Here is a 144,179-nt window from a genome sequence, read left to right as displayed (position 1 = left end):
GCAACAGGTCATCCTCCAGATTGGACATACTAACTCTATCCTGCAGGAAGATCAGGGTTGTGAAGATGTTCTGGTTATTATATTCTGCTGTGTTCTGCAGCACAAACATTTTGATGAAATAGAAAATGTTCTTGTTTCAATAAAATATTTACAGTTGTAAGAATACCTTAGAAATAATCATCTTTTTTAGTGAATTTTCGCATCTTAATGAAAAAATCAGAAACTCCAGAGAAGTATATTTATCTGTATTATTAAAAAAACATGAATTAAAGAAAATTCTTTTGCAAAAGCTGTCTTGCCGATTAATAATTGGAAGTTATGATTGAAAGTATATAAGATCTTACTCGCATATAATAATAACGCTAAAATTAGTACACTCAGAGCTAATGACAAAGTAAATGGCAATTTCCAGAAGCATAATATAATGTTCAGTCATACTAGCACTTGTTAGAAATTCATATATGCATTCTCTTTATTCCCTCTCTGTATAGCGCCTTCATGCTTGGTCTCTCAACCCGCCTTCTGATCATAAGCCAAGACTTTCCCCTTATTGACTAGTGTACATTTATATGCACATGAGTTCATATGCATATATTAAAAGATATATGCTGGTGAATTTAATTTCTGGTAGTAGGTGTTAGCATCTGGTTTATGACAAGGACGACACAAAAGTGGCTCTGGATGAATCATTTAATTGCTTCATCTGGGTTTTCTATACAATCATATCACTTTTTTTGGGAGGAAAGAAGTTAGTGTTTCATGAAGATGTGCAAGCATATATTAAAAAAGCTCTATTAATAAGAATTGATTAATGCCATAAAACCATAACACGTCCTTCAGCATTTTCAATACTGGAGTAATATGGAAGGAGGGAGTAGGAAAGTGTCTGCAAAGTGGAAGATCATTCAAAATCAAAACCAAAAAAAAAAAACCTGAGGAAGTTGGTTACATGCTGCTACAAGTATAACCCATGTCATTCAAGAAGAAAAAGCTATCCTTTATTGAGGAGCCAAATTGCTTGAAGTATGTGAACATCTGTAGATATTTGGCTCAGTCCGTTCTCTTGCTTCCTTGATCACACCAAGCCCTCTTCCCAGGTTCTTGTGTGTTTTTTCTTTTTTTTTCTTTTTTCTGTAGAACTTATGAATATTACAATCTGGCAATCTATAAGATAAAAAAAAAAAGGGGGGGGGGGGGGGGGAAGAAGAAAGCACGTAATATTACCACTCTGATGTATTCTTTTTGCAGAGATCCCTTTTGGCATCTGGGTGTACTCTTTTTCTGCTGCTTGATCACTATATTACTTCTAAATTAATAAACACACACAAAAAGCCAATGATGTAGTGTAATGTTTTAAACTTAACCTTTTTGCAATGTCTGACACATCTTTTTTGGAACCGGTTTGGTTATGTGTGAGCTAACCAGAAGACTCTCATTAAGTAAAATATATTCAGGTGTAACTATTGTCCTATTATCTTTCTGAACAAAACAAACATTTGTGCCAAGGACACAAAAGAGAGAAATATAGTGGTCACAAAATAAATGCTAGCATGAGGGGTAGGGACCTGCAAAGGGACAGCCATTTCCACCACCTGCCTGGATTCCTGTGGGGAAAAGACCTGGCCTTCTCTCACATGTAAGCTATGTGCCTTAATTGAGAGCGCAAGGGGCTGTCTGGCTGCCCTGTCTTTAAAACTAGCTCTGCTCTTCTGACTAGACATTCTGTCCCAAACCAGGGAAATCTTTCCATTGAAGTTATTTGTGAAAGGTATAAACAAATGTTGTTTTTTGGCAAATGGTAGAGAAATGGCAGATTGACCCAACTAGGCCAAATGTATGTATCAACAGTTTTAAAACCACTATCAGTACTAAAAGGTGGAAGATAAATGTGAGTTTTGATAGGAGACACGCACTATTCTTTTACCATTCTTGGCTTCATTGAATTACATTTTAATTATACAAGCGGTAGAAGGGAAATTAAAAATGAATATCTCTTTGGGGCCTATTAAAGAAAGAGGGTGGGGAACACCAGAAATTAATGAGATTGCTGTAGTGTTGAGAAAGGAGCAGGTAATAGCTGTGATGGGAACTGGCAACATGAGAGCAGAAAGAATTCTTGGGTATTTCAAGGCTGCAGTGGGCACTCAAGAAGCCAATGGAAACAATAATGCATTAATATTTTATTTCAAGTATTTATGGAAGTAACGTGTTTTCAGATATTTGTAGGCTAATTCTGTGAGGTGGGGAATATAATGAAGCAGAAGAGTTAAGGAGAAATAACATAACTAAATGACATGGCAAAGTTTGCTAATTGTGTTTGATCCAGATTGGCCACTTCAGGCAATATAAAGTGAGTAGATTCTTGCTGTAGCTTACTGTTTCTTGCAATACAGGAAATCTCTGCAAGTCGTATCCAAATGATCCCACAGGTCAGAGGAGTGGAAGAGCTGAGAGATTCTTGTGACATGTATTTTGACTGAAGTTAATCATTAAGGACCCAGTGCAGAAGATCGTGCTAATCATCAGTGATAAAAATGGGCAAAACCAGCTACAGCAAACGAAATTGCTGAAGTGCTCTCTGCTTTGTCAACTGTCTGCATTCTAGATCCCAGTAAGCTTAATATTTAGGAGTGAACAGTAGACATATGTGGTAGAAACAAGAGCTGTGCACTTTTCCCCCCTTCTGCTTGTCCCTTCTGTTTTAGAGCAAGCTGTCATAATAATGGCATGGTACGTGCTCAGCCTTATGTTAACAACTTTCCAGAGATGATATACTATTCCCTTTGGGCAGCCTGCGTGCCAGCATTTGGCATATGCACAAAGGGAGGAACTGAGAAAGGGAGAGTAGATATTTCTGTGTTCAGCAAATATCTGGGAAAATACAAGACAGCAGACTATTTCATATGGCTTAGCGATAGCCTGATATTTTTTCACTCTTTTCCTTGAAAAGATAGAGAACTGATTAGACCTCAAATACATTTTTCGCTATATTTTTAAAAAAACAACCCACAAAAACCAGCTGAAACTGTGTGCTACATGCTCTGTTTTGGGATTGTTTTATCATGATGGAGGTTAGCTGAAGTTTGGAAAAAGACGTCTGTGGAGTAAAGACTGATACCCTTGAGGATGCTATCCAAGTGCCTAATACAGAAAGGCAGGGTTGTCTGAAGAGCACAATACACGTGAGAGTAGTGTGGGCCCACAGAGCAGTCTGCAGAATGGGAAGTGCTCAGCACTCTGAGCTTCCCTCCCTGAAAGCTGTAAACACTGGTAAGCTAACGTACACAGTATAGGAAGATAATGCGGTATAATTTTTTCGTTTACAGATACAGGATCTGAAGTATATAGTCAGCTCAAATTTAATTCTGGTTTTTAGCTTTTGGGTAAAGAACAATGGTTATCCAGTAATCTGCTCTTTATACCATAGTCGTCATCGTGCTGTGTTTAGAGTTTGTTTTATTTTAAGGTGGGTCATTGAAGACGTGGTTCCTAGTGTAGCTTTGCGCTGTAAATATCTTCTGTGGATTTGGAGACGGATAGGCTTTGCCTCTCTGACAAGAAAGTGGAGGTTATTTGTTCCGCATACTCTAGGAACGGCTGACCCTTCAATTCCTCTTAGCCAAAATTTTCAATGTTTTAGAAATAATGCTCAAAGTTCTAGTAGCTTGCTGTTGTTCAAAATACTTGATCTTTTTCCACATAAGTATCTCAATAATAATAAAAAAAATTTCAGTTTTGTTGTACCAAGCATCCTTCTGATAGAGTCTCTTGATAGTGCATGGGCCTCACTGACTGTGCTCACAGCCCGTCCGTAAACCCAGTTTATCAAAGACGTTCAGATTTCTGCTGTGTCCTTGTTTCAGTGGGAGCTGATACCTTTACGTACCTTTAAAGCTCTGACCCTCTGTATATTTCAGTGTGCTAAAATAGTATTTTAACTCAGTAAGGCAGAACATAAACTCTAGCATAATAGCTATGCTTAAATTGATAAGATACTATTTGTCGGGGTGTTAGGTGTATTGTAGTATCTTTTCTTCATCACTGTGTTGGTTTTTGTTGAAAAAATGAAAACCAAACCAATTTCAGCAGTTGCAGCTGCTCATTGTCCTGAGCCAAACTGTTAACTCAGGGTTACATTGACTAACCAAATCTAAAGGAGATATGGTGGAATCGTGTGAGGATTTATTCTACTCATTCTTAAATTCAGAGCAAAGTGTATTATTTCAGAATAAATTAAAAAAAAAAAAAGCAATCACAGTTTATTTAGTTGAGGTTTCTATGGTGATCCAGAACATGCAGAGTGCAGTTTTTTGGAGAGCTTAAAGCCAAATATTTTCTTTCCTCTAGTGTTTGGCTCACTGAGTTATTAAGAATTTCCTTTACCAACTGACATCTAGAAACAGAAATAGACTTTTTTCCTTGTCTTGTTTGATTTCGAGGAATTTAACATTTACAGAATAGCAACTCTTAAAATAATAGGTATTTAAAAAAAGAAAAAAAAGTTTTGTCCATCACCAGGTAGCAACAACTTATTCTCAAAAAAGTGTATGTAACGGGCTTTATGTGTTACTGTGTGGTATGTGTTTCAGTGAGATTTGAACTGCCGTGGTTTTACTGTTTCAACCTTGATTTACACTGGTTATTAGTGAGGTCAGAGTCAGGCTTACTGACTTCCAAGGTAAAACGTAACTCATTGTAGAGTACAAAAATAACTTTAGAAGATCAGAGTGTAGTAGCACACTATAGATCAGAGTTACAACTGTAGTAAAAGCAATGTACCAGTAGAGTTTTAGACTGCTAAGCTGTATGTTCTGTTATCTTGTAAGAAAAGGCAGTAATGCATACGTGAAGGTAGCATAATTGCAGTTGCTATGGGAACCTGCCTTGGGTTTGGAAGTTCCCCGAGTTGTGTGGATTAAAATTTCTATCTCAGCAGTGCATCAAAATAATATTTTGAATAACATCTCTTTAAATTATCTCCCTGAAGATGTTAAGACTGCCATAGACAGTATTTAACATAAAATAATCTCCTTTAATATAATTCTTATTAGCATACAGTTGTATGCATTGTCAGTTGATCTACCTAAAACCAAAAATCCCACTGAGTCTTTTACGTGAGTTTTTTTTGTTTTATTTTTTATAAATTTATTTTTTGAGTGCTAAATTCTAAGAAAGTCCAGGTTGCAAGTTAGCTTCCTGACTCAATGCTTTTTGCAGAGCAGCTTAAGCTGTTGTTATTTTTGAAGACTTCAGCCAAAAAGAACTATTTTCCCCAAATAAATCAAATCAACTAAGAAAGATGTTTTAAAAACAATTCAGAGGAAATTTTTCCAAGTGCTGGTTCCTGAAAGCAATGTTATATTTTTGAAAGCTTTTGGTTTCTGAAATTTTCATTATCATTTGAAGTTCAGATTCCTGAAGCAGCTCCCATATTTAGGCTTTGCTTAACCACAGCTTGGGTCAAATTTTCAAAACTAAATCTGTGTTATCATGGATGCTTAATGGTTATATGAAAAATAAAATGCCAGCACACAGTAATTCCCATCACAATTCTTACAGTTTTTTAAAACAAGCCCTGTTGAAGATTCACTTGTGATTTCTGTTCTTTTCCCCAAATCTAGTCCTTAGAGGCGTGTGTTGATATGTGGTGAGGTGCGAGTCTGCTATTGGCAGAAACGTGCTGTGAATAAAGATATGACTGTTCGCTGGGTGAGACCTCCATCCAAAAATTGTGAATTTCATTAGCTGTGGTTCCACTCTGTATTAATAAGGGGTGGCAGCTGGTCCTGTCATATTCTGTGTTACTGCATTAACAAGGTGACCTTCACAAAAGCATTCCTAATTTATTATTTTAGAGAGAAGTCATGTAAATATAATCCATTAAAAGTAATTATGTGCATGCTTTCTCCTTTACTTTGCATCATGGGAAGCTATACATAACACAAAGAAATAGAACAATGTAGATAAAAATGAATAAGTTATGTAGTGGTTAAGCATCTTGCTTTCTCTGATTACCACTCTGCGTTGTCTTCCCCAAGGCTACTCCATTATTTCTTCATTGTCATTGCAAAAGGAAGTTAAAAATATCAGGAGACGATCACCAGGAGAAAAAAATGGAGAAATAAAAGTCAAACAGCATGTAGGAGAAAATGTGATCCTGGAGAGCGGGGGGAAGGGAGAGTGTGATGGCAACTCTATTTTTCTGAACTAGCACAACACGTGATATTTCAGGCCGTGTACCAGTGCTCCACTGAGTTTAGCTTGTGCCACTATTCTGAAGGCAAAGACAACTACTAAACTTGCTCTCTTCTTTCTTAGTGAAAAATCTGTGGTAGAGATGGACAGTAGTCTGTGTTTTCCACCAAGTGTAGTTTGAAAATAAGCAGCAAGGGTTTTGCGACATCTAGTGCTTATAAATTCAGCAAACTGTCAAAACAATGGCAATAACTTTTGTCCTTTGCCAACTTTGAAGGACTTAATTTGCCAGCAGGAAATAGCTGTGGACAGTCATATCTGGCAGTAGCAGCTGCAACGTAACCTTTCCTCAACAGTTAGGCTTCTTGTCAAGATATGGCATCAAAACCTAATGATATCATAAATTGTATTTATTTTAATGGAAAAAAAGCCTGGCCAAAAATATTTTTCATCTGTTCCCAGCAGCAACATATAGCACAGTAACAAGTACATGGCATTATATACTATGTGTTAAAATACAACAGACTTGGGTTGAACTGTACAAATACTTCATTTTCAACACAGTCATTTGAGGAATAAGATACTGCTCAACTTGAGTAAATTAATCAAAATCTGATTCAAAGTGAATGTTCACAAGCCTGTAGCTTGAGTTTTCTGATTGCTGGGGTAGACTAGTCTCAGGATTCAGCCTGCCACTTTGTGGTTGGAATTGTGTGTTTTCATTTAGGATTATGCATCTGAGACGTGGCAAGAAGCAGCTGTGCATATTTTACAGCAAGTACTGTCTGGACACTTCAAGACCGCATTTTGAAAAGCTCGACGTTCTTCTGTAGAAATAGTCAAGCTTGGCACAGTTTTATGAACTCAAACTTTTTCTCTATAGAGCGTGATTAAAAATGCTGCGATGTTGACTTCTCCAGTAGATGTGGTGAAGTGGCCTGTTTGTGAAAAAGGATGTTTCCCATGTGAATGGATAAAGAACAGTCCTGAGTGATAGGTCTGATACTGCTCACAGTTCATCCCTTTTGGAGGCTTACCCCTGCCAGCTTCCTTGGGGCTGAGAAAGATGAAAGTCCTACGTCCTTCATAACTTTGATAGCTAATCCCTGCCGTGGGAATTCAGCCAGGCAGAATCCCTAGAAAACTGTATTCTGTTCATTGCTCAGTCCCTGCTTGTGTATTTGTGGAGCTGGGATAACCTGCAAGCATAGACTGCAGTCTCTACAGAGGGTTATCTAATTCTCTACGAAGGATTATGAAGGTAAATCTTACTTTCTGGTGTTGCTATGAAACACTGCATAGGTGGTCCAAACCTGTGTAACCAAATGTTTGTGGCAATCTCTGTACGGGTGCTTTTCCACCCAGGAATGTTTTTGAAACATTTCTTCTGGCTTCTTACAGCGTCTCTTCAGCAGTCTGAAATGAACTCTGGACCATTGCAGAAAGCCACAAACACTAGCCGGGGTTTTCATAAAGTCAGTGCAGTTGAGACTGGGGTGAAGTGATTCATTTTCACAGTGATCTTGCATCTTTTAAACAACTTGTGTTCTACAGATCAGTGTAAGAAAACACTCACCATATAGCCTTTTATTATGCTGTTGTTCTAAAACAAGTTTGTATGCACAAGACTACTAAATTACATATATTCAATGTATTAAAAACAAGAGTCTAGAAATTGTTCTAATTGGGCAGCTAAGGTTGCCTACTGGTAAGATAAATCCCTATGCAGAAAAAAGGCAGCAGGTTAGTTGTCTGCTTTAGTCTCCATCCTCAGAGTATATACTGTATTGCAGCAGCCTCTGGCAGGCATAATTTCCCTGGCTTTTGCAGACAAAGTGGAATTTAGAGTAGCTTTGAAGCTGCTCTAATTTACATCAGAGAATAAGTATGTTCAGTGTGTCCCTGAAAGGCTTTTTGTTAGTGGGTCAAAATAATCCACTTTTTCTGACCTCTGGGCAAAACCTTTTTAAAAATATGATAATTTGAATCCTTTGGGCTTGATTGTAATGAATCTGTCTCAGAAACGGTGAAATTCCTTATAAAAATAAAATATAAAATTACCCTCAAACATTATTCTTTCACTTCCGTTTTTCAAAGCAAAATACTGCAAGGTGTCTGCATGAATGGCATATGTAGAAGAATTGGAAAATGGATGTATTACCGTTGTCATCCGTACTGTAAGATGCGTCTGGGAGTAAGCCAGTTTTTGGTTTTACAGTTCAGATTCTGTGCATGTGTCTTTAGAAGCATCGGATAGGGAATGAAACTCTGGCCTGATTGTGTGTGCGCTTACAAGCATCAGAGAGGGGATGAAACTGTCCCCTGAATTATGTTCCTTTGCTATGCAAATGATGGCTCATTTCTATTTTCTGGTTTTGTCTATATCTAGAAGCCAAGACTTCTTTGATTTTCAATACACTGTGGGTTTTGGAAAGGTCTTTGAATGAAGTCTGCCTATCAATATTTCTTTTAAGTTCTCCCACTTTGGGAATCTACAAGTGGAGGTGGATGAAGTCACTAATCACTTTCTAACCTAATTGTGGACTGACATGTCTTATCCCTTAGATATATTTTAATTGTAGTAAAGTATGGCTTTAGCTGTGCCTATGACATCAGCAGATGAGATTTCCAAATACACTCAAGAAAGACAAGTTTTAGTAACAGAGGAGAGCTGGCTGAGTCATGATTATAGTCCTATTAATTTTGGATGGGCTATAGCATATAACACACAGATTGCTGGGTGATTCTCTGTTCCAGCAAGACAAGGGGTGAAAGGAGAAAAAGCCAACAGACAGGATATCTGATAATATCTGCAAACCCTATTTTTATCTGTTTTAAAAATATTGTAGCTTAAAAACATCTTGCAGAATTTTCATACCAAGTGGTTTCTTTTTTTGCCACTTCTTTTAACACATTTTAAAATTTTCTAATCTCTATTATCATTCTGAAGGGTGCTGAATGTCACATTAGAAACCAGTTATTTACGTGTTTCTGCTGACGTTGTATGAAAGTGTTTCATCAACTTTAATTTGCTTGTAAACAAGTATTTTTATCAATATTAGAGTGCTGTTATTCATGTCAAGTTGCACCTGTCTTTCCATCCATTTCCACGCTTGCAATATTCATGGACAATTAACTATCCAGCAAGCAATTACAGTCTCAGGTGTATTCTGCATTTCCACTAAAAATTGGGCCATTGAATCTAATGAAGCCAATATTTCAGACTTATCTTTTAAGTACTGAGGGCCAGAATGTGGTCTCTTTTCTCACTCTTGCGTGTGTATAGATATGGTGTTGTCTATTTAACAGTGCAGAATTAGGAGTTTCTCATCCTCTTCCTTATTCTCAGTTTCTTGGCTGAGATCTGCCTTTGTCAAAATCATATAGCAACCTCCTCCTTTACTTTCACTGTTTGTGCAATAAGGGTGAACTTTAATATACTCTGTAAACTGCAATGGAAGTTTTATGTTTCCTTCGTGCTTTCCTCCTTTCAGCTTGAACAGTATTAAAATAGAGAGGAGGTGGGCTATAGCATCATGCCCTCTTACTAGTGATCTGCCGCTTCTTATCCTGCCTGGGAGGGAATATGTGAGTAGTCACAGCCCAGCTGACAACTCCAAGGCATCTCGTCCTGGATCCAGCTTCTGCCAGCTGCCTTCTGCCAGCTGCTCTGCGCACAGCTCTGGTACAGGCCTTTTGCTCTGCTGTAAGGTGACTTCACAGCAAAGGGAAAGCGTTTTTAGCTTATAAATAGACAACCTTTCTATGTTATGGAGAACTCTTGGACCTTGGAGATAAATAAGCAGAACATAGTGCCAGTATAATACTAACTCACAAAATATTTTCCTAAGAGAACAAACACAACTCTAACATCTTGGAATTTATCCATGTTGCTTCTGCAGTTCTGAAGTTCTTACGGCAACTTTTAATCTTAAGGTTCAAAATTGTTTGGGTGTGCAATACATCCTGGCAGGTACCTCAGTTTATTTGGGGTATCGTTTGATTTATGGTTTATCTAAATGCTATTTTGAAGTCCTGTGGTCAGGATTATGAGTTAGGGATGTCTTTTCATGGTCTGAAATAATTGCTTCATAAACATTTCAGGATGAAAAAAATCAGGATATTTTCTGGCCCATTGATTGACCCTGTGCTTGCATTATATTCAGTATTACTTTTGTCAGCTATCATATCAACTATATTTTGATTAGACACCTCATTAGAAATAAATGAATTGTGTTCTTGGTAGTAGAACTGACTCTTACTCTTTGGCTGAATTCAGACTAAAGCTGTCAGATCATGCAGAGAGATACCCAAAAGCAATGAAAACAAATCCATTAGTGTCAAGTATGTGTGTTGCCATAATATTATTGCAGCATTAATTATTTCTAACACACTGTAACAAAGTGGCACTTCAGTAAGAATATAGAGTACACGTAAACTGGATGAATGCTATGTAACTGTAGAAAATCAAATCTCTTTGAAACAAAAGAATCTGAAGTCTAAATAAATTGAATAGATTGGCCCCTTGTCTTTAGAATTTATTCGTTAAAGAAGCAGGCAAAATACATTGAAGACCTAATGAAATTCTTAGTGTTGTATACAATTTCTTTCTTTATTGCCTGAATTCAAGAGAATAGTTTAGCTTTTTAGCAATATTCACTAAAATCCTTTTTCAGAGGGGCATCACCTCTAAATGATAAACTTTGTTACTGTCCTTGCCACCATATTGTGATGAGTGTAATCAGCATATCGTTGATAGTCAGCATGCTGAAATCAATGACAGAGGTGATGCTTCCTGGAGAAATGTCGAAGATGCAGTGTTTATATTCTCAAAATGAAGAGGCCTCTCCAGTAAAGCTCTACAGTGACATCATAGGCAGAAAGAGTTTAAATTTTACAGGCAGAGAGAGTTTAAGTTTTACAGAAGGGTGGAAATGGAAATTATTCTGCTCCCATTTTACGGGTGAAGAGTGGTGTCAGAGGGAACAAAATCCCCAAGAGAATTTTAAAATCTAACCTTCAATTGCAAGCAATGGGAGCTGAATATGAAAATGCACTTATACAGACTTTGTTACGTATAAGCAGACAGAAGCATATGTTAATCTGAAATTTGATAAGGGCTAGTTCTCAGCAGTAATTAACAAAATATCCAGAAGATCTAAATAAAAACCTGAGAGATGTTTGTTGTGCTTACATAACATCTGCAAGCATCATTCTCTTGTGCTGTTTTAGCACTCAGAAGTGCTCTTTGTAATCCTCATTCATAATATAGAATCATCACTTATCCATCAGTAAAATATCAGTATAGAGCAGCATAACGTAAAGGTGGTTTAAGAACACGATAATTGGGGTGGAGAGGCAAGCTTAAACCTGTGGCCTCAATGTTGCAGAGGCTTGTACGTGTATTTGTTAGAACTCTAGAATCTGCTAATTGCTCTGAATGTTATACTTTCAGAATAAGTTCAGTGCGTATGAAGTTTGTGTAGAGTTATGGCTCGGTAGCCTCAGTACAGTGCCAATCCACAACACAATATCGCTTTTCACAGCAAGTGATGCAGATGAGCACATATTGTCAGAAAGAGTGAGAAGAGCCAGATAACCTGATCATTTAGAAAACGTAATGGAAACAATTACCTGTTGCCAGGGGCCGCAGGGCAGTAGAGCTGCAGGCACTCTGGGATATCGTCTCCGTGCAGCCCACCCTTCAGAACAGTTGCTGTCTCAGCAGACATCGCAACACCTTTACCTTATGAGCTTTAAGGAGGGATGGATGAGTCAGAATCCAATTTTATCTTGGGTTTACTGGGATGTCTGCTTTTTCAATAGCTACATCAGATTAAATTCAGAAATATAACCTGTTCAACCTATTTAAATTCAGTATAATAAAATAAGTATAAATGGGAACCATTGCTTCACTCATCAAGGTTCACTATGCGGTCACAAGGTTTTCAGCATGTTGCTAATTTGAGTGCTTGATCAAGTATTTAGCTGCGAAATGTTCTATACTAAATTGCTAATATTCATATTTAAATATCCTTTGAAAGCCTTCCACCCTGAGGTTAGTTGATTTATTATCTAAAAATTCTTTTTAATTTCAAAATAAAATATATATATAAAAAAATATAATTCAACTATAGTACTATAGTTGGCAATGTGCATCTAAATCTGTTCCCAAAGTGGAGAATTTTTTTCTCCTTGTAAATTCAGAAAGACAAGTAATTGAAAACCTTTTGTAACAAAAATCCCATCAGTTTTGAACTGATAGCTCAGGTACAAACTTTCAGCCTGATTTGATTTGAAATTGCCTGATAGTAAATGTACAAAATTGGGGGCAAAATTGTTAAAAGCTAGCAGAGCATGGTTTGAGCTCTTGTCCAAGTAATGCTGAAAAATAAAGGTGTTTTTTCACCCTGTATTTTTGCCTTTATCTGTAAAATATTGCTCCTGGTGTAGCTGCAAAGTGAAGACAATTATTCTGTAATGCCATGTATTTGCTAGATGAGTACAGGGCTAGGATTCATAGCTGATTCACTCAATTACTGTTTTCAACAATGTTCTTACTAGGATATTGCTTTTTGGGCACTTAAGAAAACTGAATAAGATTGGATTTTATGCAAGATGAACCATAAAGGAAAAAAAACCAAAACACCACTAGCACATGGTTATTGGCCTTAAAAACCATAAATTGTCAATTTAACACTTGATGTTTTTTAATGATCTGATAATTTTTTTTTCTAAATATCAGGAAACACAGGAATCTGAAAATGGTAGCACAATCAACATGAAATCTAATAAACAGTATAGTAATTGCCTTTTACGTGTTTCAAAATACAGCTGTGGTTCTAATTTTAGGAAAAAATTAGTCCCATTTGTTCCAAGCACTAGAGAATCCCTTTTGGTGTACCACTGGCTAAAAAAAAATAAATCAATTCTGCAGCTACTGCTAGTGACATTAATTTCTGCTGTGAAGATTACACACTCAGTAAAATATTTCTTACTCTCTCTCTTTTTACACATACACAACTAGGAAAGAAAATGCAAATAAAGCCATATCAGTATTGCATCTTCTTATGGGACAAAATCCTGAGCCTGCAAAAATTGATGGGATTTTTTGCTGCCATCTTTAGTGAACTAGACACCTTTTTCATGCCTGGTATTTTTTTTTTTTTTTATCAATTCATACACTTTGCAGTAGATGAGGATTGACCACATATTAAATATATTCAACTATCAGAAAAGTAGATTAGGGTTGAGACAGTAGTTTGACTGGCTTATCCATTTAGTGAGAATATTTTATGTAACATCTAATTTAAATCCCCTTCTGCAATTTAATTTTGTTACTTGTCCTGCCTACAATGAACATGGAGTACATTTACTTCTGTTTTCTTCTCACGGCAGTCTTTTCTCCCATACGGTGAAGAAAGCAAACTCTTTCAAGCAGAGGTCGGATTTCCTAGGTGTCAGATGACCTGATGATCTTTTCTGGGCTTTGTCCAGTTGTTCCTCATCTTTCTGGAATGGGATGCTGTAAATTAGCTACAGCATTATAGCCTATGTGATGAATTTTCAGAGCGTGTTAAGATTTAGTTCATGCATTTATGTCCAACACATCTACTTGTATGTGACATGTACCAACATGGGTATTAGTATAGTTGATTTTTTTTTCCACAGCAAGAGAGTTTTAATTTTGCTTTTAGCTGGAGGTCAAGAATAACCCTATATTCTTTTTTTTTTTTTTTTTTTTTTAGAACAACTGTCATCGCTATTCTGTATTTTCATAGTAGGCTGAAAATAGCACTTTGTACTCATACTTACTGCACTACATTGCATATATTTCAGACAATTTCTTTGTTTTTTCCAAGGGTTTTCATACAGTTTCATGAGAAATGGTTGTATTGGAAGAGACCCTTATACTTTCCAACAGTATGCCAACCTTTTGTTGGAGCTGCAGTGCTATCAACAATAGTAAAAAAATTAGCAAATCTTTAGTTTGTGGCTCTAGGCAAAATAAGGATTGACTTGGCATTGAGAAGATAACATTGATTCCAGCTGAATTTTTCTTTTTAACTGCACAGAAAATCTGCCAAACAAATGGAAACTGTCAAAATGGAGCATGGAAGAAAACTTAATTTAATTTCCAAATCCATGCTGGCTAAGGCCAGTGGCAGGAAGTCGTCCAGCGCTTGCTAGGAGGCTGTCAAGGAACTGTTAAATTAGCTGATGTTTACGTTAGGTTATCCAGAAAAGCTACTGATTCCCAATGACACTGCACATTCAGTACCTGAGCTGCTAGAGGAAGAAATAGTACAGCCATGCAACTACCACAGGTACACAGCTGTGTTTGCACCTTCAGGGACCATTACTTTTGGCACCTAAAGGGCCTGTAAATAGGGAATGAAGTAACTTGATGGTTCCTTCTAGAGATGCAGTATAAATGCCTGCTGCGTAACAAAACAGAAATGAAAGCAGAATAGAAGCATTTCATGATGAAGATAGGGGCTAGAACTGAGGCATCTAAATGGCCATCTCTTCATTAGAAATGTTTTGTTCCTCTGGCACGATAGGTGTGGGTGCTGCATGCCCAAACTGGTGCTGGGACCAGGTGAATGGAAAGCGATGGAGGAAAGTTGGGTGAGTCTTAGCAATTGACGCATAATGTCAGGCAACTGTTGAATAGTTCCTGTATATACATTATTTCATAGGAATAATACAAATTATATTATAATTATACACCTATATCGTCTCCTTAGCCCAAATGTTATGGCTAAGGAGTTATGGCTATAACTTCTCCCTTTATTCTTTGATAATTGTATTGTTTTGATGAGTAGCAAAATATAAAGTGTCACGAGTTGAAAGCAAACAGTTCTCACCATCACAGTTTCTTGGTGCTTTAAATAATTCCACAGTTCCTTTTGAGGGGGCTAGCGACAAAACATGGACACCAGCAGACTAAATATATGTGTGCCCTGAATCTCGCACTGGTGCAGAGGGAGGTCAGTTAAGCCCACCTATCCCTAGGCAGGTAACTGCAGCACTAAAATTGGGATTAGAGCTTCCTGAAGTTGTTATCCTGAGGGATTAGATGAGTGTATATATATATATACTCATGATGAGTATATATATATGTATATATGTATATACGTGTGTGTATGTATATGTATATATATGTATACACACATATATACATATATATATACACACACACGGTTTAGAATCACCATATTTTTAGGTTAATCATTTTTGTTCAGTGCGTAAAGAGGTGGAATGGATCTAGTCAGAACTGTCTAAAATCGTTTTACTTTAATGAGGTGCTATCAGGCTGCGTTTGGATTTGACGGTGTTTAGTGGTTTTACCTCTTTGAATTAATTGGTATGCATGGAGTCTAGGGGTCAGGAATATTTTTACACCACCCATTATGATTTACCTAAAGGTAGGAAGTCAGATATAGGTGCCTTGTGTATGTAGGAAGATTTTTCAGCAATAAAGTTTGATACAAATAAAAAGTGCTGTATGAAAGTTGTTTTCAGCACAATGCGTGATTTGCTAGTATTAACAAGAATGGGAAGTACATGTCCATTTCACTTCGGACGTTGCTAATATGTCTTGGTAGTACAGCTTGCAGCGATTACTAGTTTTTTGTGGAACGTCACATGTGATTGTTAATATTCTGTCTATGAACATATCAAATTTTAGAGTTTTTATTTGCTCTAAGCACATTTTTTTATGTATGTTGCTAACCCAAGAAACAATATATACTGCAACGTTGATTATATCCCTGTCTTTGATTTGGACCTTGGATTTACTGTTCTAATTCTTTTCTAACTATTTGTCAGCCTATGATTTTCCAGACTTGGAAAACTGAAGGGAGTTGTAGAGAAGCACAACTGAGCCTGTCTACACTCCTGCGTCCTGAGGGAGCTTCTGGTCTAATCAATGGGATTGCCCTTACAAGCTCAGAATCTGTTTGGCCTCTTAAAGCACAATACCTATGTGATGAACAAACATGAACAATGAAATATATGATGCCTGTGTACATGGTAAATGAGCAGATTTAAGAAGCATGGGCAACACACTGGAGATGAAGTGTCTCTGAAATACCTTGTTATAGATTCTCCTTCACTTTGTACTTAAGGCGACATATTTGTCTGGAGGTTTGGAACAATTCTCATTATTCTTGGAACTAACATTTCATTCAGCTATGCAAACTGAGAGGGAATGAATAAACATTGTCTGAGAATGAGATGGGTATTTTGTGTTGTATCAGGCACACAGGAGACACAGTATGTTGCTAAAATAATTACTGTTGGCATATATGCATATTTGAGGCACAAATGGGAAAAACTGAGAAAGCCCTAACTAGAGGTTTCTGCTGCTTGCTAACAGTGTGGCTGCAGATGTCTCTCACCCTTTAAAAATATTCTTTACATTCTTAATGCTAATGGATTTTTTTCTTATGGAAATGCTAGTGAACTGTTTAAATTAATGAAGCTATCAGGCTGTTTCTTAAATACCTATGTTATTCTTATAAAATACCTTAGCGCTTTCCTTGGACCCTTGTATTCATACTGTAGAATTATTATTTGTTAGATATTCTTGAAGGCTTATAAGCTACTTTGGCATGGTTAAACTAAGAGAACCGGAATCCTTAATAGTTATTTTGTACAGTCTGAGCTGTTGTATAGTTGGTGAACCAGCTGAATGCTTGCAGGTATTCTTTTCATCTACTGAGGGATGAAGTTGAAGGGATTACTGTAGAAATGTGAATGTTTCTGTCTTAAGTTGAAGGTATTCTAATGAAAAATGATTAGTAGGCCAATTTTTGCACTCGCATAAATTTTAGAAAGTCATAGTGCATTCACTGGGTAGTATTTGTTGTTAGAATTTGCCTTTTGGAAGGAGATATTTAGCAACTTCTTTTTTGTTTGTTTGTTTGTTTCGTGCATTTGATTACATACTGTGAATCAAAGGGGGAGGTAAAGTGACACTATCATGTTACTACTCCTTTGACATCTATAGACTTGTGCTAATTCCCACCAATTAAGCAATTGATGTAATGTGATCCATGGAGTTCAGCCCCCATCACCAAAAATTAGATGTAACACTGGATACAGTTTCCAGAAGTCAGATCTGAAAATTTCAACTGAAAGCCTTGTTTGATGTGCTATTTGAGGTTTAGCTTCTGATGAAGTACAATTTATTCTTTCACAAGTAAGGAAGTCAATACTTCCTAGATAGGCACTCGGATAATAGCTAGATTCAATAAATAAAAGCCAAAATTTATCACATCTCTGCTCCCACTCTTGTGTTCAGCCATGGGAGGATAGCCAGAGAACACTGGAACTAGTTCCAAAATAGTTAAAAAGTTGCTTCTCAGTGTCATTCAAAAGTGAGCATTTACATATTTTACTTTTCCTCTACAAAAATTATTACAATTATTGTAAGAATATTAATGATATTGCTTTTCAGGCTCTTAGATTTGAACAATTAGAAAAATAGCATGAGTATGTGCAGATATGGGCAGCAACAGAAGTGTTTTTCTAGAGGTACCAAAGCAGTGCTTTTTATACAGCTGTTTATTATGGATCTGATTCCTTTGCAGAGTAACCATGCCAGCTTGAGTCAGTTTTGTGTTTTTTCTGTACATATCTGACATTATTTTATGAAGTCATATGGAACTGTGAGGTTTTTTTTTTTTCTTCATGTGAAAAAATTTCCAATATACAGTATTTGAGTTCCAGAAGTAAGGTTTGCCAACTGATTCCTGTGTAGTCAGAGTGAGGGATTTAAGATGCTCTTCAGTCATCTCAGCTCTTCTGTGCACTGTAGCTTTTGGCCAGTGTATATGTTAGCCACTCTCATAGTGCTGTAGCTTGAACATATATCTGAACATGAAACTTATGGTATAATAGGAAAAGCCCATGGCCTACTGTGGTTGCGTAACAAAAGAGATGCTTCTCTTGAAGCTATGCTTTATCTGATATGCAGATGTTAGAATGTAGAGACAGCTGGTTAATATTCAAGCACCACTTCCTCCAAGCTCAAGATCGGGTCATCCCTATGCATAAGAAATCAAGCAAAGGAGGCAGGGGACCTGCATGGATAAGCAATGAGCTTCAAATGGAAGAAGGAACTTTACACAATGTGGAAAAAGGGCCTGGCCACTTGGGAGGAATATAGGAATGTTGTGAGAGTATGCAGGGGTGCAATGAGGAAGGCTAAGGCCAGCTTGGAATTAAATCTGGCAAGGGATGTCAAGGAGCATAAGAAGGGCTTCTTCAAGTACATCAGTAGCAAAGGGAAGACTAAGGAAAATGTGGGCCCGCTGCTGAGTAAGGTGAGTGCCTTGGTGATGGAGGATGCAGAGAAGGTAGAGTTACTGAATGCCTTGTTTGCTTCAGTCTTTACTGCTAAGGCAGGTCCCCAAGAGTCCTGCACTCTGGAGGTAAGAGAAAAAGTCTGTAGAAAGGAAGACTTTCCCTTGGTTGAGGACAATTGGGTTAGAGATCATTTAGGCAAACTCAACACCCACAAATTCATGGGCCCTGACGGGATGTACCTGTGAGTGCTGAGGGAGCTGGCAGATGTTATTGCTAAGTCACTCTCCATCATCTTTGAAAGGTAATGGAGAATAGGAGAGGTTCCTGAGGACTGGAGGAAAGCCAATGTCACACCACTCTTTGAAAAGGGGAAGAAGGAGGACTCAGGAGACTACAGGCCAGTCAGCCTCACCTCCATCCTTGGAAAGGGGATGGAACAGCTCATTCTGGTTGTCATCTCTAAGCATCTGGAGGAAAAGAAGGTTATCGGGAGTGGGCAACATGGATTATTCACCAAGGGGAAATCATGTTTGTCCAATCTGATAGCCGCCTATGATGGCATGACTAGCTGGGTAGGCAAGGGGAAAGCAGTGGACGTTGTCTACCTCGACTTTAGCAAGGCTTTTGACACTGTCTCCCATAACATCCTCACAAGTAAGCTTAGGAAGCGTGGGTTAGATGAGTGGCCAGTGAGGTGGATTGAGAACTGGCTGAACAGCAGAGCTCAGAGGGTTGTGATCAGCGACGCATAGTCTAGTTGGAGGCCTGTAGCTAGTGGTGTTTCCCAGGGGTCAGTGCTGAGTCTGGTCTTGTTCAATGTATCCATCACTGACCTGGATGAGGGGACAGAGTGTACCCTCGGCAAGTTTGCTGGTGACACAAAACCGGGAGGCAGTGGCTGACACACCAGGAGGCTGTGCAGCCATTCAGCAAGACCTGGACAGGCTGCAGAGCTGGGCAGAGAGTAACCTAATGAAGTTCCACAAGGGCAAGTGTAGGGTCCTGCACCTAGGGAGGAATAACCCCATGCACCAGTACAGGTTAGGGGTTGACCTGCTGGGAAGCAGCTCTGCAGAGAGGGACCTGGGAGTCCCAGTGGACAAGAAGTTGGCCATGAGCCAGCAATGTGCCCTTGTGGCCAAGAAGGCCAATGGCATCCTGGGGTGCATTAAAAAGAATTTGGCCAGCAGGTCGAGGGAGGTCATCCTCCCCCTCTTCTTTGCCCTGGTGAGACCACATCTGGAGTACTGTGTCCAGTTCTGGGCACCCCAGTTCAAGAAAGAAGAGGAACTACGGGAGAGAGTCCAGCGGAGGGCTATGAAGATGACCAGGGGACTGGAGCATCTCTCTTATGAGGAAAGGCTGAGAGGCCTGGGTCTGTTTAGCCTGGAGAAGAGAAGACTGAGAGGGGATCTCATCAATGCTTACCAATATCTGAAGGGCAGGTGTCAAGAGGATGGGGCCAGACTCTTTTTAGTGGTGCCCAGCGACAGAACAAGGAGCAACAGGCACAAACTGGAACACAGGAACATGACGAAAAACTTCTTTACTTTGAGCATGCCAGAGCCCTGGCACAGGCTGCCCAGAGAGGTTGTGGAATCTCCGTCTCTGGAGACATTCAAAACCCGCCTGGACGCGTTCCTGTGCAACCTGCTCTAGGTGACCCTGCTCTGGCAGGGGGGTTGGACTAGATGATCTCCAAAGGTGCCCTCCAACCCCTACTATTCTGTGAATTTTCAAAACACTTACCGGATATAATTATTATCCCACTTATTATGGGATATAATTTTAATAATTCTCATCTGCTGCAAGAAAACTTCTTTAAGAGATAAATAATTACAGTAAACAGTATCTATTTCCGCAGGTCTGTTTCTGTAGCTGAAAGTTGATCTGTCTAGTATATCCTAAGTTAGTAAACGTACACATGCTGTATGGACACAGCTATGAAATGTAAATATAATTTCAATTCCCAGAAAACAAGTAGGCATTTTTGAAGTTTGCCACATATTTATTTTTAATCCGTGCTTAACAACATGCTGTGTTTCACAGAGACTTCCAACATCTTTGATGAGGCATAACAAAATCTTTCACCATCTACAAAAACTGCCTTTATCATGTAGAACCGGAGACGTGCACAGAGACTGACAGACCTACCCTAGTGACTGTAAATCAATGTTTAGCTGTAGGGAAGTAGGGAACAAAGAGTCTTTTAGAGTCTTTAATGATCTACTGAAATATGAGTGAAGAGATAATAATACAAAGCTCTGTATCATCCACTGTCTTCGTGGGACAGGAAGAGCAAGAGGCAGTGTCTCTGGGAGGTATGGCATGGTGCATATATGCGGATGGCTATTCTTCATTAATTTATCTGGTCTGTTTTGCCTTTTGTAGCCCTCAGATTCTATGTATAAACAGGAATTAAAGTGAAGTGAAGGCAGCATTTATTTTCTTCTCTTTCATCTTTTCATCTTATTCCTTCTTCTCTGCAAGGACATGGGAATTCCACTACTTCTCACTACATGTAACGAAACCTGTCCTGGAGGAGCTAACCATGGGTTAGGGAAACAGCAGGATTGAGAGTAGACTGGACGTCAGGAAGGAAGAGAGAACAGAGGGTAACCTGCTTGGTGTCTTCAGTTTGCTGAAGATCGCAAGGCACTCCTTGTTCCATAGCTAAGGCACATTCTCATCGTCCTGTTTGTTATTTTGCAGAAGTGAATTTTCAACTGCCTAAATCTCTGTTGTGCACTTTTTATCAAAGCACAGAAATGCAGGAAAGACACTATGCAGTTGCAAAAAAACAAATTAGTGCTGGCAGTCTAGAGTGCAAGAAGTCTGGTTAATTAGAAATAGATTTTGTTAGAGAAAACATTGATTGAGTCTGGATTTATTAGTTTTTTTTGTTTGACACGCAACACTGTAAATACTAACTAGATTAAAATGAATCAAAGTAAACACTCCTTAATATTCCTCCTTGCAATTTGATCAATACAATAATTTTATTGTCTATCACCAGATATTACGTAGCTAAAGAACTTATTTTTCAATTATATTTAGTATTTCATGCAGAGAAAAGTAAAGAATACAGCCTGTGTCTCTATCTGCTCATGTAGATATTGTAAATTTCCATAGATGAAAAATGATTGTGACACATTGACTATTCAAAATAATTTACATGTAATCTTCTAAAGAAAGCCAGGTATTTTAAGTGCATACAGCTACTGGCTCTTCTGGTTCAAAGATGGAAAAAAGAAAACAAGAAGGGAAAAGAATAGATAGAGTAGGTAGCAGTCTTTTCTGACAACTCTTAATATATTATTTTTTCTTCATGCCGTCACAGTTTAAATTTATGTATGGCTGTGCTGTTAATGTAATTTCTATTCATCGTAAATGCTGTATAAAGGTCAGAACAGCAAAATGCCACAGCTTTAGATTTAGGATTATAAACATTTATCTGAGCCTAAGTACTGGTGAAAAAATCTGGATTTGCTGCAGTCACAGTCAAAAAATACTGTCAATTACTGTTTAACTATATGTTTTGATAAAGTAATTTCATTTAACCAGATACCTTGTAGAGTAAATTAGCTATTTAACGGAATGCATAAAGTAATCACAGCTGATGATTTTACAGTGCACTGAAGTGAATGAATGGACTTCAGTATTAGTTAACCTTCACTGGACTTCTCATTTTATGAATATAATTGATATTACAGTGCACGTTTAATCTATTTGTCTTATTTATCCCCATGATCAATGCTGTTCAAGGTATGGGACTTCAGGTTCTCGTGTTTCTATCTATGCTATGATGCCTCCAGTAGCTATCAGACATATTTCTTTGCTTCTCCAATACTGGAAAAAGGCTTGAATAAGTGCTAAGACATATTTATCCTATATATCCAAGATTTATCTGATAGTTGTAAGATTCTGTGTTACTTCCTGGCAGAAACTAGAATAGGTAGAAGGATGGAGACAACTGCTTTAATTCAGAAAAGATGGTGGGCATTAGATGTTAGTAGTTGTTTTTAACTGTAATACATCTTCGTGCGTGGTCTGTTCAGGTAGTGATTCCCCACATCACTGAATCCCATGGTGTGTTACTTCTGGCTGTTGGGTATGTCAAGAAAGTAACTTAGCCAGAACCAACATGGGGTCCCTTCAGGCTAAATCAAAGGTGTTTATGGTGCTATTTTGCAGCATGTACGGCGCACAGTAATCAGAAGGTATTAATTCCCTGCAGTTTTCCTGTTGAGGGCAAAGTAACTTTTTGTTTCATTATGAATTAAGCGTGGGTGTGGGGCAAGAAAGGGCAGTTTACACTGGACTTGGCAAAAGCAAATTCTGTTCTGTGATGCATCCTAGTCTTCACTGATTTACTTTGAAAGAGCCTGTAAAATATAGTTTGCTGTATTGTATCACCTAATCATCTTACCAGCTGCTGCACTTTTGTTTTTTAGTAGTCTTGTGAATTTGGAAACTGTTGAAGGGAATGGTCTCTTAGGTCCATCTAGAACAGTGTAAGGCAAACTCAGGAAGGAGAAGGCTGCCCTTGAAATCACACACACTGTGACACATCTTTTTTTCATTTCTCATTTAGTATTTTAGAGACTAAAGCTCCATTTCCTTCAGGGTTTTAGCTCCAACAGCACACATTACTGAATTATGTTTTCTAGGCTGAACAAATAATGTAGGTTTAAATTCAGGTCTGATGCTTTTATGCTGCTTGAATAATCTGATTTATTACTCTACGTGGCATTCCTGTGTGGTATGATGTGCTCTCTTTCATTGTAATTTTCAGTTGCGTGTAATCTGAATTCCATAAAAGCACAAAAATCCACCATTTCTGTCTTATCAATGCGATCTTAAAAACAAACTAAAAATCCCCCAAACATTAATTGAAAATACTTGTTGCCAGCAAATGTGACGAAACTGGGAACATTTATCTGAACCTTGATATAGCCATATATAAAGACAGAGCATTTGAAATTGCGATAGTATGTAGGAAAAGGCTGTTAAAATCAGCTATCAAAACAAAACTGCAAAGGTACATTAAAAAATAGAAAATATGAAACTTTTAACTGTGGGAAAGTCAACATAGAAAATGCCATAAGGAAATACCTTAGACGGCTGAAAACTTACAATAGAGTTGCACATACATCCACAGAGATTTTTTTAACCTGCTGTCTCTGTGAACAAGAAATATGTTTAGCTCCAAATGTTTGTCTTCATTCATGCAGCAAAGGTAGACTGCTTGTGCAGCCACCGTCACTGCATTTTTGGATGCAAATTGCTCTTTCAGTATTGGTACTGAATTGAATATTCTAAGGCCGCTGAGGTGAGCACATATCCTTAGAGGGAAGAAAGAATAGCACCAAACAATATTTTCCTTCCAGAACCCCCAAAGTCATCAGTGTGTGTAGCATGCAGTTAGCAGCACAAGCTCTGAAGCCCATCTCAGAATGGAAAATGCCTAAATCAGAAAAAAATTGCTCTAGGTCAGGTAAATTAACTTTTTCTGAGAATTCTCTGTCATTTTAATGGACAATTTCCATGAAAGTATATTAAAGATCTCAGATCTTAGTGAAACAAATGGAATATTTCAAAATACATATAAATTTAATGACACCTGAATCCTGAGTCTGCCCCCCCTGATTCTGAGAGGTGCTGAGTAAAGCTCGATCTGTTCTCTTTCTTCTGCAGCCAATAGAGAATATTTTCCTGGTTCAGGATCTGTCCTGAGTGAGTACAGGTTTGGCTGTCTAAGGACAGAGAAATATGCCAGGATTAGGCATAGTCTTCTCTTCAACCTTTGAGCGAAGCTGTGGAAATAGTAGTTAAGGTTGAAGTATTAAAGTAGGATGTGTAGTCTCAGAGGCAGAACCTGTGGGACGATCATTTTAAGGCATCCATGTGCCTTAAAGGCACTCTCAAGGACTTAACTTTCTCTTAGTGTAAGCTATCACCAAATTCAGTTGTTGAGGAGCAGGGACAGAGGGTACTGAGTTAATCCATGTCTGGTCTGTGAAGTGGCATGTGAGTGACATGAATGGGCTAAGACCTCCTGGAAGAAAGTGCTGACAAATGGGTTGTAGGAATGGATGACAGCAGTTTGATGCTGGTAGTCCAGAAATGGACTCTGCCGCTTACCTTGATGGAAGAATCCCTATGGAGACTTATGCCAGTGACTTTTGCAGTTGGAAAGATAGCTCCCTGCCGCTTATCGATGTGTGTCTACCTGTTCCTATGCAATTCCCAATACATTGTTTGTGTTGCATCTAATTTCTGCCAACCAATGCAATTGCTGGATGAATGATATTGCTTCATAAGGTTAAGAACTCCCTTTCATGCATAATGGCAAAACAAATCTCCCTCCCTTACTTACATGAAGTGAAATATGTTAGCTTTGCACTAGTAGTTCAGTTATGAATAAGTATCATATTATTATACAAATCAAATCTCTGTGTGCAAGAACGTTTGGGGTGCAAGTGTCATTTCATGTTTGACCTGGATTTATTTAAAGCTATTAATAGATTTTACGTCTTACATCTGCTTTTTTCTTCTTTCAAAAAAAATGTTTCAGAAGAAATCTCTCCCTGTTGGATAAATTCATACAATCTAACAAAAAAATTTACGAGTTCGTCACATATATCTTTATATATGTTTACTGACATCTTTAATTTTCCACCAATGTTCAGAGTATTTTGGGGCAAATCTGACACAATCCCTCATTTTGTATTCCTTACCATTATGCTACTAACGCAGCAAGTTACAGTAAGAAAAGTGCTCATCTCCAGGAGTTTTTCTCATGTTTTGGTCTTGCTAAAGTTCTTAAAGGTACTTATGTGATTTAAAATAGTATTGTCAATATCCTCTTGATTTAGGGAGATTAAAACTAATTTTTAAGAATCATCATTATTTTGTTGCTAAAGAATGAGCCAAGAATGATGGCTGATAGTTCTTTCACAAACATAATCCCTTATAGCATTCTTTCTATCTATTTGTGCACAGAGCTGCTGGTGACTGAATGGAAATAGGATTTAGTGGGATTTAATAATATTCTCGGTAGAAAGGCTTAACTTAATATGCAAGTTCTAGTGGGAATTTTCTTTCCCAAAGATATTTTTATTAGCATTTAGATACTTTAAAGTGTACAAAATAGAGATCCAGCTCTCAAGCAGACAAAGCCAGTCCCATCAAAGTATTATTGTATTTAAACATAGAGCCTCCATAGAAGCTGCATATTAAACTCATGAAGATAAAATGTGGGCTTATTTCTTTTAAGGCTTTGAAGTGTCTGTCCTCTCTCTTGTTATTGACTGCGAGTAATTCAGTCTTTGAATTTATGCTTGATATAGCCCCAGTAAAGTAGAATGAAATTATCCACAACTGGTCAATGATAAATAACGATGAAGTAACTGTCAACTACTGGGCACTCATCCTCATACATTCTGAGCCTCCTCCTTACGATGTGTGTTTGTTATCAACAGTGAAGCTGAGAATGTCTTCCACTTTCCATGAATGATAGATTTGATATAGCTGCTGCACCCTGGTGTGACAACTTAGCTGTAAAAGCGACTAGTTATATAGTTTTGTACTGCTGCATGGTAGCTGTGAAGTTGATGTACCATCTTTTCCCCCAGAAAAGCCTCAACACAACTGATATGGTCTAGCAACTTCAGCTTCTGTAATGAATTATTAGCCTGAGCAAACCTATTTAGTACCTCTGGAAGTTATAGCTGAATGCCAGGATAGCATCTCAGACAGTATTGTTGTAAGTGATACTGATGGATGGGTTCTGTAAAATTGAAAGAATGGAAGAATTTTTAGAATATTAATGCAGGAAAAGCTGTATCTGTCAGCTGAGTCAGTGAAACAGCAACAATAGGTTACTTAGTACAGTTTTTGGAGATTCTTGATGAAGGTGTACTGAGCCAGAAAATCGTCTAATAAAGTGACGTTTTGTGTAGACGTTTTGTGTAAATTCATGGTTATCTGCCAAATTACATTCCATGTAATTTTGTAAAAGAGTTTGAAAGATATTTATTTCAGCCTTTTCTGCTGAAGTTAGATGGACGGGCTTGGATCAATTAATCAAGAAAATACTTCCCGAAGGAATGATAGCTACTTTAGAAAAAGAAGGTAACTCAGATACCTCAGAAATACTCAGATACGTGGGGCTGGTGTCTTTGTATATTCTCTTAGAAATATTTCTCTCTGTGGCATTTTAATATACAGACTTGGAAGCTGAGTAGACAAAGAAAATATACTCATAGAACTGCTATTGCATCTTCAAGGATGAAAGCAGAAAAGTACAGTGACAATCATTGGACTTCTCTCTGATAATAAAATTAAATGGAAATATGGAGGCCTCTAACTCACTCTTGTATACTTGAAAAATAAAAGGTGGCAGTTAGGAAAGCTGCCTGTTATTTACAAGCATCATCTGTACGTACACCACAGTATTCACAGAAGTGAATAAACAGCCCGTTCTTGACTCATAAATATGTAGAAGTAAAGGTCAGGTTATCTGGTGGCTAACATCTGTGAAGATTATCTGGCTTGTATTTTTCCAAACTGTTTGGGTTTCTTAAAGCCATACTGAGACAGGCTGAATTCCCTTGGTGTGCCTGAGGTTTGTTTTTCCTGTTGGGGAGGTGTCTCAGCAGGGCAGAAACAGGAGAATCACCAGAGTAGGGGACTGGTGGAAGTCAGACAATCCCTCTGACGCTTTTCTCCTTACCCAAAGAGGTTTACTCAGCCAAATCCATCAGTAGCTCACCATGATCTTCCATGTAGCTATTGTAACATGCTTTTGTTTTAACCAAGGCAATTTTTAAACTTCATCTTAATTTTCTCCAAAAATAGGAAAGCCACTTTGCTGCATCCTGCTGTTTGTAGTTGGTGCTTTTGTATTTCTTGCTTTAACATCGATATTCCATGTGCAATGTTAACTTTACTGTAGTCAAGACAGGGGTCTGTAAGGGTCTGTATTTTGTTACAATTCAATATCCAACTTTGAAATCATATTCCAAAATGATAGTGGATACTAAATCTTTCTTCTCTGCTTAACTTGCTTTCTAATTCAAATCAATGGGTACTGCATTTTTCTACCTCATGAGACACTTTTGGTTATTTTTCCCAGTCTATGTGGCAAGTAGTCTATCTAGTTGCCTATCTATTTTTTTTTATTTTACTTCTTAACAATAGATTATTCAATTTATCAATTGTATACCATAAATGTTGAGCTCAAACAGTCTATGAGTTGCGGCAGAGAGGAAACAGAGGCAAGGAGAGAAACGTGGGAAGCTCTTTAACTGGATTTACTACTACGGAAAATGAAATGTGAAACTATACTTTTTGTAGAAACTTGTGATTGCAGTCTTGATTCATGCCGAGTCTGTAACAGTCATTGACAAAATAGGAATCACTCTACAATTTTTCCAAGTAAATTACTTATCCAATAAATCCCCAAAGTTAATGATTTTTGTATTAAGGACACACATTGTTAAAACTGGATTAAATGTTGGTTTCTTATATGTATTAACAAAAAGCTGCCTAAAGTAACTAGTGTTTAATAGTACCTGCTTTTGAAAAGCACAAAGTCACGGAGGGTTGTTCATAACGACTTTCATAAATACACGAGACTTTCTAGATCAGTAATTCAGTAAGCGCAGGAAAGTGCGAATCAATGGGACGATGGTATAATGTTGACCTTTTTATGTTTCTTGAAGCATTGCTATGTGTTTATTCAGTCTTTATAAACCTGAACGGAAGAATGCACCCCAAAGTGCTGATAAATGCTTTAGATCTAAATATGTCAGAGATTCATGCAGTCAGAGTTTAAGGCTATAATGAATAATGCATCACCTAAGCTGACCTTTCCTATTTCACAGACCATCACACTTCTCCAAAATTGACTCCAGGATGGGCTGCTTGTTGAGTCTGATAACTTGGGATTGACTGAAGCAAAACTGAGGCGTAACTTAGGGCAGTTCACATATAGCCAATATCGCTGGGTATGGAAATCTCCTCAGTTGGTCCTGTTACAACTGTTACTGATTTTAAAACATTTTCTCTTTGGAAGATGTAAAATGTAAAACAGAGCATTTACTAAACTGATACCTAATTACGTGAAATGCTAAAGCCCCTTGTCTGTAACTTAGGGAAAACCCTTGTAAAAGGACTCAGAAACTTTACAGGAGTGGGCCCAGTAATGTCAGCGAACAGTAATTCAGCTGATAATAGTGATAGGTGGATTCAGATAAGACCGTATCCAAACCTGACAGTGGGGCCAATTTGGATGTCAATGTATGTAAATGTATGCTAATTTAAATGGGTTATTTGTCAGACCAGAGGAATCTCTATTTAGTAGCAGATGAGTAAGGTATCCCAAAAGAATAAAAATTAGAAAGAAGTTGTAAAAAAGCCTGATTAGCTTTTCTAGGCCTGCTGTAGCTGTCTGCTCATTTATCAAAATTTATGTAATAAATCTCTCCCATCTCCCTCACCTAATTCCTGGGAGGCCAGGTGGCAAACGTGGAAAAAAATGCCCTGTTTGCAAGTCTGTGCCACCAAGTGGACTAGCTGGGCAGTGGCATGAAACTTTGCCAAACTGGGCTTATTCTGACGGACAGAAGCTGTTTGTACTAAGATTGTTTTCTTACAAAGCTTATTACACTGTACAGTTGCTTGACTTTATTAAAAAGGTTCCTTTGATTATTCAGGTGAGCAAAGGAGGAGCATTGTGATTTCTCAGGAATGCCTGCTGAGGGCTTTACAGTTTCCATAGGATGAATATATTGCTGTTAGCACTGCACAGTGGTAGCTGCTGGGGCACTGAGCTCTCCCGCTCTCTCTGGCAGCCTCAGCCCCTGCATGGCATGACAAACTTTTCTTTGTTTCTTTCAGGTAGAAGAAATATCTCAATTTCAGGGAGCCTGACTAACAGGGTGGTAGTTTTCCTATGTTGTGTGTTGAATTTTTTTCGGGATGTTATTGCTTCAGTCAGTGTGTAAGCCATTGCCCAGAGATGCTATATTCTCTCCAGGCATGGTCATAAATACCATGTAGGATTCAGGTACAGTCATGTATCTATATTTACATCTGTGTCTATATTATCTATAAAATCAAGGATGTGCTTTTTCTAAGCGCGTCCTGGAAAGGAAAACATTAAATTTTATGTGGCTCTTTCATCCAGCTGTATTTGATGCACTGTATATATTGATTTCTAATTTATATTTTTAATATAGCTATCATCTTACACCATGATGTAAAATATTTCTATTTCCATATGTTTTCTTACCGTGTTTTAGTATGGCAAATAAGCAGTGTTACATGCTCATAATTATAGGATTTTCTGGATTTTTTTGTGAGCCAGTCTAATGACGTAATTATGCATTTTCATATGGTACATAAATATCCAATTCTCTAATTGTCTAGGCATGTCATGCATATTGACATTCAGTAAATACTAATAAAATCAACTGAATTGGTATTTATTTAGAATATTCTATTGAATAACTATAACTGAGTGCTACTAAGCTAGTGGATGTATTGTGAAACAGTCCATCGGGATGATTTCATTTATTTTAATATGTTATATTTTACAGTGTTTATTGTCTTTCAGGTTAGGGGCCGTGCTGTATATGGTGTCGTTCTTCTGTTCTGTATCATGATACTGCCATACTATTAGAATAACAGCACATTAACATTTGCCGTAAGAGTGCAGTTTAGTCTTTCAGAGTGAAATTCATTCCTGGGCATGGGGCCAGGATGAGAGCTGAGAATCTCCCAAGTCCTACTCCAGCTCTCAAATTGGTGTAAGAGCATATAAAAATCGTCATGTTTTCCTCCCTCATTTAGCCTGGCAAACAGAACTGCTTTGGTATATACTTTGATGAGGTTTGTGCTCTGAAGTGAACTAGTCCAGAGGTGGAAGAGCGTAAAATACGTTTAGGTAGGTACCCACCGTTCTTCCTGAACGCGCACGTGCAGCGCTGGGGGTCTGTGCTCCCTTACTCTGCCCTGCCGTGGGAGCAGCTGGGGCTGGATAAAAGGCTCTGCAGTGGGGCTAATCCTCTTTCTGACGAAGGGAAGTTAGGAAAGTCTGGGAGTATTGAAGTTACCCTAAGTCAGTCTGTAGGGAAGATAGACCTTTGCAGGTATGCCAAATATGGGCAGCATAAAAGTAGTCCCATATGCCACCCCTTGGATTCCTTCTCCATGGAGGGAAACAAAGTAACTCTTCATAGAAATGACATTTTTTTTTTTCCCCAGAAATCATTGGAGGTTATCCATGACAGACATGCCACGATTATGAATTAACCAGCCACCTCTGAAATATATGCCACTGAGGCTAAACCTCTTGAGTTAAAAATAACTCCTTGCCAATGAACAAGGCCTCATTAGTTCATTGAAAACAAAGTAGGAAAAGCCATTAAAAAAAAAAACAGTGTAAGGGTGTGGGAACTGAACTTTGGGCACAGATACTTGCTTCTGCAGGAGAGCTAATGAATGATACGCTTACTCGAGGTATTGAAAACCTAACATAAACTCCTGGTGAGCCAAAGAAACCCTGTTAGGCTTAAGCTGAGCTGTTCTCTGTCCAAATCGCTCAGCCTGAAGAATGGGATTTCTAAAAATTTCCTTTCTTTCCTGATGGAGTGGGAAACTCTTAATTAGTGTCTGCAAATTGCCTTGCAGTCCTGAGGAGGTAGCTGCTATCCAAGTGTCGGGTGGTGTGTGCTCTTTCTCCAGGAATGGGCTACTCCTTGAGCCATAGTAATGAGTTAGAGCAGTTCTCCTGGGTACTTTACTCCAAAAGGCACTTGTCTCTCGAAGTACTACACTGACAGTGATGGTCCTGAGTAACCATTAATCTGTAATGTCCTTCAAGGTGACAGTAAGCTCAGTTTACCCAGATGAGGGAAACCTAAATAAACGGCCTGTCTGCATGATGTGACACAGACTTGGAGCTTAACTCAACAGGCATAAGCACCTTTGGCAGGATGCACGCTCAGTTACTGTGATGCCTGATTTCCTGGAGATGGAAGTGTTGCTGACCAGCTTGAGACTGTGTTCCAGAAGGGAGAAATGGATGTCTAAATCTGCTCTGGAGACAGATGATTCTAATTTAATTTCTCACCATTGCAGATATGAAACAAAACATTTCCTTAAAAATAAATAGATAAAAGGGAATAAAGTTATCTTGAATCTGTTTTAAATTATTTCTGTAGAGCAACCCATGATATACAATCAGTACGGCTTGTAGGCAGTTTTATGGGCACACTAGAGCTAAATTTTACATAACTGGGAAAATAAATCTAGGCCTTCTCCAGATGAAGCTTGCTGTGCTATAAATCTTCCATGCAGTTTGAGTTCTGTCTGAACAGCTCTTCATTAAAATTCACACTGCAAGATGGAGAGGGGTTGGGGCAGGTTTAGGTGAAGATCAAGAAGAGTAGAACAAAGAAAAGAAGAGAAAATGCAGAGAAAAACAGTCTGGAGTGGTTTGTACATGGCTGATACTATGTGAGGGAAACTAACGGAATGACTTCAGGAAGCTTTAGAAAATCGAAGGAGTAACACAATTCAGTAATACAATATGGTACATCTCTTTCAAATTACTTTAAAACAACAACTTTGCCACATAGGTGTTTTCCTCTCCAAATGTTTTTCATGCAGACATCTTTCAAACTAACTTAATGTATAATTTTACATAAAGCATGTATAGCAGTTGACAACTATTTGCATAAAAATCCATTTTCCTTGTTCTCTCAGAAACTCAAAGGAGTGAGACTCAAAGTGAACAGGTCTTTGGGTTAGAAGAGTTCTTGCGTATGTACACCAGATCACATTGCATTAGACTGGGAATGAATGGCTGCAGATTTAATTTATTATTTAAATTATTTAAGCAGCCCAGTTTGGACTCAGGCCTATGCATCTGCAGAAGGGAGCAGCATCCATTGGTTACCAACATGCAAGCACTCCATTCCTTCTGGCTGCAGATAGTTGTCCAGTACCATGTTCTGGATCCATATCTCTTCTCCACCTTCTGATGCACTGGCTGGCATAGTATCACTCACTAGAAACCTAAAATAAGCTATTCTCTCCACAGCGACCAGGCAGGAGTAGAGAAATCTGGGCAAGGACTCTTTACAGAAGTCTGAAATCAGTGGCTTCTGTGATGTTTCAGTGTCTCATATTAACAGTAAATGTTTTCATCTTAAAGGGCTGCAAACCATTTATGTTAAAAAAAAAAAAGAAGATATGGAATCAAACCTAGTATAGAGTAAAATATACAGCAATCACTTTAATCAATTTATAAATGCCACTGTAAGCACAGTTTTAGTATTGTGAGTTCTTTTGAATGAAGAACAATAATAATCTTAAATGATACAAGACATATAAAGCTTGCAAATAACTATACCTGTCAGTAGGACCTTTGAGCGTAATAATACTTGAAGATGCTTGACCTGTCTATAAATGAGCAATTGCAGCAATGTGGAGACTCTCATGAGCTCATTTGGACTCTTTCATGGAGAGCTGTAAGTGGGTATACCCCCAGCGTGTTCTGATTACCAGAGCCAGAAGAGTCTTTGGCTCACCTTTAGGGACACCTTGTTAGGAATGTAATTTCTGCTGTGAGATGGATAGGGCTTAAAATACCAAGCTGGTGTAAAGCTCAGAAAAACTGTTGGTGAAAAAGATTTCATTAGCTTCATAAAGATGCAGCTGGCTGTGGAGAGTGGCTGCTGGCTTTGATGGAGGTTTCTGCCAGGAGCAAATGTTGGGAATATCTGCTTAGGGTGCGTAGCCCACAGCATGAAGCAATATGAGCACAGCACTATTGTCACTGCAGGCTGAAGTAATGAAATGTGAGTATTTGTGACCCTGTAGATTCTTGCTGTTCAGGTTCACCATAAGAACTGTGTAAATGTGAATTCAAGCCTCTGTATAAAAAGCACAGTAAAATGGATTTGTTCTGACATGCCAAACCTGACCTGTTAGCTGTCATTTTCATGTCTCTTCATATACTTTTCTGTGCTGCTGTGGTGTATCAGTTGCACAGTCTTCAGGGGAAATAGGACTTCTGTACAGCGGACTCAAAGGTGGGGGCAGAATGCAGCTGATCTAAATATTATCTGCATTTATAGTGGGCTGTGTTTAAAACACTGACATTTTTGAAAGAAAATCCTGAAGGAGCTTTGTTTCACTTGGACTGCTGAAATGTTTCTGCGATGTAATTATTTTAATTGAGTGTTCTGAAGCAGTAGATACCGGCAGACTCCACAGGTTCTGCTGCTGATGCTCAGCTGGCAAGCTGTGTGTGAGTCTAGCAGAAATTTCTGATTCTAAAGAAAATGTGGGTTTTCTTTCCTCCCTCAATTTCAGAGATAGAGACAAGTATCCTAAGTCTTTAAGAAGCTGGGGACTTTTATGAGAAGCTTGTGCAACTCCTGTTGATATAAAATCAATAAATGTGATTTTTATTTTTAAGAGTGAGGATTTCCTCCATGTGGCAGTTTCAGAGGAAATACAGAGTTTTGATATCTGGGGCCAATCTCTACATTTATGAATAATCCCTGCTGACTTGAATGAGAGCTGCAGAAAGGATGTGTCCCTTGTGCTCATCACCCTTGCAGCTTGTCTGACACAGTGTGTGCTGGTTATGTGAGAGGCCTCTGAGGAAAGAGAGAGAGATGGAAGGCTAGAAGTTGTCTTGAAATGCTTACTAAATGCACTGCCAGACAGCAACTGAAAGTCTACAGGAGTTCATGGATTATAAGAGCGGTAATTAATCATAATACCAGAATAATCAAATGGATGAACTGTTTGGAGAAAACCCCTGCAGATCTCAGTTTTGTGAATCTGTGATCATAGCTATCGCATCAATGTAATATGTCTGTTTTCTAGAGCCCAGCAAAAGCCATACTGCACAAAATATTCATTTTTGTGTAGTCTCCACAGCTTGGTGCTGGGTAACTCTGTGTCTCCTTGGTTTCCCAGTAACTGAATGTAGAAGCCCCAGTAATAATGATCTTTGCATAACCTAAATGATACGTTTTCTGTGTGAGAAATAACCTTATTGTTCTATAATTCTAGGATTAGTTTATAGTTAATTTATTTGCTTGTATATTGATGTGCATGTATATGGCTATGTGTGGGAGAATTACTGAGGAAAACTCAGCTTTGAAAATGGGCTTTGCTTTTTGTTTTGGCAATAAGATGCTCTCCATTCTTGGTCGGGAAGTGAGTTTCAGGACTTGGCTCTATGATCTGTGAGTAAGTCTTTGCATGCTTGATTCCTTCTGAGTGTGAGCTTCCGGTGGGATGCAGTTGTTACAGGATGTTGTGGAGCAGGAGTTGGTCTCCTCAGAATCAGTGGAGTGGGGACCTTGTCAGCACAATGGGCTGAGACACAGCTCTGACCCAAAGCTCTGAAGCTGCAACCCTTGTCAGCCTCTTGTGAAAAAGGTGCCCAGATGCTCAGCATTTTTCCCGAATGCCAGGGATGTAGAGTAAGATTCACAGCAAGGAATGCATGGATGATTTATAGGAAGATACCTGTCCATCCAAATGATTTCCAAAAACATTTTGAGTAGCATAAAATCAGGACGAATCAAGACTGTTCCCTGGCAATTCTTGAACTTGAAAAGGGTAAAATTTACTGGATGAATAATCTGCTGCGAATGGTTTGTTTGTCTCTACTCTAGTGTTTTCTAAGCAATTGTTTATTATGACAAACTACCAGGTAACAGATTTATTCAGGCTGTGGTTTGAAACAAAGATCCCGTCTTCCTTTGCTGTGGATGCAGCCTGCTGAGCTGAGTGCCAGCTAGTGCCCCTGAGCTTGTCTGGAAATGAATATTCTTAGACATAAGCAATCTGTGATTAAAACATTGTATCACTCCATCTCATTCAACTATTTTCTTTTATTTTTTTCAAACTGAATAGCATCTTTCGCTATCCATGACTACAGTGCCGAGTGGTCTCCACAGAGTCACTCTGCCAGTGGTCTGCTTAGCACATGGTGACAGATAGGGCAGGTTGAGCAGCCTATGTGCATAACAATAGATTTGGTAGTTACTTACTGGAAAAAATTCCCAGAAGGGACTGTAAAAGATGATTACTGTTCAGGAAGCTTTCTCTGGGGAGGTTTGTTCCACCTGTTTTGTCATGGGGAATGGTTAGCCCACTCCAGGAAGAAAGCTGTGGGCTTTCCGGTGAACATCATTCATGTTCCTTAGGCTCCCTGAGGAAAGGCATGCCTGGTGGATTGGCAGACCTGTGTTCATGTGATGGATTTGTGGTCGTGCACATCCCTCTCTACCGGCAGCACAGCGTTGTGAAATTTAAGAATTCCCTTTTTGGTGCAGACCTTTCACATGTTTATCTCTTGAAGCAGGAGGTCACTAAGATATTAAAATAGTCTCTACGATTAATTTTCTCATGTTTAAGGAGAGATGTTTTTTTCCCCCCTATAGTATCAGTACCTCCTCATAACAAACATCCTATGCTTCAACTATAAGAATAAGACTTTACTTGCCGATATGTAGGTTGCTGCTATATTATGAAGATTTTCTGTTTGTGCTGCTCAATTATGAAGGCAAAGCTTGTAAAACAAATTTACTTATATTGAGGCATGGTGTTTTCAGCCTTTTGGGAATATGACTTTGGAATTTGCAATTTGGAAAAGACAGGTGATCAACACTGATTCACAGAAAAATGAATGCTCATTAGCATGAAGCAGTGCTACCTTACCTGATAATGTCTCACCAGGTTTTGTTATATTGATGCTGTGCAAGCTGTTATTTCATGTTTAAAGGTATTGGAATCCAACCCATTGTTACTAATTCAGAAGGGCAGGAGTTATCTAGGTATGATTTCTATGCTTTAGCGCAGTAGCTTCATCAGTAAGATAAATCACCCTTCAAAGGTGCCTTTCCTACCCCTCTTATCGCCCATCTCTCACACCCTGTAGGAGTGTCTCTTTCATTTTTTCCTTTGATTAATAGGAGTGTGTTATCCTTTAGATGGCTAACTAAATGGCATTGAAATCAGGTGAGATTAATCTTACTGTTATCAACTTGTACTAATGTATGCATGCTAATTACACGGTATGAAATTTGGACAAAGAAATACGGTAGTAACCATTTTTTCAGATGAAGTCATCCTGATGTCATGACTATTAGTCTAGTTTATGACGATACAGTAGAAAGAAGTTTAATTTCTCAATCTAATGACTAACAGTTTTAAGAATGCTGTATTTGTGAAAAAAATCTATTTTGTTGAAGCTACTCTGTGAGGGAAAGGTTAAGGTTTGTTTTAGGGCTTTTGATAAAAATCTGAACATATGTCATTTTCATAAAACATTCCTATATGAGATAAAATACCTTATTAATGAGTAGTTGTATGCTCTTTCATGTGTCACAGAGGAGGTTTCATTGTCAATACAGGAAAGCTAGTTACAGGAGTGAGGTGGTTTAATTCGTCTGTTTAGCTGAACTTGGTGTCTCCAAATCCTGCGTAACATTGTAAGGGATAACAGCTATCGTTTCAGCTAGGCAGGAGCAGGGAAATGGAGGCAGGAGAGTAACTTCTCCCTGGTCATGTTGTAACGTCATTTGTTGTTTGTTTCCCCTTTTATCAGTTCTTGAAACCTAATTAGTAGTTTTCTGTTTTTCAACCAATATGAAAAATGAGGCAATTTGTTGTTCAGCTTCACGTGGGCTTGTATTGTAAAGCAGCCTTGTAAATGTATGTAGCCATATATATTTTTTTATAATGAAAACATTCATGAGACTTAAGGTGGTCTCAGCTAGTATGTTGGAAGAATTAGCAAATCAAATGTCTTCAAAATAGATCTGGCAAAATGTCAGTGCATTTTATTACATTTCTTGTTCTTACATAGGAACATTTTCGTAAATGTTCTTGCTTTTCTATGAGCTCAATTTCAAAGGGTATAAAGAGGAGAATCTCAGATTTTGTGAGGAATGCAGCTTTCACACAATTTTTCAGATACCTGTCTTTTTGCATTATGTGATAGCCCAGCTTAATAAAAAGTCTTGTGCTAGTTCTTAATGTTAGTTTCTTTCCATTTATGCCAAAATAGATAAATAGCACCTCATTCCTTTTTCTCAATAAAATATGCCCTTCCCGCCAATTTCTAATAGCAAGCCACATAGCTTTCAGAAATACTTGTTTCTTAAAGGCATCAGTTTTGACCATAATAACAATACTACTGTTAGCAAAACCCAAACGTCTTTGCAAGAGCCTCAGCATTGTGGCTGTTTTCTAGCAAGGGTGAGAAATATAATGGCTACCAGGTACCACATTGATCATTTAGGCTTTGACCCTTTTCCTTTGTATTTTCTCCCTGAAAATACAACTGTCATCCCAGAGCAGAGGTTTATCAACAGCTAAATGTTCTTCTATTATGAGTAAGAAGACAGGCAGATTAAGGAAAGCAACTTGCCTTTTAATATTACTCCTCACCACCCCAGAACAGCGTGAATACAGGATGCGCTCACACACCTGGGATGGAGGCGTGGGCAGCAGCCCACTCTCAGGCTCTCTCTTGTAAAGCCCAGATCAGGGAGTGAGCATAAACAAGGGAAATAAAATGGCAGAAGGAAAAAGAGTAGGAGAAAAAGAGATTGAGAGAGAGAGAAGCCAGTAGCATAAGATAAAAACTGGGTAGGGAAAACAGTTGTAAAGCTGGGTTGGGTATGAGGCTTCAGAGTTGCAAATTTGCCAGTAAGCACCAACAGTTAATAGCAAAGCTGAGAATAGGGATCATGTACCTGAGAAGCTGTTGGTCTTTCTCAGAAATAACAAGTTTTTCTCAGTTTTTTACCACCTTAAATTGACTCATAGCCAGAACTGCAATTAAGCTTCAATATATTTTATAAAAAATAGTACTTAGTTTACTTTCACATAAGTGAAGAGATACAATTGCACAATGGTGGTTACAATGGTAGAAATACATACTGTCGATAAAATGTTTGCAAGAGATTTAAAAACATACTGTACAGCACCACATCTGAAATTGGGTGATGGCAAAATGAGCATTACTCCATGTCCAAGTAAATTAAATTTCTAAATCTTTCTTTTGGAATAAATAAAAAAATACAATGTGCAATACGTGTCTGACACTACCAAAATATATCCTGAAGTTGAGCAATAGATTGAAAACAAAAATGAGGTAAAAAAAGACATTCATGCATTTAAGCCACCATTAGTCTCTGACTCTAAAATAAGGCAGATCATAATCTTTTTAAAACTGTCTTTAGCCACTTAAATCCTCTTTAGTGCTTTTCAAGACAAGGTCTTGACAGACCTTGGAGAATCATGAGTTAAGATGCTTTATTTCCAACGGGTCATTTTTGACAGGCTCAGCCGTGTTTGAAATGCATTATATGGTTGAAAATGTTGCTTTTCCTTAATGAGAAAAGAAATATAAATTAAAAGGAACTGAGAGAGATGGATGCTTTTAGAATTTATCACAAATGACACTGCTTTGAGGAAGGGAGGTGAGGGAATGGGAAGGGAAAGAAAATTATGTGTCATCTTCAGTTTTAATGACGTGGAAAAGGGTGACATTAAACAGGACTTGATGTCCGTTATTCCAGGCATAGAGAGCTCTATCTCTTGCATTGTAGTCAAGCATGGATATATGAAAATACTGATTATGGAAAGGAATGTCTGTATACTCATAAGTGGAGGTTTTTGTGGAATAAGAATAGTAGACCTTGGCTCCTGTTAAGTGAGAGTTAGTAACATACAAGGTGCCACAGATCATGAAGGATTCTCCAGCACTTCTCTTTGGGTAGCCTGTGCTCCAGCTCTTCAGCACCTCCAGGGTATCCTGGTTTAGCTGGCTGATGACAATATTGCCTGCATTCTGGTTGGTGGCGTACACAGCCCATAGCCCAATTTCATCTGCCATCAGGTCAATATCAGAAAAGCCACCCCAGGTGTAAGGGTAGACATTGTGAAAGCCAGCGTACTCAAGGCTACGCTGTGCAAGCACCCGCCCAGTGTCAAAGCTGTATTTGATGATGATGTTGCTCTGATACTTGTTGAAATAGAGGGAGCCATTGTAGACAACATGGTTGGTTCCTGCCCATTTGAATGGAAGGTTGTATGTCCTTGATTCAGCCCCACTGACAAAGTCTGCGATTGATTTATATTCACGGACAATTTTATTGTTAGTGTAACTATCCATGTACCAGACCTGGAAAGAAAATAAAGATTGGGAGTAAACACCTGGAACACAATCCGTGGTACGTGATCATGATATGGCATGATGGATACATTGCAGAAAAAGAAGGAAAAATAGGTTTTAGGTGTGCAGCAGGCTATCAAAGTACAATATTGTCCACATTCCTATTACAAAAGCATGAGGAACTCTTGAATTTCTGAATCAAAACTTACCTATACAGGTGAACTTTCAAGATGACTGTTACTAACTACAGTGTCTGCATTTTCAGAGAAATTTAATTTTGGGTTATTCAGTGTTTGGGTCTCTGCTATATGGGGCTTGCTTAAAGATGTTCCCAGAGACCAATAATCAAAGAGAGAGATGGGAAATGGCATGGGAGCTAAACTTGGATTTATGCTTGGAATAAATTTGGTTGAATCTTCCTCAGCTGAACCTCTGATTCGCGAAAAATAGTGTATTCTTAGTAAAGAAACCAATACAGTAGCAATGAAACCAGTAAAGTTTAGGAACCACTTTTTCCCCTTAAAATAAAAGAAAAAAAATAATCAATACTTCTTTTTAATGGTCTGCGTGCCAACTTCCATTCCCCCAGTTTTCCATTTGTGCATTTTGCCTTTTCTCCTTTTAGTTTGTCAGAGGACACACCAAATTATGACTAACAAAAGAACAAAATAATTTCTGGAGATATTTTTTGTCCCGACTTTGGGGGCATTAACAAAATATTTGTATAAATGCCAGTTCAGCTCCCCATCTTCATAGTAGTTGAGATGCTATGAGGGATGTGGTTTGTCCTAATTTGCATGTACATGGGTAGGCTTTGTGTTGCTTTAAGAGAGTGGCGGTGGGGGAAACTGTGGAGGGGACTGCAGGAGGGGGCTACAGCAGGGATCTGCTGGTGCAAGCAATGGCCCATGAAGATGCGTCTGGAAGGAGGCACTGGTGCTCTGGGGTGGCAGGAGAAGCTTCCTCAGAACAAGATGGGGCTGAGCAGAGTTTTCTGCTCTCCTAAAGGTAATTGGGATTCCTGGGGTAAACCCGCACAGATGTGGCAGGCAGGGGAGAGCTGCACGCAAATCTTTAGTTACTAATTGCCATTTGTATGTTGCTTTTTCTGTTGCTTTTGGGTTTTTTCTGCATTCAAAAAATGAACCTTGTGGGTGTCATACAAATAAAACCTAGTGTTTTGACTTCAAAAGCCCTTTGATGGAGAGAACACCTCCTCAAAGCTGTGGCCAATTAGAGATCCTATTACAGATCCAAATAATAACAGAACTCAGATCTGAGATGGCAAATGATCTGAATACAGTTTATATGGGACCTAATCCTGCAAATTTTGACTGTGCTGCATTATGGGTTATGCTCTTGGGTAAAAGTGTTGATGTTTGTATTATAGTACTTGGGTTCTTAAAGACCCAATCTCAATTAAGTGTGGTAGGAAGAAAAAAATTGTGTAGTCAATTCAGATAGGTGTATGTCATCCCTGAAACAGGTGAAGGAAATGGCAGAAAGGTTCTTAGCTAACTGTTGCCATTGGATAGTTTTGCACAAACACTGTTGCTTTTTCTCTGATGTTTAACAGTGAAAATGACGGAAGAAGAAGAAACGTGCTGGTGAGTGTAAGTAGGGGGGAAATACCTTTTAAAAGATTAAAATAAAGCAAGTAAAACTCCAGAAGGACACAAAGATATTCAGTGCCTTAACATACTCGGTTATTTTTCTCAGATGCTAATGGATCTGTCATCCAGGCTCCAAATCGGGTTCCGGATATCTTGACTGTAATGGGGCCTGTAATTTTCATCAATTTGCCACATGCTGAAATTAGAAAAACAAATGCATTAATGCAAATAATTACACAACTCTCCTTGACATCAGTCAGAGCACAAGACCAATTGCTCTAAACTAAATAGTTGGCTCCAGGGGTTTCAGGCTTATGGATTGTCATCTTCACTGTGTGAACTTTTACATATCAAGCAGTACTACAAATATATAAAGATATACAAATAAAAATGTATTTATGTATATTTTTTTAATATATTTTAAAGCATAGTTACATCTTGCGGGCATAAAGAAAAATACTACCTAGTAAAATAATGTTCTGAGCTGAAATGAATACCCCCACCCCCCCAACCCCTGCCTTTTGCTTCCAGAAAGTTCAGTGCAAGGCTAGGATTGATGGATGTTTCAGTTTTCCATTGACCAGGGTAACAAGGAGGTTAAGGGCAGACAGGAAAAAATGAGCTGGTACACAAAATGTATAGCTGTACACAAATGCTTGTGTCTGACTGCACTGTGGTTACTGTTCCAGTACTGTCTGAAGTTAAGAAAGTGAATATGGGAATTATTCAGCAACCTTGGCTGTATCAGTTGGCTTCTAATCCATTAGGCTCATATTAGACTGTCTAGGAGAAAATAATGAGAGTCGATATGATCTTGGATGCTGACCTTCCTAACAACCCAAAAATCTATATTTTAGGCGACTTTAATAACATCCCTATTAGTAACAAGCCCCTGGTGGAATTCATGTTTACCAAGAGGCTTAATATCACACAGTGATGTGTAGGTGATTAGGTGAAATAGCATGTCTTTGAAGAAAAGATGTTCCATAAGAATGTAAAAAGAAGTGACACATTTCATTTATTTTTTTAATTTAAAAGTAAGGGCTTCTAAGTGATACATGGTTGTGCTAGGTTGTATAACCCTATCTATCTAGGAAATGTGGAAAACAAACTGTGTCTGGTGTTGAGAGTGAATTTATTCAGTTCAAAAGAGAAGGTCACATCAAGCCTGCATTTTCTACTTTATGCAGCTGGCAAGGAATGTATTGTGCAAGCCTGTTTCAGGCAATTAGAAGGGGGTTAGTGCTGTGGTGACAACTCAGGGGCTGCTCGCGGGGATTTCGTTCACTGCCAGGGAAGTGGGGTATAATGGAAATGAAGATAACTGAGTATGTGCTGAGACCTCAATGCGCAGGGTAGGCTGTGTGTATTTTCTGGGTCAATTCAAAGGCATTATTATATACATATCTCAATCTATGTCTCTTACAATCTTTTGAAGATATTTTGGAATTTCACAATTTAAAGAATCTTATGGGTTTGCTGCAGTTGGTTATCACAGTACATAATTCTTTAGTCTGGATTTTTTGTAGATAGGCTGCTAGTATTTTGTGCTGTCTTTCCACAGCAATGAACTGCTATTAGCTTGGAAAGTAGAGAGACTATATCCTATCTAGGTGAAGGCTGTTATTTTTTGGTGGTATGTCAGTAAATAGTCTCAGAAATGGGCATCAGGTAAACACAAACCTTCGGAGGGGTTTAATTTGGAGTTTGGAATATTTAATTTGGAATAAAATCAGAAAAATAATGAGTAGAAAGAAATCAGGAAAAAATTAATTACTCCTGAATTTGTAGTTTTTAAGATAATTAAAATACAATGAATGTATGAGTTAAAGGGTGTACTAATTGGTGCTTTTAAAACACAGAATTTAAATTAGTAGGAAAACATAAGCAAAGAATTTGGAATTCTGAAACAGTTTCTTCTATTAAAAAAAATACCCAGGAAGCTAAATGTGGAATCAAAAAATGACCTGTGAAATTTTGGTTCATAACGGGCAAAACTTAAAGAAGAGCCCATGGCAGAGATGTGGGGGTAGTCACAGAGCCCATCTTTGGTGCGCAGCCTGGGTACCACTGTGCGTTGGGCTGGGTACGGGAGCGTGCACGGTGTGAGCTGAATTTGCCAAGCTGTCTGCTGGCATGATGCCTTTTGCCGAGGTCAGGCAGGGCAGACACCCTGCCGGGCGCTGGGAGCAGCCAGCGCTCAGCGAGGGGAGTCAAAGCACGGGGACAGCGAGCTGGGTCCCGCAGCCAGGGCAGGAGCGTGTGAACTTGCCAGCTTTCTCAGCAGCGTGTGTGTTAGCAGGTTGTGGGGAGCAGCACGGGCACACGTCAAGCTTGAGGCCCCACATCTCCAGCAGGAGTGGTGTAAAAGTAGGGGGTGTGCTTGTAGGCTATGGTGGCTGTTGTGTGTTGGGGTGCACGCACATAACTCCATTGGGTGTTTGTGTGCATGGTGTGCCGTGTGTGACTAATCATGTTCATCCTAATTTGAACTGTACAAGGAACATTATATCGTGCACAATCTGGGTGTTTGTGGCTTGATTCATCTCTTTGTTATGGTTTTCTACTGTGGACTCCAGTAAGTCTGTTTGTGATTTCCTGTATTTATTTATATTAAGGAAGAAGTTGAGTATGAAGTGACCATTAAAAAAGAAAGCAGATGTACTACCAGTGTAGGCTGGGAAAGTCTGTGGGGCAGAATGCATCTGAAAAGATGCCCCAGAGTGAGCAAAAAGCAGGAGAAGGTTTTGATAGATCAATTGGACAGGAGCTGCTTTGAAGATAGCTAGGAATAGGTAGTTGATAGTCCCAGTCTCTGTGACGCAAATGAATATTGGTAGCTGCTATATATATCAAGTGAGTGGATGATTTATGGAAGGGTTTGCAAGGGAAATAAAATCAGAACATTCTCTTGAAGTGTTCATAAACATCATTATGTGTTGTGTATTGTAGGTAATAAATAGGGGAAAATGAAGTGAGTATTTTTTTCAGTGGTTGCACAAATGACTTCCAAGTGTTTTACTACTTGCACTTTTCTGCTTATGGTCAAATTTGTCATAACATTGTAATGTGAGGGAATGAAGAATTAATTCCTACTTAATAGGTGTATGTCTGTTGTCCTGCATAATACAAATCCAGGAAGCACTATAGTCTAGTTATTAGAGCTTGTTGAGGGGAAGCTTCTGGATTCTTCTGCATGTGTGCTATGAATTGGCATGTAATCTTTGGGAAAGTCATTTATACTCCTGGGATGCTTGTTCCTTCATCTACAAAATGGGGATGATAATATATATCTCTATTGCAGTTTTGTACTAAATGATATTTGTAAAGTTCTTCAAATCCCAAAGGGAATGATGCTTTGGAAGTACAAGTACCACTGCAATCAATAAAGTAATCTCATGCCTGCACTGATACCTCTTCTGCCACTGATGTAACAGCATTTCTTTGGATACATAGAATGTTCTACTTTTGAATTTCTAACCAAAAACGTTACTGTAAAATATTGTTTAGGTTCTACATTATAATCAGATAATAGCTACAAATGAATCCAATGTGTATCTACTCTAATTATTTCTTCATATTTCATAAGCAGCATTTGGTAGAGTATAAATGTTACCCATATAATTTTTTTCCAATTTCATATACGCATCGTGACAAGAATAGGAGGGTCCCAAACATACTGTGCAACCTGCATTCTCTTATAAATACACATGCCTTACATGACTGCCAGAAAAGGACTCATACATGCCTAAGTGTATCTGAATTTGTGGTGTGTGCAATCATATGTGTTCTATTCCTATGTGTTTAATTGCATGCAGCATTTTAAAGTTTCACGGACAAATTTCTCAGCAGCTTCGGCCTGAATTTTCTCTTATTCCAAAGACAAGGAGCAAGTTTCAGCCATCACAACTGCTGGGGTAATCATTAAACCTCAGTGAAAGTAAGACAACTGCTTACTGTATGTTAATGAGTGTTGAAAGTGTTGCCAGTGCAGATGGAAGATCCCTTTTAAGTGGCCAGGACAATATAAATAATGCATTATATTGCTGAAAAACACCTGCTAGGGAGAAGAATGGAAAACAGCTATTACACATGCTGGTTAGATAATTATATTGTGAAATGCAGCAAAATCTGTGAAGATTTAAGCCAGATCCTGTGGCACATTGGGGCCAGTCTGCCTTCTGCTGCCGTAGACTTATGGCTATCAGATTGGCATAGACAGGCACAGCTGGATCATCTCCAGCGTGGTGAATGTGGCTAGGGAGAAGGTGTAGGCAGGAGAGCTGGTTTTCCTTTATGCTTACTGCTCTGAACACACAGTACCAGCTTTCGGGAGTTACTCACAATAAGCCTAACTGAAGCTGCTTTTACTTTAAAAGGCACAGAGGGGTAGGCCACAAATACACCCAGTCTGTTAGTAGGTGAGTATGAAAGTCATTTAAACATCTAAGACCAGGGAATAATGCCGATAAAGATGAATAAATCTGTACTAGAGCTTGAGAAGGCCAAACTCCTTTAATAATGGATGTGCTGAATAATCTATTTCATACAAAAATTTTCTGTCTATTGTTCATATACATAATTTTAATAGGGTAGGTTCAGGATAGATAGAAGGGGAAATGTGGATGAAAAACAGGGAAGTTACCCCCGTGAATACACTTAGTCATACTGATGCATAAAATGTACCTTATACTGTGGTCACTTCACTAATCAATGTTAAAAGAACACGCTGTAAAAGCAAAAAAACCCCAAGTTACTCATTAAAGATAAAGTTGATGGTCTTTTGGTGTCTAATAAACTTACTGGATCGCTCACTATCAGAAAATACTGTCTATTTATATGAATTTTCTTGCTTGCTGCAGTATTGCAGTGCAGCCATTTTCTCCTGACTACCTCCTGTCAATGCAGTAATGTGCTATTATGTGTGTGTACTGAGGGGAAAATAGGATCATAAGAAATTTCTGTTTGAAGAAGTCTTTCATGTATTTTAGCCCATCATCACTGTGTTATTTCTAGTGTAAAATAAAGAGATTGAAAATAAATAATTTAAGAGGCTAACCTAACCTAGATTTTTCTTATTCCATTGCCTCACAAAAATAAAGATGCACTGCTTATGAAGTTAGTAACATATTTTGTGTTGTGTGTACCATTTAAAAGTAAACACCCCACAGTTGATAACCAAGATACCCATCACAGGACTGAACTTTGGAATTTCTAGTTTATTCATGTTCAGTGTTAACATACAAAGCGTTTATTTCTCAAGTAGGGTCTGGATTTTTGGCTGTAGCAATCCAGATTGCAATAGTGGTCCCATTCAGGAGTCTCAGAACGCATGGATAGGCTGGGGAGGGGGGAGACTCCATTGTGATTGTAAAGCAGGTAGGTACTAATTATCACCCTTTGGGTAATGGAAGTTAAGGCTAACATTTCGTAATGATGCTTCAGGCTGTTAGTTCTTGCAGCTGATACTGAGCTAACACTGATTTTCAGAGGTGCTCGACATTTGGGCAACCAAGATGGAGGCTGCCTGATGTAAATCTAGTGCAGTGCTCACAATGGATTGTTGCTGTGCTTCCTGCAAAAAAATGATGCTTTCTTCCCTAAAATTAGGTGTAAGGCTTAATTATGTTGCATTGCAAATTGGAGAATGGTACATCTCTTTTAATGCTGATATTACAGGTCTAATGACAGTACAGTCAGAGTGGCCTCTCGGGTGTCATAGCAGAGCGTTATTCTATGGACATCTCAAAACTGGTTCCAGTCTACATCCCACTACATCTTTTTTCACACTGACATCCCAAAGATGACCCAAGTAGCAATGCCTGTCTGACCTTTTTTGAAATAATATTTGTAGCTCTTCAACCAGTTGTAAATCTCAGATTTTAAAGTTGTTGTCTATTGTAATTTTCCATCTTAATTCCTTCTGTATACAGCGGTGCAAACTTAGAATGATATGACTGACCTTGGGCTGAGTTACTCTTGACTTTTATTAGGGTAGCACAGGTAAGAATATAATTTTTCATTAAACAAGAAAAAAGATAACTTCATCTTTCTATACTGAGGCAACTAAAAATATACATCCGAGGGACCAAATTTGCCATGAAGTTGTTAACTTACTGAGCTTTTTCATGCAGTCTCGAAGCCTGGTTTCTAAACTGAGTACGCGCTGGTGTAGCTCCTCATAGTCATAAGCACCAATTTCTTCCTGAATCCCAGTAAGGACAGTAGACAGATTCCTAATTTCCTCCTTGAACTGGGTGATTAATTTGGCATCAGTTTTGTATTGTTCCAGAACTGGGATCAGTGGCAGGAGCTCATCCATCTTTTCTTTCAATTCCTGCTAAAGGCAATCAAATGTGCATTAGAGCAGTTTAAAGGCGTTCAATCCCCTAATTCCCTTTAATGTAATATTTATGCCTGATTATTGATCTCAGTTACAGATCTATTATTAGTGTATTGTGAAAGTCTTAGAAACCTCAGACTTAATGGTAGTAAGCAGTAGATAAAATGCATAAGAGAATAGTTTTCTACTGAAAGTACACAATTACCTTCAAGTGATCTGAACCAAACCTGAGGATGCAAACCCCCACTAAGTGTGTCTTTCTTCAGAGAAGGTGATTAGGCCTGAACATACAGTGATGTTCAAGGAGGTCATACCTGTTTGACACTGCTGTCATAGTTGGTGAGCTGTTAATTTCTATGTCACTCCTTAGAAATACTGAATTCATTTTTTTCCTCTGTTGCAGACTGTTTTGCTCTGTTCTAGCCAGAGTGATATATACCTCTTTCTTCTGAAGTGAAAAAATCCATGGTTCTTAACTGTGTTTTCTGTTTGTCGTCCTGCTACATCACTAGGTGCCTTTGGTCTTCCGCAGCTGATCTCTCTTCTGGACTATCATGAATTGGTTTTTTGCCATGGTGCAGTTGTTGTTGTGTTGGCATTCCTATTCTTAAATATTGATTAAATAAAATAGGGTCGCACTTTGGAATCTCGGATTGCCCCTTTCTCAGACTTCTGCTGAGTCTCATACTTTGAGAATTTGTCCCAGTTTGTAACTGATATCGGCTGCTCATCTTTCATTTCTTAATTATTCTTTTAAATGCACATATAAACTGCTTGTTTGAGGTTATTTTTGATTTGGTTGTTATTCTGTAGAAAACCTCAAAGAATCCTTACAGTCAAAAGGTTTTGCTTTATTGAAAAGCAAACAGGTTTGTCCCTTATGTATCGTCTGTATATAGAGATTTGCGTATCTTTTTATAATTTGAAGAAACAGCAGGACTACCATGAGCAAATGCCAGAGAGACATGAGGAGATGCAAGCCTGGACAAAACAAGGCAAAGGATGGAAATAAAGACTTGTTAGGTACTAGCATTAGGTGGTAATAGAGATTGGGAACAGATGAGGACACACAGGGAGACGCTGTTGAAGAGGTTAAAAACTCAAGTCCTGAGGAATATCTGGAGTAGTCAGCAGGTTAAAAGGGGAAGCAGAAGAGAACTAAAGGGAAGGGCAAGCACAAGAAAGAGGTGTGGAAGCAAATGTAGTTAGAGGTTAGCTTAGTCACTGACGCATGAGAAGACACGAATGTATAGTTTGTTACATCCCTTGTATTAAAGGATGCAATAAACACGGTAGGACATTTCCAAAATAAAAACCATGATGATGCCAAATGCATTTTTGATAATGAGATGTGAAAGAAGCTGATAGGCAGGACCAGTATGTGAGCTGCTTGAAAATCTACCTCTGAATTTTTGCCTCTCAAGTATTTTCTAAGCCAGCTTGCGAGTTCTGCAGTCTCTCTCCATCACCTAGCTAATATATCCATATTGTTTTAAAAATTGCTTTCATATTGGAATTATTATTTACTCAAAATAAAGACTTATATATGTTGCTAGGAAGTATATTTTGCACACAGGTTATCTTAATAGCTAGAAAATTGCATTTTAAATTGTAAGTAGCTAGAAGTGCCATTATAAATGGATTTGAGAGTATTAGGATTTCTATTGGTTCTATTCTCGAGGGGTCTTCCAATTATATTATAGTAGCAGAATTACTGAAATGGATGGAAAGAAGTGGAGAGTCTTTTTGTCTACAGTAAAAACTTTTATTTGACTGTTTTTATTAAAAACTTAACTTGAGCCTACTTTATGCCAGTTAAAATGAAGTTACTTTTTCCTTGATGAGAAGGAGAGTAGGCTTTGTGACATTGAAAGTGGAGCTCCAGAAGCCAAAGTTTTTGTTACTTCATTTTGAAATTATGAATTTAGGTTTGGTTCTGTGGGGCAGTGAACTTCTAAAAATCATGGGTAAAACATGATGGAAAAAAATGCAAAACTTGTAAAAACATTTGCACTCTTTGGTTCTCTCAACAGGGAACCACAGCGTTAGAATATCTCACTTCAGTAAATGATATAAAGATGGTTTTGGTATTTTCATGATAAAGGAAATAATTTCATTGGTTTCTGCTGACACTGCTAGCTTGTTGCTACGATGAGTGGTACAAGATGTAATTTGTATTGCAACACGGATAGGTGATAGACATATTCTGGCACTTTGTGCCTGCTGATACGAGGGGTTATGCTATATTCAGAATGAGTTTCTTTGTCTCAGTAAAGATAAAGCACTGGAATTTCAGTAGATCAAATTTCAGAAAGCCAGCAGCATATTGTATTATGTTGACCTTTTAAATTATTCTATAACTTGATTGGCTGGAAATCTGTTTTATACTCCTGGCAAACTGTCAAACTGAAGTTAAATGACTGGCCAATACAAATATTGAATATTTAAAAGGTTAGAGTACTGCAGAAATCTGCTACCTTTGACATTGTGTATCAGACATTCAAATTTTGATATTTTGTTCCCAAGGAAAACCATAATGAGAATACAGAATATGTAATGGCATAATACAAATGTGTTGTTATTGTAGAAATGAGTGATTAAGGGAAAAAAAGGTGGAGACACTTCTTACTACCTGAAAATAACTGGAAGTACGTTCTCAAACTCTAATCTAAACTAAGAATGGTGACATAAAGTTTGGTAGTCAGATCATTAGTGATAATTCCTGATATTAAGACCCACTGGATATTCACTGTCTGAAAAATACATTAGACCCCTTAGCTATGTAATTGTTTAGGTGTCTAACTTCGCACCAATTAGAAGATTAAGTGCATTTTATGTGAATTTTCCTAAACACTTTAAAAATATATATTTGGTTAACATAATGTAATCCTCAGAAGGTATTTGCTAGATCTTATATTGCTGTCTTGAAATATGAATTTATCAGACTTGATATTTAAAGAACTTAAATATGCTCTTGTAATCTTTTTTTCCTTAAGAGTAGTTCAGATAGCTTTTTCAGAATACACAATGCTATTTTGTAATCTCTGCAACTGTCCTTCCTCACAAAAAGATTGCCTTGTAGTTTTTGTTGGCATTAAAATTCCTTGGAAGTCTTTTTTTAATCACACAAATGTGACTGGGAATGATTGCCCTCCTCCCCATCCCAAATTCAAAACAGCAAACCTTCAGACATGAAATTAGATCTTAATTGTACTTGATAAAAATTACAATAATCTGATCTATTATAGGCTTTCTTCCCTTCAACTGCAGTAAATGTCAGGGAACAGTAAAAGTGCAGAACTCTCTAGTTGTTTGCTATTAATACCATTGGATCTACCCATTTATCACTGGAGCTTGAATGAATATAAATTTCTCAATATGACATGCACATTGATACAGAAAAAAACAGGAATCTGTTTATAGTGACATTTCTCTAATGACTTAATAATTAATAGTTACTCCCTATTACAGTTAAATTGAACAGAGCAAAAGATTATCACCATAAAGGAAGATTTATTATGCTTTTCTCTTTAATGTTGCTCTAGTATGAGCATTTCAAGCTGAGATCTTAGCAGTCCATGCATTGCTGCTTAGAACGTTGCTTCCAGCAGGCTTTCAAAGTTATTGTTAAAATAAAACCTACTTGAAAATGCTTTGTCATTAATGTCTTCCGATCATCTTCAATTTGCCGAAACTTGGCCTTCAGCCCTTTCATTTGTGTTTCCATTTTTAAAACATACTGGAAATCCCTCTGAGTCCGCAGATTTAAAACTTCAATAGATTGGGACATATTCTGAACCTGTTAAAGAAGAACACTCTCTAAATGCACTTTTTGTTGCTTTATTTTTTTTCCTGGTTAGGTAGTTAAATGTCAGGCAATAAAATGTGCTTATGTCAATGCTTCAGTTGCAACTCATTTATACCACAGTATAGTTTTAAATTCCATAACTGCATGACAGTACGAAAATTGGGGAACAGAGCTCACAGAGGACTATCAGGAGCAAGACTTTGAAGCCACACATGATTTGGACTAGCTTCCTTGAGGTAAAGACTGATCCTTTCAGCACCGTTATCAGTGGGCTCAAAGAAGCCTCTTGGGCAGTAGAGCCTACTTTGATGCTTGTAGTAGATGCTGACTGTTCTTCAGGAGGTGCTATATAGCACGCGCTTCCTCCCAAGCACTTGGGGAGGGACATGACTTAGATTTAGAGGTTTTGGTTCATATGAAGAGCATGTTTTTTTATTGTTTGTAGGCACTTATGTAATTCAGTATAAGGAATTAATGAGAATATCCGAGATAAGCTGGGGTGTGCCTATTGTCAAATAGGTGTTTGCTCATGATTTTGTAAGTAGATATAAAATTAGAAATTTTATCCAATTGCCTCATTGGTAGAAAACCAAATTTTTTTACAGATGAGAAGTAGTGAACGTTCAGGTAACTTTTGCAAAGTAACTTTGTAGTTCTAGCGAGCATTTTTACCACAATGAGGAAGAATAACTGTAATCTAGAGTAAAGTACATATATTTTTAAAAGTATCTCTTATAAAAGCAATATTTTGCCAGTCATATCAATGACACATTTTACAAGTGCAGCAATTCTGTTTCAATAAGTGTTTTGTTTTCCCAAAACCTGAAAAAGGTAGACTGCTGTAAATGATGTATTAGGCACCGCATTGAAGTTTTGGCTCAAGCAAAAAAAAAAAAAAAAAAAAAGAAATAATTCTACCTTCATAAAAGACAAACCCGGCAGCGTTCCTGTTGTTTGTTGTTGGCAAGAATATGCAATGTTTGAACTGATATTCATGTTTGAAACTAATATATTGCAACCTACAGAATGTATGGATTCAGGAAATACTCTTAAAATACTCTTAAGTATTTTAAAATACTCTTAAAATACTTAAAAATAGTATACATTAGTTGCACTAATTATTGCAACATTGTTGCACAGTTGCCATTAGCAGTTTTTAGAAAGTATTTTTAATGAAAAAAAGTAGTGTTTCTCTTTTCTTTGGTTTCTAATTGTTGAAAGCAGGCAAATAAAGTCCTTCAGGTCTTGGAAGAACTTTGAGTGGTTCAATTGGCAGAACATGCACTCACATAGAGGGTCTAATTAAATGACTGTGCATGGACTTAGTGAAGTCATAATATGACATTACATACCCATAATTACCACAGTTCTATTCATAAGAAAATAGCTTTTAGGGACTGATGATTTAGGTTCTTTTCTGCGGCAGCTCAAAAACTATGTTGACATCTTAACACCCCTCCAGCCCTTACCACAAAAGAAAGTAGGATTTTTATTTATTTTTTTTTTACATTAATATTTTAGTGTTTGAGAAATGTGCTAGGGCAAAGACTCTGGGGACTGAAGCCTTCCTCTGTTTACTTAACAGAGAGCATGAGGGGAGGTAGCTCCTCTTCCCTGTGCTGGTTCATCAGTGTCTTCTCCCTGCATCTCACGCTATGGGCCCTGTCACAACCTGAAACGAAGTCCCTGATGAAGTTCATGGAGGTTTAGGGAGGGAAAATCTGTGGGGATCCAGCACTATATTAGCACTGGAGTCATAGCTAGAAAATACTGAAAACCGTAAGCTAAAAAAGTGTATTTTTAAGTCTACATTTTATGTTCCTTTCTGCTGCTGTTTGAACACCTCCTCAGTCCTCAGGTTCTGTGCCACTGGCTGCAATACAGTAACTATACCCTTGGTTACTTGGTTACAGGGAATGCACAGCGATAGTTTGTGTTCTCATGGTTGCAGCATTTTTTCCGTTGTTGACGCAAAATAACATTTCACTGCATTTACTATATACGCAGTAGTGGATAATACTGTAAATAAGAATTTGGTTGGTTGAGGAAAATTTGCACCACCAGAGAATGAATAAATAGCATTATTTGAGGAAAGAACTAACAAAAGAAAATTAGAACTGTTTCTCTTCCGTACAGTCCGCTTTGCAGATGCTGTCATGTCTATAGCTCATTATTTGTTGATAAGAGCCAAGGAATGACCTTCAAGAGTCTCATATGATTGAAGCAGAAGCTGTAGTATAAATCCCACAGCAACTAGCTAGTTTGAGGTGGGATTTCTAACTGTTTTTACACAGAAAAATCAGTCCTCTCAGTGTGTGAGGAGGAATTTTGGGAGGAGTAAACAAGAGAGAAGATGCAATTTCAGTTTTCTAGATAAGTGGCTTGAGCTGGGAAAGGTGTGATATAAGGAAAATAGACAAATAATGATTTTTGGTGAGAAGACAGGTAGGGGATTTACCCTGAAGAAATATTTTTATTAGATATCTCTTCAGTACTCCATTATGTATTAAACTTAGAGGGAAAGGAGTGGATTTCTGTGGGAATTTTGGTGATCAAAAGGAGCAATTTGTTGGGAAGACTTACCTTCTCCAGCAGTTGTCTGAGTTGCCGGCTTTTGGCATCTCTTGAACACAGGTTTTGTTCTGGCGCAACAACGGTGCAAATGCAACGGCCATCAGGATCCTGGGCTGAACTATAAACTTGCCACCCTTCCTTGGGGCTAATCTGAGTCTGTAACAACAAAATAATAAAAATAAAGAGAACTGAATGGATCTTTTTGGTTTTTGAAAAACCACTGCCTCTGAACACTCTTGTTTATTTTTGCAGTATATGTTTACAATGAGGTTCCTCCTAGTCAATAGTTATTACTGTCTTAACTAATTAGATTGTGGTTTCACACAGTTTGTCATATCTCACACCTTTATACTAATTCTGTAGAAGTGTCCAGCACACATTGTTTCCAGGGTGGATGAGAACAGTTTTCTGCTTGTGATTCAGCATAAACTAGTTGATTTAATTCTTTGCAAAGGGATGTTACGGTTTTTCATCAGCAGAGAACAAACACGTCCTTTCAGCCTGAATGACTTTTACTTTAGACTAATGGAAACAACAAAGAAGAGAAAAAATATAAAACCCCAAAGAGAGCGCACAGTGTATGTGACTCACGCATTGGGAATTGGCTCAGAAGGGGTTGGGATGTGGGTTAAGCAGGTTTTCTCTTAAAGATGCAGCAGACAAAACTGTTCCCTCTTGACTTCTGCTGCACGTATGCCAAAGGGAAGAGAGACTCGCTGCAGGGTAGTGCTGGAAAGTGCCTGGTTAGTTTAGGTGTATGGGGGTCATGGCAAGCATGGCACAGTGCAGTTAAGATATTGCATGCCCTTCACTGGGACCGAAGAATTCTGGAAATTCCTAACCTGTTCTTTGTTTTCACAGCAACCACCACCGAGAGAGAAAAGCAAAAAACCACATTTGCTTGCAGAGCAGGCTGACACTGCATTTAGAATTTGTGTGATATCTTCTGTGACCCAGTATCTGTGTATTTAATGGGATGTATAGAAATACACAGCGTAAGAATAGGAGAAAGCAATATAATTAGATGATTGAAAAGATTCAGGTGATGGAATTAAGACTAATGGACACAAGAATTCTTTTCAATCTGCAATTTAAAGTTAATATTATGCATTATTCTTTTCTAGTAATATAGTATTGACTACTGAATTTCATAGTACAGATGGTAATAGATGCCATTGAAGTAATTTTGGTCTGGACACAGTTGGAATCAATTACTAGTTATAATATAAAATTGTACTCAGTGTCAGCATGGAGAGTGATTATTTAAACTGGCCAGCTTTGATATTGATGCTTTACTGGTGGGGCTTAGTGCAGAATAAGTTGCAGAGTTCCTCACCTCAGAAGAGGTGCAATATCTCTGTAAACTGAGGTTAGAAAAGAGCACAGACTTTTCACGACAATGACTCTTCTGAAGTCATTGACAATAGCAGTGACCTCTTCTGCTGCAGAGCTAATTGAAAAATCGAAATTGTATTGTTCCCTTGTTTTGCAAGGAAAAACAAAGTCTTATCATGCAGATGACTGTAAAAAGAGGACAGCTGAATTTGCCTTAGGATTTGCTAGAAAGGTATACCCAGAGTTCAGTGCTAAATTATTCTGTCTCTATGGTGTTCTCTTCGCCTTAATTTTTAGGGCGAAGGGAACCTAGTTAAAGACATGGAGAACAATAAAAACTAAAGAAAATTACCTCTGCAGAGACAATTTAAATTGGTTTTGAGCAGCTACTAAAATTGCAAGCTTGAACAACTGAAGCCTATGAAGGCTGGTAACCCTTGTGAAGTGTAAGCTCTATTCACTCCAGGGGTTTCCATGATTCTCTTAGAACTTACGCCCAGGTGGTGTTGTCATGCAAGAGCAAGGAAACCAAATTTTTGTTGAAGTTCAGGAACATGTTCAGGAACCTAGAGCTTGTGATTATAATTCCTTTAGGACAGAAATACTGAATATGAATTTATGAAAAACTGTGATATTTGAGCCTTATACCTGCTACATTTAGATTGGTGGCAACTGGTTTTACTGCATTCAAGAAAGTTTTCTACAGTGGAGAAGGGATGAGATACTGGGATCATGCACAGTTTACAGTAAAGCCATTATAATCCAGGCTGTGTTATCAAAATGTACTTCTATATTCTAATGATGTCATGAGTGTCTCTCGTCTCTATCTAAGAAAGAAAAAAAGCTTTATTGATTTACTCGGCAGATATTTTCTTATGGTGCCTAACATACAGCTTGATTTTAAAAAGTAACGGCTATTTGGGAAAATATTTCTCACAGTGAGAGACTGTCAGTCAGGCCCAATACAAGTGCATGGCTGTTGGCTGCCTGTGCATAAATAAGCACTCTCATCGTACTCCTACAAATTAGACTACACTTCTTTGTGGTATTCTGTGGTTCCCTGTATTTGGGCCACTAGGGTTCCTTCATTAGTTAGGATGGGTAATATGAGTGATCACAGAGACAAACAAGCACGTGTGTGTAGGTGCACTTTGCTTTTCCGCCCCCCTCCCCTCTGTTATTTTTTCAGTTTGACATTTAATCCCTACCTCAAGCAGAAACTGCTGTGCTGTGCAGGGAAGGAGCTAGAAGGCATCAAAACCTGAAAGAAGCTACTGAATGTACTCTTCAAATGCAGGCTTACTGCTGACAGGCCTTAGTAAACAAACAAGAGAAAACCATAACAACTGGAGAACAGCAACAATAATAAATAAGGCTAGTTCTTGAAAATCTGGAGAGAACAGAGGAGTCCCTACAAAGACCAATATTAATCATTGCCTTGGCAGGGGGCTGTGCTAAAGACTCATTTCACTTACCACCAAAAGATTTATTTTTTCACTTTCACAATTTCACAAAAAAAATTATTTATTTTTTGTATATTCTGATAAAATTGTCATAGTTACCTCCATTGTTACTAGTGACAAGCCAAATGGCAGTACATATATTTAATATGGTTGCTTAAATATAAACAGTATTTTTCAATTTGTGTTGCAAATTCAATCATGGTTCTGTAAGAGAGCTGAAAAGAGGAGGCCATTTCCCCAACCCCACCTCCTTGTACAATTCTTTCAGCTGAAGGGAGGAAATTGTGAGTTTTCTTCTTTTTTCCTGGTGCTGTATACACAATTTATGAGCTGTGTATGCACTAGGAGAGAATTTCTGAAGAAATGCATGTGCTGCGCTCTTCACTGGACAAGCTGCCAGTGGATAACTCTTGATGGCAGCTAAAAACCAGTCAGTGATGACCTCAGTATTACTGACCACCTGCGGCATAAAGTCTCTCAGCCCACGTCTAAAGTTTAGAAAAAGGTAGCAGATTTGGGGTGCTTGGTTTTATGCAAAAAGAACCCCATGTGATTGAAGTTGTTTTTTGGGTTTTTTCGGGTTTTGTTTTTTTTTTTTTTTTTTTTCCCCCCTTAACTTGGACGGTGTTTCCAGGCTCAGATAATTGGGTTTTTATGATTGTTTCCCCAGCTCTACAGGTACTCCTGCTACCCCTCTTCAAACACAAGATGTGCATATCACTCCAACTCAATCGTGCAAAGAGCATCATTGAAATAATACTTAGGAGGCATTTACATCGGCAGTGCTCTGCCGTAGCCAAAGAAAGCACGACAGTTTACACTACTTGTAATCTGAACATGTTAATATATATATAAACACATACATATGTATGTGTGTATAAATAGATATATATATGTGTGTGTTATAATAACTAGTGTGCATCTCTGAGTTACTCAGTTGTAACTTTAAACTTGGATTTAAATCTTACAGAGAACTTTATTACTTATAATATCATATTGCCACAAGAACTAGCATTATATATTATAGTTCAATGAGCACAATTTACATCTAAGGAAAACAAAAGAGAGCCTTTCCTTGTCTTCTCACCTTCTTGCTGCTCTAAAACGCAACAGAATTCTTTCTTATGTCATTTAATTAATTTTAAAGTAGTAATATTTAAAATCTAAGTGCAGTGATGTTTCTGCAGTAATGTTTTTCCTGCATGCGTATGTTCAGTTAATTAAATGTTGATTAGTAAATGCATGTTTTAGTTACTAAGTTCTGAGCATAGTGAACTACTGTACAAATAGTTAAATTTACATTTTACATAACATACTATTATGTAAACATCTGATTGCAGTTACACAAAAAGATACAGAGAGTGTTTTACTAAACATTTTGTAAAACACTCGTTCAGTTTATGAATACCAGTATACTGTTCCCTCTTGTCCAATTAAAGTATTACTTTATTATTTAGGCTTCTCATGAGTAGTTAATCACAGCTTTTCTGTAGGTCTTCATTAAGGGAAGCTGCTGTATACAAGCATCAACCATACAAAGTGGTATTTGTGTCGTTTGTATTATTCCCATATCAGCCTTTCTAAAATCCTGGTACCCAACCTCCTAGTACCAATTTTATTTTATTTCTAACAGGTATTTATTTGCTTAACTGTACTCCAATAATGAAAAATAGGAAAGAATCAGACTCCTTGCATATTGTAGTGAATAGCTAATATATAATATTATTCAGACAAAAAGAAACCTACTGCTAGATATTTTTTTTTCTTTATAACGCAATACATTTTTCTGGAGCAGTAAACATAAGAAAAAAAGTCTAGACAAATGAAATTACATTGCTCTACTATTTTTAGCATTTCATGCTCGAGATGAAGGCATTTGTTCTTAAATATTTAAGGATGCTATTTTAAAATTTTTCCTGTCATAGTAAGCCCACAACATGCTCACTAATGTGCAGTTTTATGATGCCCAAAGAGAAGCATGCATTAAGTGATGATAGGAAGATTAGTAGCTTAAAAAGAGATTTACAAAGAGGCAACAAACTAAAGCTTTTGCTGACACTACTTCAGCATTAAGATGGCTTGCAACACATCAGAGCTACTTACTAGAGTATCTGAAGTGGTTATTCTGGTGGTATTTAGTCCTACCAGAGATGGGAGAGTTTGGGACATCCAGTTAGAGATCATTGCCATGGTACTAAGAACAGCACCAAGCTTCAGCAGTGGAGGACTCATTGCCGTGGAGCTAATGAGTTTTCATAGTGAGTGATTATCATCCCAGTGCAGGCTGGCAGTGAGAGGCGTGACTGCAGCACACAACATCCACAGCATGAAAGGAGATCAAGCTACCCAGATTTAATCATCCATTTAAAACACTCATATCCTTATTTGCCCTCTGTCTTTCTGCTCTTTACTAACAAATACTTCAGACTATCTTGTGCTGACCACTAAATAAGCAGTCTTTTCTATGCTAATAATCATAGCAGTTTCCAGTGGGAGATGGCACGGGTGAATTAACCTCTTTATGGGTGCTAGAGAGTCAATTAGCACTTAATTAGTTCAGTCCTTGCAGAGTAGTATGTGTTCCTGTCTGAAATGCAAAAGCCCAATCACAAACCCAAACACAAATAAACCCCCTACTCCCCATCACTGCTTTGGCAGAAGTATGCTCAGGTCTGTTTCTGAATATGATACCCTACTTGTCCAAGGGGATGGGGAAGGGGAAGAAATGGCAGCCTGCCCATGAAAACACCCGAAACCTTTCTGAACCTTCCTTGATTTGTTGATCTCACATAAATTACAAACATCAGTGGCTTTATAATTTGCACAGCTTGTTATTAAGATATTTGTTGTTCATAAAGGAACATTGAAGCAGTAAAGATTCACATTTCTCAGTGTTCTTGTTCGTTTACAAGCTTTTATACGGAGAGTTACTGCGTTACATCCAGGGCTGGCAGATTCAGTATATTTTAGTTGCCGTTTGGATGGGAACAAAAGACAAGTTGTGAGTTGCTCATGTAGGATTTTGAGACTTCTTTTGGCTCTAATCTGCTGTTAAATATACTGTTCTCTAGTGCTGTAGAATGATCTCCAGGTTCAGGAGCAATTTATCTTTTTCATACATTAAGCAAGTGTGGGGAAAAAAACCCCAACCCACCAGAAAAAAAGAGTGTAGAAATCATTGTGCCATTGGGGTAGTTTTACTTTTTTAGAATTTTTTTAAAAAGAAGAAATGCTGAGCAAGGATTTCTAACAGCAATTATTTTAGAAAAAGCTTGCTTAGAAGTTTACAGAGAGATACACTACTGTATTTTTCCCAGAGGCAGTTATGGACTTTGTTTCTGAAATTGACTTATTTCACATACTTTGTCTAATTGATACCAAAACTCCTGGGACAAAATAACACACAAGGGCTGTTTTCTCCAGAGAACTCGTGTTGCTTTCAAAATATGAACTGATAATTGATGACGCTGATGTCTGAATAAGAAAACATGATCTTTTTGCTCAGTTCCAAAAGAAAGTATCCCAGTAAAAAAATGTTGCAATGGATCAGTCTCCTTGATCCATTTAGCTCCTTTCTCTAGTAATGGCTAGCAGTGGATGCTTAAAAGAGGAGTGCAAGAAGAGAACAAACATACAGTAATATTTTTCTTGGTGTAACTTTCCAGCAGACTGTGGTACTTACTGGGCCAGAGGTTGTGACTACTGTGTATTCGATAGTCTTTCGTGATGCTTTCTTTCATTAATTTCCCAAGTAACTTTTTAACTCATCTGTACTTTTAGGAGGCACAACATCCACTGGCATGGAGTTCCACAGCTTAATTATGCCTTGTGTGAAAAACATACTTACTAGAAGTCATGATTAGATTGCGAATTTGAGAAAGGCTGGTGTTCAGTCCAAATCTGCAATTTTCCACTGAAAACCCTTTTTTTGGAAAATGATAACCTTCATCTGCTTCCAACAACCAGAATTGCTTTCAGCTACTTAATAGAAAAAACCCTTCATCAATGCATTTGGATACTGTAAATATGGTAATCAAGCCCACGAAGCAAGTAATTTTTGTTAAATCTCATAACACTGTTGATACTTTTTGAGAGCCAGTGGTGACTCTACTTTCTGTTGTTCTCTTGACTCCAAAGGCGTCAACAGCAGCAGTAGGTTTCATAAATCAGCTTTTGTCATGGTGTCGGCGCTTACCCTCTGGGGTGTGTTGTAGGGCCTTGGCCTCCTGCTTGTCTGGAGCAAGCAAGTGCTGCAAAACACTGGCTCCAGCCAGGCATCGGGGTTTCCTTACTGTGAAAACCAGAGTGCAAAGATGGCTGGTATGTGCCACATTTCAGGCCCGTATGGGCTTGTGGTGGTGCAGGGATATGCTGCTGGATCCAGAGATTCAGAAGCACTCCTGCGTTCCATAGTTCTGTCATGGCAGCTGTTTTACTCAGCATATTTTCTGTATTTTTGAAGATGAATTTCATAATAGCTTGGATTGTGTGGTGGTTGCCATTATATGTATTTCTCTGAAGACAGAGACCTGTGGCAAGACACCCTTGATATGGTGTCTTAAGTCTGAGAGGTCAGTCAGACATTACCTGATCCAGCATGATGAAGGGCACAGCGAGCGGAGGCATTTGAGTCTTTGAAAGAGAGTTCATGTTTCTGTGGAAATAGGCTCAAAGTTGCCCACTGAACACATGTGCATATTGAACCATCCAGAATGACATCGAGAGTCAGGCTTTTTGCTGAACTGTTACACTTGATTGGCAATTTATCAATTTCCTGAGTAACTCCACTGATTACTTCCAATACAGATTAGGTAACATTTGGCAATGTTGCATATTTTTCTAGTTTTATTGGGTTCTTCTGAAGTACCTCAGCATCCTCTCTAGACTTAACACAAAGAAGATTGTCATTCACCGGTTTTATCACCTTTTTTGTTCATGTCTTCTTTCAGAAGTTTAATAAGTGCTTTAATTCCCCCAGTTCCAACACGTTTCCTTAAAGTCATGACGGATTTTTTTTTTTACCACATTGAGCTGCAGCTGTTAATATTTTTATTTTTCTTCTTTTAAACATTTTCTATTTCACAAAAGAACATAATCTGTCTCTCCTGACTTTTTTAACCTTGGACGAAGTACATTCAAAAGACAATAAAAGGCTTTTCTAAAGTTCAGATGAATAATTACTGCTTATTATCCTCAATCCAGTGTATTGTCAACTCCTGCAAAGAACGCTGTTTATTTGGTTGTTATGATTATTCCTAACAGATGACATGCTGCTTGGTTTTTGTGAGAGAGGATTCATTAATGTTGTTTAGAACTTTATTTTCTTCCAAATAATTTACCTGCTAAAGAGAAAACCTGCTGATGTGTGATTCATGGTACTGCTGCCAGGTACATCTTTGAAGAGCGTAGCAGGAGATAATCCTCTAGTACTCCTGGCTGGTTATATAATTTAAAATTACCATATATTTGGTATCTGGATTCCCCATAGCGCTGAAATTAGATCCCCTATCACTGCACAAGCATTTTAAAGTACATTTGCACTGTGGTGCAGGGATGCTGGCAGGTTCTAGAGGTATATGTGAGTCTGCTAATGCAGCCCTAGCCCGGGGACTGGCAGTAGTGTGGCTTACACTGGAAAGCTGCAAACCCATTCCTCTAGGACTGTAAGTGAGTATGTGGCATCGGTGTCCTACGCCACTGCCGATTTAATGCTAAACTTGGGTTTGTTTACATAGGCTACACCTTCCCCCTAGACAGGAACATTATTGTTCAGTGTAATAGTCAATATTCTGTGCATCTAATATTCCTCGTTTCATGCACCCATTTGTCAAATAATTTCTAGAGACTAGCATTGTGAGAGAAGACATCCGTGGGAACGATTTTTCTCTGAAAATGTTTCTTTGCTGAACAGTGGAAATACGCACTGGAACTATACTTTATTTACGTTCTTATTGGAACTGTAGAAATGTCCAAAAAGCCTTTCTGTCAAGGAACTAAAATTTTAGCTGTATTTTGCCATAAATTTTGGGGTAAATTAAAAAATGGCAAGCAAACAGAAAATATTTAGTGAGAAACACATCTGAAATCACATATACAAAGATCTTACCAGAAGCCACAGAATAACTGAAGAGTTATTCTCTTCTCATTAGGAACGAGAAACAAAATCTTACGATCTCTGTTTCATTTCAGCTCTGTGTTTTGCTTTTTTTTAATTAAAAAAAAAAAAAGTGCAATTTCGTATTTCTAGTCTATGGTAAACTGCCATGAAAGAGTTCCAAACAAGAGTTAGAAAGCAACAGCAGTTCTAAAATCTGAACGTTATTCTTTACTACCCTGAAATTTCTACTGGTATGATAACTTCCTCTTTTCATGGCTAACTACATCTAAAGTCAGTAAAAGCTAAAATATTGATACAGAATGACTACAGATGCCATATTTTGATCTTACATGTAAGTATGTGAATCTCAAGCAATTTCGGTGTTGTTAGCAGAGTTACTGTATACCAGTTCTGTAATATTCAATTATTATAAATTACTAGGGGTATTAGAGGTATTATTAAAGCATCGTATGGGTGCCCTAATTTATTGTTATTACATAAGAAGTTGGAGGCTCTTCTAGTCTCTGATATTTGCTTTCACTTTGAGATCCTGTTACATTTTGATTTGGGTTAAATAAAGTCTAATGTAAATGAGAATACAGCCCAACGTTACGTTATCACAACAAAGGTATGATAATCTTTGTACTATAAAAAGTAATTAATGTCAGTATTAGAATATCGACAAAATAAATGTCCTGAGAGTCAGCAATACGTGAACACACACACACACAAAAATGCATGAAAAATGTCTAATTACCTCCTGTCTGGAAGAAAAGAAATAGTGTTTATAAGAAAGAGGAAATGGTGAAGTTCAGCAGCAGTCACTTAACCCCGATGCCAGCTTATTTAATTTATGTAAAAAAAGTTATGTTACCTCATTCACAAATATTTCTTAAAATTCAAAATCGTGTTCATGGATAAATGCTGTGAAGGCTTTGCCTAAAACCTTGCATTTTATGCAGATAGAGATCAAAGTAATTGCATAGTCATGGTTCAGATGTCTGAAATAGCTTCCTTGGAAGCAGAGCAAAGTCAGGAATCTTAAATCTCACTGTTTGTGCTTTGACAGGGCAGGTTTAGAAAGTGAGCTCGTGCATAAAAGTCAAAGCTTCCCTTGTTATAGTGTTGTTCTTCTATGGAGTTCTTTTCCTCCATGTGATGTATTCTAGTCGTGACTCAGTAGTACATTGATTTTAAAAAAATGTATGTCGTTACATTAGTCATGTTCCTGAGCATTATTATTTATTCACATAAGGTTAATGCATGTATAAAGCAAAGTTCTCAGAATTTGAATAGCAATTAGAATTCATAGAGCTCAGGTGGACTGAGCAAGTACAACTTTGCCCTTTCAGTTCAATTCCAATTCTCTGAATTTAGAAACACTGAGAAAACATTAGTTTTTCCATCTACCTCTATGTTTTTGTTCAGCAAATCCCTCCGGCTTTGCAGTGTTACTTGTGAGTAGTAATATCCAGGTTCTTTGTCAGAGCAGACTGAGGTATGTACCCTTTCTAGAGAATATCCTGTCCCCAGCTCATCTGGGCACACACAGGGACATTCTTCAGTCAGGCATCTCCACTGATAGTAAAAGGATTGAGCAAGGGGATTTTTTAAAGTCTGTTGTCCATTACATGCTTCTATACCAATGCTGTTGAGGTGACATTCTTTCTGAAGTCGTTTTAGCTATCTGCTTGTTGATTTTTCAGGCTTTAGGGAGCTTCCTTTGAATGAGGGAAAACATTGCTCTTCGAGAACATTTTCATGTTTTTTTCCCACCTATTCTCTTGTGTTCTGCTGTTAGCAGTTCCCAGGTGTAAAGTGCACAGAGTAACAAAACAGCGTGTCTACAGTGGGCATATTTCAAGATGAGTATTGCCTGAAACCAGAAGCAGGCTGGGTGGTGTGCTTTAGGAAAGTTTGTAGTTAATTGAAATAGCTGGGCAAAAAGAAAATGGGCAAGGAAGGACTAACTGAAATGAAAACAAAAACTCCTGCAGTTGATTTCCTCCCATTTGAATTTTCAGTAACATTTATATTGGATACTCAGTAAAACCTCATAAGCTTTTCCCTTAAATGTGTGTTATGATGATGGATCTAATGAAAGAAAAAGCCTTTATGAAAATCACCCTTTTCTGTTCTGTCCTGGGTGATCAAGGTTATTCATGGTTACTCAAAAAGCTTGTTTTCTGAAATATAAAGAGATATCTGTTTAGTAGAGAATGACTAAAGATTGTGCAGAGACACTTTTTTGGTTCAGCAGAGGCTGGGAATCTGCATGCTTTTGGATGATCCTGGGATCTTTCCTCTCGCTTATGAACATCCCCAGAATGGCAGGGTGCAATGTTGGATCGTCCTGGGTCTGGGATTGCTTGGGCATCACAGAGTACTGCAGTTTCCATGTTCTTTTGAAAACTGTAGGGATTGGATATAAGGATTTATGCATAATTCCTCCTGGAGTAATCCTCATGCTTAAGGTTTTGAACCATGTGTAATTTTGTCTTTTTTCCATCCTCAAAATACCTATTATTCTGTTGCGGGTGGGTGAGGCAGGTGAGTTGGCTTTCATTGAGGATAAATTTAAAAAGAAACTTGGTTCTTCAAAGATGTCTAGAAGCTGAAATTTCCCATGAATTTAGATTATACATAGTACTGGAGTAGAGCTTGAGCCATGAAAATCAGTGAATTCTGTTGTAATTTAATAAAATAAGTGGTTTCAGCTGGCTCTGACTGCAACTAAATGTCAGAAAACAGAGACATAAGAATCTTAGAACAGAAGTCCATTTAGACTCTGTGAAAATGGCCAGTATAATTAAACCTTCCTTTATGGTTAAAGTATGCTTACAGCTTTTGGCAGTCAGTGGTTTCAGACTCCTAAACTGGAGATTGTCGGGGGTCTGTCACGTTTAATAACCACAGGTAAATTTTTTCAGGCTCTTTTTAAAATCTCCTTGAATCTCTGTGAGTGAGAAAAAGACAGAAATGAAGATAGTAGAAAAGGTTTTTAAAATAAAATTCCCTGTAAAAGGGGAATTTTGGCTTTGGGAAGAGACTAATAGGCTATGTCTGTACTTATAAATACAACAGGGCTGGGGCATGTGGTTGGACACTGGCCCATAGCAAACAATGCTCCTTGTTATTAACACACTCTCTGATTACCTTTTCCTTTTATGCCTGGGCATGATTCAGAGTTAGGTGGTTTGGACATGGATGCAGCATTTCAGGAGGGAAAGAGAGTAGTTTTGGTGTGTGGAAAGGTGCTGTGCCTCAGGGTCCAGAGAACAGGTCATCTCATTTTTATTTGGTAGCATGGTTGTATTCACATTTGGCTAAGTGCTGTCTTTGGAACCATCTACTGTTGTTTGATCTCTGCTGTATTCTGACAAACAGGTCTTTGTATGTTCTTCGTAAATGAACAGCTTTGCATTACAGAAACACTTGGCTTTATCCTCCTTTTTATGTCCTCATGCAGACAGTTGTCAAGACTATAAACTGACTAATGAAAAATTGAAATGGGGAGGGTTATCCTGTTGACTTGCCCTTCATCCCACCAAGTGTCATACATTCTTTTGGCAAGTCTCTTCAACTGTCATGTCATAGTGATTCCCTCTCCTAACATATACCTGTCATATCACCTATAAGGATGAAATAGGGAAAATTCCTCAGAAGTCTAAACTACTGCTTACTTCCAGTAGTCTGACACCCCGAAGGCTGCAGAAAATTTAGATACTAGCCAAAAAAATTGTAGGTTTAACCAGTATGGCACTGATAACGGCATTTAAAGGCTGTAGCATCTTCCCATTAGGATTTTCTAAGCACAGTGGCGTTAACGTTTCCCTTCTGAGATATCAAGCTCTCCTTCATTAGGCAGAAAGCCCGAGAAAGAAAATTATGTGGCTGTTCAGAAAGCACTACATGCGTTTCCTGCAAAATCCTCAAAAAAAGAAGATTTTGTGAACGTGTCTCATTGCAAGTGAATCCATTTTTAATGTATACCGTTTCTCAGTGCCATTCTGGAAGGACTAGTTTACTTTTAAACAGGAATGAAAGCGTACAAGGAGTGTGAGTGAATATTGAGAAAATTCCACAGGTGATCTTTCCTGCAAGACAGAATGCCAGTAGAGTTCTCTCTAGCAAAATGCTTCCTGCAGTTTCAGTTGGATACTGTCATCTGTTCTAAATGCTGTACAGTGCTTTGAATACAACTAAACAGGTGCTGTCTTTCACTTCAGAGATGGCTGCATTTCAGTAGTGGGTAAAATAGTCCATGTATATGCCACAAAGCATGATCTGAGATCAAAGGTGCTGTAACATAATTTTATGTTTAAATAAGGTTATAGAAAGCAAACACGTGTTATTTTGTAAGGCTGTAACAATCCTAAAAGTTTCTGATTTGAATAATGCTGAGAAGAACTAAAGGTATTTATTTGGAAATGTATCAAAATTTTATTACTTGAAGTAAAATAATACTGGGTATCTCATAGAGCTCTGAAATTATGACATATTATTTTTCTAGCTGCCTTTTTTATTTTCTATTTATATATTACAGGACAGAAATGAAAGTTTTAAAACATATTTCACTTTAAAGGATTCAGTTGCTCATTTTTACAAAGTTTGCCCTTTACTCTGTTGTTCGGGGTTTGGTTTTTTTGTTGTTCTTTCTTTCTTGCTGAGATTATCAAAACAGGGTGGCTAGGTCCATCCTCATGAGGGATGGGTGCTGCCCTCTGCAGGGTGCTAAGGGCTGGCATGCTAATAGGAGACGAAGCTTTTTATGGATAGGGAATTTGTCTGCCACATTTGAAGGTCCAAGGTTCTGTTCCTGGCCTCTAGTGAGTGAAAAGAGAAATTTATTAAATTGGTGCTGTCTGAAGATGTGCCTGTGAGAAATGCACTTGTGTAATGCACAGCAGCAAACAAAACCAAATGTATACATGAAAAAAGCACAGATGTGTCCCAGATGTTGTGAAGATCAGTGCTCTTACCTTTTGTGTGGTAACACTGGCTTGTACAAATAAATAAACCACTAATTAAACGTGGTTTAGTCTTGGCTACCATTTTCCTGAAATGACAAAGTGTGAATTTTGTAGGTTTTGATATGGATGATTGAGATTTCTGCATACGGTGAGAAGCAAGATTGTAAAAGCTAGTTTGAACATGATGAGTTTGAAGAAACTTTGTAAAAGTAATAGGAGAAGGGAAAAGAAAACTTCAGGGAAGAAGACAGAGGGAGGAAAATGGAGCTCTAATGAGAGTGACGTACTTAGTGGTGAGGTATTAGGGATTGCTGTCTCTTTGGTCCTAAATTGTCACTGGAATAGAACAAAAGACAGACACCTAGAGGACAGACAAGCCAAAACACCTTTCTTTAAATCTAGCGTTTATGCATGGGACAGTGGCAGTCATGCTACTGTGCCCATCCTCAGCATGGTCGTTCTGTCACCTTCTTGCTGTGGGAGGGCTGATATCCTTCCTTGAGAATTAACAAAATCCTGAGCTGCTTAATTTTCTTAGTATTGGAGGTTGCCTCTTTTTTTGGGACAAAAAGGCTACTGTAGTTCGTACACCTTATGATTTTCCAGGATCCCAGACTCAGCACGAGTGTTGGACGACCACAGATAATCCACATTGTTTTGAAAGAAGTAATTTTTATTCCGGCTTTCCTTCCTCCATTTCTACCAGCAATTTGCTTTAGGTGTGATTGACGTACCACTTCCCAGACTGTCAGTATTCTCAACATTACCGTAATGCTCACAAAAATCCCTGTATGCAAGAGTTAGCAACTCAGGAGAGGCCATGTTCTTTTGATTAGAAGAGAGTGATATACATTGGAAGTTCTCGTAAAATTAGGCATAGAAAATCGTGAGCCAATGTAAACACTGAGATAAATGTAGGATATTTCTTCAAACTTGTGGAAAATGAAAACTGGATAGTTCAAATAACTGTGTTCATCACATAACTGTGGCTTGTATGGTGGTACTTACAGGTTAATAATTTCAATGCTTGTGATTTTTCACCCTGTAATGTGTTATTCTTCCTTCCCCCGCCCCTCCTTCCCCCTTTTCATGTGTCTCTAAAACACGCATTAAACCTTATTCTCTGAGTTAGAAAGCTGTGGTCTTGGACTTATAATGAGTGATTTTTCAGTTACTACAGAAAATGATTGCAGCAGTTGAGGAGACGGTGGAAGATGGCTGGGCTTTGTGTTGCTCTGCAGTCCTGCAGTGGAATGTCTGATACGCCAGGCCATGGCAGTGAGAGAGAGCAAAGCTTTTAGAGCACAGTAAGCAGTTCTGACATCGAACTGATCAATGACTTATCCCACACAACAGGCTCATATTTGAGCTTCCAAATGCAAAGTATTAAAAAAAAACCCAAAACACCAAACCACTGGGTACACATCACGATACATTATGCTCATTCTTTCATAGTCGCGTTTTATGACCACAGGAAACAAGGTCCTTCCTGACTTAGATGACTGGAATTTTGCAGTTTTGCACGGTTCAGTGAGCTGACAACTGAGGACTATAAATGATAAAGACTCAGGTGATGCCACATCTGAAGCCTGCTGTTTACTGACACACTCTGTATGGCCTGTAACCTATATTTTTAAAATGTTTTTTTCAGCAGTTTAAGGCTATTTTTTATCATCTCCAGCACTTAATCCTTATGTGCATCATAATCCTCTGTTTACAATATCAAAATTAAAAACTGTAGAGAGGGCTATTATCTCGCTGGGGAAAAATATGAAATGTGTGAGGAGTGGGCATCGATGAATAGCTTAGAAGCAAAGATTTCATTTCCAGAGAAAAAGATTTCTCTCCACAAGAAGTTCAATGCAGCTATTTTTCTTTCTAGCTTGAATCTGGGGGAATTCACCAATTAAGAATCACAAAGTCAGTGAGTCTTTAAAGGACTCCTTAGCAATGTGATTGTGAAGAACAGAATTCACAGGCAAAGCTGGTAAAGTTTCACATAAGCTTTTAGACCTAATTAGTAAAAAAGGGCCAAGATTTTGGTTAATGAAGGCATTTACATAACATTCGAGATTTGGTATTAATTTTACAGGGAGATTTAACTAACTCATTAGCAAACGACAGCAAAATTTAATAAAAGATTTCTACTGAATCTCGTAATTCCTTTCTGCAGCTTAGTTAACAGCGATGCAGAAAGTGAAGGAACTATTTGCACAAGGGCAAAAAATTGCTTTGGACACACTACTTGTGCTGGAGCTCCTGAAAGGTGTTTTCAGTCCCAAAAGATCATTTAAAAAACATGCACAAACTCATCTCAAGGATCACAAAACCAGAAAAGGAAATTTCAATCCAAACTACTGTAAAGATCATGAGGGTAAGACCCCCTAATATCAAACGATACACAGCATTTTGAAGGCAAAACCACTATATTCTTCAGGTCTGTCGAAACCTGAACATTTGCAGAGGAAATGTTTTAATTCATTTCTGTGATATACCGTAGCTGGCAGCCAAAAGGGCCAACGGTGTCCTGGGGTGCATCAAGCACAGCACAGCTAGCCAAGGTCGAGGGAGGCGATTGTCCCACTCTACACTGCACTGATGCAGCCCCACCTAGAGCACTGTCTGCGGTTTTGGGCGCCTCAATATAAGAAGGACATCAAAATATTAGAGTGTGTCCAGAGGAGGGTGACCAAGATGGTGAAAGGCCTTGAGGGTAAGACTTATGAGGAGCGGCTGAGCTCACTTGCTTTGTTCAGCTTGGAGAACAGAAGTTTGAGGGGTGCCCTCATCGCAGACTACAACTTCCTCAAGGCGGGCAGCGGAGGGGGAGATGCTGATCTCCTCTCTCTGGTGACCAGCGATAGGACACAAGGAAATGGAATGAAGCTGTGGCAGGGGAAGTTCAGATTGGGTATTAGGAAAAGGTTCTTCACTGAAGACGGTCGGTCAGTGGAACAGGCTGCCCAGGGAAGTAGTCATGGCACCAAGCCTGTCAGAATTCAAGGAGTGTCTGGATATGACGCTCTTGTCATATGGTTTAGTTTTAGGAAGTCCTGAGAGGAGTAGGGAGTTGGACTAGCTGATCCTTATGGGTACCTTCCAACCTGAGATATTCTATGATCTTATGATCTTAAAATGGAGATGACTAAATTACAGCCAGTTACACAGTTCACTGCATACTTAGTTGGATTTCATGATAGCTTAAGTTCTGGATTATCTGGTTAGCCCTTTTCTGTAATTTAAAAGGAAAAATAATAATAAAAAAAAAATCAGTCATATAACATAGTATAGAATCTAGTATTCAAGATCCAGGTATGTAAATATAGTCCTCTTGCAACCAAACCATTAATATATCAATCCTTCATAGACTGCAAGTAACTGAGAATATTGATACTTTGGTTGTCAACAGAGAAAAACTGTTGAAATTGTGTTGTCATTATTGCTGGAGCTAAAGGTGAACTTCTTTAATCATGGGAAAGTATTTTGCTGTATGATTTCTGTGAACCATCATTTAGTATCATGAGTCATAATAATGTCTTTCATAAACAAACAAAGCATCATAATTTTGGTCTTCATAGTGAGCAGAAACACTTTAATTTTCACCTGGAAACCCAGTATGCCGTTGTTAATAAAAACATCAGAGACGCAATGCGTGCTCTATGTGACATATTGCTTAAAGGGATGAAACTGTCTTTTTCAGCATGTCGATAGCGAGAGAGAGGTAGGAAAAGCTTTAAATAAATAGAGCTCACATTTTCAAATGTAGCTTGGGAGGAGAAAATTATGAAGTATTTAGTATTTCCAACAAAATCCATGTGAAAAAAATCTGTCTGCTTTTCTCTCCTCTCAAAATTTTAATCCTGCTTGAGAACATTGGAGATGGTGCCTCAGAAGTGAACTATCTTTTTCTAAAATCTGACCTATATCGTATCTGGAATTTTATATCCTACCTTTTATCCTGAGCTGAGTAAAGCATGTTAGGGTTATATTTTTTGAATTGTATTCGAATCACTCAGTACTTCTAAAATGTCCCATAGAAAAATGATTAAAGCACACAATGAAATACATATCGATCATTTATCAGCACTCCTGGCTAACCAGGGAGGTCCCAGTTGACAGGATGCTAGCAAATGTGATGCCCACCTACAATAAGGGCTGCAAGGAGGATCCAGGAAATTACAGGCCTGTCAGTCTGACCTCGACGCCAGAGAAGGTTATGGAGCAGATCATCTTGAGTGCCATCATGCAGCGCATACAGGACAACCAGGTGATCAGACCCAGCCAGCACGGGTTTATGAAAGGCAGGCCCTGCTTGACTGGCCTGATCTCCTTGTATGACAAGGTGACCCACTTAGTGGATGAGGAGAGGCTGTGGGTGTTGTCTACCTAGACTGTAGTAAAGCTTTTGACACCATTTCCCACAGCATTCTCCTCTCCCACAGCATCCAAGCTCATGGCTTGGGTGGGCGTATGCTTCCCTGGGTTAAAAACTGGCTAGATGGCCAGTGGTGAATGGAGTTAAATCCAGTTGGTGGCCGATCACAAGTGGTGTTCCCAAGGGCTGAGTACTGGGGACAGTTCTCTTTAGTATCTTTATCAATGATCTGGACGAGGGGATTGTGTGCATCCTCTGTAAGTTTGCAGATGACACCAAGTTGGGTGGGAGTATTGATCTGCTTGAGGGTAGGAAGGCTCTACAGAGGGATTTGGGCAGGCTGGATTGATGGGCCAATGGTATGAGATTCAACAAGGCCAAGTGCCGGGTCCTGCACTTGGGTCACAACAACCCCATGCAGCGCTACAGGCGTGGGGAAGAGTGGCTGGGGAGCTGCCAAGCAGAAAAGGACATGAGGGTATTGGTAGACAGCTGGCTGAATATGAGCCAGCAGTGTGCCCAGGTGGCCAAGAAGGCCAACAGCATTCTGGCTTGTATCAGGAATAGTGTGGCTAACAGGACTAGGGAAGTGAATGTCCCGCTGTACTCAGCAATGGTGAGGCCGCACCTCAAATACTGCGTTCAGTTTTGTGCCCCTTGCTACAAGAAGGACATTGAGGTGCTGGAGCGTGCCCAGAGAAGGGCAACAAAGCTGGTTGAGAGGTCTAGAGAAGAAGTCTTATGAGGAGTGGCTGAGGGAACTCCAAATGTGATAAAATTATCATAGCTTTCCTTTGATTATTTGAAGCTTAATAAAAATTACCTGCAAGTTGCAGGCAAGGTGCTCTTCCTGTTAAGGGGTATAACTTGCCATTCTGCTGCTTAAGCAGTGTAATGCAGAAATAATTACGACTATGCAATTCTTTACCATATTTTGCAGCTGTTTGTCCCAACCAAGCAAAAATTCTGCTCTGAGTTTTTGTCTGGCATCAGTGTGTTCCTAGCCAAGGTTCAGATCTCCTGGTGTTGAACATATTACCAACTACACATTGACTTTTTATAAGCACCAAGAGGTTAAACCATAAAAGTAAAAACTATTAACATGAAACTGGACAAAAATGGATACGTCTTAGTCAATTTGTCAAAGTGCTGGTGGTGTTAAGGCAATTAAGTAGCAATAAGAAAGCACTGAAGACCATAATTGTTAGCTTTGGAAATCAGTTTTAAATTTATAACTAGAATAAAATGATTTAAAATCTATATAAAATGAGATGGTTTTGCAGAAATAGGAAGATGCTGAAGAGAGTATCACAGAGCTCAAAAGTGAGAAGCTGAAGAAACTGCATTTCACATACACTACATTTTTATTGACTTTTTGCTTTTGATGGACTAGCAAATTATTGTTTATTTGTTTTCTTATGAATATAACACACAGTCAATCTGTCACAAATAAGGAGAAAAGTGATTCCAGATGAAACCCACCTCAATCAGTGGTTAGGGAAAATATTTGTCTTTTTTTGGGCCAGATGGGATGCCACAGGGCTATTTGCAAGAATTAGGTAGTGTTTTTCTTTAATGTAAAATATAATGTGGAAAAAAAAGGGTGAAAATACATTCTCTAGTTTGCAAATATGGCTGCTGTAGGGAAATGCCTGCTGCCTGTGTTCTTATTTCTCATAAGCCTTCTTGCAGTCAAAGGGGAAGGAAAGGGTCAAAGGAGCAAGGAAAGCAGAAATACGAATGCATGACTTGAGCAGCGCACGGTCAATAATAACAAGAAAACTTGCCTAATGGATAGACAGTGACACATAATTTTAAAGATGTTGGCTTTGTCAATAGAAACAAAACCAAATAAACCAATAATTAGCTTGTTGCAGCTTCTCCCCTATTTTAGACTGTTTAGAAAACAGACTTGTGCAGATTTTAAATGGGATGCAAGGGATGACCACTTGAGGCTGAAGACTGTTAATAATACTTTTCTAAATTATCTCCATTGGGAGTTCTTTTTCTTTCACTACGACATACACATTTTACAGATAATACAAGTCACTTCAACAAAACCCAGCTTGAATTTATACCACATTTTCTTAGAAGAATTTAAGTGAAGTTTTAAAATGAAGTGCTAAACTTTAGCTCTGGAGTAACTTAATTAAATGACACTCACTTTGCAAATGGTTTTTGCTCATTATAGTCAAATAATCAAAATCGGTTTAAAAGCAAAGCGTGACTTGCATGATTTGCACAAGAGATATATCACAATTCTTTTGGTTGGATAGATTACTTTTGCTCATGTTAAGCTCTGCTCTGGACTGTGAGATTTTTATTCATTGTTCAGTGGACTGAGGATGCGGATGAGTTATTTCATGAATTAAAAGGAAACTCTGGAGATAGAGACACGCACATTTTTTTCATCTGTAGTATGAAGAATTAAAAATATTTTGATGAATTTAAAATATTAAACTTATCACTGGAGATTTTGTTAAATGACTTTGATACAAAAAGAAACATTTTGGAATGCTTCCTTTTAATTAGTTGTTAATATGTTAGAGACAAGTCCCTACGTTGCAAATGACTTTTTGATCCACAGAAAGCTTGTCAATCAAGTCACTTTACATAAATTAAATGGTTTATTAGTAACATGAATGGATATTTTGGGCTGAACACCAAATTCTCATTTCAAAGGGTTTAGAATAAGTACTAGCTTAGACACTTCAATTCTTTTGAAAAATTGATAGGGACTTGAAAAATACTTACTTTGTTGTTTAACAGGGTACTAGATATAGTTGTACTCTAAAAGCAAAACAGCCTGTGGGAATGATCTAGAGCCTGGGAAGGCAGACTACAAAAACACTTAAGTGGGGACATTCAAGCAATCTTGTTTTATCCTGAAATCTAACTGAATGTTTTGCTGCTGACAGTCTTTCTTGTTTATTTATTGGTAAGATACATGTCTGAGCAGTACAGAAGAAGCTGTTTGCGGTTCTTGTGTGTTTTTGAATCTTCAGAACTCATGGTTATGCTTTTTTTAAGTGTGATATGTTGCCAAATTTTTCCCTTAGAAAACCGTTTTCTTTAACTCTATCCATTGGTTTAATAAATAATATGACCTCTTCCTAAAAATTTTACGTGGCTTATGTACATATACGAATGTAGAACATTATTCTTAATACATATTAGTTTTCTGTGCTACATTTTGCTTTCTGGGTTTAGAACAATTGATTTCAGAGTGAGATCCCAGATCTGGATCTGTTTTCAGAACTCTCTAATCTGGCTCCAGATTTTCCATCTTTCCTTGTGTGATCAAATACTTTCCTAGGAGTTGTAGCCTGAGCATACCTGTATTAAGAAATTGAGGTATCAAACTCTAAACTTAGATTTGCTACAGTCCCAGCCTTCCTAGCATGGGCTTTTCTAGTAGTTCCTTGAGAGTATGATTAATTGCCTATAAATAAATTTTGGACTGTGCAGTATTTTTAGAACAGATAGCAAACCACAAAGCAGTATCCTAAGCAGTGTTCCTTATGGCTTTCATTCCTGCTATGAATTCCCAGATGTATGGGAAATGTCATAGCTATAAATTCCTTGAGCTGATCAGCAGAGCCAGAAAAAAACAGAATATATTGGTCTTGTAAATATTTCTTTCAAAATATAACAATATACCATATATATAAATTAGCTCATTTGTGTGATGCTATTCATTCTGGGTGCATATTGTTAACTTGAGACATACAGGAAATTAAATGGAGGTAAAGGTAAAGCCCAGGCAAACTGCTTCGAGGGGTTTAAGATAACAATGTCTTGATCATGAGTACAGAAGAAAGTATGTCTGACTCCTGCAGCCTTGATGGAGTACTTCTCTCAAGCCTGAAATGTGGGATTGTAGACAGTTCTATCCCAAATACCTCAGAGCAAGGAGGCAGAGGGAAGGAGACAGGAAAAGACTGGTTTACGGAGAAGATGAGAAACTTCAGCTTTTACCTCAGTTGCATCGTGCTCTAGAGATACAGCTGGAAAGCTAAGGTTGAGTGTATAAAGGTTACAAATGCTATCTAGATATAAACATTTAATTTTTTTACTCTTCCTCTTTGCACTTTGGGCTTTGGAAGAATTAATGTTTTAATTCAGACGATCTTGTTCCTGTGTTGCTGCAAGTTTGCATTATCCTGGACTTGGCAAGGGTGCTAGAATCTAGTGAAACCAGAATGGGAATGAAGGCTGGGAATCAGGAAGTGCAAGAGATTCATGGCAAGAATGGTAAAATCTCTTGCTTTGACTGAAAAGTGAGGTATTAGAAGTCAGATGCATTAAGGAGGGAGCAAATGGAGTCTCTTGTGCAGCTTTCTTGGCAGTCAAACAAATGTGGTTATAACAGCTTTTTAGTGGGGTGGAAATATCCAATTTCCCCAAAGACCAATCTGGCTTAGCAATGCAGACTTTCTGACTTCACATTCTAATACTTAGTTCACAAGATGCCTCATTTCTCCTTACGTAATGAGTTGGAAAGAACATTGTTTCAGAGCACAAAATGCAAGTACTGCTCCATTAGATAAAACAATTCTCCAGGAGCTTACCAAATAGAAGAAGAGAGAAACCTACAGCCTATATGTGAAAAAAAAAATAAATTTAAATATTAGATACTTGTCAGTGAGACAGTCTGGAGAAAATAGTGTGGCTGAGATGACCATACAGACCCTTTAAAAATGAAATAGAAACTGAAAGGGCTGACAGTTGGGAATACCAGTATCTTGGAAAGGAAAAGCACCCCTGAAGGAGAATGTGGTTTATCAGATGTTGAAGGACAGATGATAAATTTCATATTACTTAAAGCTGTTACTTACGCCAAAGGCACATGAACTGCAATGTAGCTATAACATAGTATACTGTTTTATGCATTATGAATGCAACCATTAGGATAAAAGCCTTCCAGCATTCTATACAGACAGCTATGTTCCTACACAAAGTCAGTCTTTAGTAATTATGAAGAATCTGAGGCAATTCACAGTCTATATTCATACTGTAATTTAAGCCTTCTGGGTTGGGAAACAGTTGTCTGCCATCTATTGTAAAAGAGGAAAAAAGCAAAAATACTCCATAGGCTAATACTTAGCAGATTAAATAAGAAAGTAGGGAAGAAGAACGCAAGTAGAATTATACAAATAAAAATAACAGATTAAAGCAGAAGAAAATGTATGCAGTAACAGAAAAACCTGAAATTTAAAGGATAATTCTGTCTCTCTCAGCTTAGGGACAGTCAAAGTAAAGAAACAAGAGAGGCAGTGGGTATTTGGGTTTACAACGGTCAGTCTGAATGAGGTAATGTTCTTTATTCCTTATTCTATAGTGACCCTTTTTAATAAGATTTTTCCTCAGTCTAGTATGGTGTTCCTACTAGGTAATATGCTGACAATCTACTGGAAGAAAACTACTGTAGCCGAAAATTGAGCTCTTTCACAGGGAGAATGAAACGAGAGAGTAAGAACTAAAGCTGACATAATTCCAGAAACAGATGCTTTCTCATTTCTGTTAGGATGCTTTGGGACTCCCTAGCTGTCCTGCGCTGGCTGAGAAAGGATGTCTCAGCATGAAGAGATCTCTGGGTTACATGACTCTCTTGCTCGCTGTCTTCCTGGACCTCTGAGACACTTGTTGGTATCATAGGCTTCAGTCAGCTCTGATTTACATTATGATAAGCAGGTTCTCCTGGCAACACCAAGACTGCAGTACTGCAAGTGATTTATGACCGTGTTAGCCCTTCTCCTCTTGTCTTTTATTGAATACACATCAGCAGTTCTTGAAAAGCGAACCTGTAATCTTTAGGAAATTGCAGCAGAAATGCCAGGCTCTAGCACTGATTTCTTCTGAGTTACTTATCAATAGTAAAGGAGTGTGCACATATCACTAAAAATTTTGTATACAGTGATGCTTTTTGGTGGTTTTTATTCCATGCATGAATTAATCACACATACCGAGTCTGATTTAGTTTTACTGAAACACAAGGGAATGTACTTATGAATAAAAATTCCTATTACTACTACCCTGTGAAATGTCTTTTCAATCAACAACTGTAGAGAATTTCCTGCTACAGACTGACTATTTAGTCCATGAAATTATGAAAGAAAATCTCTTATTTCACCTTATGGAACCACTGATTGTTATTTCAGCACTTATTTTTTTCCTGCTCGTGATACAGATTGATGTGTATCCTGTAATTAAAGGAATATGCACAAGAATGCAAATATAGGTTCAGTCTCTGCTCTTGAAGTAATATATAAATTATTAGCTACTCACAGGAATTGAAAAGAACACTTAGAATTGAGGAAACTGTACTGCAACTTTTTTAATGAGTTTTGTAAAATTTAATAAGAATTTCTAAAAATGTGGAATCATTTCCATCAATTAGTATGTTGGTACTTGCAACGTTACATGGTCAAATACCATTGACTTTAAAGATATTTAATTGTGTTTTGGTGGTTTTCTGAAATAGGAGCACTGAGGTAAACCTTTCCAGGCAAATGTGTCCTGTCCTGCACAAAAGAGAAGAGCACTCCCAGAGGGCAGCAACACGCGCTTTCTGACCAAGAGCTCGCACAGTGCTGTAGGAGGGAGGATGAATCAGTGAGAATGGCTGAGGTTGTCTTAATACAAGTAACATCCTATCAGTTGAAATGTAAGTACTCTAAGAAACTTTTCTGGGAAACAGAGGGAAAGTCACCGCTTTGTACAGTGTTTTTTAAAAAATACTGTATAAGCGATCTTCTTTTGTAATTGAGGCAATACTAACAAAGAAATTAATGAATTGCAAGTGACTTAAAGCCTAGAGGGAATGTAAGGCATGACAATTATGTTCAGAATAACATTCTTGAACTTGAGGCCACACATAATTTGTGATACTTTTCATAGCACTGACTTGATCACTTTTTTCCTTTCTTTTCCATAGCACAGTATTTTAGATCTGCTCAAGCCCAACTGCACATTCCATCAGATCGCCCAATGTGTAGTTACAAGTTATGAGTGAGAACTCTGTAATGTTTAGATGATAAATTCAGTAAGTGATTTTGAAGACTTTAGAGCAAAAGGGAAGAGCTGCATGGCCCGAAGACTTATTAGTTTGAGACAAATTTGTTTATTTCCCATGTAAGAAAATGCCCTTATGACATCCTCTGTCAGAATAAAGCACTCAAAGGTAATGAATTTCAACTGTATTTCTAGGATGATGCAGGGCTGAGAGTTTATGATGCAGGTATGTTAAATTGTTCAGTTTTGGAGGATAGATTAACTGTCTTTTTGAGCTTCTGTCTATAGTTTATTTTCTGTGATAGTTCTGATGAAAGTAGGGAGCGCAAGATTTGTTTCTGGGAGGAGGGAGTGAACTGGGAAGGAGAGGAGTTTCTAAAGTACCAAAAAGACTTCTCCTCTCTTCATGTGAGATTAAAGGGAGGAAAAAGCCCCCCAAATACCATTAAAATGAGCTATGTTCTTAGAGGGCAGCAGAGTGACAGAAAGCGAGCCCTTCTGATACAGCTGACAAGAAACCAAATCACAGAAGTCAGAAACTATAGACTAGGCTCTGGTCTACTAAAAACAGTCAGAACAACTGCTATCTTAGTATAAATAAGCTAGCTCTGCCTTTTAACTTCTCCTTAAATCAGTAGTTCATTTGATATATTTTTAATCTTTTTTAAGAAACTGGTTCATGTATATCTTTTCTTTGTGTTTGTATGTGAGCTCAGAGTACGAACTGCAGAGATGGCATAATGAAGGTTAATCGTGCTCTCAGGTTCATGTGACTCTCATGAATTAGAAATAACTTACTAAAACAGAGGAGGCTCAACCAAATCAAATCTAAAAATACTTCCTGCAGAGTTCATAACAGACTAAATGACGCTTCCAGACAGCTGCAATATAATTTTGCCAAGCTGAAATAAAATAAATGCCAAGGAAGTGTCAGAGTGAACAAAGGAAGGGCCCCTCCTGTGTCACTTTACAAATATTTTTTCAACGTTATTCCTTTAGTAAACAGGGATGGAATAAGAATGGGAAGAGCCAGAAACATTAAAAACCAAACAGGTCTGGACCACACCTTCCTCCAGTTGATACAGGAGTATACATTTCGGAAATGTTTCATAATTTGAAATCAAACACACAAACAGCATTCTCTCCCTTATTTTGGTAAACACTGGAACATTATGAACTCGGCATTATATTGTGAAATAGCTGTGTGACTGCTGAGGAAACTAAGGAAGAATGAGTCCTGTGCTTTTGTTCTTCCCACAGAGAGCTATGCAGCATTTCAAGGCAGGGAGGAATACAAAAATGGATACAGGCTCGCCTCACCTCTTCCCAAGATATCTGCCACTGCAAATGAACCAGTGTGACAAGAACAGTAAATACTTTATTATATTAATAGCAATAATTAACATCTTCAGGAGGAAAGGGGGAAACAATTCTTTGTGCTGTTCATGTAATAGTAAAACAATCTAATACTCATTAAGAATTGTATCCCCAGGGCATAATCTGGAGGTAGACGACCTATATAGTTTCCAAAGTCTTAATCTTATAAAGAGAGGAAGTGGTCTTAGATCATCTGGAAATGAGTTGTACTTTACACACTAGAAAAGCTTGAAGGGTTTGGAACACAGTTTTCATTAAGGACAAGGGATCAATTTGTGTCACTTGGCAAATAATTCTACTGCACTTTCATCTTTTAAGGTTCAGTCAATAAAGAGTAAATTAATTTTACAGTGAGGGTTTCCTGACAGGCATGCTGTGGAAACTCCATGGAGATGGAAGCTCTCCCAGCAGCACAGTTAATCAGCCAACTCCCAAGTGCCATAGGAGCTCCTCAGGACTCCACAAAACTACTTAATGTGGGTTAATTGTAGGTTATCCAACCTCAGGTTCTTTATTCAACCAAATTTTAATTCACCAAAAGATATTAAGTATTTAAGACCAGAACAAATCCGAGTGAACTCTTTTCCATTTCATTGTCTTTCAAATTGCTCCTTAATTTCTCTTCGGTGATAATAATGATTTTAATTTAGACAGAGACTTTAATCTAAGGGTGTCACAGTATTTTAACATGGTCAGTCCAGCCCAGCCCAGCAAAAAGGAGGAGCTCGAAAATCCTGTTACCTCCCATATGGTATGAACATTCTGTGTTCTTGTCATGGATATGAAACTACAGTTAAATTCCTAAAACCCTGGAGTGACTGCAATACAGATAGAACTGAATGTAACATCTGTTGATTGTAGTTGAATACTCTTGTGATGAAACCTAAGCCCCTAAGCTGTAGGTTTGGTATAAAAAGGATATCCTATGTATGATATAAATGTGTCTTTTGTATAACTCTCAGTAGCGTGTCTATATGCTACGTCACAATGTATGGAGAATATGTGTGCATGTATGAGACAACATCACATAAATGCACTTTGTTTCTAGATTATGTACAATAAATGCTTAACACTAGGTGACAACATATTATCTCACCATTAAACGTGGTAAATCGTATGTTATTGTGAAGCAGTTGTTATGTAGAGCTTAAATCCCTAAATTCTTATTCAGTTAGACAGGCTAAGGATTAAGGATTTTGCTCCATATTGTCTGTTCACCAAACATAATTACTTGGTTGCAAGTGTGCATGGTGAAAGAAATTGTGTTGTCTGTCACTGTGTACAGAAACAAAAGGTATCATTCTCTTTTTCACACTCTGCTATTGCACTGTTCTCAAAATAGCCTCTGCAAATTGAGCTGAAAAAAAAAGACATGAATTCAAAACTGCTATATCTGTGTTTTGTAGATTTCAAGTCTTGGTGTTAGCAAATAATGAAACAGTGTCTGCACGATAACTAATAGAAAAATGATTAGCAAAATCCTTAGCAAGTATAAATGATGCTTAGCTCCATAGGCCTTTCTGTGTATGAAACACAACTCTGAGCTTATCTTAAGGTGGTTGTTAACGGTGATGCTGACTACTAAATGTCAGTGTATTATGCAAATTTAGCTGTCTTCTCAAAAAGTATTGAGCCCCATTGTGTCTTTTGATATCTAGGAGTAAACCTGGAGTGACCATCTTCAAAATAGCACTTTGTTTACACCAGTTTAAGGGATGTCAGAAGTTTGTTCTCTGGACATTGCTTTTGCTCATTGGTTCACCAGATAAATAGAATGAAAACACTCAGGGTGATCTATCCTTTCCAAAGCATAATAATTCTGTTTATTGTCTGGGGGGAAAAATCTTAATAGCTGCCTGATGAACTCAGAGCAACTTGTAATAATGGAGGTGTTTGTTGGAGTATGCTGATTTATTTGACTGGTAAGGTCTTATCAGAATAAAATATTTATGCAACAGTTTTAGATAGCTAACGATGAACAGGGAGTAAATAGCAGCATGACTTTCTTTGTTAAAAATCTTTCAAGGAGAGGAGAAAAGGCAATTGAGGATTCCACTGCACTAGGACTAGAACGGGTCCAGCTCCTGACCCAGCTTGACTTCTCTGAGAACCTGTGGTGACAGAAATGACCCTAAAAAAATGTCACGTTATTTCAGCTTAGGATTCCTTTAGTGAGGAGGAGGGAAGGAGAAAATGGGGGCTAGGATGTTAGATAATGGTGGCCAGATCCTGTCTCATCTCCGTAGCTTTTTAGTGCTGTGTGGGTGTCAGGCCCAGGCATAGCCAGGAAGTACTGGCTTGGGGACAGCAGGATCACTCTAGGACTCAGTAACACCACAAAATTATGACAAAGAATTTAGTTAGAGTCAGATCGTCAACTGGTATAATTCTGCATGTCTGATGGTGCTCAGGGGCTGCAGCACCTCTCAGTTAGAAGTAGAGACCAGAGTTAAGGTAATTTTATGCTATCCTCGTGCACGATATACAACCTGAATGGCCAAAGCAAAACAGCTTATCAGAAGGGTTACAAGCATCCTCAATATAATTCTGTTTTGTTCTTTCAAAATATCTGCAGTCCACAGAATCATTCAAGCAATATGCTGCCTGCATTGATCTGCTGTGGATGGCTCCTTCCCTTAAAGTACAATCACTTTGTCTGGTATTAATGAAGAAATTAATTCCCATTCTCGCTTTCCTGCAGCTCATATATTGGCTTTTACAGTTCTCAGCTTCAGAAGTTTCTTTTTCCCTTTCATGAATCTTTGGAAACGGCAGAGCAAAAATATCTAAGAAATCCAAACTTGGGAAAACTTTCAAAAGGGGTTTTAGTTTTTCAGGCAGTAAAAGAAAGAGAGTACTGAAATAGGAAAATAAAATCATTCTTTCCCCAAGGACTTGGAGTGCAGTGTGATTGTATTTTTCTGATAAAATGGATTTTATAACTCTGCAGCATGAATAAAAAAAACCCCTGTAAACCAGTTCTGTAAGACAGAACTTTTAGGATCAGATACCTCTCTGATGTTCTTTGGTCATAAGTCAATCCTTAGTCCTTGCCTCTCTTTCCCTGCTGCAGTGCAGGTATTGTTTGCAACTACATTGATCCTTGAACAGAAACATTGGCCGAGGTGTCCTAAAGCTTTTTAATTGTACCTCAGACTAACTTAACTCCAACATGTTCCTTTTCTAGTTAGAGAATAAGGAAATTTATTGCCTTGAGATTGTGATACACAAATCCCTTGTGAACCCCATGATAACAGTCATCTTGTTTACCCTGTTTAATTTTTCTCATCTGGAAGTTATCTGTTGTTTCTTCTGGCTACTGTATGATTTCCTCAAAAGAAAAAATCTAAACAGAACCAGAAGAGGATGGCTTAGCAGTTCCCAGGTACACAATGAAAGAGTTACTCCTCAATAGCAGAGTTCAAAGCAAATCCATACTCTGGATCCATTCATAATTATATATTCATAGTAGGCCTACAGCACAATATTTGTTTCCCAGTTAGACAAGAAAACGTGGGCATTACCTTGAGAAGTTTTAGTAACATTTTTTATATTACTGAAAGGCTATTAGGTCTCGTGAAGTTCTGGAAAGCACCTTCTGGACTCATTGTATACTCCATCTGTTACCTGTCAGAAAGACAACTGTTGGAGCTGGGCAGACTGTTTGCAGAAAATATCATGTGGTCTTGTTCTAACCACAAAGTAACTGATATCAAACTGGTGTCCTCAAGTGTCTTTGGCAAAAGCTGAAGTATTGACCCACCTGAAACCTTTCCTTGAAGATTTGTTACAAATCTGTCTCTGAAAGCATCCAACATTCCAGTTTATATGGTTAATTTTGACTGGTCAGATTAGTCATATGTGCTTGTTTTTTGAATCCAGACAGGATAAGTATTTCTAGTGTAAATACTTGTCTAATTTAAGAACATGAATTTCTGCAAATAATTAAGTTTGCAACTTTAGAATTGTATGTATATCTATGCTGTTGAAAATCTAATACCAAAAATGGTCTTGAAAATGAACAAAGTGAAAGTATAAGTATGGATGATACTAGCTTTTTTGGTTTGGTTTTTGTTTTTTTTTTAAATCTTAGTGAAATATCCTGATAGTATTTGCTTAAGTCTTCATACAATGTGAGAGAATACTGAGTTAGAAATGCTATTTCCTGTTTTGGTAGCAACATAGGAAATGCAATCTCACCTTAGAATAGTATTGATATTTTCATTTATGATGACAACTAATACAACGGCTTCTATTCATACACATGCGTCTGTCTATCTATCTAGACCCATCTTGCAAAGATCTATATGTTATAGTAGGAAAAATAAGCAAATAAAACTGAAAAATTATTTTAAAATCCAAGCATGTCATTTTCCCCCTTATCCTTTAAAATGCATTTATGTCATTGTGCTCATTATTTAAAGATATGAATAAATGACTTCAAAATCTAGCAAATGATGTTGCAAGAAACTATAAAACTAGTAGGAAAGAGCTTTTTTCTTTGTTGCAAGCTACTTGAGACTAATGGCTAGCTAAAGAGTGTTAAAACCTCGGAACAGCTGTAAATCACATCGTGTAGGAGTCTGTTTCAAATATATACTAGCTTATTCCTTGCTTTGTTTGCTTTCTGACACATTGCTCAGACATATGTTGAAGGAAAATCAATCTTCTCTTAGTCTTTTACTCTTCCCTGCCATTGAATAGTACTTAATATTCTTCTGTAAGGCTTCAGTGACTGATCCCTTTCTTTCTCTTTTTATCCTTGAGTGTATACAATGAGTCAGAGATCCCTTGCCTATTTTCTCTAATTTTTCATATTTTTTTGGCATTACTTTCTAAAAAGTACAACAGGAGCATATATTTCTCCTCCCTACTAATCAGGGAAACAGATACTGCTTTGTAAGCATTACTTAACTCTGTGTGGTTTTGTCTTAAACAACAGTAGGGACTGAGTCTGAGTATGAAGAACTGGGGAAAAAAAATGGCAGCAGTGGAGTGTGCTAGGCTGTCATACTCTTCTGGGAAGTGCTGAGCGCCCCATCGCATAGTTAAAAATAGACTGCGCTGTATACTTAATACTAAAGCTAAGCAGATAATTTGATCTAAACAATTTAACAAAATTAGCTTCCTCTTTACTAGAATCAGTCTACAGACAGAGTACTATTTTCAGCAACATTTCTATAAATATTTTCTGGTGTGTAGCTATTTTATGAATAATTCACAAAACTGAATGCTAAAATTTGAGCTACTTTGGATTGATAAGCCACAAAATATATTGGTATTTCTTAAATGAGTAGATGAAATTTGTTATCCTGTACAAATGCAAGTACAAATTATAAACTCATGTTCAAAAATATATTACAGTAGTCACGCAACATTCTCCTCTGTCCCCTACTTTGCTGCTAGAAAAGGAGTACAAATAATTTTTAACCTACATTTGTTTAAAAATTCGAACGACTATTTGTGAAAGATTTTCTTTCTGTTTTCCTTCCTATCTACCGAGGACAGTGCATTAGGAAAGAAAAATACTGACTCATTTAATCTTTTTCATCCTTGGGAGAGGAGCATCTTGCACTGCTGTGCTTGTCCATCAAGGAGATAATCTTTGGTGGGCATAGGCCTACTGACCTGGTCACAGGTGCGGTAACATTCTAACTCACAACCGATTGATGTTGCAAGTGAGAAATGAACCTTGCTTTCCTGCTGTGGCCATCACTTTTTCTTTGGAGATCTCTTAGTTTTGTCCTTGGTGGAAGGCAGCGGGAGGTATAGCCGTAGGGCTTTCTTTAGGCAAACAGCAGTGTATTTTTTAATGACATATATCCCGGTCACAATCTGCTTTGGTACTGTTAGTCTTACTTTTAATATGCTCTTTTATTAATAGGTCAGTACCTTTATGAAAGACAAAACAGTCCTCAAGATATTGTCATGTTTTTTCAGATATTTCATTTTTCAGTGTTTCCAGAGTGTTCCCAGTAGAATTATTTATTTTAATCTCACATCATATTATTTGGGTTTCCTGTTACCTTCCCTTCCTAAGCCTATTCCTTCCACTTTTCAGAGTACCTTGTAGATTTTTCACAATGTGCCCACTATTTAGCACAGTCTGCTAAGTCCTTATTACTGCCATCCTTCTTCCCATCGCAAGCTACCACAGTATCAAGTTGGTTCATTTCAGATTGATTTTGTATTTTATCCTATAAGGATGATATCTCATGCATTCAGTGTTTATAATATAGGCATTGTTCCAAACAACACAATTCAGAAGAAACAATTTTTTGTGCCATGTGACAACTGAAGTTGCAAAAGAAGTATCTGGATGCACTTATCTGCTCAGTTCTCATTTTCTAAGTCTGGGCTCTTGAGCCATTAGTTCTGTGTATAGGCTTTGGCTATAAGCCCACGTAAGGCTAGTTAAAGGCATCTAACCGGGTTCCCCTTGGCTTTGGTGGGAGACAAACCCAAGAAGAAAAGCTGCAAAGAAGTTCCAGTGCCCACTGACCTTGACTGGACACTGAACAAGTCAAGCCTCCAGATGTACCCTAGCACGTATCTACTGCTCGGTCTGGAGGCAGTCTTCATCCCCAAGAGACGTTCACTTGTAGAAAACAGATTTTGTAAAGGAATGTACCAGAAACTATACCTATCATGCTGGTTCTTGCTTCAGAATCAGTGGTGCAAAAAATTGAGAAGAAAGGCCCAGTGAAAATGATGGTGTTCTTGCCCCTCAACGAAACAAGAGTACAAGTCAGCAATACGTGTATATATGCAGTTGTTCTTAAGCTTGTATGGATCCCTCTGTGCTACACCTAAGCTGCCTGGCTATGGCAATGTCCATACTGCAACTGGGTACATGACTGTACAGTGGTTTGCTGGAAGGGTTTTCCTCTGGCATGCCTCATGGCAAACAGTGCAGGGCGTCTAGAATGTAGCTCTGAATTGGATTTAGATGTCAGTTTTAAAAGTCAGCAGTGGCATAGCCTGTATCCACAGTTAGGCATTTAAGGGTTTATTCCGAAGTTCCCATTACTTCCAGTGTTATCTTTGTTCTTTCAGCCAGTTACTCTTCAAGGAAGTTAATCTTCAAGTAGAGTCTTGTAATGAATAGACAGCATGGCACTCACTTATACTGTGGAATCAGCCTTGTCATTTTGTCAGGCAAGAATTCCCCCAGCATCAATGAGTGTAGGTCTGAGCACACTGGTCCTAATGAAAACAGAAGTGCAAAGCCTTATTGACTGGAAATGGGGAGGATGTGCCCTGTTTAGCGTAAAGATATCTCTAATAGGATGTTGCCGATTTTAAAATGCTCTGAATTCAGAGTTCCGCAGAAAAAGCAGAAACTCTGAAGTAATAGGCCTGATATCCGAATGTGAATTATCTGACTGGATATCTTTTTTTTTTTAAATTTTAAATTACCAAGTAGATTATTTAAGCTATTTCTTAAGCTTGTGTTTAAATGGTGATAGGTATGCTGATCATTAGTTCCTCCTGCTACAGTCAATGCTTTGTTTGAGCAGACTCGTGTTAAAAAATGGCCTCCCCAAAACAACTAATATCTAAAAAAAGGGTACCTTTAGGCTGTGGGTTTTTTTGTGGTTTCCCCCCCTCCCCCTCCCCCAATGCCTGTCATGAAGCATTTTAGTTAAACTGATCCTAATTGGAGTAACTGTTCCAGAATTGGGATATATGCCCTTGGAAGGATAGCTGGAAGTCTTTCCAGTCCAATGAACTTACTAGAGCTGTCTGCTGTGAACTTTTAAGTAAACATATATGGTGCGTGAACCATAATCATGCGAATTCTTGTCATCTCAGGATGTTTTCCTTAGGTTAACAGTGCATTTGGCTTGAAATGCATTTATTTGTAGCTCAGAGGATTTGGCTTCAATTATTATTAAAAATAATAATAGAAATAATAAAAATCAGCATATGAAGTGATATGGAGGGGACTAGAGGAATCTGTCAAAACTTAGCAAAACTCTTGAGAATCTCGCAAAACTGAAAAATATCAAAACGGTTCCTGGAAAAAGAAGCCATCCTCTAAAGACAACTGAATATGGCAAAAGCAATTGTCTAGCAGTTAAGGGGATCTGTAAGGAACATGGCTGGTCAGAAAGATTGCAAAGATTCCAAGATTGCAAACAAGGAGTGTGAGGGTACAGAATAACAATTAGCATTTTGGAGGGAGAAGAAAGGAGAAGCTAAGGACTTTGGTATGAAATTAGCTAATCATAGCATATTTTCTGCAGAGGAAGCAAAAATATTAGAGAAGAAAGTACATTTACTAATTTACTTTCTTAAAAATTGCAAATATTTGGGAAACTAACGATGACATGAGACAGTAAGTGTTTAGAACTGTAATTTCCTGAAACTTTGAAGAGCTTATGATGAGAATGATGTAGTAGGGGTCTTAGTATTTTGTAATTTCTAGTACTTCTCCTGATTCAAATGCATTGGACAAGCACTAACTTACATACAATATTATTTTGTAAGAGAGACTTGAATGAGTGTTCCAGATGTGGTGCTGAGAAATTTAAAAGCTGTTTAAATTGAAAGAAACTCTAAAGATCTCAGAAAATTGCAATAGCAACATTCACTCTAGATAAGGACAAGAGCAATTATTTAAAGCCACTAGGGTACCATATGTAAATGTAAGGCCAGTAATTGGAACTTTGGATACACTAATTTTACTCTGTCACTGCAGTGAAGATACTTACATTTGCTGACTTGAACTTTAACATAATACGTATATGGTTATGAGAAAGCAAGTCCAGAGGGCAAAGAAAGATCAGCAAAAGACTACGACTACAGCACAGAAATTTGAACTCCTTGAATTGTGCTGCATAGATTGCTGATCACAGCAAGAAGTATGTAAGGGAAGGAAGGTAAACTTGTATTTCTATACCGTCTGCTAATATGGAAGTATTTGTTTTAGCAGTCTCCGCGGGACTAGTGTAGCAGAAGGTAATTAAAAATTATTTTTCTAAACTTATTAGAAAGGATTAGAATGCAAATCAGCTATCTAACCTTGTGATGGCCACAACTGACAGATTTTTTGATGTCATAAGTTAACCTGTAATATCACAGAATGTAGAAATATGTGGTGCATACGTAACTCCAGAATTTTTATGTGCAAATTCAGTAGAGAAGTAAAGATACAGCCAATCTCACTATTTATACACTTTCCTACCTTAGAGGAACATCTCTTATCATTTGCTTCTGGTTTCAGTATATTTTTCTGGGCCAGGAGGGACTTCTGTAAGTCTGGAAACTTTAAATTTTGTGTGACATAGCATGGAATATAGCTTCCAGTTTACTCATGTACCTTTCAGCTGCATTTTTGCGTATCTAGTTTCATTGCACGTGTTACTAACACACGTTATCTTGAGCTGGTTAAACAATAATGTCTGTATCATTTTCATATATTAATCATAAAGAGAAATAAAAGCAAGAGCACTTGCAAAATTCGTGTTGGGGATCAAGGAGGTGTCTGGGAGTCAGTAAATTCCTGCCTGTTAGGTGGCAGGCAGAGGGGGAAGTAGGATTAGCCTTTAGGTTAAAGAGTCAGAGGGGAACTTGAGGCTTTGAAAAAACAAAAATTCAGGATACCGTAGTCTTTGCTTGTGGCTAAAGCTGATCTTCATGGGAGATGGTTAACACATTGTTTTTTATGTTCTGATAGTTGTGTGTGTATTCAGAGACAGGATGGAAAACAGGTCAGTGGCAGTCTTTGTGTCTTGAGCTGTTTTTAGGATACATTCAAACAGGACTGGCTATTGTTGCAAGTCCGAGAACAAGCCTATCCATGAAGCGGATGTCCTCCATGTGGACCAGGAATACACATAGGACAAAGATATGACTCATTCTGCCTATGTGATGCAACGTGTATCTCAAAAAATCTTTCAGAATACCTCAAAAGGAGTATAAGCAGTGGGGACTAAAGAGTTGCTGAAAAACATATTAAATCATTGGGAGAATAGTAGTACTAGAATAAATTTATTTAGAAAGGGGACAGACTAAGAAGTGTAAGAATAATAAACTATTTACAGAAACTAAGTTTGTTTATTCTACTGAATTTACTTCAGTGCAAGTGGGCAAGGATATTATATCCTTTGTCTAAAAAAGGAGAGATTTATACCAATAGATAATTATTTCTCAAATATAAAAAATAATACAAACCCAGTGTCATTAAGTAGAAGTCAGTTTAACTAAGAGTCATGGCTGTCAGTTAACTAAGAGTTGTTGTGGACAAAGTGGTAAAGAAGGTGGATCACAGTATATTGTACAACTTTTCTACATCTCCTATAGGACAAAAATAATGCCCAGGAAATACCTCAGTATCTCACTAACAAAATAATTAAATTTTCCAATCATTCTGAATTGACCAATCAAAGAACTTCACCAAGGTCTATCCTTGTGGCCTGTAGTTTGCTGCTGAAGAATTTGAGAAATATAAATTCAGTCTTACTGGCTATTATTTATGATAACATTGCACCGGGAAGATATATAGAAAATGCCTTAGACATAAATCATCATTTTGTAAAAATACCAGTGTTTCTTTTTGCCATAGAGTTTTATAAAGTTCAGTATTTACTGAAATTTTTTTAGGACCTGATGAAAGCAAATGCCAAAACAAAATTGTACGAGCTCACAATTACTCTTTGTGTACATTGGATAAAGCTATTTTTTCTCCAGGAAAAACACCATACCCAACAGAGCCTGACTGAAAAACAGGATCAGAAACAAAGAAACCACTAGATATCTCAGATTACCCGAGACATAAGCAGAGGATGTCACATACTGAGCCTTTTGACATGGTATCCTACAGCATTCTTGTAGTCAAACTGGGAAGTTATGAGTTGGATGGGTGGATTACACAGCAGGTAGAAAAATGATTGGACTAGTAAGGAGGTAGTGGTTTGAAGTCTAGCTTGCAGCTGGTAGTGAGAGGCACTGCTGAGGGGTTGATACTGTTTAACATCTTCAGGATGATGAAGCAGAATGACCCCAAATTAGTGGAAATAGTGGAAGGTCAGAGCTGCTGTTCAGAGGGGCTCTGAAATGCTGGAGGTATGGGCTGGAAGACCTCCAAAGGTCTCTGCTTGCACTGATGAGAAAGTTTCATCACCTATTTTGTATAAAACAGCTTCAGACTATTAAGGAGCTCATGAAAACGTTTTTGGCATGTATTTAAGGATGCATTTGCCACGAATAACCAAGTATTATTTTAATTTGGTATTGATTAACTGAAAGGTTAATATCATGCCCTGTGTTTGTCCTCAGGAAAACAAGTTTTATTACACTACAGTTCATTACGATTTTTTTTTTTGAGATGCACTTAATTTTTTTTTCATTTAATTTCTGTATGTGCATGTCTTGAAATAATTACCAGGAGGGGTAAACTCCAAAAGAGTAATCCAAGGTTGCGATTTTGGCAGATTTTACTGTACTGTTGTCATGACGACATCCTGACTGGGGAGCCAGGGCCATAGAACAGATCCTGGGAATGCATTGAGACTGATAGCGGGGAAAGTCTGCCCAGCCCTTTACTCCTCTTAGCAGATTCATTCCTGAAAGTATGTTCAGTAACTCCTGTTCAAGATAAATCAGTTATCAGAATAGAAATTACGTCCATGCTGAATAAAGTGAATATAAAGTTGTAACTGACACCTTGAACAAGGCTTTTTGTGTATCTGAGAAATAGCTACTGATTTGAAAAGTAAATCACTGAGTGTTATTAGAAAGGCTAATTCAAAAGAAAATGATCTGTTGAATGATGCTGATCCCATAGGAAATGGAATTTTACCTTGAAGCAAACAACCACAATTTTGAACATTCTTTGAAGCATATATTTTAAAATAATTCTGTGGCTAAGTTGAGGTGACAGAAGTAACTGTTAAATTTGCTTTTCAGAAACCTTTTCTCTGAATAAGGTATTCCCAAAAAGCTTTCAATTCATTGTCATGGGCAAGGCATATTATAAATAATTTAGGAGGTCACAGTTCTCCAAGAAAACTTAAGAACTTAGCAATTCTGATTTTGTTAACCAGTATTTTATTGTTCATTTCTACAATGAGTTTATTTTGATGGAATAATTTGAATATTACTTCATATCTATGTTTTTCTTATTTAATACAGTTGTGAACTTTTGTGATGTCTGAGCTTATCTGGCTTTTTTTGTAACAAAACACTGGACATACTTAGTAGTTGATTTCTGCAAATACGGTTTAGTTACTAAATATTCAAAGTTCCCTACTTTATGCTTCAGAAAAAGCGTTATTTGTTGTACATTCTCGTTTGCTACTCTGCCTGACATGCACCTCTCTATTCTTTATGCAAGTGCCCAGAAACACCTGTGATGACAGCAAATAATATTGATCTGAGATCTCATTGTAAATTCAAACCTGTCACACACTTGCTTTGAGAACTGAGAGTGCATATGTCTACAGCTGTATCTAAATTTGTCTTACCGTCATCTATTCTATGTCCTGTTTATTACTTGGTATAGTAGCTCAGTGTTACAACTACACTGTTTTCTATGTATTTTCTTGGAAAGGTCTCAATACCTCATATTAAAAATGCACAGAATCTTATTATAAGAAGGTAGGTTTCTTAGAATAATATGTAAGAGGTTATACAAAATGAAAAAAATAATTGCAGTAGGAAGGCTGAGACTGAACAACCCCATTTAATATGACTAAGCAAGTGTGTGACAGGTTTGTGTTTATAATCTCAGATCAATAATATTTGCTGTCACCACAGGTGTTAATGTATTCTAAATGTACTGAAGTTCCTATTTCTGTAAATCCAATTTTAAAACTGAAGTCCAAACTCAAGTAAGACCTGCAATTTCATATATGGAAAACTATTTAAGTGCTTAGTTATCTTGCTGAAAGGGATACACTGAAACACAAAGTGTTTTCTGAAAGGAGTGGTTCTAAAAAAGGAGGTCCATGAAAATATAAAACTGTGTTTTTTAATAACATGCACCAATAATTTAAGAATAATATTATTCACGGTGCTGTGATTGGCACTTAATAAGAGAGTTCATGAAGCTGCAGTCCTCTGAACTGAGTGAGTCTTTTCCAGTTGTTCTGGCTCCCCCCTTATGGGTTACTTTACAGCTTCAGGAGGATGTAAACACTGTTTCCTAAAACCATAGGAGTGAAAAGGGCTACTTGCTTTCAGAATTTGCTTAAACTGCTGTTATGCTGATTGATACCTGCGTTTCAGTGAAGAAAGTAAATAGAAATATTCAATCTGCATTCACAGTTACAAGGATTTGTTTGGTTAGAAGGCAGCACAGCAGGCAGATGACTGTTTTTCAGGGGAATGCAGGATGAAAAAATTACATTCGTGTTAATTGGGGCTGCTTTAGGTTAGTTATTTAAGTGATTTAAAAGCTTGAGAAAGGCTCAGAAGGGGTCAGAATATTAAAACTACTTTAATTTCTCCTGAGGACAAAAGTTTTAAGTAAATAAGAGTGCGTATTTTGTGAATAATTACATAATATGACTTTCTTTCTTGTGAAAAGACATAAATACAGAAGCAGCTGGGTAAGAGTTTATAAAATTCCATACCCATAGGCCAAGCTACTTTTGGCTCTAACTCACGTTCCGATTTATGATTATTTACTGACTTATGAAAAATATGCCTAGTTGTTTCTTTTGATTTTCTGATAAGTAAACCTCAGTCATGAAGTTGAAGAGGGCAATAGGACAGTATGAAAAAAAGTATACGCTATGTGTGATACCACCATGAAACTTTAAATAAGAAATTATTGTGTATACTCCTGTATCCGTTAATACAGTTACCTCCTCAGTGTTAACTACCTGTGTCACCTTTTTGTGCTGTTTCCTTCCCTAAGCATGCACATTTTGTGGTGTATTTAGTTCGTTAATATGGATCAGTCATATTGACAGAAAAGGTAGTTATTAGGAAACTATTTCTAGAAGCTGGCCAGTAAAGATGAAGACTAGAGATCATTTAGTTTTAGTCAACACAGAGCTATCTAGACAAATGTTACTAATTTTTCTTTGTCTGATACATAGGTTATTTCCCTATTTATTACAAAATCTTTTAGTACTATTCCCAATGAGATGGTCTTACAAATGGGGATGAGAAAATCCGTATAGGGGGCAGACAGTGAAAGGTATCAAGTGTCCATCAGTGGTGGATGGGTGTCCTTCAGATAGTGAGATAATAATGTGTCATAATCAGAATTGTTAAAGTTCCAACTTTTTGTCCATTTTGAAATTAGAGTTCCATGCAGCTTTCACTACAAAACAGTCACCTTTGCACTTCCGTTTAACTTATATTCTTACTTCTTGGATGACATGCACTGTCTTTTCTGGTTAATATTCAAGTGTTCCAGTAAAAATGTAACAATCAAAAGAATAAAGTTTTTGAATTGGTGGTAAAGATAACTTAGTACTGAAGTAAGAGGAACTGCGTCCTCTAGAAAATGAATTTCTTTCTAGTGTTAGAAAAATGTCCCAGCTGACTGAATAAAGGCATCGTTAAGATATTTATCAGCTGTTTTTTCTTTTTAGCAAGCTCAACAAAAACATCATTAATGCCAGGACGACGTACATGAAGATTGATGCTGTGTACTTTGAGAGTTCTTAAGAGCTCTCCCTGTGAATGCATTAAGATCATTTTGTTTTAGAAAAAAAAAGTGAGTAAAAGTACTGAAGGGGGACACCTGTGGAGCTGTTTTTTCTTTCTTTCTTTTTTTTTGTGAAAGAACTCCTTTTTGAAAAATGAGGTCAGATCAGGTGAACAGTAAATTGTTTTGTTCTGCAGGTGCACCAAGTGCATGCTTATTAGCTGACCATGTGGGAAGCAGTGCACACTGTATCTTTCTATTAAATGAGTACGATTTAAGCTCTTTGATCTTCTTTCAGAATTCTTGAAATACATAAGAGTGTTTAACTCCTGAATGTTTTTCTGGAGACCATTCAAAGTATTTCTAAGAGTAACATGTACTGTTAACGTATGTCTGTGTTTTACTGGCTTGGAGGACTGAGATTTCTGCTGGCTAGTTTCTTAGGTAGAATGATTAACATGTATAGAAACACGGTTCTTGTGCCACACAACTAGGTTTAAAAATATGTGAATAACAGATCTGGTCTGGAATTCTGAGGTATGTTATTTCTTTCTCTTTTTATCATACTTAGGCTTAAATGAAAGAATTGCTGAAATTTTCAGTTCGTTTCTATAAATAAGGGCAGTTTTCCACTTGTTCCTGAATGCTCCCTCATGACAAGAATTCTGTATTCAAACCCAGGCACATGAAGTCCTCACTTTCTCTAGGTTTCATCTTAGACAAGAAATCCACTGCCTTGTGGAGCGAAGCAGTAGGATAAATTGCAGTTCTTGTGGAAGATGGTCTCTGAGAGGACTCCTCCCAGACTACTGCTGCAAAGATTTACACAAGGCTTTTGAATCTTACCCGGCTATCAGTGAAGATCCAGTAAGAATGCCTGTTGTCATACTACGGGATTGAAAAAGGGGATTTCAGTGCCCCAGATAGACTGGACCTTCTCTGAGGACTCTCTGTTCATTTCTTAATAGGCCCCTTTTGAACTTCATGGATTTGAACTTGAAATTTCTGTCTTAAATCTGTAGCCAACTAGAAACACAATTTTTAGAGCTATAGCTGGATGTTGTTTTAACAGCTGTTACACTGCATTTCCTGTTCCTGACAGTCACCTTCTCTGCTTCAGCTTTTTCTTCTTTGCCTATTTTGTGAATTGTTCCTCCTTTATTGGCTTATGACTTGACCAAATATAGAAGAAAGGTGGAAGCCCAGTTACCTGAAGGCAATACGCATCTAATGGGAAAATAATTGTTTCCTATGAGAAAACAATTACTTAGTATATGTATACACATGTTTGTGTTTATATATACAGAAATAATTATTTTTGAGATTCTATATAATGTATACAATCAGTGTATGAGCACATTCAAAGAAGTAGCAGTGATAATAGTAGTGAACAACAGGGGAATTTGTTTTTAGCTACAGGAAAAAAAGTTGTCTTCACATAGCATCAACAGTTTTAAAAAGCTCTTAAAGACCATGTGATGTCTGATAGCACCAGAAGAGTTAGCAGTCATGCAGATCTCACTCACATGCGTGCTTTTTGCATAGTCTCTTCTAATATCTTCATATATGTTGCTAAAAATGATGTAGTGAATATCTTTCTGTGATTTTATATGCCATATGGCAGATGTGTATCTTTGAGCATGGATGAATAGGAAATATATGAAGTATCTTTTTTTCCAGGACTGAAAGGGGAGAAGGCATTGTATTGACCATCACAGGAAAAAAACAGTAGTGTTAACAACAATCTTTGGTCTTTACCCATTGACTGAATTATTAGCGTGAGAGTAACATAACTGGAGTGACACCTGGGAGAAGACCCAGGATATATGGATAGCAATAGGATGTTCTTCAATGGCTATTGAATCATGGTGCTCAGAAATGGGAGAGCAGACACCAAGCGAGAGTTGACCATGTGCAGCAGTTAATGATTTAGAGCATTCTTAAATCATGCAGGCTAAATAACCATATATGATTTTCGTATTGACTAACTACTGATACTTTAGGAAACAGGGTAAATTAATTTCCAAGTAGCTAATGAGTTTTCCATTTAATTTTGCAGTGCATTGTAGTACTATGAGTCATAATTCCAACAAAAATAGTGTATTATGGTAATCCTTGTTTGTCCATAGTATTCTTGTTATAAAATCTCATAATAGGATGAATTAATTTGTATTGCAAAGCAGCATGAAAGCAGTGCACTCTTCCTACTGACAAGTTCTTGAAATCTGGGAAAAAGAAAGATTTTAGCGGCTAGTTTTGTAGTCTGATTATGTGTGAAAATTGCACATTTTTAATATCTAGAAAAACAACCATTCCAAAGACCAAAATGCAAAGTGTAATTAAGCATTCAAAAATAGATGACTGGTTTTAAATTTGCTTTTATTTTTTAATGTTATTATTCCCAAGCATCCTATCATTCTAAGCAATGAATACAGATAGCAGTTGCTTTCTGTAACTGCCCTTACTTAGCTTCTGTTTGGGATTGTACTTGGCAGTCTTCTTCTGAAACATTTTTTTGTGAAATTCAAATAACTGAAGCCCAACAGATGTAGGATATACAGCCATTATAAAACTTTAAAGGCATAAAGTTCATTAACTGCATTGAAAAATGAACATATTTTCCAGGTCTATTTAAATTTTCAAAATTAAACTTTAAAAATGCCATCTAGACTTTGAAACCTGATGTGGAGCAGCATTACATCACTATAAAATGCTTACTTCATTATACTAGTGTGATTATCAAATGATGTCCAGCAAAAGCAACTCTTATAAAATAAATCTACTTTACATACTATGAAGGTCATTACAGAAATCTCCAGGCTTGCAGGAAAACAGCACAGAGATGCCATCTAGCAGTAACTCTTAGAAATTTCCTAATATTTAATAGTTCCTTCTTTCAAGATACTGAACTTAAGTGTAGGAGAAAGGAAAGATTTGATATTCCAAGCCCTTTCCCTATGGCTGGCTTCCTGCTGAATATCTACCCACCCTGCTGGAAATAAGGCTTTACTGAAATATATTATCATTTCTTGTATTTTCTATATAAATACAGAGAAAAATTAGAATCAAATTAACAGATATAACATTTAAGTAACAAAATTGTTATTCTGTAATTAGCAGTGAGAGCATTTAAAATTAATCAATAGTGAGCTGTCTTCCATTTGTTAAAGAAGAATTTCTAGAGCTGGTCAATATTCTATATTGTGTTTAGCATAAAAAAATGAAATAAAAAAGGATGGGCAGTAAACTACTATGGTTGAAATAAAATCTTAATGTACCAGAGATTTAGAAATAAACTATATATCTATTTTGTTACATATTTTACCATAAGAGGGCGATACTTAAACACTTTACAATCAGTAAATAACCTAGTAAGTTTAGCATAAAAGCCCTGTCATAATAAGAGTGCCTGTGGACAGCAGTCTTGAGTCATTGATGGCCTGGTACTAAATCAAAGCTTTTTTTTCTCAGGCATTATTTTAAAGTCGTTTATCAGTAAAATAAGTTATTACTTGAATATTAATTATGTAGGACATGAATAGGAACGAATTGTGTATACTTTGACATATCTGATGTGATTTATTTTCATAAACTGAACAGTTTGTGAGTGTCAAGGGCATGTAAAAAGTTGTCTTACTAGTCATGATAATGTTGCACAATTTTTTTTGTAAAAGAAAGAATCTATCACCCCCTTGTTTCCTACAAGTAATTTCATATATTTGCTTCCCAACCTGCAGGGCAGAAAATTACTATTCCATTTCAATTTAGCATAAAGCAAGATAAATAGCTGAGCACTACTTCCACTTCTAAAGTGAGATTTCAGTCACAACTTGTACTTATTTGCTAAAAAAAACACTGTAAGCATTTTTACATGTATCATTTTTCACAGGAATATGAAAACTGTTGTTCATAGTCAACAAAACTAAATGATTATCTGCTGTGTGGCATCTTTTTTAAGCTTAATGTGGTGTAGCATCTTAACCAAGGATCTGAGTAACCATTTGATTTCATGTTTTTATTTCTGAAAACCCAATTTAGCTCTGATAAGTACCAGACTTTGATTAAGGGCTCTTATTTTTACATAATCTTAAGGACTTTTGAGCGTTCTGGCTCATGACCCCTTCACAAAGTTAAAAGAGCCTGCAATGAACGTTTTAATATCCCTGAAAATGTCACAGAGAGTGATGAGTAAAAGGCCATTTTTATGCCCTCTGCACAGTATGCCACAGTAAAAAGGGCTAGAAGCAAAGTTTCAAAAGTTAATTTATGCCATTTCATTCCAGTGGCTCATCCTGCTTTTTCGTGCTGGATGGTGATAGACACATGAGATGGAGCTTTTCTTCCCACTGTTATTTTGGGGCATATCTCCAACACCTGAACTAAAAGAATAATTCTGCCAGCTGAAGCTCATTTGCTTCGTTAGTGGTTTTACTCTTCTGTGGATAGACAGTGATATGAATTTTGCTTTTCCTGCTTTCATGCAGGTTCTTTAAGTCTCTCAACTTTAATAGATCTCAGTAAGTGTAACAGAAGATAGAAAAATAAAGAAAAATGAGTGTGTGGGATTATAATTATAACGTGACCATGTGCTGCTATTCACACAGATGTGGAACTTCCGTGCATTGCCTGATGAGTCTCTTTACAGACATAGCAATACCTGATACTTTCAAATAGCTCCTATTTAATAATCCTGATATAATTAATTATTTAGCTAATGTTATTAATCCTATATCACCTCCTGCTTTTTTACGTTGTCACTGTATCTTACTGATTAAAAAGCAGTCAGAATACTGCAGCTGTAAATCACATTTCCAATGAATTGCTTTTTAAGTTCTACCTTCATATTTTTAAAGAGGAAAATAGCTTCCATATTGTTAGAAATTCAGTACATATTTGCGTATGATTAAGTTATGTGTTTAATGCCTTTTTTTAAAGGAAAAAGAAAACCTGCCAGAAGAGCTGAACATTGCCTCATACGGCTGTCTGGTACGTAAACGGTATCGTTAAAATGACATTCACCACCATACAATGTAAATTGTGGCAAGACGGTACAGACTACTGCTGGTAATGGACTGCAATGCTCTAAGAATGCTTTCTCTCCTGTTACTTTTCTATGATGCTCACAGTTACAAGATTGCATGTCACAAAAAGATAAATGGGACAAGTTCTACATCTGTGAGATGCAGCACTACAGACATCTGCAGGCCTGGGAGGGGGTCAGTCATTATTGCTCGTAAGTGGTACAGTGCAATTCTGATTTTTTTGATGATTTAATCTAAAATCACCTTCACAGGCAAGGCTGCATGGCTAAAACATGTTGTTTACTTTTATCATTACTTCAATATCAGATGCGATCTTTCGGCAACCCGCACACGTTTGAAAATATGGGAACTCCGCCGCAGCCCAGCGCGTGGCTGTTAGTCCTAAAATCAGTGTCTTCACGTGACAGAGCCTCCGGTTCCGCTCCAAACAAGTGTATTTCCAGCGGCAGGCTGTCGGTCGGTGCCTGCTCCCAGCAGTGCCCAGCTGCTTCCCCGGCACTGGTGCAGTCACCGAGCGCTATGAATCCCTCTTTGCCCAGAATCGGACCCATCGCCGTTGGGCCAGCCGGACGACTACCGGCCGGCAGCCGCGGACGAGCCCCGGCGGCCGCCCCTTCCCTGTGCCGCCGGTACAACTTGTGCTGGGGTGGTGCCGGGAGGAGACTGCGGGAGATGTGCGGGCTCTGGGTGCCGGTGCCGTGGCCCCGCTGCAGCCTGCCCGCGCCCATAACCGCCCCCCCCTCCGCCCCGACCGCTTGCATCCCCGCTCCCCCGCCTCGCACCGCGAAGCCACTAATCCCCGGGAGCGGGGACAGCCGCTTCCGCCACGAACTCTCCCGGCCTGGCCTATCGGACAGCCAAGGACGCGCACCCGCATCTCCCCGCAGCCATCCGGCCGCCCGGCAGCGCCGCATCGCCCGCCTTGTGCGGGCCGGCACCGCCTCGCCTTGCTCCGCCGACGGGGCGAACTTGCCGTCGGCGGGGCTCGCCCGGCCGGCTCCTACCTTGGAGGGATCGAGGCCGGCCAGCAAGGACAGCAGCAGGAGGTTGAGGATGTTGGCGGGCGCCCGCATCCTGACGCCGGGGCTGCCTCTCCGCGCCGCTCCCCTCGGTCATTCACTCCGCTCCCGCTGCAGCAGCCGCGCTTTCCGCCCGCCCGCCGGAGCCCGAGTGGAGGCGGCAGCGGCAGCCGCCCGGGGGACGCTCATTCCGCGGGCAGCCTCGGCGCGGGGAGGGCGGGCGGGCGAGGACGGCGCTGCCCGTGCTGCCGGAGCGGCTCGGCTGCCCCGTCCCACCCCCGCCCCTCCCCTCCGCCCCCGGCCGGCCCACCCCAAAAGTTTGGGGCCGGGAGACGGCGGCGAGCGCGGCTGGAGGGGCGCGCGGAGCGGGGCGGCGGATGTGACATCACCGCCGCTGTGCGGGAGCCGCGCACTGCTCGCGGAGGACGGGCGGGATGAGCTGAGGGGCGCGACCCGGCGGGCGGAGGGCGCGGTGTCCCCTCTCACGGGGCGGCTCTTGGTCCTCATCACCCGAACTTCGCGCCCGGCGGCGGCTGGCGGAGGCTCCTTTCTCCGTGTAGGTGCGGCGCTCCTGAAAGGGGCACCCTGGCCCTGGGAAGGGGGCAAGGGCAGGCTGTTGTGGAGAGCCGCACGGGGAGAGGGGTTTCGTCTGGGGGATCCCATCCTTTCACTCCCTCACCTGGAAAGATAAGTCAGGGCTTGTCTAGGCCCCGAAGAGGGGAAGGCTACGGGTCTGCTTTCCAGCTGGACCATGGGCCAGCAAGGCACTATCATGTCTCCTTGCTTTAGCCAGTGAGCTGTGGTAGGAAGGCCTGTATATGTGAAGGTTGGTGGAGGTCTCTGGTTCAGGAGTCCTTTGGGGGTCCCTCCCAAGGACACGTCGTAGCATGCAGTCAGGAGTTCCCTTTATTTCAACCAGCGTATCTGCAGTCAGGCAGCATTGGGTTGCCAGCCAGGGCTCTGGGTGGGCTCCTGTCTACCTGTGCAGCAGCTCATGGTCACTCTTGCATGCCTACAGATGTGGACGTGCAGGCCGGGGTGTGATTTGGCTTCTGCAGGGTTGCACCTTCAGCACAGCTGAATGTGGCCCAGATGTAAATCACACTTAGAACATCCCCATCCTGTTAGTGTGGGCAAAGGATGCTAAAGTTTTGATTGTTTTACCTTGCAAGACTCGAGCTCGTGATCTACGGTCAGGATAACCTTAGTTATAAGATTATAACTTAGATTATTATAAATGATTTTTTCAGCTTTACATGGTAAAAATGTATTAGCTTTACAGTTGGAATTTTTTGGTCTTGATTAGATTCTCTGGGGTCTACATCATGTACTTTTTCAGTAGCTAGCACAGAAAAGCCAAAACCGTTGCAGATTTTTAGGTGCTATGTAATCTCAACAAACAGAAAAATAGATAAAAATATCCTGACAGAAGCAAAACTTCAGTAAAAAAAAAACACACACACACAAATCCAAGCTTGGGAGGGTGTTTTGGTTGAGTGTCTATTAGGGTGAGTGTCCTGGTTTGAGGTAAAACAGAACCAATTTTCTGTTCAGTAATTTTACTTTTCAGTTAAGTCTCTTCTAACCAACTGAACTCTGAAAATAACGATGTATTTTTTTAGGTAGTAGTCCGCTTCCAGATTGATAAGACCTGATGTTTATAATTCATACCAAGGAATGGTAGGCAGAGATGCTCTTGCTTATACTTATTGCTATGACAACCAGGGTCAGCTGATTTCATTAATTTGTTCCATTGGAGGGTTGGAAGTGGAAGAGCGTAGAGGGGTCGCACCTGCAGGGAGGAGGGGACAGAACAGGTGACTCAAAACTGACCCAACAGGTATTCCATCCCATCTGCATCATGCTGAGGAAAAAGCTCTTTCTTTAATGGCTGGCATCCAAGTAGGACTCTCTCTGTTTGTCTGCCTTTGATCCCAATCTGTGCATTCCTGAATTCAGCTCCTGTCCATCACCGAGTCCGGTCTGGGACTTCCCCAGTGCCTTCCAGTGACGTGATCATCATCCTGGGAGCTTGATACTGGTTTTATATATACTATATATATTTTTTTTTAAAAAATTATTATCTTTCCATTTTGTTATTAATATTTCATTAAAGTAGTTTAGTTTTGTTTTAAACTAACAAGTCTCTCTCATCCTGTCCCTGAAGGGAAATGCTCTCCCTTCTCTGAAAGGAAGAGGAGTAAAAGAGAGGATCTGTCATTCATTTTAGTGGCCAGCCCAGCCCAAACCACGACGATGAGTACGGACAGGGCATGGTTTTCTAACTTACTCTCTCCTAGTCTACAGGATTGGTGCCTTTTGTCTTCAGAGACTGCTGCTGAAAGCCAAATGCAGCAGAAATTGTTCTGCCCACATTCTAGCTGAAAAGATTGCATATCCCTGGTATAATGTTCCCAGATCAAATATGACAATTTTTCCTACAGTGATTTATTGTATTTTTGAGTTCTCTGAATTTCTTCTAGGGTTAAAATAACCAGATTTTCTTTTGTGAGTAAATCAAAGTGGTAAGATAACTTAGAGATGCCCCCTTTCAGTCAGCAGTATCTTTTACAAAGATACAGTCTTTCATTTCTGTGAAAGGTAGACCTACAAAGTGTAGTTCCTTATGACAAGAAAAGAAAATTATAGAATTTATGAATGAGTTTCCATTGACATTCCAGGGTCTGCAATGGAAAGAGCGTCCTCTCTGGTATAGACTCTATTGAATTTCCTTCTACAAAGAAAATATAAAAAGATACAGAAAGGAGACTAATTTAGTTAATTTTTTTTTTCTGTAGAAAAGAGGCAAAACATCTATTTTCTATGAAATAGCGATAAAAAAATACAAAAAAGGGGCAGCTGCATGTATTAATGTGGATTCAATAAGAAGTAAAGTAATGGTACCAAATCACTGAAAATCTGAGGTTCTCCAAGGGAAAGAGTGAACGGTGTTTTCAAAAGAAACAATTTATTATTAAGAAAGAACGTAGATTCTAAAGTCACAAAGGCAGGTACGAAGGGAGTTAGATCTTTTCTAGAGTACCTTGGTGACTAATTCTCTTATTTTTACCTACCTTTATTTTTCCCACACTTTCCTCCCCTTCCTTTTTTTCAGTCTATCATAGATAAAATTGGCAAAATGTATGAACTATTAAATTAATCATAGAATGCAAACTTTATGAAGAGCTTCAGTGATGTGGTATGTTTGTCCTGTTCCTGATGCTTCTTGGAACATCTGTCTGAAATCAGTAAATATTGAAGAGGACAAGATAAAAATAAAACAAATGGCTCCCCAGGCACCTGAAAAAAGTGAGACTTCAGATCGCCTGAATTCCTCAGATACTTTTACGTGTTACAAACGAATAATTTGTTTCATAGATGAAAAGATTCTAAAACGTATTTCAAAAGGATGGCATAAAGTGACCCAGTTCTATTCCGCTTGTTTTCAACAATCCATTAAGAAGAAAAAGAAAATACGTACTAGACTTACTCCTCTACCTCTAGCGACCTGACAAGTCATTTTTTTGTCAGAAAAAAACTGTCTGAAGAGTGGTGACAATAACTAACAATTAGTATCTGAAATAATTGGGTTTGTTAAAACGTATCTGAAAGATGAAACAAAATTCAAGTCTGTATGAGAAGTTTTTACTTCTGCTGTTAAGTTCCAAAGTGGCAGGGGAATACCTGATTCTGAAGATCTCTCTCTAACAAAGCTTTTAATCATTCTTAAAACCTGTGAAATTTTACATGAATTACATTTCTTCTTGAATTCTTTGTGTGGAGACGGCAGCAGTCAGGGTAAAATACTCAGTTGTGAGTATTTTAGAAAAGGGCTATCAAAAGCTTTCCTGTAGGCATCAGTTATTAGCAAAATGGAGGCACGCTGACTACAGCTTGTCTAGGTAGTGAAGCATATTCTCAGTGTGTGGCTAAAGTTATAACAACTTCCTTTTCATACTGTATTGCAAGACGGATTGCTAGCAGTTGGAATAAGACAGATACTTGTTCACTTGGGTACGCTGGAAACTGAAGTTGATAAATTTAATGTAGGTACTGAATTATATATAAATAAGTTCCACGTTCTGCAATCTGAGTTTGACAGCTCAAAAGTACTGTCAGGAGTTATGATAAAAGACAACATACGTATGCATCTGTAGAAAGACACTCAATTATCTATAGAAGGTCACATCTAAAAACTGTATTTTTAATTGCAGTGCTATCAAATATTTTTTCTAGACAAGAAGACTTTTCATTAAATCAATCTTATACTTAGACTGAATATTTCATGGGTCTTGAATTTTCCACTAAGTTAGTAACGCAGTCCAGATTTGGAATTTTAGGCATTCTCTATATTTATTAAAAGAATGAAAAGTTTATGGAATTGGGAAGAGGGGTTGAATACTGACCCCTGTTGACTTTAATGGACCTGAAATGTCCTTGGAGACCATAAACATGTCTTTCATTGCAGAAGAGATTTTGATATTTCAATGAGACTAAAGAGAGAAAAAGATAAAAACAAAATTAAGCTATCAATGATAGAGAAGCTAAACTTTTATGATAGATTTTGTATTTGATTACATTTGTAAGGAACGTGAGAGGAACAGATTGCTTGAAGTGTTGTTAAATCAAGTGAATAGAAAAATCAGTAAAATATTAATTTGTCTAATTTAGCTAGGGAAGAGTGTGTAGATGTTAAATAAAATACAGAGATATTGCAGATATGGGACAAAATTCAGGACTGCTGTAAATTATTAAATTTGCTTTTATTTGGATAGATTTTGCCATCCAATTGAAATAGACATTATAGTTATCAGTCATGTAAGGAGAGTCATCTTTTTTGGAATGTGTCAATACTGCAACCTCACTTCCTAATCTGCATTGCTACATTAGTTAGTTACAATACGGAAATGAGGTTTTTGAAGCATGTTTTATCAGTGTAACTGTCCTAGTGATGATTACTTTACTGAAGAGAATTGTGTAATTAGGTCAACACTGAGTATTTTTTGAAATCCTACTAATACCTGAAAAATGTATTTTGTTTTTTTTTTTTTGTGTACGTTATCAAAATAGGAAGGCGAATAAATAATTATTGAAAATAAATCTAGCAGTTGATATTTTTCCTACTCCCTGCTCTCTTAAAGTGACTCTTTTAAAGGAATTTTTGTTACTCAGAGTTTTTTTAGGAACTTTTTAGGAACTTACAAAGGAAAATTACCTTCCTTTGTAAATATCTCTATAACAGTGCACTGAAAATAGTTAAAATTCAAGTTTCTGAAAACCGATGATACTAATGTTATTTCCCAGTGAGGCTGCTGTCAATGCCAGTCTGAAGTGTACTGTAGATGTAAGTAGCTGAGAATCAGCATAATTGTTACCGGCTTCGATGAAGTTGCACATGACTGATGTACAGAAATATTTAAGTACTGGGTGAAGTGGACAGGTTTAATAGAGAGCCAGTGAGTTAAGCACCTCCTTCAGGTCTTCATCTCTTTCTCTTAAACTATCCGTATGTAGAATTTACTTTTGTTGAAGTTTAAGTTCAACCTTAATTTTAATTGGTGAAGGAACTGCCCCAGGTGTTTAGAATTCATATGAAATACAACAAAGACTTATTGTGGAAATATAAGTTGTTTTAAAGCTAATATGAATATCAATATTTGTAAATATTTCTATAAAGTGATTCAGTTTGCTTTGTTTTTCTTTCAGATATAATTTATGCTTTTTATTTTTATTCAGGACTTCATGCATCAAAAACAAATCAGTAAAATAAATGCTCTTTCTGGCCTTTTAGGAGTTAACATCATCTTTACTTTAGAGCACCATATGTCTATAGTCTTTTCAGATTTACAAATCAGTTATATTTAAATATAAATTACTGTATAAATAGAAATTAAAACATGTAATTAAAGATTTTATCAGTTTGAAATGTAGGAATGGCATTCTTCATGAAAGTGACAGCATATATGAAGTACGCTTATCTACCAAAAATGCTTTTCCTAGAAGATTATGGAACTCTGCTCACAAGCTTTCTGATATTTTCCCCTTTCCAAGACGGACAAGTACAATACAACATATCCCATCGGTGGCCTTTAAGCGTAATATTGGTTATGCGTGACTTTTGTAATTTTAAATATCATGAAACTTAAGGATTAAGATTCTCTTTTAAAATATCATAAGGACAGTAAATGTATTCTTGATGAACTGTCTGATGTTCTTAAAATTGCACAATCACATTGAATACGTGAAACTTGGAGAACTAAGTTTGAAAATATGTTTTATTTCAGAATTCTAGTGCATATAGTAAAATCTAGTCAGTTTAATAGAAATTTGGTTTAGCTGACAGATTTTGAAAATAAAGAAGGTACAATTACTCAATATGAATAGGAATAATATAATTTTTAAACAGTAAAATATTCAGTTGGCATAATTGAAAATTGGTTATCTGTATCTGTAGAATGTTTTAATATTAAATACTATTTCTAATTTAGAACATAATTACTTTGCAAATACATCCTGCAAAAGTAACAGACAGAGCAGTATACTGTATGAGACACATTTATGAATTTATTTTGTAGTAATTTTAATGCTCTAAATGTTTATATGCAAGCAAAACTAGTTTGTGTCTCATAGCTTATATACGGACATTTATTGACCAGAGTGTCATAGTAAAGAGGCGGATTGCAATATCCCTGTGTAACAACATGGTGTTTGGGGGAATTGAAAGGACCCAAATATCCTCAACTGTTGATCATTGGGGAGTTCCTGGGGCTCAGCACCCACAGGTCTGGCTCTCAAAATAATAAAAAAAATTAACAAGGAATCACCACTAAAAGTTCAATTGCAGTACCAGTCTTTGTCATAATCACTTAAGGGCACAAGTACTTAGAAGAACGATTAGGTCATGATTATAAATTATGGTGCAAACATTCTGATGGATTTTATGTTCTGTTCTGTTTTAAGGTTGTGAATGTTACCTTCATATTTGATGTTTTTTGCCAAATGGAGAATCAGTGTATCTAGTATCTCACGTCTGTCTTCTGTGCAGAAATTTCTGCTGAATGCAAAATGCATGAGTGCTGAATGCAGAAAGAGAAGTTTGCATACGAATTTGCCACAAAGACAAAAAGAGGTGGGTGTTTTTCGTAATACAGTGGTTCATTACTTTGATTTTTAATCAGTTTCAATTTTTAAAAGAACCTTGTAGTATGGTACTATTTGTGGTACTCTTGCAATATTCATGGTTCTGTCACATATAGCCAAGAAGGATGCTTGTTATAGCTGATGATGTAAACTCAGGCACTGTTACGATAATTTTTGTTAGTTGACACATATTTGATATTTTAATTCCAGCTGGATGCTAGAATATAACTAATCTGAAAAAAGTAATTGTCTAAGCTCATGCTTACTGGCATTCCCGTGATGCTTCTGTAGGATTAGATTTTGAATACTGATATAGGATCATGGCTGTGAACAGTATGTGTCAGTATTCTCTCTGAGATCAGTTTAAGTAGTGAGACAGCTGTTTTAAAAGACAAATGTGAGGAAGATAAATATTTAAAAAAAGGTATTTTGGTTTACTTCATACAACATTTGTTAGGTTCTAAAGTTAAGTCTTTCTAAAAAGTAAGTTGCTGTGTCTCTTGGCAATTATCACATGGTATCTGCTCATCTTAATCTGTGAGGAGAATATCTGGGTTGTACGCTAATTGTCATGAGTGAAGAGACCTCCAAACTAGCTCCATCCAAACAGTATAGGTGCTCCATCTCAAAGCAGTACAGGTGTGCTCACTAAGAGTTGCATTGGGTTAACAGTTTAGCAAATTCTGCATTCCACAATGTACAGTGTCGTTTGTTTGCTGTTTTCTCATACTAATATGAAATTTAGGAAACTATAACTTGCATGCGGGACATTATCCCTTTTTTGTCACATTCCATTTGCCTGGTGTTACCCCAAATGCTTGAGACTTGTCTCTAGTTTTGTTTTGATTTTACTCCTATCCTGTTGCATAGCGGCAACAGAGGGACAGATGAGATGATTCCATTCATTCCAATTCCTCTAATTCATAGCTTTGACTATGATATTTGGTCAAAGTATCTCTTTGGAACACGGTATCTCTTCTTTAGAGAAGAAAATTTATGAAGATTTTCTTCAATTTTCTGTAGGATATCAGCCCTTTTGTAAACTCCAGAGGGAATAACTGGATTATTAATCCATAATAAATAACTGTAGTAAAACTATGATTTGAAGCAAAAGGTCTTGTTTTCCCTCATACTGTGGTTAACGTTCCAGTAATTTGGTTGGTCTTTTGGACTGCTATCCCTTATTTCCTACTAGCATATCTGAAAAGGGGATTATACCTACAACATCTGATATTCAGGAAGCATAAAAGCTACTAATACCACATGTTTCAAGACATAAGGAAACCCTTTTTCACCATTAGGACAGTCAAGCAGTGGAACAGGTTGCCCAGCAAGGTAGTACAGTCTGTATCCTTGAAGGTTTTCTAGACCAGATTGAATAAAACTCTTGAGTAGCCAACACTGACTTCACAGCTGACTCTGCTTTGAGCAGTAGTGTGGACTGGATTATCCTATGATTCTGTATCAATGTGAACAGTGGTGATCTGCACAATTGGTTTGTCTCTTCTGCTGTGTGCGGGACTTGGAGCCGCCTAGCTTAGTCCTCAACTTATCTGGGAAAAAAATAGGCGCTGTATTTCCCATCAGTATACGTTTTTGGACCAATATGACATATATTATATAGTCTTATGTTTATATAAACACATATGGGTTTATTTATAAATAGTTTTAGACCACTTTGATGTATATTTTTATTTACAGGAACAGTAGTGTACAAATTACTCATTTTTCTAATTTGATGTGGTTTTATTGAAAATCAAAAGTAAAAAAAATGTATGGAGTTTTGGTATGCCTCTGCTTTTTTTTTTTTTTTTCCCCAGAAGGTAGCTGTAGTCTTTGTAAGAATGGTATCAAGCTTTCTCATAATTAAATTTTTAAAAAAGGTCGGTACTCTGTGCCGGCCCCCAACCATTGTTTTATAGGAACTTCAGCATATATATTATTGCTACTTTTTTATCTCAAGCCAGAGGAAAGCTCTTTAAATCAGAGTAACACTGACTCTTGACAGTGAGATACATAAACTATGAACTCGCTTGCTCACATCTGCACTGCATGAGTGTTCACAGAAATCTCATGATCTTTTTGAATATACCCTAGCTCCAGCTGTTAAGCAGCAGGCTCAAAACCAAAGCTTTAATGAATTCTCTGAGATATTCTTCTTTTTCATTTTGAACCTGTGGGCCAGAGAAACATAAGATACTACCAGTTCTCTTACAGAACCTGAACAGTCCTTATTTGACTGGTGAAATAAGCTATGAATGAGGGGTTTGGTAACATATTCTTGGAAGGCTCTACACAGCTTTTCTTTCAGAGAGTAGTACAAATCCCTTGCTGTCATATTCAGCAGATGGCAGCATGCATGTTAACTGGCTGGGTATCTGCTCAAATCTTTGAGCTGCCATGCCATATTGAGTACAAAGTAATTAATTTGTCAGTGTCTTTAAGGTCAATCACAGTGGAAGCTTTCAGTGTGTTAATGTAAAAAATCATCTTTACCCTGAGGGGGCACTGTCACAGCAGGTAGGAATTAATTGTGGAATTAAATTGCTTTCTTCCTAGAATACAACTGCGTTGGAAGAAGAAAAACATAAAACCATCAGAGTGCAGTTAAGGACCCTGGTGTTTTAAAGTGCAGATTTAACGTTTCCACACAGGCATATCTGAGTGGTACCAGGATCAGGGTCTGGGGATTAGGTCATGCAAAAAAAAAAAAAAAAAAGTAAAAACAAAGTGCCATGACCAAGCAAATGTCTATGTGTGACTTCTTAATAGCAATACTCATGTCCTTTGAATCCTGCCAGTTTTTTGTATAATATCAGGTCAAGTGTGATGTAGGATGCCATATTATCAAACCCCTGAATATGAGCAATGAAGGCATATGATAACTGTAAGACAAATTGCCATGTCAGGTAGAAAAAAACCTTGATTTTCCGATCTACGCAGGAGATTGCAAGGATGGTGTTTTCCATCGTAGTGTTCTTATCAGACTTGCAGATGCAGGAATAATGGGGTACTGAAGACAAAATCTAGAATGCTATCTGAATTTTTCAGCTATGCCAGGGCTCTTAAGGTGAACACAGGTGAAAAATGTGATAGACTTTTGATTGTTGCTGAATATTGGAAATTTGCACTTTATCTAGAGCTGAACGTATTGTAAGAATGGAATTTGCCATTATTTTCTATGTTCAATTTTATCTTATCTGTGTTTCTTTTTATACCTTTCTAACTATTCAAGCAGCATTTCTTCTGTTTGTGTGAGTTTGTAGAAACTGAATAAGGCCTATTGATGATATTCATGTGAATATGAAGATAAATTGATATCTTACTATCTTACGTTTATTTAGGAAAGATTAATGAAATATGGCATCATCTACCAAAAAAAGATCATTATGATGTGATCTAAAAAAACAGTCACCCAGGCTACTATTAATGTATTAGTGTATATTACTAAGTAGTACGAAGTACTGCATACCTCACAAGAAATGTTCAAAAAACTGCATGAAAATTTCCCAATGAGTAGATCTTACTATCTAGTTACAGATAATTGGCAATATAGGAAAATGCTAATTTTGCTTAGTAATTTGCTGATAAAATTTTTCATTGCAATTTAAGCATTTTCTGGAGCAGCCTAAGTTGCTGATCCTGGAGAGATTTATATGCGCAGTTATAAACATTCAATGGATAAAATCCATTTAATTTGGTAGGACTGTTGTCTGTCTGTATTTCCATCAGTGCAAAGTAGTGGCATTTATTATGTATCAAATGAAATGTGTTTGTAGATCTTTGGAAAAATAGGATTTGCATTTAATTTGGGTTTTTTTTATTGTTTTTTTTTTTTTTTTTTTTTTTTTTCTTTTTTTCCCAACTCTTGGACACACTTAGCTGTATGTTGCTTGTGGAACCTTACCAAAAATAGTCCACATAAACTTCAATTTCACTATACTATCTTTTCTTTAAACATAAAAGCAAGTTTCAATTATTGTCTCCCCCCCTCCACCCCCCAATAATTTTCTGGTCTGAACAAAAAAGTATTTGTTTACATCTAGTCCTAGACTCTTCTACACTTCCATAAAGTCATGCCTGGCTCATGCTAAGTTCCTGCTTATGTTTAGCTTGCTTTGTCTTTATATTGACAACTGGCTTTCTCCAGAAGATTACGGAGCTTGATGATAAATACAAGCCTACTACTGTAAGGGTCTCTCAAAATGTAGGAGGAACCATGTAAGGTAATAGACTATAAGCTCCCCATTCAAAACTTTAAGTATCTGTAAAGAGTAACATAAGCCTTAAATCCAATTTAACACGTTAGACAAAAACGGTGGCAGGTGAATGATTTACTGAAGAGCTTCATTTTACTTACATTTTGAATTTCACTCCCACTGGGTGTTCGCTTGCTCTTCATCTCTAAACTTTTTTTCTGTAGTATGGAAATCGAAGATTGATGTTGCAGGAGAAAATGTGACCCCAAAATGACTCTCTTATTCTTGTTTTGAGGCGTGGTTACTTCTTGCAATATTCATGAAGAAGTGTGTGGACAATGATGGTGAAGTCCTGATAAAAAGGATATAAACCGATTTTGTAAGTTTGTGGTTGTGTATGTGTGTATAACTTTAATATCCTTTCTGTAAATCACACTGTATCCTACTTCAGCATTTGCAACTGGTACTGAAAATGCAACTCTAAAATGGGAGCCATAATGACAATTTTGTAATCTGTGAATTTTTGATCTGCTAGTGACATCGTAGGGAAGAAAAGGCAGTTGAGAGCACTATGAAAATGTGTGTTACTGCGTGTTACTGCATTGCTGCTATCATTATGTGATAGATATTGACATTTACATGAGAACAAATGGAAACTTTTGGAATTTCTATTTCATGGAGAACTGATATTTTTGACATTTGTTTCATTCTGAATTGGTCAAAATTTTCCCAAACATTTCATTTAAAACGATGTTTCAGCAAACGGGTACAGTTTTATACTATTATTGATATTTCTGAGAATTTTTGAAGGTGCTTAATGCATAGCTTTCATGGAATTTGTATTATTAAGGATATCCTTTTAATGCCTTAATTTTCCAGTGAAGTTTATCATTTTAATAATGTTTCTCAGATAAAGTTTGATGTGAAAAATTGACGAATAGCTGAAATGTTTCTTGTCTGTAGTGATTTAAAAAGCAGCTATTATATCGTGCTGTGCTTTTAAATACTGACCTTTGAAGGAATATTATATTAAAAAAAAATTGAGGCTAATTTGATAGTGTGAGTACAAGTAACAATGTACACTGTATTTTAAAATTATTTATAAACATTTTGAGAAATATTTGTTAAACTTGAGACAAACAACTACTATTGGTTGAAAATTGTCAAAATCACTCCTTTTCTTCAGTTAGTATTATTTTTTAAAAAGTAGTGAATTAATATTTTCCATCTTAAAAGATTTTAATGCAAGTTTTCAGTGGATTAATTACATTGTGTGTCAGCAGAATATTTTTAAGCTTTTATGTTGTTAATCTGGGTTGCTAGATTGTGCCACATTTTGATTCTTGTATTGATAATTTTGATTGTTCATTTCAATCAAGTTGTAACATATTTTAAAAATTTTATTTAAAAGTTTTGTTAAGTGATGTTTTTAACCCTAACAAAACAAAATCAAAAAGTACCCTCCAAAGTCCGAGTAAACCGTGATTATAAAATGGAAATTATTACTGTAAAAAAAAAAAAGGAAAAGAAAAAGAAAAAAGATAAATAATTCATTTGAATATGCATTTTAAGATGCATTTGATTTTTCCCTATATTTCAACCAACTCTAAAAGATAAACACACTGAGTTTGGAGTTCACCGATTCAGTGGGAAAACACTGTAGTACCTTATGTTACCTAGAACCATGGCATGATCTATATTGGGTTTTTTTGGAATTTCCTCTCAGTATTACAAAAAAGAAATAGGATTTGGGTTTTTTTTTTGTTTTGTTTGACAGACAACCGTTTTCGTCATGAACTGCCTGCGTCTTTGTATTGGCAGTCACCTGCATCTTGCAGATTCTTTATGTTAAGTATGGATGCAGAAGATATTTGCAACTATAATGTACTTTCCCACTTGGTCACTCTTAGTTCCAATTTGGCGGTGCAGTGGCTCATGTAATTTGCTCATTGATTCACACCTCTCCTTTTCTAGCAGACAATCTAATGCTTAGGTTGTCTCTAGCAGATGTACAGGCCATTTAAATAAACTGCAGAATTTCTTCGGCCATATTTTTGTGAACACTGCTATCAACCAATATAAATGTTGTGAGGTTTTGTTTTGTTATTATTATTTTTTATTCTGGAGCTTTTTTGTTGTCTTATTAAAATATTTTCCAGTTTGATAAAGGCAGTATAATATAACATGGGACTGTTTTACACCTTACACTTTTGTATTGGAGAAAAGGCCAGACCTTCTCAAAGGGATGTGTATAACCTTCAGTGAGGTTTTGAAATCAGTAATCATTCCTTGTGAGTGTATCTTATTACAGTTAAGGCTCTTACGGTGTTGTAAAGAACTGGGAATCTGTGCACACATTGAATATACATGCATTAAAGACTACCTTTTACTGGTTGATATTTAGAGCTAAGCCTAGAATTAGATATTGCTTTTGGCTAGTGCTTTTAGTGTGATCCTTTGTTCGGCTCCAAACCTGTTGGAAATTACTTATATTCTAATTTCCTGGAGAAGACACCCAAGACACAGTGTATGGTGTTCCTGAAGTTATGTTAAACAGCTGGAGTCTGATCAAAAATTTTCAAAGTGAGTATTTAAAGATCAGTAATTAATGACATAGATAATGACAAATTTTCAGTGACATACTTGTTTACAAGAGGAATGTGGGAGTGGAGAGGTCATTGAATCCTGGCCCTAGTATTACATGTGACCTTTTTGCAAGACAATTAAGCTCCATCCTGAAACTAGCTGGAGGACTGATAAAGGTAGCTTCATAAGAGCTTCGTAGCTGATCTGTGAAGCAGATCTTTGATCTGACTTAAATGGATATTTGAAACATTCCAGACAAATGACGAGGAAGGTGCATGTAGAAGTGGAAAGCGTTTCTCACAGCAGAAAGAGTACTGTAAGTCACAGCCGCTAAGTAGGTCAGATAGAATGGGGTAATAAACGAACGCTTGGGCTAGTGCAAAAATTTTACAAGGTCTAACTCTGCTTCTGGTGTTACTTTGTTATGCAGCCCAAGAATGTAATTTCTGATGACTTCGTATTCCCCGCACTGTTAAGGAAGCATTGGTAATTGTTTCTTAAATGATACGGAAACAGAAATACAGAATTTCAAATCTGTTAGTCCCAAGAGGAGAAAAGAAACAAGCCAACCCACATTTGATGAACCACACATCAAGAATTGGGAGCATTCTACAATTCACCTTTTAAGCCTAGGTGATAGACCCATTCAAAAGCTCAGTGGCAAGGCTTCTGGCATCCTCTTTTTTAATATCTTGCTGGGTGTGCTAGTTATAATTAAAGTCTTCAGCCTGAATCCAAGGGGAGCCTGATGTTACTGCCAAACTCTTACAATAGGGCCTCTACTCTCTTGACATCCTCCAGTAAAACCAGCACAGTCATAAAGGAATCACACTGTGTTTCATACTGTGGAGGCTTCCCATCTACACCTGTCCTTTGAGAACTTAACTCCTGTAATATGGGATGTAAGGTTTCTTTTCCCAACTAATTGATTTCTGCAATTAATATGGAGTGTGAGTTCAGGTGAATCTTCTGTGAAAGTCAAGGATTTAGGTAATACAACGCACAAATCAGTGTTCCTGTCTTTCTACAAGTGTATTAGTTTCTTAACTGATTAAAGAAGACTGGAGGGAAAAGAAAGCTTTATTCACATAATAACTTCTATTTTTCTTTCATTTGTGTTTGAAGTCAAACATTTGCTTTCTCGTGTTTGAGTTTGTTACAAAATAAATGCCAATGTAAACCCACAGCTTAGAATATTAATGTAACAGAAGAATAATTTGAAGAAAGAAAAACAATTACCTGTAGACTAGGAAGTCTTAAAGTCTTTTCACAGGCAGACTTTAAACATTGGTTTTGTCCAGTTCATTCAGACAAGAAAACCAACAGTTTGGACCACTGTAAGCTTTAACTTTGATTCTATTATTACTGTCACTCAGCTGTGCTGAGATGCTTACAATCAAATTATAAGTTATTGGCACTTTTTAGGGCCATAGTACTGAATATTTTGCATACAAATCCATTGCAGTGAAAATTCTGTTTACCTTATAAAAATGGTCAAAACTGTCCAAATTATTATAGTCAGGTTTTTTGCATAGACATTTCATACTTTAATGCAGTTAGGCATAGTATGAAAAAGAAGGAAAACTTCGGATTGGGCAGAACTATGAGGTTAACCAGGAAGAGAATGATAGAAGCTTATAAATCTATAATGGTTTACAAATTCTGTATGTGAATTAGTTATTTGGAAAGTTATTGAAGTCCTTACTGTGTTAATGAAATATTTGCTGTGGGCATCTATTGGCTTAATTTAATAACTGGATGCTAGAAATCACAGAGAAGGCATACAGTGGTTCCAAACAAGCTTCTGCCAGGGGTTAATATAAAACCCTGAATCATTAGTTGAGAAGATGCTGTTTCCATCTGCCAAGGAACACGTATAGGGCTTGTGTTGCAAAGGTATGAGGCTTAAGTTCAACAAAATGTTAAATACTTGAAAATAATTGTCCAGAAATACAAACGAAAAAGTGATGCTTTTTGGAGAACTGCTTCAACAGTAACAGACTGACAAGAGATGAACTATGTTGAAAAGTTTTTGGGTTGACTGGCTTATTTGTTTTGATCCTGTTTCCTACAAGGGAAAAAAAACAGTCACATTGTTTCTTTGCTCCCTCCTTATCTTCCCATTATTTTTTTGAAACTAGATGTTGGCTAATTTAATCCAAATTTGAGAGGGATAGAGGTGTCAAAGAAATTAATTTCATACTTGCTTTGGGGAAAAAAGTATTACTGGTGGTACAGAGGACAGACTTACATTAGCAGTGCCCTCAGAGAAAAGGTTTTATATTTTACTGTTCTGTTGGACTTGCTAGGTAGGTGATCAGCATATATTTGCTTCTGAACCAGCCATGGGCCAAAGGAATGTCTTACACACCTGAGAAGTCCTTGGACAAGGTGAGCATACTTTGAAAGAGAAGGTTTCTTAATCTTTTATTATGCAATCTCCAGATAGGAGAATTTTCGGCTGGTGTTGATGACATCAGTTTGGTGGTTGCTGCTTAAATAATACAGTTTCTATGTATGAATGCATAGAAAAAGAGTATCTGGAGTTTATCAGTTTTCAAATGGATAGATGCCTGAATGTATACTATCTAGGTCTAAGACAAAGTATTTTAGAATATAGTACTAAATTGTATTACCTTATAGACCTGTAGCTGTCATTTGTGTTCAAACACTTTTGAGTTGTGTCTCAGGTAGAAGAGTAACATTACCTTTGAAACAGCAGTTTGACTGGGCTAGCATATGGGCATTGTTCCCTTAGTCTGTTAGATTCTATAGGAATGTAGTTAGCTGTGTTCAAAATGTAAATTCACAATGAATTGTCTTGTCTTGTAGTGAAATTAATAGACATTCTGCATATTTTGCTAATTTGAAAACATTGTACTAGAAGCTCTTGATTTTATTATTCAGCCTTCTAAACTGAGAAAATGTTTTGCCCAAATAGATTTAGAAAATTAATTATTTGAAATAATGCTTTGAAATAATTCTTTGAAACATTACTCTCAAAATTAAAAACTACCTCTTTCAATCAAAGCTCTACAGAAATCTTGCTAAAAGTTTTTTAACAGTCTCGCTTTTCCCAAAGTATTAAATGATAGCTTTTAAAAACATGGTAAGGATTTTAATGTGACTTGAGTCTCATTCTGCAAGACTGACTGAAACAAGAAGATCAAAGCGGGATCAAAGGCACTCGTATAAGACAAAAAACAGATATAAGCAGTAGGTGCTTTCTCAAGAAGCTTTACATAAGACACCAAAGATTTGTAAAGATGGCACAGCTATCCAGGCTAGTAACGGAAGATATTAGGAGTGCTTATGTAAAATTTTGCTATTTGTGTTTCAGAGCTTCAAACTGTATTCTTCAGAATAATACACAGTTAGGTTGGTTGAAAAGGTGCATATGAAACTGTTTATATTAATTTATTTTTGTATGTATAGAACTTACGTACACACAGAGAAGACTAAATGTGACAGTTTTCATTGTTTTGGTAAACAGTTTTCAATCTCTTTGAGGAAAAATGGTGTTTGTTTGGTAATCAAGAGAACATTACTTAGAAGGAAATCTTTCCTATTGGCCCTGATATTTTCTGACCTGGGCAGTTATGGATTTTTTTTAAAAGTTTGGAGGGATAGAAGTTAGAAAGTGTTTACACTGCAGACATTTATTAATTTTACACATAGCAGTGGAAGGGGAATGGAGGTAAGATAAGGGGAGGGACTGTGAATGGAGGTATAAAAAGAGGGAAAGTGACTAAACCAAAAATGTTGAGTGACAAAACAAACAAATCCATAATAATTTTTCTTCTCGTTACCTGCTTAGGCTAAAAAGCCCCAGCCTTAAGCACATCCTAAAAACGCATGCTTGGCTAAATTTGTGTTATTTTGAATTATGTTATACATTTTGAGTTTCAACTAACTAAAACTGAAAATACAAAAATACTCCCACAGCATTGTATTTATAATATTTCTAATCAACTCTTAATCAGTAAAGACTTGCTGTATTATGGTATAACCTTGTTGCATAGATGTAGTTCTTTTTTCAAGAAAAGGCATTTAATAATTACAGATGGCAAGCTGACCTGAGATATAGGAACCTTTTGATAGTTACCCGTGGTTAATTTGTAGTATGCCGTTCCCAGGAATCTTGGTTTGCTTGTATGCGTACACCTATTGCTGATATTTAAGTCACTTACATTCTGTGTACATATATAGCATGCATATATGGCTGAGGGAGCTCTATCTGTTGTGTAAATAACACAGAGCCTTAGAAATGTTTCATGTCACTTAACTTTCAGGCAGAAGAAAACAACCCCTTAGTAGGTGGTTTTGGTTTTGTTTTTTTTCCTTGTATAATCTACAGTGATCTTAAAATTTAGTTTAATTGCTCAGATGATGATTTAGGATCCCTTATACTGGAAAATATTCCAGTGTTGATGTTTTTGTTGTCCCTGTTGTGTCTCAGCATCTGAGTCATAGTCAGAATTGAATGAAGACTATCTCTTAGAGTACAAATGCTGCTTGAGAAGATGTCTGGAAGAAGCAGTTGCTCTGCATGAAAGCACACTCGCTGTATTGCTATCATAAAGTAACATCAGAAAATATGTATGAGCTAAACTGGATGGAACCTCAGTTAGGTGTAGCAAAGAATAACTGACTGGAATTTACCCGTGTCTGCTTGGGCAATGTACTCAATTCTTAATTTTTACCTGTGGTGTCAAGCTGATGATTTTACCTCTCTATTCTTAGTTGTGTATTCAAGAGCTAGTGCAGTTTTGTCTTCTGGCTTCTCTCCTAGGCTCAGACTAACAGCTCTCAAGCAAGTATTTTGGGAAGATTGAGACTGAGTCTAACTTAATAAGAACTTGGGCATAGTTGTTGCCAGTTAAAAACAGTGGGGTGCACAGATCCTGGGTATCATTTTTTTTTCTTCTGTTCATTTCAGAGGAGTAATTGCTGGAAAAATGTTAATTTCCTGTGAGCCCTGTGATAAGCTGCCTAATTGTGTCCAGTCACAGTTTATATGTGGGTGAGGTCAGGCACAATCTAGTTGATGTAGCAGGTGTGCTCTCTGCACTGTTTTCCTGATTTTATACGTTGGTGTTGGTACGGTACTCCTTCAGATCACAGTGGTCTAGATCATTGCAAATTAAAAAAGAGATTAAATGAAAGCTCCTTATTTGTATTTGCTCTGCTCTCTAAGTGTGGCATATGGTCTTGCGCAGACTAGGAGTAATTTCTGTGCCAGATTAAATATCCTAAATACAGACAGCATATGAAAGCTAAGCAAAAAGAAGCATCACAAGCAAAATGCAAAGTTAAACACGAAAGGTATCCATAAGCTCAAGCATATAGCATTAGGGTCTCTGTGTTAGCAGATGTGTGAAAATCCATAGAATTTTTCACTCCTTTGTAAATGTTTAATGGCCCTAGGGGAGCCAAGCTTTAGCTCATGAATCATTTGCAACTCTGAAGCAGTTCATATTTCTTACCTGTTCCAACTGTATTGTATATGAATCACTAAAGGGCTATGCTGGTATGGGGTCTGCTAGGTAATAAGAATTCCTATGGGAAAAAATGAGTCAGGAGATGTGGTGAATCCAGTGTCACTTGTTTGTATTAGACCAGTTGTAGACCCTGCCTATTCTTGGCCTGTGTATTCTTGTGCAAGGATGCCAGGGTCCTTTGGAAGATTTCACCTCCTGCTTGGGAACCAGTCCCAGGGGCTCTTACGCTTTCAGACATATGAACATTTTAGCATGCACCTGTAGGAAAGAGAATATAAAGGTCATTGATGTAAGGGGTAGTTAAGGAACATTTTCTCTGTCTTTTTTCAGTGAGTTAGCAGGATTTGGTAGTGTGGGGAAGCAGAATAACATTGATGATAGAGGCTGTAAGTCTCTGTACACAAGATGTGGTGTGTACAAAACCTGTATGCACTCTAGCTTAAGATCTTTCCCACGCTTCCACCTTTCTTCCTTTTGATTTAGTATGCGTCTGTTTTTTTTTTTGTCAGCTGCAAGTGTGTTAGCCTCTCTGGGGAATGGGAAGCTTTTCCCCTCATGTCTAGTTTAGCACAGGTTGTCAACTTCACACCAACCAAAGCACTATATTTTCTGGTGAGCAGATAGTTCATAATGCCACAGTTCATCGGGTAACAGATGGCTGACATAATTTGGTCAGAAAGGACCTGGAGCCTTAATAAGACATTCACAGTTGTAAAATTTCATTGAAAGTCTTACAAATCAAGTCAGAATCAAAATCTCATTGTTTGGATGAACATGAAAATGCTTGTCTAGTATTCTCATCAGTTTGATAGTAAGCCTGCAGAAGCACAAGCAGACTAGGAATCCTGACCAATGTCTAATTGGTATACATTCAAAATGATGGTGGGGGTTCGGAGAGAGTGAGAAAGAAAACAACTTCCTTATAATTACGTGAAAACAATAACCTAAAAATAAGATACGCTTGGTTTTGTATTTATTGACTGCTCATCTTAACAGCTCCATAACCACAAAGGAAATAGCTTTCATTTAAGGCACTATAGAGAGAGTACTATCTGAAGAGGGCTTATTGCTTACTATCCTTCATGAAAAGATGTGGCTTTTAATGAAATATGCATAAAAGTCATTTGAGATATGTGACCTACACAATCACACCCGTCCTGAGAGGCTAGGGTAGAAAATTATTCTATTCATAATAATTAAACTCCCCCTTTGTATTGTTTCTCATTAATTCAATATTATTCTAAAAAATAAAGCTCCCACAACAGTTTTAGTAATCAGCCTTTCAGATTTATGAGCTATTTTTATGCTAGTATTGTTCTATAAGACAAGGCTCCTTGATCAATTGCCAGGTAACTGTTTCAGTCTTTTCCCAACATGCTGCTAATCCAGCACATTGACTTATTTTTAATTGAGTAACTTCATTATTCAGAAAATCCCCTTTGTCACACTTCCATAAACATTAACGGTATTTTATACAAAAAATAATTTAAATATAATCATGTTGGTCCCTTCATCCCCATCTCTCTTCTTGTGCAGAAAAAATAAAGTTCCCAAGCAAAGAAGGAACATACTGGAAAAATTAAAGAAGCTTATCATCATTAAAATTATTCCTCAAAGTACAAGACCAATTTTAATCATAGGTCCAGATATAAGAGAGCTCTAAGATAAATTTTTGGGAAGCTTAAAAGTGATTTCATTATACTTTAATGAAAAAAATGACACAGTTGTTCTGTTTGTCTGCAAGGAAATGTTGTATCTGAAGCATATGATAAGCACACGTACAATGAGAATGTAAAAATAATGACTAAACAGAAGTGATTCAGGTAGTAACATTTTTAGGTTGAAATAAGGAAGAGATTACAGTGACAGCTTGCTTTAAAGCAGTATGTTTTATGTTACCCAAAATTATGGAATCATTGAAATTAACCTTCATGCATACTGAGTTACCTAGTTACCGTGTACCAGCTGCCTCCTTTTCAAGTGAAAGAATGGCTTTTGAGTTCAGGTGCTCTTCTGTCAACACTTAATTATTCCAGCAACAGTCACAACAATGCCTCTCGTGAAAAATAATAAAAAAAAAGGAAGAAAAAAGTAATTGAATGGTATCTCTGAAAGGATCAAGAGGCACTGAGTGAGGGAGGTGGTGTGATTAACAACACTAACGGCCTTTTCTACAGGATATTGTTGGTTCTTATAATGACTCTGAAATGCTTGACATTCATGACAGACAGAAGGAAACCACAGAGAAGAAATCTTTGAAAGCCCTCTCTAAAGGAAACTTTATATTTTATGAGCCTTTGTAAGAATCCTCCCACAATAAGAATGTTCTTTTTTTTGCCAAGGGTGAGAAAAAGGTATTCCCATCACCCGACATACATATTCAAAGCATGTTCCCTTAGACATCAGTGTCTTGCAGCACATTAAACAGTCTAGCTATAAAAGATACCCAAGCTACCACTATAGTTGATTTTTAGCTATATGTGCCCCTGATGGCCAGTCATTATAAATTCTGTTAATTTTCTACCTAACAGTAGCTCAAATAGTAGACTTCATAGTACTGTTTTCTGCTTTCTGTTTGTGAACCATGCTCAAGGCAGTGAAGGCAATGTCAGTTTCCAGTCGGACTTCAAGGAGACCAGCTATACAGCAGCTGATAGATCAGAAGAAAGATTACTGATGGAAAGAGTAACCTGCACAGGACTTTAGAGAACAATATGGCGTAACATCACTTTAGGGAATCCAGATATCTGCATGGATGATACAGAGCCTCTACAGTGGGTAATCAGAAGCTGGCCTCTATTAAAGGCAAACTTGCGGAAACCAGCCTAAGGAATAACAGTCTGTGCCGGCTGTGTTATTTCTGGTAGTTATTTTATCATTTAGTATTCATTTTTTAACTTTAAAACTGATTGATCATTTATGTGTTTCAACATTAAGGCTTTGTTCCGAAAGGACCATACTGTGTGCTTGTTAGCTAAGCTCTCTGCCTAATGTCCACAAGTGCATATTAAGGTATTGAAAGTGCTTTTTATGTTTGTTGATTAGAGTGATCACAATTATACCTAAGAGGTCAACTGAAGGGTGCCAAGAAGCAAACAGCAGCCTGCACATTGATTTAAGTAAATGTAAGTAAGCGCTGAAAACCATTTAATCCACAAATACTATGTTGCAGACTCTGAGTGCAGTACAGTTCTTTAGCTTGGTTGCCATGTGGTAGTTCAGATTGAAATCCACCCATGATGACAATACTAGTGATCTGACAGATTGTCTGCTACTATGTACTAATACTGTGCTACTGTTACTACTGCTGCGACTAATACTACTATATACTGATACTCCTGATACTGACTACTGATCACGCAGTCATTTCTAAAGTTGTGCCTGCTGACAGAAACTACCCTGCTTCTGCTTACTTCAGTGTTCTTTGTCATCGGTGTTCTTTGGCATTTCTGATGCTCTGTGTGGTAGAGTCTTTAAGACTGCTTTAAAATGTGCTAATTCGGTCTTATGTGGAAAAAACAATGCCATGTTGATATACATATACACGTCTGTTGTGCATTTTTTTGCTTCTCGATTTTGCTTTTGTGCAGACTTATACCACTTTCTTCATAAGGGATGTTTGCATAGTGTTGTGCATAGGGGTAGATGGTGGTGGAAGATTTCTCCTTTGGGAAATTGCCTTAATATCTTTATATGATAAACATGTGTGGTGGGTTGGTGTTTTCAGTTTGTTTTGTTTAGGGTGGCTTGTAAAATGAAATACATAGTCCTTCATATATTTTTTTCTCTGCAGATAGTTCATTGATGCAAAACAAGTTGTGTCTTTCTAACTGGATATCTAACCCCACTAATTCGTAACAATTAAAAGCATAAAAAGCAACAACACATTTGATTCATTGCCTGTTATGACCCATTCAGAAATGCATAATTCATTAGATTTTTATTCCTACAGTTTAATAGATTAAAAAAAGATTCGCGGTCCCTCCAGAAGTATGGCGTCATGCATAGTACTGTGCCCGATTTTCCCTTCCGGGAAAGTTTTGTGTTTCTTGTTATTCAGTGTTCTGAATCATCATTTCTGTTGGCAGTGTCTCCTTGAATACCTTATTTTTTAAAATTGTAATGTATCATGGGAAGTGATTGAGGTTAGAAGTGCTTTTGAGAGGTATATCTCTGTGTATCAGAGAGAGATGTGAAGAGATCTTTTCTTGGAGTGACTGGTAGTGTTTATCATGAGGAAGAAGCACGGTGTAAGATGAATGTTTTGTGCAGATACACCCCAGAAACTACGTTAAAAGAAGACTAAGACTGCAATTATTTAGTATTCAGAATTTGGAAAAGGTCAGTATCGCTACCTGATCAACTTAACCTTGCCAAAGTGGCATAACCTGAACTGTATGAATGTATGATACACTGGCCCATTATGATCCTTTACCCACCTGCAGAGCACATTCCTTGTTCAAGGCGTAAGATGGACAGTACTCACTGAGCGTCTATGTAATAGTTTTCTCTAATATTTCTGGCATCTATTTTTCCCCAAACACATACATGCACACTACTTAAACATGGCATTTTTTATTAGTAATTTATTTATGAAATTCTAAATTATATTCATAACTAAAATACGAGTGCTTTAAAAAAGACATACATTTCCACAATGTGCTTGTAGAGTTGGGGTAGCACTGTTAACCTCATTTTTGTAGAAATACAAAGAGAGAATATAGAAATTTGAAAGTAAAAAAGCTATGCTCACTCTAAGTGCCTAATTGGAATGCCTAGCGGTTATTTTTTTTCAGACGACTTATTCTATGATCGCTTAATACGCTTAAAGCTTAACTCCCATTAATTTCAGTTGCAGCAATGGGAATTTGGTACTTCTGCAGATCTCAAGACAGGGCAGTTAGATACCCAGAATATACAAAGTATGCAATTATTAGTCATGTGACAGTCTGTTTTAAGTGACTTGCACATTCTCACATACGAGCTCTATCCACAGGTGTAATCCATTGTTCCAGAATTACAGTCATCCCCTAGATTTATTCTCCTTCCTTGAGTGCAGCCTAAGTTGTGTCCATTCCTGGGCTCAGTTGTCTTGGTTAACCACATTTCTTCTGCTTGCTAGTGCCTGAATTCTAGTTTTCCTTCAGCTCCAGGTTCCCTATGTGCTATGTCCTATGTTCCCATCTCCCTGGATCCTTGTTGCGTCATTTGCACCGGCAGGTTGTATAGATAGAAAGCCAGGCCTGAGCTCAGGGCTGGTTGTTTGAGGAGCATTGTCTGTACTAGCTCTCGAGTGACTCAATTGTTAAGGAAAAGGTCCATTCCCAGTTTATGCAAGACTGGGGCACTATGTGGTTTACAGTGACCTCCACAAGATGAAAGCACCGTGCAGCTTATTTGCCTGTAGGAACAATGCTATGGGGTTCAGGAATGCCTGAGGTCACCCTAGGCAATTCCTATCTGTACTGTAGTGTATAAAATCTGTCAGTCATCCCTGCGTTTCTCAGTCCATGCCCCTGCTCTATCTCCCTGCCTCGTCTGCTTTGTCCAAGTATTCCCAAGTTTCTGTCTCTGGCAGTTTCCAGTCATGGCAGCTGACTGTGATGTCCGTGCTTTAGTGTCTTCTTTCTCACTTGGCCTCTGATATACCAGACTTCTGAACCACAATATACATGGCACAACAGCCGTCTCTGAGCTTGATAACATTGGATAACTACTAAGAATGTTATGTTCCTCTTGTTTTGATTTTCTAATTCTATGTTTCCTGCGATTTCATTGTGAACATAATTCTGTGTTGACCGTTTGAATATGCAATACATCTCTTCTATAATTTAAATATTGACTACTCCTCATCTCAACTGGGAAAACTTTCTGGGGTGCAAATTGTGTCACATTCCAACTTTTCTCCCATCATAATTTACACTTATTAAAATAACTTTCAAACTTTGAAAGGAAGAAATAAAATCATAGATGTAACATGGATAAAACAACAGAAGATGGATGGGATAAAATCATACTTCACTATTTTTATTGTATTCAGTCATTTCTTTGTACTTGATAGGAACACAGGACTAGAAGTGAGCATGTTTAAAGGAAGCGTTGATTCCAGTGCTCAAAATTGTAGACATAGGCACGGTTTGAGGACCAGTTTAGAAAGACTTGAAGGATACTTACACTGCATGCTCTGAACCAACTCCCTGGAACAACTCCAACAGTGTAATAAAGATCAAAGATTGTAACTGTAGTGTGCTACAGGAAGAGAATGTGGATACTAAACAAGCCTTGTGGGTATCTCAAAATGCAGTAAATTAATTAAAAAGCTGCTAGATGTACTCATGCTTCACTGTGTGTAGGATGATGAGGAAAAATTGCTAATCTGATGTGGAGAGGAAACCCAGATGACTCTGACTCTGAAGTTGGCAAGTAGCATGCTAATGGGGCTCCTGAAGGATCTTAATGAAAGCAGGAACAGGGCACTCTGTTTTGCCTCCCTAGAAGAACTAGTTTTACCTCCCTAGAGAACTAGTGCCAATGTTCTGTGGACCTTTCTTACCATTTATAAATTTCTGCTTTTCTAGCAAATTGGAGTGTCGTGGTACTGACATTAATCCAGAGCTTTCAAGTTTTGTGTTTTACTAATGGAGGGTTGGAATTCATAGAAAGTAGAGTTTGGGAAGAAGATGAAAGGCTAAATTTGGATTTGACCTTGTATTTGAAAATCCAGGAGTGATTGCCATTAGCTAGTTGTTAAGCTTTTGAATCTTTCTGCTTGATGAAGCAATTTTATTCTTTCCCTTGTGTGCCTTTTTGAAGAACATACAGCAGGGTTTTACATACAGTGAGACTATACTTTGCTTTACAATATCAATTTATTGTTAATATGGTTGGATGAGAACCAACTCTGAATACAGATATTTTTACATACTCTGCTGTTACCATCTATAAAATAAAAGAAAATTAGATTATGGGAAAGTGCACTTTTGGACTGGCCCTTTTTAGAGACAGAAGCCGTGCGATAAATTCTCGTCTCCACACCTCTTTTCTCTCACATGCGCTTCTCTTGATGTGTGCTCAGATATGTGCTCCTGTTGCTTGTAGTAGAGGGATAAGACTTGCCTAGGTGTACATGAGAGTCTCTTTTTTGCAGATACTAGAACTGTGTTAGTCCATTTGGCACGGGGCATGATGGTTTATAGAGCTGATTATTCATTATGAACCCCAAATTCTTTTCAAAATCACTGCTTTCCAGAATAAGTAGTTCCTCTCATCACCTGGCGTTTATTCTGTGATTTCTAGATGTAGGACCTTTTGTTTGTGATATAGATGAGTTCATATTGATTAACTTGTGTCTTTGCTATTTACAGTTTTCCTAATGATTGTGTCATTATCCAAGTTTCCCAGTGATGATTTTTGCATTTTATTTTGGATCCAAGATACATATCTTAAAGTGTACTGCTCCAAATAAGGCACAATATGCCAGTTCAGACCCAGGGTAAGCACATACTTGGCACATCCCTTCATTTTCACAGCTCTGACTGTGGTTTCTTGACAGCTTTTGCCCAGATTTGGAAGTTCTATATTGCTACTGCTTCCTAGCCTTTATCATATGGATGTAATTTTAACCACTCAGTATTTGAAAACCATGGTATTTTAAAAACATACTTTCTTCCACTCTTATCCTTTAACTTTGTTGAGGAATGAAGGAGTTGAATGAACTTGGGATGAATAGTACAGCATTTAAAGTTTTGCTAAAATAGATACATTTAGCCACTCTTACTTTCTCATATGGTTCCAAAGAAATTATTTCTAGAAGTCTAGACTACTAGTCTTTGAATGGTTATCAGTTGGAATACTCAAAAAGAATCAGAGACGTTTCATTTATGTTAGAGACTTCTCATTGTTCATAGAAAAGTCTCTTACAACTTATGTCCTGTAGTTGTGTGAGCAGTTGAGAGCTATCTAGCATAGTCAATCTTCTTCCCTTTCCATTACCTACCATTTTTATCTCTGGTTCAGTTCTGCTGACATTGCTGAACAAGCACAGCAGCTGTGGTAAATTTGAGAGAAGGGGATACCTGTCAAAGACAAGGTCATTTTCTCTATAATCTATTTGGAAGAAAGAGTCTTCAGTCTGATAAGAGGTACGACTGCTTTATTAGAGTTTAATCTTCCACAACCTAGTTCAAGTCTAATTAGGGGACTGTTGAAATTTACTTTTCATGTGATATCATCAGTAGCAAAGGCCAACTGAAAAAGCTTTTTAGCACCCTTACAATAACATAAACTATGGTTCACAAATTAAGTATTTTTGTAGCCATGAAAAGAGAAGAGGAACGGCTTGGCTACAAATTTCAAGACTAGACTAAATCAAATACTGAGCTTTGAGATATTTACATTTTGTAAAGTGCTGTATTCTGTGTTCTGAAATGTTGATTTTTATTATCCAATCATTTAAGAACTATTGTTTTATTCTTTCTGGGGCTTTTAAAGAAAATTTTCTAAGTAATAAGTCTGTCCTTTTAGGGAATTGATTTTTCTCTATTGGAGCATTGTTTTTGATATCTATTTCACCCTAGCGTTCTGCCATATCATTTGGAAGCCGATCACAGGGCTCCAAGCAATGTGTCTGCTTGTATTTAACTTCAACAACTATCAGCTTAAATTATTGGCTCTAAAAGTTTATTTATTATAACATAAAACCATTCTTTTCTTCTCTCCCCGTCTCTTTTTCTTGTCTCCTGACTTCTTTCCTCTTTCATTAACAAAGACCGAAAATCTTTGGTGCTCAAAGGTGGTTTACATTTCCTCTATTTCCATTCTAAATATATTCCATTTGCTTAAGAAATTAATTTTAGATAAAAAAAGAAATAAGAGACAAATTCCCTACGCATAGTAGTGTAGTAGCGGTTTTCTTCATCAATCACAGAAGCTATATAAAGCTTTAGCACTGTAAATTCCTTGTGTATTTATGGATGTAATAATGTTAATTTCAAACTGACCCTTCCATTTGCAGAACATAGTTTTTCACTGTAAACATTTGTTTCTTTTTCTTCTGTACACAGGCTTTAAAAAGCTTATAAAGTATCATTTCTAGATGAAGTTCAATCTCTTGCATTGGAACTAATGTATCTCCTAAATAAGCAGGCCTAAACGTAGGTGGACAAAAATGATTTCAACACTGAAGGGGCTAAAGCTACATTGAAAGAATAGGGGAGTTGATAATTGACTGTTGAAGCCGAGTGTTGAGTATTTTGTGATTTTAGGTTAGGATTCTATGTCTGATGTGTATACTTTCTGCAGTCACTATTCAGTTTGCTGCTTGAGTCTCCTCTCTTGTTTTCTGAGACTAGAACGATATGAGTATTTGATGGCAAGCTTAGTGATGAAGGACAAAAATCTCCACACCAGAGTTTTCTGCTGTTGACTTTGGAGTGAAGGAGCGAAGGCAGAGGAAACCATAAGACTCACAGTATGACAATGGCCAGATTATGCCCACTAGAATCCCCCTTTGGCTTAAATGCCTGTATTCTTCTGAGGACACTGGCTTCTGGTTTCCTGAAGACCTTCACTTTCTTGACAGTTTGGCAGTAATGCACTTGTCATGCTAAGTATGAAGTCATTTGGTAATTCACTAAAGCAGGTAAAGATGCTTCAGAATCCAAAACGTTATGCCTTAGAAGGAGGCAAGAGGTAACAGGCACAAACTTGAACACAGGAAGTTCCATCTCAACATGAGGAGGAACTTCTTTACCTTGAGGGTGGCAGAGCACCGGAATAGGCTCCCCAGAGAGGTGGTGGAGTCTCCATCTCTGGAGACATTCAAAACCTGTCTGGATGCGTTCCTGTGCAACCTGCTCTGGGTGACCCTGCTCTGGCAGGGGGTTGGACTAGATGATCTCCAGAGGTCCCTTCCAGCCCCTACGATTCTGTGATTCTGTGAGGTAATTTGCTAAGCAATCCTGAAACTATATATGTGGATCTCTCTATATATTTGAAATAATTTATATTACCTCTGCCTTCTAGTATTAGCTATAAGGAGTATTGAAAATAGCTACTTGGTGTGAATTTTAATAAAAACCTTATGTAACTTCACATTTTGCATAACAAAAGATCACAGCATCTGAGAATAGAAAAATGTGCTATTATCATAAATAAATGCTCCATGGTGAATATTTAAAGATATCTCTTCAATCTAAGTTTAAGTATATTTTGCTGTTTGTTTAATTTCTTCTTCCTTTGTCTGATTTTCACCTGGATGGCTCTATTTTAAACAGGCCCAGTAAAGAAATCAGTAGTGACTGAATGTTACCTTGGCTCAGCTTAAAAACAGTGCCAAAAGGTAATCAAATGTTAATGTAGGTCAACATCATCTCACTAGTCAGCACTGACATACAGCACTGGAAATTTTTATATGTTCAAGGTCAGCATCAAGTTCTTCCTATTAATATTGTTCACAGCATTCAGTGAGGCACTGGCTTGGCTCCTTGTATTTGTAGCGAGATTTTTCTTTTGATACCACATGCAGACCAAGAACCTTCTGAGCTGGAGTATCATTTCAGTTAAATACGTGTTTTCCATTTGCAACCTCAATAAAAAACCACTTTATAATATAGCTTCTCCTCAGAGATTTTTTTTTTTAAAAAGCATCTTGATAATTATTATTTTCTCAGAGAGTGTTTGGGAAATAGAAGGTGAAGTGTCACACAAAATGTAACACCGCAGTCCAGGAGTGCATGCATTTATTGAAGTGTTCGTCATAAAATCTGTCTCACTGTAAGTGATGATTCCCTTATGGTATTCAATACAAAAAATAGTTTTAACACTACATTATACTAAGGAATTGTCAAATTCTACATTGTAAAGCACACCTTGAACAAATTTTAGTTTATAATTAGTAAAACAAAAAATGCAAATCTGGTAAATGAATCGAAAGCCTTGCATTTTTACCCCTGAACTTTGAATTAAACCTCAAACACTGAAAATATCTGTACCATCAAACATAAAGGATCACACTGAATTAGTTCTGAAGAGTCTGAAGAGTTTCCTGTGATTTATTTGTGAAGAAAAAAAATGCCATTTGGTATTTTTAGATTCTTGTGATTGAACATTCTGATTGATCATAAATGTGCCACTAAATAGCATGTGGCAAAGTAAGCAAATCCCAGAATGCTAGGAGAGATGTTAAAAAGTGGTTAAAACGTCATCATCTTGTTGTATTTATTATTGAAATATGGAATGCAGAGCACAGGCACATAAAACCACTTGAAAAGACAACTTGTCATCCTTCTGGATGTATTTCAGAAAATAACACATTTCAATGAAATGCCATGGAAGATTAACAAATTAATTATGTATAAGCTGACCTCCTATATCCTTGGGCTCTCAGTGCTATCTCACTGAGTCTCAATGCCACTCTGATATGATTGTAATTGGAACCGCAGTTCCTTATGCCTGTTTGAGTTTGGATTTTGTTGTTTCATTGCTGCTGCCTTGCATGGGGAGAACTACCTCTAAAAGCAGGAAACATGCATTCATTCCCTTTAATAGCTTTTTCCTCTGCTTCACATAGGAAATGTAATTCTAAAGGAATATGAAATGCAGAAACTGCTGAACTCCATATCGGCATTAGGATTAAACAGAATTTCTTTGCAGATTTATCAAAAATAAAACAATGGCATTCTGTAAAAAGCATTGATTGGGTATATTGCATTCAAGAGACATTTTAGAGAAGAGCAGGTGCAAGAAATACATATCATCTGTTCAGCTGGTCCACTACGCTTCCAGTATAAAGCTTCTCTGCATTTTTTCCTTCAGTGTTTTGGGGGCCATCTCTGCATCTAGAGGAGAAAAGCATCCATATGCAAAGCTCTGCTTTTTCTCCACTGGAATTCTCTCTTGCCTTTGCTTTTTCATTCATTTATTTTATTCATTTATTCTCTCTGCTTCTAATGACTCTTACTATTCATAACATCCTCATTAAAATATCATTTGCACAGAAGGGTAAACAGTATCATGATCAAATACAGGCTGCACAGGAAATAGCATAAGCAATAGTACAAACTTCTTAAAGCTGTGTGTCCTTGAACTCTTTACTACTTCGTATGTTCTTCCTTCACTATACTGCAGGTATCCAGAGGCCACACTTGTCAGAACGCTATGTCTGAGCCACAAACAGCCATACCACGTAGACCAGGACAGGAGTAGTAAGTCAGCTATCCTTTCTCTGTTTTGTTACCACTGTAGCAAATTTAGTGATTGCAGTAGAAAGGATTATGGCTGCTATACGTTGAATGAATATGCTGGTGAAATGGAGAGATGAAGGTCACAGTGGGAAGGGGCAATACTTGCTAATTATTTCCAGAGTTTTACAGCAAGTGTGTACTGGTGGTGTAGCACAGAACAAGTCTGGGGCCTAACTTAATTCTCCAAGGAAACTCCTCTATGTTGCCAGAGTTGCACATACATTCTCCTTTTGCCTCATGGTAAATGCTCTGTTAGAAGTTAAGCAGCAAAGTAAGCTGATGCAGGACAGCAGATATCCTTCTATATCCTGCAGAGATAGAATCTGACCTTTAGAGATTAAATTAGCACACTTATATTAGTAATCATGTTTTTCCTCTTTTTAAATTCCATGGACCTGCCTGGTAAAAAAAATCTCTTCCCACAATGTTACTGATACTTTCCCGAAACAAGGTGGACTATTATGTAAAATTTGCACTTTATGCCAAGCCATAAGGCAATACCTGTGGGAAATAACAGCACAGATGCTTGGATATTGTGAATCCAGTGCTTTAGATTATGTGTTTTGGGGGGAGGTGTGAAGGGAGATAGAGGTGCCCTGGAGTGTGATAGAAAAATGCCTGACGAAGGAGATAAGGATATTTGATGGGAAAGGGGTGTGCTTTCCAGCAAAGCCCTTCTGGGCACAGACCCTAGTGGGATGCTGTCACGAAAGAGTGGAATGCACCTCACTCAAAAGAGAGAAGCAGCAATATGTTTTATTGAGGTAAATATAATTTGATAGAGTTCAATAAATTATATGAAATTTGACAAAGTTTAACAGTGGTTTACCAAGGTTCAATGAGTTTGATGGCAAGGTTCACCTTGTTAATTACTGCATGGAAGAAACATACAAAGGAAAGTTGAGTTAGAATTGAGTTTGATTCATACAGAGACTGGAGATGCAAAAGGGTAAGGAAGACCCTCCCATTGAGTCATGAGGTTCAGAGTGGACCTCTTTGCTTTCTAAGCTCCTGATGGAGCTTAGGTGTGGCTAGGTCAAATCAGTCTCAGACTTGGCAATGGTTTATGTCTAATGGAATTATTTATACAAAGTTTATAATAATTAATAGCCACATGGTTACACAGAGCCGTGTAGTTAGTGCTGACGGATATGGTCCTTGGTCTGGCACACTGAGGTTGAGGTGATCAGGCCATAGAGCTCTTCACCGAGGCAAGATGGGACCAATGTGGGTAAAGCCATTCTTCCCTATTTTTCCTTTCACACTGTTGGTGTTTCTATATTCCTTGCCCCTTTTGTTGTTATGTATTACACTTAGCTGTGTTACAAAATTCTTATACATGATGACAGTGTATGTTTATGTTAATTTAGAACACCTGTGCCTGAATTCAAGAAAAGCAAATATTAATTGTATCTTGCTTAATATATTTGTACTTTATGGGTGCAACAGGCTTCTGCGCTTGCTACAGCATTGTAGTGTCTTTTTCTTCATTTATTTTCATAGGTAGCAAATGTAGTCCATGAGAAAATTTTTATTTTCCCACAATCTAAGCTTTTCTAATGTAAACTTCTAAATTTTACATTATAAAAATTAAAACATAGAAAAAGTTTATAGATAAAATTTCTTTTACATAGAAAAACTTAAAAAAAAATTAAAAAAATGGCACATACGCAGTTCATGTCAGTGTCTGGGAAGAGCAGAGATTGCCAAAGGATTCTCTGTAATAGTTAGGGGGACATCTCATGGGAGGCGTACATTGATTCCCGGGGTTCAAGCAGAAAGAGCTTCACTCCTGAAGGAAAAAAAAACGTTTTCCTTCCTTTCTACCTCCTGTTAAATAGAGGCTGTTCAGGTGAGCTGACTGGAGAAGGCAAAAGAGAAAACTCAGGCCTTGAGACTCACTGGGTGCTGCTAACTTCCCATTGTACTTTGAATCCTGGACCTTCCTGTTCGTTAGGTCACAAGAGGAGAATGGCTGTTTTTTCTTCTCTTCCTGCATATTTCATACCATTCATGATCTCATTGAAGTACAAAGTGTTTCATTTTTACTTTCTATGGGCTTGTACTACTTAGTGCCTTACACTACTGAAGTTTTGGACTATATGGGGGCTTTAATGTGCTGGCGTGTGGCTTTGTGAGCATCTAAGGCACTACAATTTCACTATGGGCTGGTCTGTTGGCATCTAAATCAGCCTCCTATTTTGTTACACAACAAACAGCTATTTCACACCCTAGATGAATAATAATAGAAACTGCTCTAGTGTATGTTTCATAGTTAGGAAAAGCCCTGCCTGGATCCATACAAAAAGGGCTTCCTATGAAACAATTACGTATTTATGGATACAGAGATAAAATTCAGAACCAGGTGGTTGTTTGACCTCTGTATATTTCTAATACAGACGTCTCAAAAGATCACCTCTAACTGAATATTTTAATACTCTGAAACAATATTCTGTTGTTTCTCTTACTGCTTGTTTCAGTGTATCTCCCATGCAGTGCTCTTACTCAATAAATACAAATTGCTAGCCTTATGCTCATCACTTCTTTTACTTAATTGTGCTGTGCGCTGGCAAGATTGTAATTGTTTTGACTCTACTTGGTTTGTTTTAATTACAACCTCTCCTAAAGCACATTGTAAAGATATTTACGTGAAAAGGTATGGTAAAGACATGGGGAAGGCGGTGTTCCTCAAAGGAATAGGAGTGTTTTTTTATCTGCTTAGATGTATTCATCTGTATCCAACCAAAAGCTTCTTTAAACTGCAGAGTGTCCTGAACTCTGTGACATTTTAAAATGAGATCATTTTGTATTCTTTTTGCTTGATGATTGCTAAATGAGGTCTAGAACAAACACAGCTTTGATATCACCTTCAGACACAAATTTTGTGTCTAAGCACAATGGATGCATTTTTAGCTCTTTACCTCAGTACTTCCTATGACTAATCCTTGTAGCATTATTTTTTCCTCCTGTTTTTTAGTTTTATTACCTGCCCTGTAATTATTGGTCATTTTTCTGTTTCTCAGCTGGGCCATCTCATGCTGTGATTTATATCACTGCCCTTTGAATTCCAGCTTTCCCAAATGTCTTGTTTCTTTTTTGTTGTTGTTGTGCATTGTTGCTTTTTAAAATAATGCTTATTTTAGCCTAAAAAAAGAAAGGAACGAATACCTCAATATTATCAACCAAAAGCTAAAATAGACAAAACTATAAAGAGCCAACAAATTCTTTATTGCTTTGTATAGCCCACAAATTCTTCAATCCTACGAATACCCTGAAATCACAAAGGAAAATTTTCCTTCATGTGCTTTCAATTTCTTTTTTTAGAAAAACCCCACAACACTGGGTAGCCACTTGCCGGTTAAATTCAGGTAGTTTCAGTCACCCCTGGTTACAGTCATATGCCGTGAGCACATGTAGGTGTTTAGAACTTTCTGCCTGTCCAATTAGCATGACCTCAGATAATCCTGCTGGAAGACGGTGAGAGAACACATGTCCCTGTGAGCTCATTGCTTACCTGACGGTGAGCTGTATTGCAGGCAAATCTGACAAACAGGCTGAATAGTATTCTTTCTTTCCTGGGACTGATAAGTCAAGGTATGGAACTAAGTCATTTTGTTGCAAGCACAAACAGGCGTTGTTGTTATGTTCTGATGGTGAATTTCCATATTTTAGTCTCATTAAAAATTTCCACAGATTTGTGTGGTCTCCAAGAGAAAGACTGTGACAAGATGAAAATTGTGACACTGTCACTGGAGTCAGTGATGCATTTTAAAATCAATTTTGTAATTGAGCCTCTTTAATTGCAAATATTCAAATTATATGAGTCAGGGAGGGCCAGTCATAGTAAACTGTGCTGGATTTTGTTGTGTTTTATGAAGTAATTTATTTTATGTAAGTGAACTGCTTATTTAGACTTCCTGTTGGACTGAAGTTGGAATCCCAGAAAAGCAAAGCTGATTTAGTTATTCTAACTAGAAATCAGCTTAAGAGTTGAATGGAAGTTCCTGGGACTGGGGTATTACTGTTTGGAGTCAGATGGTTTTGTGGCATAATAATGGTATCTGGTACATTATGATCAGTGCTGTTAAAGGAAAGAAGGGACATGGTGGTACTGGACCTGTCTGGGAGTAGTGCTTATTCATAGTACAGAAAAAATGTAGAAACGAGTAAAAGTGAAGAAAATAGAGAAAAGCTTTTTTTTGTCCAAGAAGTTAATTAGTATTGGTCAGGTTCATTAACAGTGCTCGGTAGCCTTCCAGAACACTGACTCTCTACCTACATTTAAATGCCTGTATCCCAGGAAATGAATTATTGGTGTATGGACCACTTTTTAGGACAACACATGTCATTTAGAAGGCTTGGAAAAATAGTCTGACAGTTGTTAAGCTAGTATCCACCCTATTTATAAGAGCAGTTCTAATGGCAGTGGTTTAACTATCTCAACCAATACCCGTTTCTTTGACAATAAAAATTATTTTGGTTGTAGAATATAATGGAGAAATAACTGGCCTGAAAAATAAGGATTGCATTTTTAAAGATTTGACATCAAGTTATGTAATATTCTCGAAACCTTACTCTCATACCAACATGCCTTTCATAAGTAAACTTGCAGGACTAAAAATAGTAGGCAATAATAGTATAACAGAAAAAGGGCAATCTAAAGAAACTTTTATTTTTATTTTCTCCTTTTGCTAGATGCCTTTCTTATTTGTAATTGCACTGGCATTTCTTTGCCTGATCTAAATTCAACAAATGGTTTGGATCTGCAAAAATGTTATTTATAATTTCTTGCAGTGTTTGGTCTTTTTTTCCTCCTCCTTGCTTTTATTGCAGTGGATCTACGTTAGACTATGTTGTAAATAGTGTGTAGGTTTTACCATGGATCTTTGAACATAGGTGGATCTTACTCTCTGAGAACAGAAAGAGAAAATAGAATGGACTGTTGAGTATATCTCTCTCTCTATAATATTAGTTCTACTCACACATGCATCTTGAATAAAAACTCTGTTGTTTCAAATAAATGCACTTGTGATAAAACTAGAATGATTTAGTGTATCTAGGAAGGCTTTTAAAATCATTATAGTAGGGTAAAAAAGGTACAAAATATAAGGCTGTCAGTAAACTCTTTCCAGGTTAAGTCGGTTTATCTAAAGCTAGAATACGCCCTTATGGATTATTTGGTGGTATAATGCCTGAAGAGTTGGCTCTGCAGGGTTTATTTGGAAAATATAAATGTTTATATAAAAATGAAGAATTCAATTGTGGAAACAAATAGAAGGGAAATCCCTGAACGTCATTGCTATATCAAGACAGATTTTAGTGGAAATTGTATGTTTTAAAGTCTTTTAAGAATTAAATTCAGTGCAGAATTAATTAGCACGTTTGTAAAAAAAACAAACCAAAACAAAAAAACTTCTAGAAAACAATCTAACAGAAAATTTACTGGTGGTAGTATGCTTGCAATCAAAGTTTTGTTTTGTTTTAAAACTTAAAATATGCAGCTAGCATATTTCCTATGAAAAAGTTAGTTCAGAATAATAGCCAATGTTAGGTCACACCAAAGTCTAAAGTCTCAGTTCTTTTATACTTTTCCTACAAATTGCAAAGCATTAATATACCATCTTTAAATCAGTCCTGGAGGAATTCATCGAGTACAATGTTCTGTAAAATTATATTTACCAGAGGTTCACCCTGAAGAAAAAGACATGAGGCAGCTTAAGTGGAGGATGTGGTTTGTGTTTCTTGCTTGTCTATTGTCATGCTAAAACTAAGTACCTTATTTTAAAAGTTTGCTTATCAGAGACGACTCATGCGACAATCTTAGAAACCTCTGAATAAAACTCCCTTCTGTTATAGTCTGCAGAATGCTTTTCTAGTACTTCTGGCTCACTTCAGCCTTCTACTGAAACCTCAAATAAGCTCACATGGCTTATTATTAAATGGTGACACAAGGTCAGTGCTAAACATGCTGGTTAAGCCACGTAAAAGTCTTTGTCCTCTTTTATGCTTTGTAATTTCTTAAAGAAATCCTGAAGAGATACTTTAACAAAATGTATTAACATTAGAAGTGAGGGAATACGAACATTTCTTGTTCCATCCACGTTATGTAATTGTTCATTTATGCAGCAGCTGTCTTTGTCTTGTTATTTCTCCTCACAGTGAAACTATGCTAGAAAATTATGGTAATTGGTTCCTTTTGTAGCAGAATCCTCATTCTGAAACTGCCAGTGAGATGAGGTTATCCTTTCAACCCTAAGGATTTTCCACCTAAGTCAAAGCCGAGATGTGGTGGCAGGTCAAGATAATTGTATTCCTGTTAGCCATGGCAGAAAACAGAAACAGAAAATGAGACTTGGAAGAAACTGGGAGAGGCAGATCGTAATTCTCTTGAACTTGGGAATATAATAGAAAATGCTTTGGTGATCCCACAGAAGAATATGCATAAATCTAAATAGATAGGAGAACAAGGAAAGAGTGCTTGAGGTTAGAACGAGCCCTACAATAACAAAGGTCATTGGAGAGGGAAATCAGGTAAAAGTGGATTAAAGTATAATTAAACATATAGCATGTTGTGAAGTTACAGCCTGGTATGTAAGTAAATCTTGATTTATAACTGGGATATGTTTGGTTATTCTTAACTGCCTGGAGCTGGTAGGGCATGCAAATAGTAACCCCCATCAGTCAGATCAACCCACTAAATCCACCTGTCATTTGTGGGCTGTTATTGAGTATCTGCTCTAGCTAAACACAGAACCAGGCTTCAAAAGCATCTCGAGGCTTTGAAATTGATGCAGAGAACAGCTCGCTTTTTTGTGTTGTCTTATTCCATAAATATATGTCAGCTTTTTCCATTACTGTATGATAGGGCATGTGCTGACCTTGCTGACTGACTGCAGCAAGTTGTGAATAATGTATGAAATACCAAGCTCCTGTCCAGCGCACAAAGAATGTAGATAGTGTTGGGCAATCAGGGCTGTTCTGGACTGTGTTCTCATGCTCACGGTGTTCAGTACTATCCCAGAAGCTGTCCCTGTATCACAGCAAGGCCAAAATACATTAGAACGTCATACTATTTTGAACTTGAACTATTTGTATTTTATTTCCATTTTTCTTGTAATTTTGCAACTTGATAATTATGATATTAGTTTCTAATGCTTCTGGAACACTGTTCGCTACTACAGTTTTTTGTGACATAAACAGATGCTTTTGAAATACTGATATCGCATAGGCGTAACTAGACGGTTTTCTTCTAGCAAGACAGTAAACAATCTTTTACCAAGGATGAATATAGCAGCTATTCATGATAAATTAACTTCTTCCTGCAGACAGGTACACTTAAACTCTCAGACACTGAGATTTAAACTCTTTTCTAACCCCATATAATATATATGTTAAAAATGCACTTCATATACATCTGTAAAGGTAACAGCGAGTGTGGGTCATTATTAGCTTTTTTTGACTCTTGGTGGTTGGGGTGAGTTATCCTGTAGTTGTTGGCTTCTCTGTCAGTTCTCAAAGACTACATTCAACTTTATGTAAATGAGGAGAAACTGTCCTGGGTGCTTGAGAAAGTACAGGTAATTTTAGTCTTTTGTTTTCAATAGCACATAGTAAAATGAAACAAAACAGAAATATGTCATACCCTCTAGCAGAAATTTGGAGATGGATCAAGGAGTGAGATGAACATCTATGAATAGGTCATGAAATTGAGAAAGGTAGTGTTTGAAACTGGAAGACACTGCATTAAGTTTCATAAGCACTTTTGACTTCATTAGTTTATTTTCCTTCTTGTATCCAGACTTCAATATTGTATGTACTAAAAGACGGGCTAATTCCATGGATGTTTTCTGTTAATAATTTCACAGTTTGAACAAGCATAGTTTTCTTGAAAAGAAAACTGTCTGAGCAGAGTGTCTCCTCATTCTTTCCTCAAAATATTTTCTCTTTTGTGCACATTCTGACTGCTTCGTCTCTACAGCATTTGGAATCACTTTCATAATTCACTGATGAAACCACAGAATGAAAATCTGCCACAGGTAGTTTATTTTCTCACTACTTTTGCACAGGTGAGAAAAGCTTCTGTAGTATAAAGGATTTTTTTAAAGGGTTTTGCTTTTTGGCTCATCTTTTGAGAGCAAGGGATTTTTTTGTAGGTACGCATACTGTTTAGTGTTAGATAAGAGAATTGGTGGGGGCAGCTTTCTAATCATCCATATCATACATGGCTTTGTAGCGGCTGTTACCACGGCTTTGATGTGACTCCTGAGAAAGTTGGGTCTCCTGCTTTGTTTATGGTGTCTGAGGGTTTGATGGGTCTGTCACAGCCTTCAGCCACAAGGAGCTGATTCACGGAATCACGGAATCTTCAGAGTTGGAAGGGACCTCTAGAGATCATCTAGTCCAACTCCCCTGCTAGAGCAGGATTCATTGATGCGTTTGGTCCAGGCTGTTGAATAATCTGAAGACATGACTAGGCTTTGAAGTTTCATCTATGTTCAATGAAAATCTCGTGTAGAGTATATAAAAAGATTCTGGATATGTCTGGTGTGATTGTGCATCCTGCCTGACAGAGGAGGACGACGACAGTTTTCCTGGATAGAATTTCCTAAGGGTTATTTGTGCCTTATTTCGTTTTGCTGAACTTCTGTAATCCAGATGAAAAACAACAGAGGGATGAGTAAACAAGGATCATCAGGCACTAGGATAGGACTATATCCAAACGAACAGGAATATTAGAAAGGATAACTTAATAGTAGTTAATTGTAACTATGCAAAACATTATGTCGGTATGGAATCCAGCAGCATTCCTAAATTGTAGGTAGAACTAACAAGAGCATATTGCAGGGGCTGTGTATGCATATGCATATATTTAAAAATCTTACCAACATAATCTTCTGGGTTCTTTGTTTCAACTTCAGTTCCCTGCTTGCATTCCAAAGTTAAGCTCCATTGAACTCCAAGATATTTTTGGGAGTAATACTCAGAATTAAATTAAATAGTGACTTTGTCTTTAAATTTAGAATGTTTCAGTTTCTAACGCATGTATTTGCGCTATATTTCAATAATAAGAGTTTGCTTAGGCCTATGAGCACAGCTACGCAACTGATTAAATCCCTTTTGTACGAAGAAGACTTTCACGTCTTGCAATAAGTGTGTTTCTATTTGGAATGATCAGCCATTTTTTGGAAAGTTTAACAGCAACCGCTGATCTAAGAAATTTAGCCAAAGAATCTAGACAATCAGAACTGCTTCTTAATCTGATAGCAGGAAGGAATAACTAAACAGTCCAGCAATGACTTTGATGGCAAGATGTGTAAAATTTTATTTAGTGAAAGTGCAAGGAAAGACAGATAAATCTAGTCGTTTGATGCTATATAGTTCACTTCTAGAGTTCTATAAAATCATGTTCCTATTTTTATTCCTGGTACAAACAAGTGTGTTTCTATCCATCTATCAAAGGGTATGAATCAAGTACAATTTCTTTGGAGGCCTTGTGTATATTTAAGCACCATATGCGTTATTATTAATACATATGTTTATTACTAACATGTAAGTATTATATATATTTATATAATATATACATATATATATAAAAATAATATATAAATGTTCCGCTTTTCTGGGAAGTTGTCATATGTCTATTTCTGATCTATTTGGTACCTCTGAATTGCAAGTTGTAAACTTTCCAAAGCAGAAGGAAGTGACAAAAGCTGAATGGACTTAGATAAATCTAGGGTATTGTTATTAATTATACTTCTCACGGACAAGTGAAGCTTGTTAGAATAGTAGAAACAACTCAAAGAGAATTGTTGACTGATTTTTTCTCTTTTTTTCCTGCTGGAACAAATTAGAAAAAAAGATAACATAATGGTTTATGGACATAATAGGTTGGGACAGAAAAATCCTTTGTGTTCATAGCCACCAAAAAAAAAAGGAGGGGGAGGGAATGGCCTTTTAACTTTATTTTTGTACTATTTTTACTCTAATTTCTGGTTTGTTCCTGAGAGACCAGACTTAGTGCCAACTTTTGGCCTCTTCAAGCCTGTGGGAGTCAGGGGTTTCACCTAAAGCAAAGCAATAGAGAAAAAGTGCCGTCTTTGCACAGATCCTGTTCTGTATTTGTTTCTGGGTTTGTTCCAGTGCAGAGGCAGTTTTAAGAGGGCTGTTTACTACATGCCCTGCAGATATGGTTTGACCTCTTCGAATTGTTACTCAGGAAGCTGAAGGGAGGGCTGGGAAGCTCATCTTGATTTATTTTCCCAATTCAATGTATAAATCATTGCAACTGCCTGCAGATCATGCTGGTTATGATGAAGAGAAACAGTTCTTTTCTGAGCTTCTTTCTCAGGCACATTAGATAAAGGACATGTTTCCCCTCCAGGATGGACAGTTCGTAAAAACTTTTGCATGTGCATGCCATCTTTAGAACTCCTTTTACTATGATTATGCTGTAGTTTGTGTCTCTCAATCCACACTGAATAGCCATCACCATTTACCAGGCAGACACTCTGACGGACGAGGTGCTGGGTAGAACATTAAGGACAGAAGGTACTCCAAATGAAAAAATGCGTGAAGTCTTATAGCAAACTGAACTTGTGGGGTTTTAAGTCACTTAGTCACACTGATAGCCTGATTTGCATTCCTGAATATGAGAAAACCTCTCCACTTGGACTGTGTTTAGTTTGCTAGCTTAATATGCCATGCCTTGCTCTAGGCTGGACCTGCTATTGCTGTGACAGCCTTTTCACTTGCATGATAATGACCCTGGATGCTGCTGATGAAGGTGACAGCACAGAAACTATTGGCTTAGATTTTTATAGCAGTGCTAGGAGTTCATTTTTGCACAAAATAAGAATGAGTCTGTGTTTTATGCAAGATCAGGACTCTTGAATGCTACAGTAATATTAAAGTTGTAATCATAATGGTAGGAAGAAATCCTAACCCCCATCACAGAGCATTATCAGGCCTCAAAAGTGCAAGAAGAACAATAATGCAATGATGTATTTACTTCATTTTCTAATGTATGGTACTGAATATGCTCATAAAATCAAGGGATTGCTTTTCAGATGCATGGAGATTCATAACTTCTATTGACTTCAAATGCAAGTGCTTAGCACTTCTGAAAGGAGAG

At 37.6% G+C, this 144,179-nt stretch overlaps 1 protein-coding gene across 8 annotated transcripts; it reads right to left on the bottom strand.

Annotated features, from left to right (window-relative positions):
• Positions 1-38,400: 38,400 nt before the first annotated feature.
• OLFM3 (olfactomedin 3) lies at positions 38,401-101,776 on the bottom strand. 8 transcript variants are annotated; one of them, XM_074598241.1, is made up of 6 exons: positions 101,366-101,776; positions 54,087-54,233; positions 51,339-51,494; positions 47,470-47,689; positions 41,442-41,548; positions 38,401-39,748 (listed from the first exon to the last, which is right to left on the bottom strand). In XM_074598241.1, the coding sequence occupies exons 1-6, from the start codon at positions 101,432-101,434 to the stop codon at positions 39,071-39,073; spliced, it is 1,377 nt and encodes a 458-aa protein (XP_074454342.1). In that variant the 5' UTR covers positions 101,435-101,776; the 3' UTR covers positions 38,401-39,070. The 8 variants fall into 8 exon arrangements, with proteins under 8 accessions (XP_074454342.1, XP_074454341.1, XP_074454340.1 ...); XM_074598240.1 differs by having other exon boundaries at positions 47,470-47,692; positions 101,366-101,670; XM_074598239.1 differs by lacking the exon at positions 101,366-101,776 and adding an exon at positions 58,979-59,113.
• Between the last annotated feature and the right edge of the window lie 42,403 nt (positions 101,777-144,179).

The sequence above is a fragment of the Larus michahellis genome, chromosome 8 (genome assembly GCF_964199755.1).
Source record: "Larus michahellis chromosome 8, bLarMic1.1, whole genome shotgun sequence".
Taxonomy (NCBI): Eukaryota; Metazoa; Chordata; class Aves; order Charadriiformes; family Laridae; genus Larus; species Larus michahellis.
Note: the sequence above shows the minus strand (reverse complement) of the source record. Positions and strands in the feature narration are given on the sequence as shown.

Excerpts from the sequence above, each read along its gene's own strand:
- OLFM3 (XM_074598238.1), bottom strand. The coding sequence starts at position 59,107 with ATGAGTCCTCCACTGCTGAAGCTTGGTGCTGTTCTTAGTACCATGGCA. Across the intron at positions 54,234-58,978 it reads TAACCACTTCAGATACTCTA|ACTCAGATTAGCCCCAAGGA; the intron begins GTAAGTAGCTCT and ends TTGTTGTTACAG. Across the intron at positions 51,495-54,086 it reads TCAGACAACTGCTGGAGAAG|GTTCAGAATATGTCCCAATC; the intron begins GTAAGTCTTCCC and ends CTTCTTTAACAG.